This window comes from Octopus sinensis, linkage group LG10 (genome assembly GCF_006345805.1).
Source record: "Octopus sinensis linkage group LG10, ASM634580v1, whole genome shotgun sequence".
Classification (NCBI taxonomy): Eukaryota; Metazoa; Mollusca; class Cephalopoda; order Octopoda; family Octopodidae; genus Octopus; species Octopus sinensis.
Window position 1 is genome coordinate 102,448,604 of NC_043006.1, and position 137,832 is coordinate 102,586,435.

Below are 137,832 nucleotides of genomic sequence, written 5' to 3' on the forward strand. Positions count from 1 at the left end.
CAAATGTAATAGGCTGAACTCCATGCACGCGATATTTCGGTATCGTGTTTCCATCTAGTCCAGCAAATTACATTTATAACGGACCATGCTGATGATGGCTGCAGTTTTCCTTGCGGAAAATAACAGCTGAAACTAATTAGTACATGGGTAATTATTTTATTTCGTATATTTTTCACTTGTTTATTGCTATGGTTTTGTGTTGAGTTTGATCTGAGAACATAATCTTTTGTGGTGAATGGCGATTTGACGTCTATATCTAGCATGTTGACTGTCCACTTTTCGTGTTCAGTCCTTAATTGGTATATATATATATATATATATATATATATATATGTGTGTGTGTGTATATCGGACAAACGGGACGCCGCTTGGCTGACCGGTTCGCGGAACACCTTCGTGACATCCACCTTGCGAACGACACACGGTCTCACGCCATTTCCGCTCCACCGGTCACTCCTTGCAACACCTATCTGTGTTCGGTTTGTCCTTACACAGTGGCCATCCGGATTCCCGTTTGCGCCGTGAACAGGAATTAATCTTCTCTCTTCGCTCTTATACGCCATTTGGTCTCAACTCTCCCCCCCTCCTCATCTAACCTCACCCCCCTCCTCACCTATCCTTTCTCCCCCCGACCCCTACTTCTTCAGTCCTTCATCCTTTCACCCCTACTCCCCTTCCCTTCTTCCCTCTTTCTCCCTCCCTCTTCCCCTTCCCTCTGCTCCCTCACTCCCTCTCTCCCCTTCTCTCTCCCCCTCTCCCTCTTTCCTCCTTCATCCCCCTCATCCCCTTCCTTCTCCCCCATCCTATCCTCTCCCCCTTCTCCCCCCCCTCTTCTTCCCCTCCCCTTCTCTCCCCCCTCTTCTCCCCCTCCCCTCTTCTCCTCACTACACCACATGACTTTACACATCACATCACATATGATGTGCCATACTAATACACACACCAACTAATACATACTAATACGTACTAATACATACTAGTACATACTAATACTTACACCAACCCTATACATACACACGTCCAGACCCCGCATACGCACTTATACTCTCTCACACCACACCTATACATACCAATACGTACTAATACATACTAATACATACTAATACATACACCAACCCCATACATACGCACGTCCAGACCAATCTTACGCACTAATACTCTCTCATACACACAACACACACACACACCCTTATACACTAATACTAATACAACCAACCCTATACATATACACATCCAGACCCCTCCCACGCACTTTTAGCTGGTCCCTCAACCCTTTTATCAACCCTATTATCTCCCCTTTTTCGCTCTCGCGTCTCATGTTTGATCTTTGACCTCTGCCGAAATCAGATCGCCATGTTGATTCGTTAGCTACTGCATGCATTTTTTTTCTCTCCTTCTTTCTGTGTTTTTCTCTCTCTGTGTATCTTTCTGTTGAAGAGCGTAGGCTCGAAACGTTAAAGACTTGTTTTATTTATATTTCCTGAGCGCCATACTAATACAATTGTTCGTTTGTTTTCCACCTGCCTTCGTCTTTTGTTTATTTTCATAAAGCTTCCCGTTATATATATATATACACACATACATACATATGCATACACATCCAGGTGATCTGACCTAGGTTGATCAAGCCTAGGCCCTTGACCAAGTGGCACTCTACTGACCTGACTCTTTTCAGTCAGATTCATCTTGACCAGTGGTTCCCAAACTATTTTGGGCTGCTGTCACCTTGGCACCTTGACCACATTCCTAGCACCCCACCCTACTTACCACCACAAACATAGACCACTTTCTGTAGTAAATTCAAAACCTAATTAACCTATTGTTGTTTTTACATCCATTGCCCCCTTTTGGCCACCCTATTATCACCTCAATTTTTCTTCAGCTCCCCTTTGGATCCACCCCTCACCCTCCATAGGTGCAGTACCACCCACTTTGGGAACCACTGATCTAGACATTTTCCTTACATCCTCTACATTGTTCTTGATGGTTCTTCTTCTGTGAGCTCCTGAAATGCTCAGAGTTTCATAGGCCTTACTCAGAGTATGATCTGCAAATACTTGACTGCCAACCTCCACCAGCAAAAACCTTGCTCTCCATTCATTCTTGTGGCAGTCCTTTGCCAAGTCCTGGTACTTGTTCTTCTTCTCCTGAGCTGCCTCCATTCTTAACCCCCAGGGCACAGTTAACCCCAGAAGGACCAGCTGCATAGTTTTGCTGGGAACCAAGATGATGTCTTGTCATAGCAAGATCTGGTGACGTGTGCCAGAAACTTTAGCTATTTCTCTAGATCATCTTCTATCAACCAGTCCTGTGTTGTCTAATAGGAAATTCCTTTACATGTCTATCTAACATGTAAAACTTTGTAATTCCTATTAGCAAATGAAATGTGTGTAATGGTGAATAGATAATATCAAATGTTTTTCAACTTCCTCTTTTGGAAGCAAACAATATTTCTAGAATTTTGTAATATGTATCTTACATCATTGCAACGACAGCATCTATGTATTAGATTCTAATACTGGAATTACTAGATGTGCTTCAAGAGGACACAGCTTGGATTTTGCCATGCCTACGTAATATACATGTGGGTGTGGCCGTGTGGTAAGAAGTTTACTTCCCAACCACATGGTTCAGAGTTCAGTCCCACTGTGTGGTACACTGGCAAGTGTCTTCTGCTATGGCCTTGTGCCAACCAAAGTCTTGAGAGGTGCTATTACTCTGGGTCAGAGTAGATCTGGGAACAACAGTGACTAAAAGGTGATTTCACAATCCTTAAAATCTTGGAACTGCCACAATAAGGCCTCACCACCAGTTGTAGTTTAAAGTCTTACCCATCCTATCAAGACTGAGGGATGGAAGCTGGTAAAGTTATCATCAAATCATGGAACTGGCCTGAATGCTTACTACAGAGTATGTTACTCTAAAGACACTCAAAAGTCAAATGGCACATTTAATCCAGAAGGTGGTGGATTAAATGAATCATAGATTTGTCAGACATTATAGTGTGATTTGAAGGAGGTTTGGCTTCTATTTCTAGCATGTTATGCAACCTTCTAGAATTTTCCCTGATAGTTTATCATTAGTTAAATAAGCATTTACTACCACACATGTTTTGAGATTCAAAGTTCTGGCTATGGTTCAAAAGTCTGCTTTTATTTTGAACTCAGCTGCTCTTATTGAATGATAAAATGTAGGTTTCTAGCTATGAACAACCTTTTTGCTTATAAATATTCATTTGACTCTTTTTTGCTATTTACACCCAAACTGATTTTAGCTGTTCACTGACTTAGATTTAGTGATAAGTGCAAAGGGAGAGTGATGAGAGAAGGAGAGATGTAAGGGAAAGGAATGTCCGAGGAGAGGTGGCATACACCTGACCAGCTCCAAGGAGCAGAGACTATAATAGAAGTGAGAGAAAAATCAAAGAGGGGAGGCAATGCATCTGTGTACCATCAGCTGGAGCATGGCTGTTGGTGATTTTGTGCCAATCAGTTGGGCAGCCCTTTTCTGGATGAGGTCTAGGCTGTCTCTATCTGCATCAAGAGCAGTACCATCTCAGATATGAGAGCATTACAATTTGGCTTTGATTGACTTAACAAATGGATCAACACCTGTTAATTATTGTTGTTGGCTTATCCATCAAATCCGAGAATAACAAATAATTGCTCTGATTAAAGAAATTGATGCTGAACATAATTGAATTTGTAAGAACATAGTTTACACTAGAGAAAGCTGCAATAAAAGTACTTGGTAGCACCAAATGACCCTACTTTGCATTTGGAGGAAGGGACAGAGCCATGCCCCTTGCAGGACCTCCAAGACTAGTGAGATTGATGTCATATGATTGATGACTAGTGAGATTGATGTCATTTATGATTGATGACTAGTGAGATTGATGTCATATGATTGATGACTAGTGAGATTGATGTCATTTATGATTGATGACTAGTGAGATTGATGTCATATGATTGATGACTAGTGAGATTGATGTCATTTATGATTGATGACTAGTGAGATTGATGTCATTTATGATTGATGACTAGTGAGATTGATGTCATTTATGTTCTGGTTATACTGTTGCAAGTCAATACCTGCAAGAAAGACATGATCATTCCAGAGGAACAATGTTCTTCAGAAGGAAGACTTGGAATAGTAATTAGTGTAGGGATGCAACAAGAATGGTGAAAGATGGAGAAACAAGTTGATCAGGGGTATCTGAGAGGAGTAGGTACAAAGCCAGCCACCTTTGTGGAGCTGAGGCTGTTATAATAGTCTATAAAAGGCGGCGAGCTGGCAGAAATGTTGGCACGCCGGGCGAAATGCGTAGCCGTATTTCGTCTGCCGTTACGTTTTGAGTTCAAATTCCGCCGAGGTCAACTTTGCCTTTCATCCTTTCGGGGTCGATTAAATAAGTACCAGTTACGCACTGGGGTCAATGTAATCGACTTAATCCCTTTGTCTGTCCTTGTTTGTCCCCTCTATGTTTAGCCCCTTGTGGGTAATAAAGAAATATATAATAGTCTATAATAGACTTTAGTTTGGTCCCCTACACATGGAGAAAGCTGGATAAGGATGAATGGCTCAAAATGTTGTGAGTAAATAAAAATAAGATTAAGGATTAGTAGAAAATCTAGAGATAAATTTTTTTGTTCTCAGTCTTGAGTGGAGAATAAGTGAGTTTACAAAAGTTTTGTAGATAAAGAGAGAACAAGATATTCTCATTTGTGGACTAAGAGGAAAAAACTAGACTTCTGGTGCTTCAGAATCCCTGCAGTTGTGAACAATGGAAGTGGCAGATAGATTCTGTCAATGAACTGATTAATGATTGGGGAAAAAAGTATTATGAGGGATTCTATATGCAGTCACAAATCAGCAAGAAATAGTAGCCAAATCTCATCGAAATCACAATACTGTTAAAAAAAAAAAGGAATACAGCCTTAGTTATGGTACATCTAAAAAAAGAAAAAAAATTGAAATAAACATGACAAGAACATCTTTGACTAACAGACTGCTTGATCAGGACTTCTTTCGAATAAATAACATTAGTAACTGTAATAAGGATGGCGGTAAAGTTGATGTTTATGTGTTAGCAAGGTTGGATCGTGTGGGAAGAAATTTAGGGAACTGTTATCTCTGTCTACATCAAAGGATTTGTTTCTCTTTGGAGAGAGAAAGAAATTATATGGTGCAAAGATCAGTAACAGAGGAATGTTTCAAAGAATCTGTGACAATTTGAAGAGAAACAAGGACAACAATATGGCTGAAGGATGGAGATGGAATGGGCAATAGAAGCAAAAGTAAGCAGAATAAACTGAGGAACATGAAATATATTGAAGAATGTGGGGAGGAACAGTGATGACTGGTGGTGTTTAGCTTCAACTTAAGCAGTCCTATAATCAATGCCATTTCAGACAAAATGTATATAGAAAAAAAAACAAAAAAACTGAGGTCAAATACTCAAAGACATCACCTACTCGAAAAACAATCGTTAAATTTGCGACAATATATTAAATGAAGTTAGTTTCCCACCTCCTCAAAATAGACGATAATTTTAAGTAAAGTCATTAGCTTATTTTTTCATCCTTTAATTAGCAGAGTAGGCAGTGCCCGTGACCCTTTACAAGGCTTCTAGGATTAGTGGTAGGAGGGAGCAGGGCAAATATCGTCAAAACAGAGACTTGGTCCATATGTTTACAACAGAGTGGATACTGTTAAAGACTCTTATCATATCGGTGGGGTAAACTGTGCAGTTGATTATACCTATCACTCATGCAGGTCATGGAAGGATTTGAACTCAGAACACAAAGAACTAGAACAAATACTGCAAGGCATTTGGTTCAACATTCTAACAGTTCCATTAATCCACCACTCTGAATTATGATGGAGAGCAGCAAAGTTCTTGGCTTTAAGGGCATCACGAAAGGCCTTGTTGGTGGTCCAATATTCCGAGTTCCTTTACAGGGTCTAGAAAAACTGAAGGACCAATGCAATAAGTGTGTGAATCTGAGAGAGGAATATGTTGAATGAAATCATAATTAACTGATCCTCCAGTGTTTTCTTTTACCCAAAGCAGGAAACTTTTCAGCACTTCCTTGCAGTATTTGTCACCATCTTGACAAGATGAAACACAAAGTTGACCTTGGCTGGGTTTGATCCCAGAGCATAGAAGGTCAGAACAAATAGCATGAGGTATTCCATCCAACACTCTAATGAATCTGCCAATCCACCATGTAATGTAGTTATCTCTTAAAGCAATAGATACAAGATTCAAAGGTTCAAGTCTCATGGGAGTGGTGGTTCTTCTTTTTTCTGTTAGGTGGTTGACTTGATTCCTTGTTTAGCACCATTGCCTGGCCTTTGGATGCCTTTTGGAGTACTCTTAGTTACAAGCATTTAGGTCAATCACCTGTCACAAAATAACTTCCTTCCTTTCTCTCCATCTTCCATCTCAGAAACCCTGAACAAGGACACAGATGCTGACTTCCACTTCTTTCTAGAAGTCCTTTGTAACAGAGATAACATGTACTTCTCAAATTCACCTCCATCGTTCAGTAGAGCATCCTTTTTGACATCTACAAATAAAAATTAACTTAAAAAAAAAAAATAATAATAATATTCTAATCCTTTCAGCACTTTCAGGCAGTGGAATGGCTGAGTCATTAGAGCTTAGGACCAAATGCTTTGTGATATTTGTTTCAGTTCTCTGTACCCCAAATTCAAATCCTACTGAGGTGAATGTTGCCTTTTATCCTTTAAGAGGTTTTTATGTTTGTCTAAAGTCTCCCTTGGTTTTAGTAAAGAATCATGTATATCATTATAAGATATATAGATTGCATGTTCATTCGTAGAAGTAACAAAAGAAACTAACTTTAAAATAACAGTGGATCAAAGTAACAAACATTACAAATTCTGGTGGTTTTTGATCCATTGCTTTGATAATTCACTTTGGGTTGCTGTTGGTTACATAGGTTCTGTTACATTAATTATCCTCTGAAAAAAACGGAAGAATCTGCATAATTTGCCCTGATGAAAAACTTTCACCCATCTCACTTGTAAATAATTTGTTGCACCAATTTATCCAAAACACATAATACGGATTAGTTGTTTGAAGTATATTACACACAATGTGATTAGACCTTCAATCCAATTCTTATCGACACTCAACACAGCACAGGACTCAACAAGATAGGTATGTTGACCAATCCGTAACGATTAATGTGATGAGCCTATATAACTCAAATGTTTTCTATATACCATAATAGAAATTGGTCTTGCTACAAGGTAATAAAGTATTGGTCAAGCGCAGTGGATTTTCAGAATTGTGAGGGTCTTAGTTGAGGTGCCTTTTGGTGTTTTTCTTGCTCTTTACATTGTAAGTTCATGGGTGGTTAGTTTAATCCATCCTTCTCTTTAACATCGTCACCAGGTTTTGCTGTAAGCATTCAGATCAGGTCTCTGGCTAGAAGGTGACTTCCTTCTGACCTCATCCAGTCTTGGAAGGCCTAAAGAGAAAGGTTATAGATGATGTTCTTCTCATCCCTGACTAGCGATAAAAATGTGCAGAAGACGACTCAAGACATGTTTTGGTTCTGTAAGAGCTCCGTACCGACTGCATTCCGTTGAGAAGGTTTAAGACCAAACGTGCATGGAGTCGTCTCCCGTCTTTGTTAAAACTTTAAAATAATGTTAACACTTGAGCCGATATTGTTTTCGTTTTCTATTTTTTACCTAGTGGTATAATAATTTCCAATTAAGCTAACAGTTATTTTAGATTAAATACACTTCCAATTTCTTTTAGAGATTAGGGTGTTAGTTGAAGGGGATTTAGCTACTATTTCTAACAGATCGAACAACCACATTGATATTTCGTCGTTTCTCCCAGGAGCAATGGTTATATAACTGAATAAGCATAAGATAGGTTAATGTTTTCTGGATGACAGGAGATATTTAGAATAGCATTAATAAATTTATTAACACCTGGAAAAATATCTGGCATCTCAGAATATGAGATCCAGGTGCGATGAGAAATTAAAAATTAAAAAAACGAAACACGAAACATTTTTAGAGATAAGAAAGAATGTTATGTGTTAGCCTTTGAAATATGTAAGCGTTAGACATTGTCATGGATATTTAAAGCATAAATGAAGCAGAAACCATTCTGCTGAGATGCTGCGATGGTATAAATTACTCCAGGTTATGATAATTATTAATAAACTACAACATACTCGATTTTTAATTAATAATTTTAAAATTAATTGCGTGAGTTAAAGTCGTAATTATCTCCCTTGAACCTTCTGAAGATGGCGGCCTCCATGGTGCGAGGTCGGCTTTGCAGGTGCTTGTTGCGGCGAACGAAACACTTGGAGCCAGGGTTCCCTCACACCTCGGTCCGGAATGCATCCTACTATGTCTTGTAAGTGCCCTATGATTTACAGAAAACACTTTTTGTTATATCTCATTAATGTTGTTTCCGTTTTATCTCCCTTCGATGTGAAGGTTACTGCGGTTTCTTTATTTCTTATATGACCCCCACTGCATCTCAGGGTGTGTTTGGGTGCATCTAAGGGTGTTTTGTGTGCATCTGAGGGTGTGTATGTGTGCATCTAAGGGTGTGTACTTGGGTGTGTATGTTTGTGTATGCAGTAAGGAGAGACTCCGTCTGATCTCGGACTGTTCTCTGTATTTTAAACGTAGAACCAGCTGATTAGGCTGGAAGCATGGGAAGAGAGAACTGAAGTTTAGTAAATTCTTCTCGTGAATTATATCAATAAAACGTCTATTCAATCACTGTGTAATTTAACTTTAAAAAATATTCAGTTTCTTCTTTATATTAATATTTTTTTCCTCTAAATATTTCATGTGTCGGCAAGTTGACTCTTATGAAGTAGAGCATTTCTGTTATTTCTTGTAATGTTTCTTTACGAAACTAATGTCCTTGAGAATGAATGAACGTCACAGAATCTTATATATTCGTCATTTTATATTTTAAGAGTCTTTTGTCTTTGTGTTTTTTCTAAAAAATTACGACACAATTCATTCTGACATTTTCCTTCGAATTCAAACAAGACAGTGTTAACCCTATTATATTACCTTGCCGGACCTGTTTATTGTTATTTCTACTTCAAATGTCTATTAAATAGAGTGTGACTATGTAAGAAAATACTCGGTTGGCTATAAGCAGAATATATATATATATATATATATATATATATATATTATATATATATATATACATACACACACACACAATTATCGTATTATATAAGACTAATCGCGTGAAACCTTGCTTTCCCAGGATGTTTTCGAAACTTTGTTTCGTTATTTCTGAAAATCTTTCAAATTTTATTAGATAACTTCAAAAGGTTCTCGAGGATGTTTGTTGACTTCGAGCCCCAACAAATATTGAACTCATAAATACTATCGATCTTATGTTGTGTAGGCGTGCACTTAACCCATTAGCATTTAAACCGGCCATATCCGGCCAAAAGTATTCTACCTGTTCTATGTTCAAACTGGCCAGATCTGGTCTCTCACACCAACCCTACAATATCGTTTTAAAAATTGGGGTGATAGAACCAATGTCTTCTTTCACCTAAATTTCTGGCCAATTGGACAGAATCGTTGACTCTTCAAAAATATACTTTGTAGTGTAACAACCACATGTGTATATAAACAAACTTACATTTGTTTTTTAGAAGCGTCGAATATGTATTGTGTAATACAGAGTGATATTTCGAACGCAGTATCACTGTTAAAATAGCAGAAAAATTGGGTATTATTACCCTTAGAAGGCAGAAAAAAGTTTTTTAGTATTTGTTTCAGCCCTTTCGGTTTTGAGTTCAAATCACACCAAGATCAGCCTTGCCTTTCATCGTTTTGGAGTTGATAAAATAAAGAGTACACTTTTACTGTTTCGTATAACCAGACGCGTTTAATATTTCTTTTCTACCTCATGAAGAAAGAAAAAGGGCAAGAAACTGTGTGGCTGTTTCCTTTGCTAATAATTTGATTCTATTACACCCATTTCTCAAGACTGGTGTAATAGTAAAATAATGCTAAATAAAGTACCAGTTATGTACTATGGTCGATGGTGTTCGCTAAACCTCTCCCCAAAATGCTGGCCTTGTGCCTAAATTAGAAATTATTAAAGTGTTGGAAAAATGCCATGCATACTTCCAGCATTTTACATTCCTAGTTCAAATCTTGCCAAGGTTAACCTTACTTTTTATCTTCTCAGGGGATCGATAAAATAAGGTATCAGTCAAATGCTAAAATTGAGAATCACAGCTCTCTTATCTTAAAATTGTTGACTTTGCATCTAAATAAGACGCTCAATTTTAGCATTTGACTGATACAGACACGGACTCAAAGATACATGCATACAAAAACATACAGTAAGCTTCTTTCAGTTTCTCTCTACCAAATCCACTGAGAAAACTTTGATCAGCCTGAGGATTTAGTAGAGGAGACCTTACCCAAGTTGCCATACAGTGGGAGTTAAATTGAAACCATGATTGGGAAGCAAAGTTCTTATTACACAGCCATGCCTGCACCTATTTGTGCATAAATGTTCCATGACTTCACATTTCACTGACTGAAACAGCAACATGATGTTTACATTGCTTCTTGATGGTCACTCTCATCATCATCTTTTGTCCATGCTGGCGTGGGTTGGACGGTTTGATCAGGGCTGGCAAGCTGAGGGGGCTGCATCAGACTCCAGTCTGATTTGGCATGGTTTCTATGGCTGGATGCCCTTCCTAATGTCAACCACTCTGAGAGTGTAATGGGCGCTTTTACGTGCCATCAGCATGGATGCCAGCTATGTGACACCATAATTTGCCATGACTATGATTTCACTTGGCTTGATGGGTCTTCTACACAAGCATGGCATATTGCCAAAGGTCTCGGTCATTTGTCATTGCCTCTGTGAGGTCCAATGCTCAAAAGTGCTCTTTATGTGCCACCAGCACAGGTGCTAGTTATCCAATGCTTGAAAGGTGCTTTTTATCTACCACTGGCACAGGTGCTTCTTGCACAACACCAGCATTGGCCACATTGTTTCCTTGAGGCCCAACACTTGATACATGGTTTTTATGTGCAACCGGCATGGATGTCAGTTACAAGACACTGCTATGACCTATGCTTTCAAAACCAATCCTATGGAACAAATCCCTTACTTGACAAACATGCGAGGGGTTTGCAACAAGAAGGGCATCTGATGCAAAAATAAGTCCCACTCCAACTCATAATAACATGGGAAATCGGTCAGTAATCAAATGAATAATACCTAAGTTATTCTTTAGAAATATTGGGTAAATACCCACCTAAACCTTTTTTTACTGAATGGTTCAGTGGATATGATCTTGGGCTACAAGCTTAGCAGGTTCAAATCCTTTGTAGGAATTTTGTGTCTCACTTACATTGGCTGATACTGTTACATCTTATTTAACCCTTTACCTGTCCTGTGTAATATGTGATGTCCTAAACAAGCTAAAGGTTAAATCAGGTGTTGTGTATCACGTGGTACACAGAACATATTTCCCTGGCATCCATTTGTTATATATGATACACATTCCTAATTTTTTTCAACCACTAAAGTAACTTGGGACTTATGAAAGGAAAGCTTTATATCTCTCAATGTCTGAAACTAGGACAAGTTAAAAGTATGAAAACATGCTTAAACATTGTGGACAAACTTATGAAAATGTTTTAAATAGGCAAAGGGTTAATACCAACAGTTAACCTTTGAATACCTCTGGGGATGTTCATTCTATTGTAGGCATTTGGGTCAGGTTTCTGGTCTGAGGTTGATTTCCTCCTAATAATTTCAAAGACCCTGAAAAGTGGCATGGGCACTGCTTTTTCTCCTCTTGTTGAGTTATGAAAAAAGTGACCATCCATGCAAAATTCATTTGTGTTCACCTTCAATACATTAAAGTTATAGAATCAATGTTTGGATGGAAAACCTATTTTATTTTGAACTTTTTTCGTTTTCTTTATTTCAGATTGCCAGAAATACCTCCAGACACAGCTGAAACCAATGCTGTCATGCGATTTAAAGAACTCCCCAAATTTGGTTCCATAACGCCAAAGGATGTCGTGTTGGGTGCTGCTAAACTTGCCATTGAATTTGAAACTAATTTAGGCAACCATCTCGAACAGTTAAAAGGTTTGTAGCTTGGATTTCTTTTCCGTTTTTTTTGCTTCTCTTACATTAGAATTAATTGACTGGTTCTAGAATATTCAAATATATATTCATGTTGTAACAGTTTCAAGAAGTTCTTAGCAAAGAACAGACCACTATTTTCAGCATTTATTGGCCTGGAGAAGGCATTTGGCCGAGTGACATGCTCTGTAGTGGTAGTCACTAAGACAAAACGAAAAAAATGTTGTTGAAGAATGGCTCATGAGCACCGTGCAAGATACGTACAAAAATACTGTTATCAAGATGAGAATTAGCAAGGAGTTTGGCGAGGAATTCAGCATGTAGGGAGATATCTCTCAGGGTTTGGTTCTTAGCCCACTTCTGTTTATTGTAGTTCTTCAGGCTAAGGCAGAGGAGTTTAAAAGTTGAAATTCATGGGAACCTTTGTATGCTGATATCATTGTTGAATCTTTGTAAGAATTATAGAAAAAATTTCTGAACATGCAAGCAAATTTTTAAATAGGCAAAGAGGGTTAATACCAACACCTAACCTTTGAATACCTTTAGGTAAGTTCATTCTATTGCAGGCTTTTGGGTCATGTCTCTGGTCTGAGGTTGATTACCTTCTAATAATTTCAAAGACCCTGTAAAGTGGCATGGGCACTGCTGTCTCCTCTTGTTAATTTTAGTTTGTAGGAAAGAAGACAAAACTCTGCTGTCTATGTTTAACATGCAGAAAATGAGTTGTTAGGAATGCCTTGTGGTATACTCAGTGTGTAGGTGTACAACAGGTGCATTAGGATCATACGCTGGTTGACAGGAGGTCTCTATGTATAGCAGACTAGCAGGACTAATAGCAGTTAGAGTTCTCAAAATAAATTCTTTCAAATGATCTTGACACTCGTTAGAAGTATTTGACAATTGAATGGCTTAATTAGTGGTTGAGGAAGATGTTGAAAAAGAATAGTTATCCGAGTGAAAATGGGGTGAAAAAAGTGTTCGGGAAGTTGTTACTTCTGCAAACAAAAGTGAGATTCTCTCTCTCTCTCTCTTAGTGAAAAGAAGATGGTAAGATGTATGTATACAAACTGTGATGCTGCATGGTACCAAACATTGGTATTGAATAGGTAGGATGTGTAAATATTGGAAAGAAATGAAACAAATATGTTCTGTTGGATGTGTAATGTTGGAATAACATGGTGCAAATGAACCGAGAGAAAAACTGGGTGCAAAGGGAATCAAATGTCATGTACAAGAGAGAAAACTGTGCAATGACAGGCATGTGTAAAGAGGGAGCAGGTGACCCAAATGAAAAGAAGCTGCAAAAGAAGAAAAGAAGGAAAAGTGATGAAAATTGATCCAATGTATCTTTCCATTTTTCTTAAGGCAGTGATCTATGTTTGGTTCAAATTCTGAAGCAGACACATCATCAAAGTATTGCTAATATTGATTGTTTTGTTTGGCCGTAGCCAGTACCGCATCGACTGACCTCCGTGCTGTGGGCACGTAACAAACACCATCCAATCGTGGCCGTGCTAGCCTCTCCTGGCCTCCATGCAGGTGGCACGTAAAAAACACCATCCGAGCGTGGCCGTTCGCCAGCCTCATCTGGCTCCTGTGTCGGTGGCACATAAAAAGCACCCACTACACTCACGGAGTGGTTGGCGTTAGGAAGGACATCCAGCTGTAGAAACACTGCCAGATCAGACAGGAGCCTGGTGCAGCCTCCTGGCTTCCCAGACCCCAGTTGAACCGTCCAACCCATGCTAGCATGGAAAGCGGCCGTTAAACGATGATGGTGGTGTAATATTGATTGTTTTAAGGTGGCGAGCTGACAGAAATATTAGCTGTATTTATTTCTTAATTGCCCACAAGGGGCTAAACATAGAGGGGACAAACAAGGACAGACAAAAGGATTTAGTCGATTACATTGATCCCCAGTGCATAACTGGTACTTATTTAATTGACCCCGAAAGGATGAAAGGCAAAGTCAACCTCGGTGGAATTTGAACTCAGAACGTAGCAGCAGACAAAATACCACTAAGCATTTCGCCTGGCATACTAACAATTCTGTCTGTTCGCCACCGTATGCTTAGCAGTATTTCGTCTGTCTTTATGTTCTCGGTTCAAATTCTGCTGAGGTCGACTTTGCCTTTCATCCTTTCAGGGTCAATAAATTAAGTACTGGGGTCAATCTAATTGACTGGCCCCCCCCTACCCCAAAATTTCGGCCCTTGTGCCTAGAGTAGAAAATAATGTTGATTTTGTTTTGTTTCTTTGTTCTTTAGATCCTCAGATGGAGAAGACATTTGAGAATGTTTTCAATCCTATTGAGGAAATCTCAGTTCCATTAAACTATGCTTGGCGCCTTGCGAAACATCTCAGCTACATAAAAGGGAATGAAAAATTCAGGGAGTCTTTCCAGAGAGTAAGTAGATATATGATTTCTTTGTATTATTTGTCTGTCTATTTCTCTCCCTCTTTCTCTTCCAACTGATTATTTTTGTAACAGCAGATGAGTCATGGAAGTCAGTTTTAACAGATAGATGGACTTTTTACCTGTGCCGGTGGCACATAAAAAAGCACCATCCGAACGTGGCCGTTGCCAGCGCCGCCTCAACTGGCTTCCGTGCTGGTGGCACGTTAAAAGCACAAATCCAATCGTGGCCGATGCCAGACCCCCCCCCCTGGCACTTGTGCCGGTGGCATGTAAAAAGTACCCACTACACTCGCGGAGTGGTTGGCGTTAGGAAGGGCATCCAGCTGTAGAAACACTGCCAGATCAGACTGGAGCCTGGTGCAGCCCCTGGCTTCCCAGACGCCGGTTGAACCGTCCAACCCGTGCTAGCGCGAAAAACGGACATTAAATGATGATGATGATGTGTACATTCTAGAATGAATGTATTGCTTTCATTGTCAGCTCCAAGTCAAGCCTGATTAAACAGACCGTTGTTCAATGGCATTCCAAGTGTGACCATCCTGTCTGTTTTCAAGTATATTGTTGTATTTAGGATTATAGCATTTGTTACATCATTCCTTTTTTTTTTAATTGGGAGGATATGATTTGAGGGAAATTTAGCAGTTATTTCTATCTGGTTGTACTTTCTCCTTGGCTATCAAACAGATAGCTCTTTTTTTTCTTTTGTATTCCTTCTACGGGCCCCCATGCTGGTGGCACGTAAAAAGCACCATCCAACCGTGGCTGTTTGCCAGCCCCGTCTGGCACCTGCACTGGTGGCACATAAAAAGCACCCACTACACTCACAGAGTGGTTGGCATTAGGAAGGGCATCCAACCGTAGAAACATTGCCAGATCAGACTGGAGCCTGGTGCAGATCTGGCTTCCCAGACCCCAGTTGAACCGTCCAACCCATGCTAGCATGGAAAGCGGACGCTAAACGATGATGAGGATGTAACTAGGTGTTCTTTCCGAGATATGTGGGTGGTACTATAGTGTCTGGCATTTTATAAAAGATTTGTCTCAGCCTTATTTTATTGACCCTTGAAGGATGAAAGGCAAAATTCACCTCAGTGCATAAAGATAGACCATTAAATACCACAAGGCATTTTGGCTGATGCTTTAATAATTCTGCCAATCTGCTGCCCTTTTTGGGTGTCAGACCAATTGAATCAGTTCTAATCATATTATTGCTGTATAGATAGGAAAAGCAAATTCAACTCCTGTGAGATTTGAATTCTGAAATTAAATGTTTCTATTCCTCAGCTATCGAAATAATTATGATAATAATATTGATTTCAAATTTTGCCACAAGCCCAGCAATTTCAGCAGGGGTGGGTAAGTTGGTTGCATCAAACCCAGTATTCAACTGGTACTTATTTTATTGACCCTGAAAGGATGAAAAGCAAAGTTGATCTTTGCAGAATTTGAACTCGGATCATGAAGATGGATGCAATGCCACTAAACATTTCACCTAGCATGCAAACAATTCTGCCAATTTACTGCTTTAACAATGACAATAGTAATATTAACAACATCCTGTTGATTTTTTTTATTAGGTAATGGAATCCTAGATACACTTTTTCAATTAAAAGATAAGATGATGATGATGGCAATGCTTTTGGCCATAGGTCTTCTGCTCAGTCAAAGCTCAGAGCATAAAAACAAAAATTGACCATTTTTATTGAACACAAACATTAAATACAAATTCAGATTCTCAACTGAAGGGTTTACTTTTGTAACACTTGTTTATTTCCTTGGCGTTACCATGGAGTTAACAATAGTCATCATTATCATCATTGTTTAAATTACTAATTTCCCCTGCTTGCATTGAGGTAGGTTTTCTTCAGCCAGATACCCTCCTTTTTGCCAGCCTTCACCTGTTTCCAAGCAAGGTGGTATTTCTTCATGGCCTGACATGTTTTTGTGGATTGAAAATGGACACTGCTTGTAAGAGGGTGACTCTCATTTACAAGTGTCTTATGATATCAGGGCAAAGACACAAAGCACACACATATACATACAATGAGCTTCTTTCAGTTTCTGTCCACCAAATCTAGTCTTTAACTTTTCTTATTTTACTGAGCTGAAAGGATGAAAGGCAAAGTTGAAGTTGGCAGGATTTGAGCCCAGAAAGTAAAGAACTGCTGGGCATTTTGTCTGACAACTTTACTAATCCACCATCTTCAGTTATGAAATAACAATAACCATTATTCTTATTTTTATTATTATCCCTTGCAGTATTTCTGTTTCTTTATGCTGTGAGTGTAAATCCTGAGGTCAACTTTACCTTTCAAGGCTTTGCTTGACCTTAAGCTATAGCAGCAGACATTTGCTTAAGATACTTCACAGCGGGACTGTACCTGAAATCATATGGTTGAGAATCTTCTTAACAATACAGTCATACCTGTGGCTGTACAACTGTTAAATTATCACCTGTTGTATAACTATTTAAATTCTATCTTTTACCTTTTAGATTCATTCACAAGTGGATCAAGCTAAGAACGAGAGGTGGATAAGTGAACCGTTGTATAATGCAGTAAAGGTAAGTTGTTACACAACCACTAAATATCTATTTGTTTCTACACTTCTCCAAATATTAAAGACAGTGTGTGTGTCCTGTAAAGAAACAGGGTTGAATAGATCTTTTGATAGCTACACTCAGGCTGTTTATACTCTTAATAATATTTTCCTATTAATTTCAGCTCTACAGTCCTAAAAGGACATGGATGAGCTGGTGCAGTTATGGACTTTTTGGACAAGGATAGGAGGACAACAGTTTGAGTGTTTAGGTCTCTGGTCCTCCTTGTTCTGCTCTATACTTACACAACTTGGCCTCTGCCTGGGGTCCTTAGGAGCTGTCTGAATTCCTTTACTACTAGAACACTTTGCAGGATTATGGGTCAGATATTGGTCAGATTTTGTATTCAACCAATGACTCTACTCAGAAACTGGGATGGTGTCCTGTCCTTGTATGATTCAGGAGTTCTATCTCAGACTATTTGGCCATGTTGCTTGATTTTTCAATTTAGACTCTGTTTATCATGTTCTCTTCATTTAGAATCTGGCTTGTGTTAATTGACCATATGCCATATGGTCACAGCAGATGTGGAGGCATCTCATGGAAATAAGGACTGACTGGGACTCAGTTCAAAGGGTTGCCTGAGAGGTGAATATACCTACAAATGGTGAATGCAGCAATGCACTGAAATGGTGCACTGCCCCCCCACCAGAACCCTAAAACATGTACCTTCCATCTAACAAGCTTCCACACAGTTTCCATCCACCTAATTTTACTCACAAGGCTTGGGCAACCCAAGCTTGTGCTAGAAAGACATTCTCAGGGTTCCACATTGTGGGAACCATGCAGTTGTGTCCAACGCCCACTGTCTTCAGGACCCTTACTTACAATTATGTCCAGTCCTTTCTCCCCAGAACTTTGACCCTCTGGAATCTGCTCCCTACTTGTGTCTTTCCTTTAGAGGGTGTTGATTTGCAACTGTTTAAGCAGAGCATTAACAAGAGCAAGTTCACCAGTTCTGGAGCTCCTGTAAAGGTTATGGGCCCTGCAAGTGTAAAAAATAAAAACAGAAAAAAGGGAATTCCTAAATCACACAACTATTCATTTATCTCCTTTAACCCTTTAGTGTTCACATTATTCTGCCAAAACTAACCCTTTTTTATCCACATTGTTTTGAACTAATCATGCATTATCTTGTAGCTATGAGATTTTGATGAGGAAGCTGTTAATTTTTAGAACGATATTGTAGGGTTGGTGTGAGAGACCAGATCTGGCCAGTTTGAACATAAAACAGGCAGAATACTTTTGGCCGGATATGGCCGGTTTAAATGCTAAAGGGTTAATCCTTCAGCACTCAGATTAGTTTGTCAAATATAAAGCTTATTTATTCACCTTATTTTGAATTAATCCTATATTATCTTGTAGCTTTGTGATTTTGTTTATGGGTTTATTTACTTTTAGTTTGACAATTTAGGGTAGGTGTAAGAGGGTGTTTTTGGCCAGTTTGAACATAAATCAAATAAAATATTTTGGCCGGATATGACTGGCTTAACCCTTTGGGATTCAGATTTCTTTGTGAAATTTATTGCTTATTTAATTCATACTGTTTTGAATTAATCACATATTATTTTGCAACTTTAAAATTTAAATGGTGTGGCTTTATATTTTAAAAATGACATTGTAGGGTAGGTGTGAGAAGTTGGATCCAGACAGTTTTAACATAAAGCAGGTGGAATATTTGGGCCGGATTAAATGCTAAAGGGTTAAAGTATTTATGTATTTATTTACTATTTTCTTCTCTTGTTTTCAGGAAGTGAATGCTGACCGATCTAAATTGGATACCTACCAGCAGCAGTTACTTAATCTTTATCTATTAGAAGGCCACTTAAATGGCATTGAGATCAGTGGGTCCAGCCGGAAAAAGTTTATTGATATCTTACGCAAACTAACACGTGAAAGAAATACATTTAGGTAAAATATACTTCTCACAGTTGCCAAACAAGTTTCTTTGTTCTGCCTCTACCTCCCGTCCTCTCCCCACAGCTTCTGTGCCTCCTTAATGGCCCTTCTTATTTTTCTCCCATGGCCTAACTCCATGGCCCCTACACCTCTCTCACCTTTGCTGAGTCTCTAATGATTCCTCTATCCTAGTTTACTGTTCCCTACATGTCCCCTTTCCCCCACATCTTTATATACTTGTCCTTATAATATAGGATAGCCCTAGACCCCTCCACACTACTTACTCTATCCTCCTGCTTTTCTCAATAATCCTGTCCCTAATCTCTTCCTTCTCTCTCATAGTGGTCAGTCTACAATCCACTATCTTATCAGTTCCTGCCAAACTGTCCAGCCTGCGCAAGCATGAAAACCTGATGTTAAATGATGATGATGATGATGTCCTTCAACTGTATTTCTTAACCTTCAGCTATCATAATACTCTCTCTCTCTCTTTCGGAGAGGCACTGAGCACCTACACACACACATACACACACGGCAGTAACTTCCACCTACCAACTTCAATCACAAAGCTTCGGTCGACTCGGGGCTAAAGCAGAAGACACCTGCCTAAAGTGCAATAAAGTTAAATCCAGTGAGATGTCTGAAGATGTCTTTGCCCTATTCTAAATGCATACAAACAAGAAATTATATATTTTTAAGTATATTTGGCCTTCTTTGTAGAAATTAACCGTAAATGAAGATGCTAATTAGTGGCACATAACTGATCCTTGAGAATGTTGCTTGCAAACCTTTCATTTCTCTTTAATTCCTTTGATTTCTACCCAAAATCCATATTTCTATGTTATTAACATACATGAAACCACTCTTGTTTAATTTTTCATGTTCAAATTAAAACTAATGTCCTTTAAAATTTCATTATTATACGAAGGATGATAACTTAAAAAGTTTGCTTGTATTTACATTATAATTGGTATTCAAATTTACCTTAGTATAATACTGAACACACTCTGTACTACTTATGACTTGCTTACTTTAAATTGGTGGTTCATAATTGAGGTCCTTATGATCTTTGAAACAATAGAATTTATTTTTGTATGACAGAATAAATTTTAAGCCAGAGAACATAAATGGAGAAGAGTCTTATATGCATTAAAATAATCAATTGAATAGATACAATATCTCAGATAGCATCAGATGCAATATCTTAAAGGTTTTGTTCTTTCTCTCTGCATTCTGTGTTCAAATCCCACCCAAATCATATTTGCTTTTCATTGTTATGGGGTTGTTAAAAAGTGTACCAAGAGTGATGGATTGGTTGAACTTAAAAAACTTTGGATCAGATACCTTGTTGTATTTGTTCTGAAATTTTGCTTTCTTAGTTCAAATTCCACCATGGCTCACGTGAGTGGTAGGCTTTAATCCATTGCCTTGTTTGATAACAACACCTGGCATCTTGGGTGCCTTTAGTGAAGACCATTCTGTTGCAAGAATTTATGCTGGGAGAGTTATTAACCTGCCGGATAAAATGTTTAGCAGCGTTTCTTCTAACTTTATGTTCTGAGTTCAAATTCTACAAAGGTTATCTTTGCCTTTCATCCTTTCAAAATCGATAAAATAAAGTGTCAATTTTGAGCAGTGGGTGGGGGTGGGGCTTCAGTATAATCAACTTGTCTCTGCCCCCCAAATTTCCAGCCTTATGCCTATTGTAGAAAAAAAACAAACTCATACCAAGTCTCCAGTGTAAAGATATCTATTTCTTTACTGCCCACAAGGGGCTAAACACAGAGAGGACAAACAAAGACAGACAAACGGATTAAGTCGATTAGATCGACCCCAGTGCGTAACTGGTACTTATTCAATCGACCCCGAAAGGATGAAAGGCAAAGTCGACCTCGGCGGAATTTGAACTCAGAATGTAACGACAGACGAAATACCGCTGAGCATTTCGCCTGACGTGCTAACGTTTCTACCAACTCGCTGCCATGCCAGTGTAAAGATACCTTCCTCTCTCTCTCACCTATTTCATGGGGCCCTGTAAAAATTCATGGGTAATGCCTACCATCATTACTTAAAAAAACACATTTTTAAACAATCCTTTATTAAGGTATTATTATATATTTCGTTTTCAATTTGTTCAGGAGCAAAGTGATGGTGTGTCAGAATATGTTTTCTCAGTGGGTCACTGATTACTCTTTTGTCAAAAATATGTCCCCTGCTATAATATCCATGATGGCTGCTGACAAGTAAGTTGAATTTCTTTGGTTTGGAAACTTTTGGCTAATTTTGTAAATTCTACAGCTATATATATACTCATTCTTTCAGAACTAGACATCACCTTTCCACAGGTGCAAGCAACTATTATGTGGTGAAGAAGTTCACTTTGAAACCATGTGGTACTGGGTTCAATCTCACTGACAGTACATTGTGTGTCTTGTACTCTATCCTCAGATTAATTAATATCTTGTAAGTGAAACTCACAGAAACTATGCAGATGCTCATTGTGTGGGTGTACTTATATGCTGTTGGCATGAGAAAATGCTCTGAGTTCACCATGTAGATATAACCAAAATGAGCAGTGTGGCTTTTGTTTATCATCATCATCATCATCATCGTTTAATGTCCACTTTCCATGCTATCATGGGTTGGACGAATGACTGAGGGCTGGCGAATCAGATGGCTGCACCAGGTTTCAATCTTGCTCTGGCAGAGTTTCTACAGATGGATGCCCTTCCTAACGCCAACCACTCCGAGAGTGTAGTGGATGCGTTTATGTGCCAGTCAGGCGGTACTGGCAACAACCTTGCTCGAATCTTTTACACATGCCACCGGCACAGGTGCCAGTAAGGCGATGCTGGTAACAATCACGCTCGAAGGTGTCTTTTACTTGCCACCAGCACAGAGGCCAGATAGCCGCTCTGGCAATGATCATGCTTGGATGGTGCTCTTTAAGGCGACGCTGGTAACGATCATGCTCGAATGGTTCCTTTTAAGTTCCACTGGCACAGAAGCCGGTTAGCCGCTCTGTCAATGATCACACTCGTATGGTGCTCTTTGCACCCCGCTAGCACAGATGCCAGTCATCGAATTTGATTTTGATTTTTGATTTAGTATAGTGAAAATGTAAGGGTTCCAACATTACATAGATGTATGGTGCCAGTGCCATGTAAGAAGCACCCATGCCAGTGCTACATAAAAGTACCTCTGCTGGTGCCACGTAAAAGCACCCAGTACACTCTGTAAAGTGGTTGACATTGGAAAGGGCATCCAGCCATAGAAACCCCTGTTAAAACTGACAAGGAATCCAGACAGCCCATCAGCTGGCCAGCTCCTGTCAAACCATCTAAGCCATGCTAGTATGGAAAACAGACGTTAAATGATGATGATGATGATGATGATGATGTACAATATGACTTCTGGTTACCAAAGCCAAAATGTACAATGCAACTTCTATCTAAGATAGTGAAAATGTATAAGATGAGCTCAAGTCTGTTTGGCTGATATGTGCAAAATTCTCTGTCGTAAGTAAAGCTGAACTGTAATGAATGACCACTAGTTAATATTTTAGGTACTGCCTTGTGGTGTATTTTATTACTGATAAGTACAGAGAATTCTGACCAAGTCTACGTCACTCTCTGCCACTGTGGCCACCACCATAGACTGTGTGGACATATTAAGACAGACTGGAGTGTTGTGGGGTTAAATATAGCATGTCTGTACTGCCAAACTGCAGCCTATACAGCAAACCACTGCATGTCAGAGTATGGTTCTCTACTAGATGGTGGTATGGTTTATTTAGAATAACAGAATTATTGCTTAGGACTAGCTGTTTGATTACCTACCATAGATCTCTGTAATCAAAGCTGGCTTGATGCTAAGCAACAACAGCTAAATGCAATGATTTCTTGCCAAATACTTCTAATATATATATATAATATGATCTGAACTGATACTGTTTAGATGCTCAATATTGATTTGAAACTAATAAGATATAATTGATCTCTTTTATTATTTGACTTTTACTAATTAAAGCCTGAATCTGATTGATTAGGCCTTCATCAATTAGTTTTAGTGTTGCTTGGTGAGAATACAGCAGACCATGAACTATGTAGAGAACTTAATATGATATGTGTGTGTATACACAGGCTTCAGCATAATTTCTTTGTGACAAATTTCCCTCACAAGGCATTGGTTACCTGAGGCTTTGATGGCAGACACATGTCCAGGGGATCAAACCTAGGGATCTTTTCGGTTTGAACGGCAGTTTTTTCTAGCAGTGTCATATGAAATTGTCACCCATAATTATGACCCTAGTATCGATCTATTGCATTTCAATCTGTTTTAGGGTTAGGGGTGGGGGGAAGGCTATCTTGTTTTCACAAATGTAAATAAACCCAATCTGCTTCTTAAACGAGGCACATATTCATACGGCACAGAATGTTGTTTACCTCAATGGACATCAGTGATTGGTTGAAATTGCAGAAATTGAAGAAAAAAACAACAAATATCTTTCAAACTTTAGAATTTTCTCAATAAAGCCAAGAGAAAAAGATGTTTTATAGACATATTCTACCAGTATACAAAGTTTAAAATTTTTTAGTTACCTAGAAATTATGTTAAAAACTGCCGTTCAAACCGAAAAGATCCAAACCTAGAACTGTTGTGTGTGGAAATGAACTTCTTTACTGCACATCCATGTCTATTCACATTTTTCCATATTTTAAATATTCTTTTTCTTTCAGTTTTTACATAAAGCTTATCACATCACTTTAACTCTAGTTAATTTCATGAACTTTTTCATTCAAATCCTGCTACAGTCGACTTTGCCTTTCATCCTTTTGAGATTGATAAAAAATAGTTATCAATCCAGAGTGGTGTATTGGCAGAACTGTCTGAATGTCAGACTAGGTACCTTGTGGTGTTTGTTTTGGCTATCTACATTTTGATGAGATGCCTAAAAACACCCTGATCAACCCTTAGGACTAGTGGAGTGACTAAAGCAAATCTTCAAAATGAAATTCCAACACCAAATAGATGTTACTGAACAAAGTCATGATGCGGTTCCTCCAGTTGGAGAATCAGGTGTTCTAGTCACTTTATTGTTCTTTAATTTACAAATAATTATTTAGAACAGACACAATTATGGTAATATTTTTAGAAAGGCTGATATGTTTTCAGAAAATTTTCATCTCCAGACTAAAAGCCTTACAATATTTAGTCTAATCCCTCTATGTTCTAAGTTCAAATTTCCATTGAAACCAATTTAGTTTTTCTTCAGTCCAAAGGCCTAAATTAAGTACCAAAACTGTTTCAGTAATATATTACAGTACCAGACCAGCTGATTGTAAACTATATTCCTTTCTCAAAAATTGTTGGACTGCTGTTTGGTCTAAAGAAACCATTAAGTGTCCTTGTAATAATTTTATGTTTAAAAATGAAACTGTATTTCCATTACCAGACAACAACCCAAAGTCGGACCATGGCAAGTCACACTTCAGAGTCAGGTATACCAAGCATTCCTGGAGCACTGCCACAACCGGACACTTCGTTGGAATGTATGGCAAGCATACAATAGCCGTGCAGGACCAAAGCATCAGGAACGAGATCTTGCGAACCACAAAATTATTCATGAAATAAGGCTTCTTCGGTAATATATATAAATACATATATTTATTATAAGATTTTTCTTTTCAGTTGTTGCAATATGTTTGAGATGAGAATGAAAAGTGATCATAGAATGGTAAAAAATATTGTAAAATTGTAAGGGCTTTCAGTCAGAGGTAAGACAGACCCTGAGAAGACTTGGAGGAGGTCATCATTGAAGTATGTGAAAGATTGAATGCATAACAACATTTTTTGGTTAATGAATCTTAGACTTCTGAAATTTATTAATTTTCATCCAACTTAAAAATTGTGAAATTTGTTTACTCTCTTTGTTGCACCTCAAAACACAAAGTTGTTGAAATATTTCACTTAAACAAAATTTTAATATTTTTACCTTTTGCTCAATTTACCTAGATTTACCTGTAATTAAAGTCACTTTGAGACAAAAGTTATGCAATAGAATTGATTAAGAACCCTTTCTTTAATCATGTTCCAAATATCACATTAATATGTTGATAAGTAAAAAAGTTACAGTTATTTAATGAAACAAGCCTAAATTCATGATTATTTTAGAATTTAATTGAAACTCATAAGGGGTGTATTTTGGTCAGAAATATAGTAATGAAAGGGTTAAGAGCTTCTATCATCATCATCATCATATGTCTGTTTCCCATGCTGGTATGGGTTGGATGGTTTGATAGGAGCTCGCCAGCTAGAGAGCTATCCAAACTCCAATTGTCTCTCATGGCATGGTTTCTACAGCTGGATGCCCTTCCTAATGCCAGCCACTTTACAGAGTGTGCTGGGTGCTTTTTATGTGCCACCACCAAGAGTGCGTTTTATGTGGCACCAGCACCTGTAAAGGATAAGCCTGTATGTATGGCAGTGATCTTACTTGTCTTCTCAAGTACAGCAAATTACCACTATTCCATGGCCTTTAGAATTAAGTAATTTTTAAAATATTTTTTTACATATTAAAATACACCACTACCACCACTGTCTCATCTTAATGGACATTTTTCTATGAGTGTATGGGCCAGACAGAAATGAGGCTGAATTCTGTCATCAATCCTCATCCATATTCTATCAGTTTTATGAATATACCAGCCTGATCTAGCCTCTCACATCTACCCTACAATGTCATTCTAAAAATAAACAATCACATCTTCAAAATTTCAAAGCTACAAGATAATGCATGATTAATTCAAAACAATATGAATAAATATGTCTTGCATTTGACAGAGTAATCTGAATGCTAAAGGATTAGATTAACTATATCATTCTTACATGATCAGTGTGGAATGTCAGTTTTCAGGATATTGGGTCTCAAAGACTAGATGACGTAGGTGTAAGAGGACTGACAGGGTGCTACGGCTGAATATTGTGGGCCTGTCCAACCTTGTGCAGCATTGGAAAATAGACATAGAAATAATAATGATGGTAGTTAAGAAAGTAATGGCAAATATCTAAATTTGCAAAACTAACCTAAAAAATTGGATTTAATACTGTTCAGTATGTATATATATATATATATATATATATATATATATATATATATAATTAGGGTCCAGCTAACTGCTTCACCACATACTCAAATTAAAAAAAGGAGTTAAAAATTCCTTTTCTACTACCATCAGAATCTCCATGATGGTAAACATACTTTTTTATGAAGGCAAAGAGAAAAACAATGAACCAACGCGACCAGGATTAATTATATACGTGTTTCGAGATTAAAATAATTTAAGTTTTACTTCTCTCTTCCGTATAATATTTCCAATTTTTATAAAAGTGCTAGGGCTGAATATGCACACAAGCGACATCATGTAACAGATATCCAACCAACAGAAAGGCGACGAGCTGGCAGAAGTGTTAGCACGCCGGGTGAAATGCGTAGCCGTATTTCATCTGCCGTTACATTCTGAGTTCAAATTCTGCCGAGGTCGACTTTGCCTTTCATCCTTTCAGGGTTGATAAATTAAGTACCAGTTACGCACTGGGGTTGATGTAATCGACTTAATCCCTTTGTCTGTTCTTGTTTGTCCTCTCTGTGTTTAGCCCCTTGTGGGTAGTAAAGAAATGGGTATCCAACCAACACTTCCAAAACTTACAGAGCCGAATGTGAATACACTATTCAAACTCTCTACCCATGTGTATGCTACGAACAATACTGCAGAAAACTGCAATATATATATACATATATATATATATATATAATTAATTAATGAGAGGGATGGAAGATGTAATATACGAGAATCTTTATTAATCGCTACAATTGTTTGGACCCATCTAGTATCGATCCCTCACAGGTAGGATGCTGCTGTGAATGTGCTTTACTGGCAAACTACCTGGTGTATACCATACAGCTTATTAACTACTAACTATATATATATAAATATTTGTTTTGTGTTTGTTTCTGTCATTGTCCTAAACATTCGCTTGCCATTCCCAACAGCTTCTCTCTGTTCACCATTGAAATTGTAAGGATTTTGGGGATAACTGTCAAGGAAATGGCAGTGTCCGCTCTTGGCTGTGAATTTTCCATTTGTTTTTTTGTTGTATTTCTGTTTAATTTTTGGAACTTATTATAAAACTTATTTCTCCAGTTTTATTTATAAAGAACTGTTTTTTCTTTTCTATTTCTTGCAGACAGGACATTGCTGACATTTTAGGGTATAATAGCTTTGCTCATATGTCTATGGAGACCAAAATGGCAGGATCTGTAGAGAATGTGCTCACTATGTTAGAAACGTGAGTTCCATACATATACCGATTTTCTTTATTCTTTATTCTCTTACTTGTTTCAATCATTGCACTGTGGACATGCTGGGGCATCAGTTTTGAAGAGTTTAGTTGCCATAATTCATTCTCTACATATTTTCAAGTTTGGTATTTATTATTTTGGTTTCATTTTGCCAAATGACCAAGTTACATGGATGTAAATGGAAAAGAGAAACAAAACACTATATTCCAGCTAAAAATAAAAGTATTTTAAGAAATCAAAAAATATCAAGTAGCTTCTATTATGGTCTCAAGAAGGCTCTGGAATTTGGCACATGCGTTCCTCACTGTGTCCCTGGGAAGATCTACAAACACCTCCTTCATCTTGGCCCACCAGCTCGGCCTTGATGTTGCTGGCAAACTGGTTGGTGTTTTTCTCAACTGCACCCTACACATAGTAATTGGGATAACAATCAGAGGGAATTAGAAGGCCAGAAATTGGGGCTGGAGAGGCCATAGAAAATCTTCAACAACTACTTCTGTGAAAGTATGCAAGGAGCCAGATTCTGTTGCCTTCCAACAGCATCCATCTTCAGTCAGGGTTTGACAACAGTCTCCAGCAGCTTCACGTAGCTGTCTGAATTGAGCTTAAGACCTTGTTCAGAGATGTGGGGATGGATTCCCGTGTGCAGGTGTAGTCAAATGCCTGGTGTGTGTGTTCCTGCTGGCCACAGCTTCATAGTCATCATTGCAGCAGTCGTGATGTTGGCATTTTGATAGTTACGTACAAATCATCATGACACAGGTAATCTTTTCCAATATTTAGAAAGCTTCCAGCTCTCCATGTCAGTTACCTTTTTCTTAATTACAACTTCAATATTTATGCTTCACTGTCGTTCCCTGTTCACCAATACATCAAGCTGTTTCTGAAAAAAAAAAAAAAAGACATAAAATTTGTCAAATTTAGCTTGATCATCCCATATAAATATATGAATTTTTTTAGTTTTCATTATTATTATTATTTATTTGTCTGTTTGTTTAGATATAAAAATCATTTTAAACCTATTGCTAAAGAAGAATTAGAAGAGTTGCAGGATTTTGCTGTTTCTGAAGGCTTTCCCCATGAGTTACAGTGTTGGGATGTTCCTTACTGGAGAAGGATACACAAAAACCAGTATTATGGGTGAGTAGAATTACAAATACACTTTCTCTATTTTCTTTGTGGCTGCAAGTAATTTATTTTTCATAGTTAGGTTACATGAGACGTGTAGAATGAAGAATCTTGGTCCAAACTCAACAAAATCCCTTTAGTTTCACTTCCCAGTCCACACTAAGTACTTTTTGCCTATCTTTCCTCCCCACTACTACTATACTCTAGAAATCCCTCTTTGGTTTTTCCGTGCCAGTGGCACGTAAAAGGGCTCCAGTCGAGCCTGATTGTTACCAAAGTTGCCTTACTGGCACCTGTGTTGGTGGCATGTGTAAAAGGATTCGAGCAAGGTTGTTGCCAGTACCGCCTGACTGGCCCCCCCGTGCCGGTGACACATAAAAATCACCCACTACACTCTTGGAGTGGTTGGCACTAGGAAGGGCATCCAGCTGTAGAAACACTTCCAAATCAAGATTGGAGCCTGGTGCAACCACCTGGTTCACCAGCCCTCAGTCAAAATCGTCCAACCCATGCTAGCATGGAAAGCAGACGTTAAAAGATGATGATGATGATGTTAACCAGGTGTTCTGATGTTGAATCTGAAAACCTAGCACTCCTTGTTCATGTACATCATATGTCCATAGCAGTACAAATTCCTCTCCTGCATACATAAAATGCTCTCTTATTTATGACCTACTTTCCATGCAAATTGATGTTATATTTCCAATAGACTTTGTTTGCACCATTTCTCTCTGGCCCTTCTACATTCAGCTGCCCATGTCTCACTACGTTGAAGTATATTTCTACATTAATGGCTATGTGGATGTAGGTTCACATATGGTTCTATAGTTAAGCATTGTGAGTGGATATAGTTGACAGAAAATGAAAGAAGCCTGTTGTATGTGTGTCTGTGTTCATGCATGAGTATGTTTGTGTCTCCTTATCTTGACATTACATGCAAATTGTAAGCAGCATCAGTTGTTTGCAATCTTCCAAGTAAATGTACTGTTTACATTCAAAAGACTAGGGGCAAATGTTTCCTTATTTGGAAACAGGAGAGGTTGGTGTTAGGAGCAGCATAGGGTGGTTGAAAATCTTGTCTCACTGAGTTTCCTCTAACTCATGCAAGCATGGTGGAATAGTAGACATTGAAATGATGATGATGATGATGATGATTTCTGTAAATTTCCTAAAATATGTCTTTACCATTTTATATTTCTGTGTTTATCCAGCATCAATGAAAGCCAGATAGCTCAATATTTCCCATTGTCTCATGTTTTGAATTCTCTCTTCAAGTTTTGTGAAAAACTTTTTGGAATTACAATCAAGGTTTGTGAACAGTTATCTCAAGTACATACCTTATATTTCATTAATAGTCTGTTAAAAAATAATTAATAACATTAACACCAACAATAATAATTTGTCACTTTGAGGGGAGGGGCCCTAACAGATTATGTTGACTCCTATACTTGATTGATTATTTATTTCAACACTTAAGAGGTTTGAAAGATATTCGTTGAAAATTTCATTAGAAATATCTATTTTTCTGAAAGTTATGAGGAAACAAAATTGGCAGGTGGAGAGGTACAATTCTGTAGTTATGTCCAATTAACATAAATCAAATCCAGTTTTCTCATTCAGCTTTCTGCTTTTTCAGCAACACACTACAAATATGCAACAATACTGGTTTAGGCATAATTTAATTGATGCTGTATTAAATTTATAATTTGTAGAAAGTAGTGTTCAAATATTTGGGCAGCCTTTTTATTTCCAGAAGTATAAACAGACATGAAAAAACATTGCCTCACAGTAAGCTGAAATGACGCATTGAATAAGATTTGTGATTGAAGCATTTACTTGAAATTTCAAAACCACATTTTGATAAAAATATATTACAACTTGAATTTACAAAAATTTTCCAACCTTTAATAATTGCTGTCTTTTAATAATAAAAGTTACCTAATCCCAACAAATTGATAAGCATGGTTCTCCATTAAAGTATAGATAATGATTTTTTCTAAATAAGCACACGGCTAAGAATATTTTGATATGGAAACGGACAATTATATTGATCTCCGTCCCCAGCACTTGGCATGTACTTTATTTTACCAACACCAGAAGGCTAAGCAGCAAAGTCATTAATAGTTAGATTGTAATTGAGAACATAGAGAGTTAGAACAAATATCACACTTTAAACGTAGATGATGATGATGATGATGATGATTTGTTTGATTCCTCTCTCAGTTCTGCTAACCCACCATTTTTAATAATAATTTAGTTATAAACTCATGTTGTTGATTAAATCACTTTCAGCATTAGATAAAGTGTTATGCCCCTTGTTCCGTGGACCCAAACAGTTTATCTGAGTCAGGGAAACTCATAAAATTGATTTGTTTTCACAAACCAAAATTGGGCTGTTCTTTTGTTCTTTCAGTCATTTGACTGCAGCCAGCTGGAGCACCACCTTGAAAGGTTTTTAGTCGAACAAGTCAACCCCAGAACTTACTTTTTCTTAAAGCCTACTTATTCTATTGGTCTCTTTTGCTGAACTGCTAAGTTAGGGGGATGTAGACACACCATAACCAGTTGTCAAGCAGTAATAGGGGACAAACATGGACAAGGCACAAGAGTGGCTGTGTGGTAAGTAGCTGGCTTACCAACCACATGATTCCAGGTTCAGTACCACTGCATGGCACCTTGGGAAAGTGTCTTCTGTTATAGCCTCAGGCCGACCAGAGCCTTGTGAGTGGATTTAGTAGACAGAAACTGAAAGAAGCCCATCGTGTGTATATATATATATCACGTGATCACGTGACCGACCAGACCATCAGATGTTGTTACACATCGCTGGTCACAATGCTTTCGCATTGTTTTAGCCTTCGAATGATGCCATTCTGCTGGCTAAGCGAGCAGGCCAACAGACGAAAGAGTGAGAGAAAGAGTACAGCAGGGATCACCACCCCCTGCTGGAGCCTCATGGAACTTTTAGGTGTTTTTGCTCAATAAACACACATAACGTCCAGTCTGGGAATCGAAACCACAATCCTACGACCGCGAGTCCGCTGCCCTAACCACTGGGCCATTGCGCCTCTACGTATATATGTATGTATGTATGTGTGTGTGTGTGTCCGCCAACATTGCTTGACAACTGATGCTGGTGCATTTACATCCCCATAACTTAGCAGGTCGGCAAAAGAGACTGATAGAATAAGTACTAGGCTTACAAAGAATAAGCCCTAGGGTTGATTTGCTCGACTAAAGGTGGTGCTCCAGCATGGCTGCAGTCAAATGACTGAAACAAGTAGAATGAAAGAATATATATACAATGGGCTTCTTTCTGTTTCCGTTAACCAACTCCACCCACAAGGCTTTGGTCAGCCCAAGGCTATAGTAGAAGGCACTTGCCCAAGGGACCACACAGTGGGATTGAGCCCAGACCCATGTGGTTGGGAAGTAGGCTTATTTCCACACAGCTATGCTTGATGAAAAAAGTATAAAAAGAACTGAAAACAAAATTCCAACAAGATTAAAATTATAAATAAATTTTTTTAATATTTTATTTATTTCTTTAAATTACAAATCTCTGTTTTTCCTTTTGAATTATTATGAACTCTTTAGCATTCACACTGTTCTCTCAAAAGTAATGTGTATTTATTCACATTGTTCTGAATTAATCATGCGTTATCTTGTAGCTTTGCTAGTTTGATGAGGTAACTGTTAATTTTTAGAATGATATTTTAGGGTTGATCCGAAAGGCCAGATCTGGGTAGTTTGAATATAAAACAGGTACAATATTTTAGCAGGATATCATCAACATCATTGTCATTTAACGTCCACCTTCCATGTAGGTATGGGTTTGATGGTTTACTGGAGCCAGCCAGGTAGAAGATTACCCTAGGCTACTGTGTCTGCTTTGGCAGGTGTTTTATGGCTGGATGCCCTTCCAAACACCAACTACTCTGCTGAGTGGACTGAGTGCTTTTTATGTGGCACCAGCACAGGCAAGGTGGTCAGTTTTGGTATAGTTTTTACAACCAGTTTAAATGCTAAAGAGTTAAAGCTTAAAAATAAGCAATATGAGAGATCACTGCATTAATCCTTTGTATGCTAAAAATAGACGTCAAACCGTTTTACCACAAAATCTGTGTTCTCAACTTAGTAACGAGCTAGACAAATGGAAAGAAATAAACATAGCACTTAATTCCATCCCATACTCTTATTAGTTAAAGCTTAAGTTTATAACTTTTACAATGGGATATGTTTTCTGAATTCAGTTTCAAGTTTATAATATTCACCATTTTATCTTTTCCTCTTCTTAGTCTGCTATTCCTGGGAGGGTCGTAGGAGTACAGTCCTTGGGTACGTCCATAGGGGCCAATCAGAAGCAACCTTCATTAGACCTGGTTGGATTCCCAAGCATGACCAGCTGAGACAATGGATTTACCTCTGGGTCTCCTGCTGGTTGGCTCAGTTTGAAAAATCTGTCTTGTAATTCTTTCCTGTGAAATTCTAATTGCATGTCCGTAGTGCCAAAGCTGTGACCTTTCAATGTGGGGAAATGGTAATTCATCCTGGAGAGAGCCCCTGACCCCAGACATTACACCCTTTTGAGTAATGTTATTGCTGAGATTCTTCAGAGGAATATTCTTTATTACTCTAGGCACGAGGCCTGAAATTTCTGGGGAGCGGGACAGTCGATTAGATTGACTCCAGTACGTAACTGGTACTTAATTTATCGACCCCAAAAGAATGAAAGGCAAAGTTGACCTCGGTGGAATTTGAACTCAGAATGTAAAGACAGACGAAATATGCTAAGCATTTTGCCCAGTGTGCTAACGTTTCTGCCAGCTCACCACCTTCCTTCAGAGGAATATTAAGAGAAAGAAAATTTGGTTCAGTTTTTCAAACCTTAGAATTTATTTTCTACCAAAATTTAGAGCTGGATTTTTTTTTTTTACTTTAAAAAGATTTTTTATTCTGTACAACAGGATGAATCTGATCAAAATGACAATTCACTGCCAGATGTGAAACTGTTTGGTGTTTATGATGAAAAAGGTAAGAATTTTTTTTGTCTATTATGGTTTATGATTTTTGTGTGTGTATTTTTTAAGATATCACCAATTACCAGCCACTGCATAAAAATTGATGTCAGAGTGCTCTCCCCTCTCTACCACAAATTCTTTTTCAACACTTGATTTCCTCCAAATAGTTTTGTAAACATTGGCGTTGCTCGGGTTTGTAAGGGAAATAACTATATAAGCACTTTTAGAGAGTTATAGCCCAAAAATAGCAAAAAAATGCATTAAAAATGGAAAAAAATTATGGTAATTTTTTTTTAAATCGTTGACTCATCATAGACATTTTTAGAGAGTTACTTCCCTTATATAATAGCGAAAAAATGCATTAAAATGGAAAAAAATGATGGTAAATTTTTTTTTAAATCGTAGACTCATCGTAGTCGCACGCTAATACCCAGAAGGGCTCGATATGAATCACGACTATAAGATACCCGGTTTTGGTTAAACTGCACCGCAAAATGTGGGAGTAGTTAGGAATCTAAATCATAGGAGACAGACAGACACACAACTTGACTTTTATATAAAAACATATATAGGGAAAGTGGGAAACTGTGCATCTGAATGTATTGAATTTAATAAATATTGTATTGAGCCATATTGAACACTTTATATCTGGATTAGTCGTGTCTTGATATTCTGAATTCAATTCCTTTCCGAGCAAGTACTTATCAGCAATATATTGGAAACCATATCTATTTACACTTCATCCTTCAAACAACAAAATGACATTACGAGTAAATAAAAATAACCTTTTTATTGAAGCATAGTGTAACAGAAGTCGTCCCCTGAAATGTCATTGTGCATCTGCATCTGAACGTGCTTTGAGCATCCAAGTGATGTTGGAGGGACAAACACAGACACACACACATATATATACATATATACGACGGGCTTCTTTCAGTTTCCGTCTACCAAATCCACTCACAAGGCTTTGGTCGACTTGAGGCTATAGTAGTAGAAACTTACCCAAAGTGCCATGCAGTGGGACTGAACCCAGGACCATGTGGTTGGTAAGCAAGCTGCTTACCACACAGCCACTCCTGTGCCATGTAAGGAACAAATGGTATAAACTTCGTCGGCGAGCTGGCAGAATCGTTAGCACGCCAGGCAAAATGCTTAGCGGTATTTCGTCTGCGTTACGTTGTGAGTTCAAATTCCGCCGAGGTCGACTTTGCCTTTAATCCTTTCGGGGTCGATAAATTAAGTACCAGTTACGCACTGGGGTCGATGTAATCGACTTAATACCTATGTCTGTCCTTGTTTGTCCCCTCTGTGTTTGGCCCCTTGTGGGTAATGAAGAAATAGGTATAAACTTCATCCTGTGTTTATCATCTTTATCCTATATATCATAACCAGTAATATTACTGAATACAGTTAAACAGCAAGCTGGCAGAACTGTTGGCAAATTGCTCTGAGGCATTTCATTTGTTTTTATATCCGAGGATGACTTTGCCTTTCAATCTTTGGGGATTGATAAAATTAGTAACAGTTGAACACTGGGGTAGATATAATCGATTTACATTTTCCCCCTAACTTGCTGACAGAATTGTTACCACATTGGACAAAATGCTAAGTGGCCTTTCGTCCATTTTATGTCCAGAGTTCAAATTCTGCCGAGGTTGACTTTGCCTTTCATCCTTTAGGGGTTGATAAAATAGGTACTGCTCGAACACTAAGGTCGATATAATCGATTTACACCCTCCCCTGAACTTGTTGGCAGTATTGTTACTGTGTCAGGAAAAATGCTTAGTGGCATTTCATCCGTTTTACCTTCAGAGTTCAAATTTTGCTGGGGTCAACTTTGTTGTTCATCATTTTAGGGTTGATAAAATAGGTAATACTTGAACACTGGTGTCGATCGATATAATCAATTTACACCCTTCCCTGAACTTGCTGGCCTTGTGCCAAAATTTGAAACCAAGGATTGTCACTGCACCAAACAAGCTAGTTAGCAGCATACATCATCTTCAAATTCCATCAAGGTACACTTTGCCCTTTGGGTGGAGTCAATGAAATAAGTACCAGTCAACTACTGGAGTCGATGTAATCAACTTAACCCCTTCCTGAAACTGCTGTCCTTGTGCCAAAATGTTAAACCAATATTACTAAATGTTGCTGACTGGCACCATTTGAGTGTGATCGTTACCAGCATTGCCTTACTGGCACGTGAAGAAACATTCAAGCGAGGTTGTTGTCAGTGCCGCTGGACTGGCTCCTGCGCAGGTGGCATGTAAAAAACACCATTTGAACGTGGCTGTTGCCAGTACTACCTGACTAGCCCTTGTGCCGGTGGCACGTAAAAGCACCCACTACACTCTCAGAGTGGTTGGTGTTAGGAAGGGCATCCAACTGTTGAAACTCTGCCATATCAGATTGGAGCCTGGTGCAGCCATCTGATTTGCCAGTCCTCAGTCAAATCGTCCAACCCATGCTAGCATGGAAAGTGGACGTTAAACAATGATGATGACAGAAGTAACCACACTAGTTTACTGGAAGCAGACTGATAGGTGATATTCTATGCGGAGCTATAAATTCACCAGTAGTAGTCATAGATTTAACTCTTTAGCATTTAAAGCAGCTGTATTCAGCTAAGACGTTCTACGTTCAAACTGGCCAGATCTGGCTTCTTACACCAACCCTACAATGTCATTCAAATAATTCAGTTACCTCATCAACATCTTGAAGCTACAAAACAAGGCTTGATTAACTCCAAACAATGTGAATAAATAAACATTCCGTTTAACAGAACAGTATGAATGCTAAAGAAATGTTAGATTGAAACTACTTCATTTTCAAATTATTTCTATTTTCTTTTTTTTCCAGGTGAATACAGAGCATCTTTCTTTTTCGACCCCTATGCCCATCAAGGTAAAATGAGTGGAACATGGATGGAAATTGGTCGAGGTGAGATTCATTACATCGCTATTGTTTCTAAATTAGATTCTTTAATAAATTCATATTTTACTTATTTCAGTCATTAGGCTGTGGCCATGCTAGGGCACTGCCTTGAGGAATTTTAGTTGAATTAATCAACCCCAGTACTTTTTCTCCTTTTTTTAAAGCCTGCTGCTTATTCTATTGGTCTCACTTGCTGAACTGCTAGGTTGTAGGGAAGTAAACACCAGCGCCGGTTGTCTGTTGGTGGGGGGGGGCAAACACAGACACATAATGGACTTCTTTCAGTTTTTGTCTACCAAATCCACTCACAAGGCTTTGGTTGGCTTGAGGTTATAGCAGAAGATACTTGCCCAAGGTGCCACACCTTGGGATTGAACCCAACACTATATGGTTGAGAAGCAAACTTCTTACCATGGGACCAAGATGATAAAAAAAAAATTAATGTTCTCAGTGGATACCTTTTTTTTTCAACCCTTCCTTGATACCAACCTTAAGAAGTCTACTAGTAAATGTGACCGAGTTAGACCTGCACTGGACTCTTCACATTCTTAAGATTGCCAAAAAGGCCAAAGATGTTTCAGTAAAACGGTAGATGGCTGCTTGCCCCCTATTCCATGGCTGTGGTACATCCACCTTTAGTTTATCTTGCCAGTCTGGAACCCCATTTCGTCCAGAATAGGAATCAATTTTAGAAGCTCTCCAGAGACATGCAATCAGACAAATACTCTCGGTCAATCACAATATCTTGAATGTTATTAACGCTCAATGTGTCATGGCCCATGTAGTATGCCTCATGTGTTGCAGTCTGCATGTTGTAATATATGTGTTGTGCAAACCTGTTTTAAGTTATAATAATTCCTCTAGACATTAAATTTAATCAATAAATTAATTAGTTTATCTTTAATCTTTCAGAGCGAAGTGATTTACATGGCGTGAAACCATTTTCTTATTTGGTGCTAAACCTTCACAAACCACTTGTGCCCAGTATACCAACTCTTATGACACTTCAGGAAGTCCATATGTTGTTCTCAGAGGTATTGACAGTTTATCTTTAACCCAGCCCTGTATTCTAATATCAGTTCATTACTCAGTTCATTTGCAGGTGCTGTCAAGGGATTGATTCATGCCAACACGGGTTAGGTGGTTTGACCAGGGCTGACAAGCTGGAGAGCTGCACCAGGTTCCAGTCTGATTTGGCCTGGTTTCTACAGTTGGGTGCCCTTCCTAACACCAGCCACTTTACAGAGTGTGCTGCGTGCTTTTTACATGCCATCATTGACCTTTCATTCAAGTGTGTGTTAGTGTGGATACAGCGTAGCTAAGAAGTTCACTTCGCAACCACGTGGTCCCACAAAATCACTTGCCTCAGGTCAAACCAAATCTTGAGTGAAATTGGGTTGACAGAAACTGTGGGGAAACCCATCAAATATATTGTACCTATAATTCAGGGGTACCTATAATTCAGAGGTACCTATAATTCAGGGGTACCCATAATTCAGAGGTACTTTTGTGTCATGCACTGTATCATGCTGATTCTGCCTAAGGATTATGTTAAGGATATACATGTCTGTGGAATACTCAGCCACTCATTAATTCTATGGGTGGGTAATTCATTTGAGTGACTGAATCCTCACTGTCAAAACCAACAGAGATCCATTTACTTACTTATATGTGTGGTGTGAGTTAGTTAGTTAGTTAGTTAATTATTTGGCTTAAAAAGCAAAAAGCAAGGCCATGTAGGGGAACATGGAGTTATGTACAGGGTGGTGTTCATGTAAAGAGTTCAGGCCACTTGTGGTCAAGGGAGACTTTGAACCGAGTGGTCATCGGCATCTTCACTATCTCGTCTGGCAGCTTTAATCATTAACTAAATTATCAATCAGATGTATGCTTTGCTTCCATTTTGTTTTACCCTTTTATGACTGCAACCACTGTTTATTGTGTGACAGGTAAGGGCATGTCTGAGGTGGTGAGCTGGCAGAAATGTTAGCACGCCGGGCGAAATGCATAGCCGTTACGTTCTGAGTTCAAATTCCGCCGAGGTCGACTTTGCCTTTCATCCTCTCGGGGTTGATAAACTAAGTACCAGTTACGCACTGGGGTCGATGTAATCGACTTAATCCCTTTGTCTGTCCTTGTTTGTCTCTTCTGTGTTTAGCCCCTTGTGGGTAGTCAAGAAATAGGTAAGGACATGTCTCCTTGGCGTCTGTCCCTCTAGGACAGTGGTTCTCAACCAAACGCCATAAGATTGTGGGTCCTATAAGATTTGTGGAGAAGGGGGTCCACACAAGAAAAATCGTAAATTGGGTCCACAGTTGTAATTTATGAGTCCATGAAAAAATTTTGCTTTAGGTGTATTCATTGCAAGAAGCAGCTACGTTTCTTTCTCTGACATTTTACATAATACAACCTACACAAGTAATTGTGTGATCAACAAAATAGGAATTTTGAAAGAAGTATCTATGAAACTAGTTTTTAAATGGCTATGGGGGTCCACCTGAATAAAATAGTAATAATCTGGTTGTGAACCACTGCTTTGGATGGAGTTTTTAAAAAAATGGTCTTCTTCTTAGAAATGAAACTGTTTATAATGATAATGATATTTGTCATATTTCCTTGATAAATTCATTCTGTTTTATTCCAGTTTGGTCACGGTCTACAACAAATGCTAACTACAGTTCCATACAGTGAGATAGCAGGTCAAAGAAATGTGGAATGGGATGCACTTCATGTCTGCTCCAGTTTCATGACCATGTGGCTATCTGATGCACGTACCCTGAAAAGTTTAACATCTCACTATCAGACAGGTGAACCCATGCCCGATGAAATGGTGGACACACTTCTTAAAGGTAATCTTTATTTATATCTTTGGTTTGTGTGTGAGAGAGGTGGGGTCTGTGGGTATTTGCATGTATAAAGGCACAATGGGTTTTAAGATGAAAATATTCAACTATTAATTTTCTCATACATATTGAGCTTCTTTCAATTTCCCTAACCAAACATACTCACAAAGCTTTGGTTGGCCTGGGGCTGCATTAGAAGACATCTGAGGGCTAAACTGAAAACCATGTGGTTGTAAAGCAAACTCCTGTCTGTATTTAGTCATTTTTCCATATTTGCATGGTGGACTAATTTTAACTTTCTTTTCTCTCATTATAAATTTGAGCAGAAGCTGTCTGGGTTTTTTGCAGGTGGTTGTTATTCTTATTGTTAACCATTCAACAATGAAGTACAAACACAACCTGCTTTTGTCAGTTAAGTAAAACTGAAGCACACTACAGTTATACACTTATGTTCATTGCCCATGAATACAACACAATAATTGTCATAAAATTTGAATTCATAACTATTTCATCAGAGCTGCACATTCATTCTTCCTGCTGATATGGATGGAAGCACTCTGTCGGTTACGACGACGAGGGTTCCGGTTGATCCGAATCAACGGAACAGCCTACTCGTGAAATTAACGTGTAAGTGGCTGAGCACTCCACAGACACATGTACCCTTAACGTAGTTCTCGGGGATATTCAGCGTGACACAGAGAGTGACAAGGCCGGTTCTTTGAAATACAGGTACAACAGAAACAGGAAGTAAGAGTGAGAGAAAGTTGTGGTGAAAGAGTACAGCAGGGATCACCACCATCCCCTGCCGGAGCCTCGTGAAGCTTTTAGGTGTTTTCGCTCAATAAACACTCACAACGCCCGGTCTGGGAATCGAAACTGCGATCCTACGACTGAGAGTCCGCTGCCCTAACCACTGGGCCATTGCGCCTCCACTCCTGCTGATATCAATGATTAACGATACAATAGACTGCAGTGTTTTCTTTTTTGTTTTATTTGAAGCAGTGTATCATCATTTCATTTAATTATTTTCCACGCTGGCATGGGTTGGGTGGTTTGACAGGACCTGGCAAGGTCAGAGGCCGCACCACGCTCCATTATCTGTTCTGGCATGGTTTCTATGGCTGGATGCCCTTCCTAATGCCAACCATTTTACAGAGTGTACAAAGAGTGCTTTTTACATGACACCACCATTAGTATCAATTCTGATGTGAAGAACAGGTTTTCTTGAATACAGCAAGGCATCAGGTGTCTTGGTCCTTTGTCAAGGTGCTGGGAGATGTATGGTTGTGTAAATCAATCCAGCACATGACTGGTACTTGCTTTATTAACCATCAATTCATGGAAGTCAGACCTGACATGGGCAAGATTTGAATTCAGAATGTAATCAAAATGAGCAAGTCTGCCACTCTCCTGAATCTGTCATCCAGCATTCTTTGTAATGATAAAGTTCAATGAATTATACAATTATATTGTGGTGGCTGTTGTTTAGCACCAGGTCTTTCCTAGTCTAACAAATCTATGATAGAAGGCATTCCAACCAAGGCCCTCCTGCTTTTTTGTCTATCTTGCCTGGCTTTGACCATTGTACTCCTTTTTACCAAGATGGTTGGATCTAATTTCAAGGAAGTTTGAATGTTATTTCTAGCAGGTCAACATCCCCTTTTGGTTCAGATTAAGTTATATATTTTCTAGCAGTTTGTCCATTTAATTATTAATATTAATTATATTATCTAATTAAAGCAGTGAGCTGCCAGAATCATTAGTTCACCGGGCAGAGTGCTTAGCAAATTTTCACCCCTCTTTATTTTCTGAATTTAAATTCTGCCAAGGTTGACTTTGCCTTTCATCCTTTTGGGGTCTATAAAATAAGTACCAGTTGAGTACTGTGGTCAATGTAATTGACTTAGTTCCTCCCCTGATATCCTAGCCTTGTGCCAAAATTTGAAACCAATATTAATTATTTAATTTGATTCTATTTCTGATATGGCTTTTTATAAAATTTGTCATTGTCAGGTCAGAAACACATGATCGGATTTGATATGATGCGACAGCTCTACCTGAGTGCATTAGACATGGAATTATATATCAGGTAAGTACTCTGTTTCTCTGCTTATGTGGTGCAAATCATATCAACAAAATGATGGTGCTAATGATATCAGCAAACTGACAGTGCTCATGATATCTGCCAAGTGATGGTGCCAATGTGCTAATGATATCGGCAAACTGACCCCTACAAATCCTTCATTTCAATATTCATTTCTTTCACAGATACATGAAGGTCTATGACTTAGTGGTTAGCATGTTGCACTTGTGGTTTTGCTTCCCAGATTGAATGGTGCATTATATTCTTGAGCTAAACAATTCATTTCATCTTTCTCCAGTTCACTTAGCTGTAAACTCTGCAATAGTCTCACCCAATTCAGGGGCCACAGTCACTTGTACAAGATGGAAAACATGTAACTGGCCTCATGGTCCTCGGGCTCAGGACAATACTTACTTGCATAGACACACAGACATGAAATTGTGTGCTTAGCTTCAATTTACACCTTCTCTTCATGTCTTTAATCACATAGTGGTCTTTGCAATGATGGTTTTGGGCATGGCAATAATGGTGGTGAATGGCATGCCTAACAAAAAAATTACTTTAAATTCTTTTAGGGGTAAGCCTTGTCTCGTGTGGCCTGCTTCTCGAGAAATGGTGTTCATGCCTGAGACAGGAAATGGGAAGTTTGTGAATTTGCTGAGATCTTGTTTTTACGTTCATCCTTTTTCAAAATCCTCAAGTTAAAGTTGGGATGTGCTTTGGAGGTGCTTTAAAGTGTCCCAGAAGTAGAGTAGTTATAGTAATTGATACCTAGAAGGACAGTAATTAGAACAAATATATCAAAAAGCAATTTCTTATATAAAGACAAGGGTCATACGTTTTGTAGGAATGGAGAGTAAGCAGTCAGTCGAAGGAAAACCAGTATATGACTGGTACTTATTTCACTAGAGATATGAAAGACAAAGCCAAACATCAGCAAAATTTGAACATCAAATGTAGTTTGAAACAGGCTTCCTGCCATCTCCACAACTCCAATATCTTCATTACCACTTGCATAATCTTTATATATAAAACTGAAGTTGTGTGTGTGAGTCTGTCTCCTCCGATTTAGATTCCTAACTACTCCCACATTTTGCAGTGCATTTTAACCAAAAGTGGATATCTTATAGTCGTGATTCATATCGAGCCCTTCTGGGTATTAGCGCGCGTCTACGATGATAAAAAAATTTACCATCATTTTTTCGCATTTTTAATGCATTTTTTGCATAAGATTATCTTATAAGGGAAGTAACTCTGTAAAAATGCTTATATAGTTATTTCCCTTATACCCGAGCAACGCCGGGCGATACTGCTAGTATATCATAACTTTATCCTTTTTCATCTCATATCAATCCTTTTTTCTCTGTTATTTTTTCATGAAATTCCAGCAAAGAACACTGGCATGAAGTAATGAATCGCATCTGGGATGACTACATGTTACTACCTCTCAGTGAAGACGATGCCCATCCTTGCTCTTTCACCCATATTTTCTCTGATCAACATCCAGCCGCTTATTACTCTCATAAGTGGTCTGAAGTAAGTTGCAACCTACCTTTTTTTTATTTTTTCTGATTTTTTTTTTTGACATTACATTAACTTTATTTCAATTCTTAATTTTAAAAGATGAAACAGAAAGAAAATAAAAATAAAAAAAAATTAAAGAAAATAGATTGGGGGTGGTGGGCCACATGTCCTAGAACAAGTGGGGTACTCAGCTGCACCCCACAGTAATGACTGCAACGGCATTACTGTGGAGAATGGGCAGTGACACCCACTGCAGTAGCCACTCCACCACGCAGGGCTCATTTCTCCAACGGGCTGCTGCCATCCCTATTTTGCAGAGGAAATCAGTAGTCTCGATGGCAAGTGGCACAAACTGATAACATCCAGCCAGGACCCTGTACTGAGTGATTTTTTTCCTCCTCCACAATATGGGTGGCAACAGCAGGGTTTTGTTTGTGGTTTCTTTTATTGGATTGTAGCTATGCTTCAAATGCCTCAAAGAGTTTTAAAAGATCAAATCTATCTCAGTACTTATTTTAAACTCTGCTCCTTATTCTGTCATTTTCTTCTGAGCTGCTAGATTACAGGGACATAAACACACATGCACAGAGCAGGCATCCATATAGTTTCTGTCGATTCAATTAGAAAGCAGATGCTTGCCCTCCACCATGCCTGCCAACCCAGCATGACATTATCTTGCCACCTGCATCAGCTGCCACATACTTAAAGCTGTGGGAGTTGAAGATTATCTATTTCTTTCATGCCTCATTTGAATTGAAAGGCAATATGTCCATAGCCATACATGCACACGTATTTAATCTGCGTATGTACACATTACTGGATACTCATTGACTCTTCTGAATTTATCTGTCCTGTCTTTGTCATCCTCTAGAGTGTCCAGAAATTCCCTCCCCTCATCAGCCAAGCCTAGTTAACCCTTTAGAATTCAATCCAGCCATATCCAGCCCAAATATTTTGCTCTTTTGTTAAAACTGGCCATATCTAACCTTTCTCACCTACCCTACAGTGTCATTCTAAAAATATACAAATACACCATTGAACTCTTGAAGCTGCAAGATAATGCATGATTAATTCAAAATAATGCAAATAAATAAACAATATATTTGAGAAAGAAGTCTGAATGCGAAAGGGTTTAAGTTGCTGATGACCCAACCATCCAGCAGATTGTATTGGGCTACAGGTTAATAATAATAGTGCTCGTAGTAATGTCACACTGCTATGCAAATCCTATAATTAAAGGGATATGTGGCTGTATATCTATCATCATATCTGACACAAGTGAAAAAGGTCCAAACACACCCTCCAATTTAACACCATTGTCTGGTCTTTGTGTTTTTTTTAGGCCAGTTCAGTCCACAAGTGTTTGGAGCAGAGCTCCTGTTTCCTACAGATGTTCAGTCCAAAGATCAAGCTACATCAATATCACCAGTGTGGGAGAGCAGCAAGCAAAGGACAAAGACATCACTCCCCTCCCCATCATTTGGTCAATTTATATGAAAAAACATAAATCTATTCAGGGATAGGAAAATCTTATCCTGGTACCTATTATTCAGCTAAAGAAGTTGAGGCAAATATATAACTGTCATGTCTAGAGTTGCAGTAGAATGCCTAGACTGAGATCTGAACTCATGACTCTTTTGTTCAGTTGTCTGATATCTAAACATCTCAGCTATTTCACTTTGGTGCAAAGTTTGGTAATAATAGCATTCCCTAATAATAAGAGTTACCATGTTAACAGCTGGATCAATTCCAGGAGTAATTTGATTCTTTTCAAGATTTTTTGCTTCAGTTTTCACACTTTCATCATAATGCAGCATCCACTTCCTCAGGATGGCATGGGTTGGACGGTTTGACATGGTTTGACCAGTTGGAGTATTGTGCCATGCACCAATGTCTACTTTAGGCGTGGTTTCTATGGCTAGATTCCCTTCCTAACAGAAACTAAATTTAAATGGTCTCCTTTCAGATGATAGCAGCTGACATCTTCGCTGCTTTTGAAGAAGTTGGTCTGGAACAGACAGAGCTTGTATCAGCCATTGGAAGACGGTAAGTAACTGTGGAAGATGATCTCTTACGATTAATCTGTAAGCCATGAGTTGAGAGCTGAGTCCTGGAGGCTCCAGAAATTGAATATCATTTATAGTGATTATAGGCTTACGACACAATTTTCAAAATTCATAAAATGTTTGTTGAGATAGGGGATAAATCCTGGTGCTTTAAGGAGGGGGTCTTCTTCCTTGTTTCCATGGATTTCTTCCCCTCTTACAATTTTATGTTGTAAAACACCAGAGAACCATTTCACTCTCATTGGAATTAAATGTTATTTGTAAATGTTTGAACATTAAAATTGTTGGAAATTTACAATATGAAACTCCTTCCATCAACTGAATTTACTGACATTTAAAATCTCCTAAATATTTATATTACTATTTGATATTTGTTCATAATTAGATACTTTAATTACCAGGTTTAGAATTCGAGTGGGTAGGCAGACATGGACCGAACTCAAAAGCTTCCAAATACCCTTTTTCACTTAACCATTATTCCGTAAAGATTTCTGTCATGATAGAATGTCATGTTAGTTCAGATGTACTTATATATTTTTCAAAATTTATATTTATTTATAATGTAAAGTGCTTTTGTAGTTTACATTTTTCCAAACACATTTATGTGATAAACTGTAAAAGTAGCATTGACTGCTGTCCAGAATATATCTCATCTTTTTTTTTTTTTTTACTGTGATTGATAATTTTTAATTTAAGAAAAGTTTTCTTCAAATATTTTGACTATCAGAAATTGTAAAAAAACTATATAATAATATAGATAAAATATTTCTTTTTCAATCATTTTAGGAGAAAAACATTTATTCTTAATCTGTTGTGTCATTTTCTTTTTTGTGCCTTATTTAACACACTCACTGGTAAAATTTCCACTTATTTCTTAATTTTTATTTTCTAAAATTTTCATTGCGTCTTGCAACATTTTCAGTAGTTTTGACTCTGTCCATTATTTACACTGCGTTCCCTTTTGTTTGTTTGTGCGCATGTGTGTGAGTCATTGTGTGTGTGTGTGTTTGCATGTGTATGTATGTGTGTTTGCATGTGTATGTATATATGTATGTATGTATGTATGTGTGTGCATCTGTATGTACGTATCCTGCACATATATGTGCTTGCCTGTCTGTCTTTGTGTATTTTCTATGTATGTGTGTGTGAGTGTGTGCATGTGTTATGTAACTATGTACCATGTTTGTATGTGCATTTTGATATGCGTGGATCCATGTCTCCATATGTGTCTGTTCATATAGTCTATATACCTATCCGTCTGTATATTGATCTTTCTGAAGGTTCGTGTATACAGGGGGAACTAGAAAGAAATTAGATAACGTTATACATAATGATACCAGTGGTACCTGCCCTAGATATAGAAACAAAGAATGGAATAGAGTACAAAGATCTTGTGACAAAGCAAACAGGGCAAACACGTAGTATAAAACCGACAAATATCAAGGAGTGATGTTTGTAGAGGCCACAACCCATGGAGAGCTAGCCCGTAGATTTAGAAAAGCTCTGAAGGAGACCAAACTCAACATTAAGATTGTTGAAAAGCCAGGGAACTCCGTCAGATCACAACTATGTAGGATGTACCCGTTTAAGAATACCACATGCACCAATGATAACTGCATGGTATGTAGGATTAGCCCTGGCATTAAATGTAGAACTCAAAATGTAGTTTACAGCATAAGATGCATAGAAGGTGCTTGTAAGGACATGAACATGATGTAGATAGGGGAGACATCTAGGAGCATTGCGGAACGGATAAATGAACATCTGAGACAATATGACGAGAGAAAACAGTCCTCCATGCTCTACCAACATGTCAAAGACCACCATGGAGGTAACTTGGGTCAACTTGACATCCGCATCTTATCCAAGCACCCAAAAGACCCAACATTAAGACAAATACAGTAGTACGTCCTTATAAATGAAACCTCCCCAATACTAAATAGGAAATATACACAGTAAATACCATACCTCCATACCCACAGTTTACACAGGTAGAGTAGAAGAGTTAGTGGACTGTTAGGTAGATAAATGTATGTATGTGGGTGAGTGTGTGTGTATGCCCTTTTTTTTTTATTTCTGTATGTAAGCATATATATATATATATGTAAATAAACAGATCAATATACAGACGGATAGGTATATAGACTATATGAACAGACACATATGGAGACACGGATCCACACATATAAAGATGCACATCCATACATACAAACATGGTACATAGTTACACACACATATACAAACACATGCTCACACACACACACACACATAGAAAATACACAAACAGGCAAGCACATAAATATGCAGGATACGTACACACATACATACACACATATACGTACATGCATGCATAGGCACACACACTGACCCATGCACACAAACAAACAAAAGGGAACGCAGTGTAAATAACGGACAGAGTCAAGACTATTGAAAAGGTTGCAAGACGCAACGAAAGTTTTACCGGTGAGTGTGTTCAAATATTTTGACTATCAGAAATTGTAAAAAACTTTATATAATACGGATTAAATATTTCATTTTCAATCATTTTAGAAGAAAAACATTTATTCTTAATATGCTCTCATTATGATTATTATTATTCACTTTTTTTTTTATTTAATCCTCATAAGTGTGTTTTGGCTGAATAACTTTGTTTTGCTTTTTGAATTGTTTCCAGATTTCGCGACACATTTCTTGCCCTGGGTGGCTCAATGTCAGCCAACAAGATTTTCAGAATGTTCCGTGGACGAGATCCATCTCCAGATGTCATCAAGAGAATATGGAAATAGTGTCAACAAGTAGATATTTTAGATTCATAATTATTAACTTCATTTGAGTGAACTCTTTTGTAAATACCAAAAATACCAGATTGCCATTACAGACCTCAGATCAGAAACTTTGTCTGCAAAGACATCTACCATATTTCATAAAAAGAAAGAAAAAAAATTGTGTGTAAAATACACACAGAACTGTATTAGAGAAATGCATATAATATATGCATTCTTTTTGAGAATAGGGGCCACTCATAAAGCTATAAATAATAGCTTGTAATACCAAGTTGAAAATCCCTTTTGGAAAAAATAGTATCTTTTTTGCTATCCAAACAGGATTTTCAACCCATTATTTACACGTTCTTATTCTTACCTTAATGTAGCCCTTGAGAGGCCCTATTCCAAAAAAGAATTATTTCAGGTTTTCTTGGAAGTTTATATATGCCATTACATATATGTAATGGTACAAAGCCATAAATTTAGGATAAAGCTTAGATACATAATTGATTAATGTTGAGCAAACAGTACATGCCAAAAAAAACCCAACTTTAGCAGGATTCCTTCTCAAAAATGACCAAATCTCCTAATGACTGTTCTATATCTAGTTTTTCATCCCAATTTGATTATATTAAATATTCCATGGTTTGTCTTATTCAGTTAAGTATTGGATATCAGTCATTTATTAGAATGTAATGACTAATGAAGTGAAAAAGCAAAATATGACCTGTGCCAAATTTAGGTAGGAAGGCTACAAGGAACTAAAAAAAAGAAATAGAGAGTAAAGAGTGCCATTTGCCATTCTACCCTCATTTTTACAAGGATGGTAGAATGGCCTTGTAGTATTTGTTCCAGCTCTTTGTGTTTTGAGTTCAAATCTCACTGAAGTCAAGATTACTTTTCATTCTTTGAGGGTCAATGGTACCATCTAATTCCATCCCCTCAAAAAAAATTCCTGGCCTTGTGTCTAACTTACAAAATCCTATCATTTTTCTGTCTGGCTTGAGCAAGACTTGAAGGCAGTGTGTCACTGCTGGAGGCTCCGTACAAATAACATTTTGAGCTCAGTTTGGGTTAAATTTTTGGATGATTAAAATTAGAATATAGAGTATCCAGCCCCCTCTGTAAAGTTGTTGGTGTTAGGTAGGGCATCCAGCTGTAAAAACCATGCCAAAACAGACCGCTTGGTGCAGTCCTCCTCTGGCTTGCCAGCTCCTGTCAAGTCATTCCATCCATGCCAGCATGGAAAACTGATACCCACCACCTACTTTAGTTTTGAGTAAACTTTGTACAAGCTAAAGACATACACAACCACTTATGTATAAGTGATGGGAACAGATATTGTTTCCAATTGAGGTACAAGGCAATTTTGAGGGGCAGGGTTAGCCAAATATTTCAACCCCTGGATGGATGAAAAGCTTAGTTGATCTTAGAATGTAAAGAGCTGATACAAAAACCACAAAACATTTTTCTGATACTGTAACAATTTTACCAATTCACTGTTCTAGTGATATACATCGAAATCTTAAGTATTAAAATGTCTCTTATCTATAATTTGAATAATCCTAATTTATTAGGTGCATAAATTAAGATAATAGCTGGTACTTTATCGCTAGAGAAGTCCCCACCCTCCCATACAAAGAAGTGTGTGCCTGTGTGGGTTTTTGTGCTGTTACATATTGTAGATGTCTCCAGAGGTGGGTAACTTTGAGGGAGGGGGAGAAGCTAAAGGATAAAGTTTCATAAAAACAAAAACAGTTGAGTGGGGGTGGGGGGTACTAGAGAGAAATTCTTTTATCTATCAATTTGCTTTTATATATGTAAATATATATGTATGTATATATATATATATGTATGTATATATATGTATGTATGTATGTCTCAGGAAAAGGTTGATTGATAAAAGCAACAAAACTGAAACTTCAAAGTCACTGTCAACCTTCTCCACATATAAAATAAAATGAAATATGGTAGGTCTGCTAAAAAAAAAAAAAAAAGTTATTCAATTAATATTTATAAATAACTACATAAAAAAAAAATAAAGCTTTATGCAAACAAAGACAAATGTCCATCCATCTGCAGAATCTTGCCTCTGTATTTTGACTTCTGCCCTTAACTCCTGCCTTTGCTCTCTCTCTCTCTCTCTCTCTCTCTGTGAAGAAAGGGAAATATAATATAATATAAGGTCATTGTAAAGAGAAAAAAAACTAAAAAAGCAAACATCTTTGTATTGTGTTGAATGAGTTTCTCATTGACTTTTGTGCAGTTATGTTTTAAGAACTGAAATTAACCTCTTCTGATAACCTATGCATAGTACAGATATTATTTACGGCAAATGACTAGACAGTTTTTTAGGTATCCTTGTTAATTTGAGTTCTGAAATATCTAGTTCAACATAATATGAAACTATACCTCATAAAACACACTAATGCACTGTCATGTAAGTCGACCCCAGTTATTTGGAGTATTTTTTGTAGTGAATTAGGATGTATTTCTTCCATTTCTTTTTATTAGAATATATGGTACGAGACTTAAGACAGTAGATTTTGAAATTAGAGGAAAAGAAAAATGTATATGGCAGCAACAACTGTGATTAGTGAACAATTAAATTAATGAGTTTGTTAAAATATATCACTGATGTTTTTGTTATTGATTCGTAAAAAAAATTCAAATGTCATTTCATATTTGGTTTCTAATTATTATTAGATAAAATAAATTGCTTCGTAAAATCATCTCAAAACTTTGTTAAGTTTAATTGTAAAGGTGGCAGAACTGTTTGCACACCTGATAAAATGCTGTTAGGCATTTTGTCTGTCTTTGTTTTGGGTTGAAATTTATCCAAGGGATCAATGTAATTGACTTCCCCTACCCCACAAAAACTGCTGGTCCTTTGTCAAAATTTGAAACCATTAAGTTTAATTATATAAACTCAGTTTTCTTGTACATCTGCATGTTTATTAGAAAGCAGATATCATCTATCATTACTGTACTTGATATTCTACTTGGACACACACAAAAGTCAACCATGGCCATCACCTGTCACCAGTTAGGACTTAGTTGTATGTAGTAGGGTTTCTCTAATTGTTTGAGGTGCTTATGTAGTTGTAAGCAGACAAAGACACCCTGTTGGCCCTCCCACTCCAGACCCGATAGAATATCGAGGCACTGAGGGCTGGAAAGAAAGTGTGGCTCCAGTAATTTGCTGGGGCTCACTTTCAGTTAAGCAGGTTGGAGCAATGTGAAAAAGTATCTTGCTCAAGGACACAGCTCAGGAATTGAACCCACAACTTCATCAGAGAAATGTTAAGTTATAAAAGGTGTAAAGAAAACTTGTAAGGAAAGCCCAACATTATTTTGCATGATTAAACGACAAAAGAATTTTCAACTACAAGAGATAGAATCTCAGTTGAGCATAGTTTCATCCTTTTGAAAATATATATCTATTAAAAAAGAAGTTAATTTTGTAATTGAACTTAGATTTTTTTTAATTATTGATTGATCCACCTCTCAGAAATATTGCTGTTCATTTTAAAATAATTCTGTACGACTCTATAGTGATTCTCCAAATTGGTTCCTCTATATGTAGACAAGGAAAATTTCAGTCTTGTACTGCAAACTAATGAAATAGCAGTTTACACAATGAAATATGTGTCTATGGAACTTCAACATCTTTTTCCATAAAGTGTTGTCTACAATGTCAGAAATGTTGGCCATTCTACTTTTACCATTGGTTTCTATTTCTGGCAAGTTAACAGTTTCATTTGACCTAATACTGTATTATTTAGCTCCTTCCAATACAATAAAACTCTAGGTGGATTTTTGTGATCAAAAACCTGCCGTTCTTACTAACAAGTGATGGTTAGAGTGTATGTGGATCTAGTTTTTTATCAAAGCGTTCGAAAGAGAATATTTTTAAATGTAAAAGTCTTATTTTAATGTCCACTTTTTCATGCTTGCATAGATTGAAGCTAATTTTTTATGGCCAGATATTCTTCCTGTCAACAACCCTCACCAGTTTCCAAGTAAGATAATGTTTCCCCCTCGGCTGGGACATATTTTTATGAAAGATTAGAAATGAACACCACCACTTGAATACATACACGTATGACAGTCTTCTTTCAGTTTCCGTCTACCAAATCAACTCACAAGGCTTTGGTCAGCCTGGTGCTGTAGCAGGAGACTTTTGTGGTTAAGAAGTTCTTAACCATACAACCTTGCCTTCAGTAACAAGTACTATATAGTTACTAATGTATCATGGTTTTGTGTTGAGTCATCATACTGCATGATAGGGGCAAAAGTCTATTAACTTGCCAGAAATAGAAACCAATAGTAAAAGTAGAATGGCCAACATTTCTGACATTGCAATGAAATAGCAGTGTCCTTAAACATTTTGGAGTAGTTATCGTTCCTACACCCATGACACCAGTAAAATTGGCAAGAGGATGATAGGTCTGTTACCAAATATACATTTGTTTGCACTAGAAACATCAAATGATCAAAGACAACCCACCACTCGGTCTCTCTGACAATCAAACACTCAAATGTTAAAAATGTTTTTTTTTCTATTCATCTTTTAGCCAGGTGGAATAATAGTGCACCTATGACCCCTTATAAGGTCTCTGAAAATGATCAGAAGAAGGTATCCATACACCAAGGACCTGGCCTAAATGAGTGTTAAATTAGATGGCAGATTATATCTGCCAATGAAGTAAGACACAGCAGGATTTTACCAGGGCATTTAGTTGAACATTCTTACAACTCTGCCAATCGACTGCCTTGGACTGGTACTTATTTACTGACCTCGCAAAGATGAGGGGCAAAGTTGACTTCCATAGGATTTGAACTCAATGTGGTAGGAATCAGAACAAATACTGCAAAGCATTCCAACTCATGTTCTGACGACTGTCAATTCGCCCAGCTTCTATTTAATTGTTTAGCCGACAGTAGAACTTCCAGCTGCAGAAACATTGACTGAATACAATAAAATTATTTCATATAAATGCCAAGAAATGTTTTACTATCGACATTTATAATTTTTAGTCAGAGTCAATAAAAATTATCTCCCTTGTACTTCATTTGTTGAATGTCCGTTCCTTCCACCACAATCCCCAAATTCGGACAGGGAGTTATTCGAAGCAAGATTTTTGACAAGATGCTCCTACTGTGATCAAATCTTAGCATTTTTTCTTTTTCTACTAAGGGATTCTGTGCTTCAGAGGTCTTTATAAGCACAGAGCCACAGGTTTATAATGCCTGGAATATAATTCACGCACAAACAACAGGCTTTCTTAATTTCTGCCCACCAAATTCCTTGAGAAACATTGCTTGGCACAAGGCTACAGGATAACATACTTAGCCAGTGTTGCACAGTAGGACTGAACCTGAAACCACATAGCTGCAAAGAAAACTTCTTAACCACACAACCATGTTTGCATCTATTCCATATTTTTAAGTGCAGCGTGTGAACAATAGTGGAGATTAGGCAGAATCGTCAGCATGTTGGGCAAATTGCGTTGTGGCACTTCATCTGTCTATGTTCTGAGTTCAATTAAATTCAACTTTGCCTTTCATCATTTCAGGGTCGATAAAATAAGTACCAGCTGAGCAAAGGGGGTTGATGTTATCGACTTATCCTTCCCCTGAAATTGCTGGCCTTGTGCTAAAATTTGAAACCAATATGAGAACAATAGTGTTGATTCTATAGATTCCAACAGCTCAGTCATTGGTTCATTGCATGCCTAACGGCAAGAGTGACCAGGGAGTATCTCTAAATTGATAAAGAACAAATATCACAAAGGACTTCATTTGAAGAGCATCAGTCCTTTGCTTTTCATACAAATATTTACATCTTTTGACAAATGATATTCAACAGGCAGCTACAGTTTTCCCCAACCAAATTCCACTTCTATGGTACAGGACACTTGGACCATGATCACTACAAACGTTTGAGCCAACGGCAGAGTCTATGTGGAGGTATTTGGCTAGCTAAAAACAACAGTTATATCTCACTCAAAACAAGCCATACAGTCTCAAAAATGGAAGGATACATTAGATGAGTCCAAAAAGACAGGATGGCTTTTTTCATAGGTCAGCTTGATTGGGGCTGATATAGAACTAAACAAAAAGGACATTGTTTCCAGTGAATTTTGCATATCTTCATTTCACCTCTCATCAGGAAATTGAAAACAGAAATGTAGACCAAAATAATAGTTACCTTTTATTTTTATTAGGAAAAATAAAAAAATGTAATGTTGCATTCCTTAGAAACACCAGTTCTTTATCAACTTGTGGCACTGATTTCTTTCAACTTATGTTTTTCAAGATTTTTTACTCGCCAACTTTCCATCTCTATTAAATTCATGGCATTAAAAGATTTACCCAAGTTCTTCAAATCATTGTTACCATTCGTTTGCCATTGTACTCGGGCACAATTCTCATCAACAGACATCTGCAATGAGGGATGGAAAAGAAAAACAAAACAAATAAAAGCTATGACTTATGAAGATTTTGTTGTTAAATAATAATGCGCACATCATGAAAAATGAGATATTTTTCATGTATTTAATGTCCATTTTTCCATGCTACCATGGACTGGATAAGAACTTATTTCAGGTATATTTTATGCCCTGATGCTATTTGTCTTGAACTCTTACTAGTTTTTCAAGTACCATAAATCTTTGAGTATAGTCCGCCCTTGAGTATAATATGCAGGGGATTTTTAGGGGGCTGTACCTCAGAAAAACCTAAACCTTGTGCATAATACGCACTCCTTCTCTAACCTGAGTTGTGCGTAATTAAGCCAGTAGCACCTAGTCGAACAAACACTTCCGCGCAAGCGTAATACAATAATGGTGATGTTCTTAACTGTTATATGGGAATGTAAATATGTTTGCAAATTGTCTTTGTTACATGTTATTCTGTGTTCTGAATACTTTTATTTTAATAAATGTTGCTTACTGCAAGTTATGGATGATTCTTTTATGACTTCATTGCTTTCAGGCTTAGCTTAAGGTATTTTCGTGCCCGACATCACAAAATGCATTGCCGGACAGCAAATAGAGATTCGGACATTGCTTAGAAGATATTTTTCCTTTTTAACCTTGTATATAGTACGCACTAGGGATTTTGACCTTTAAATTTTGGGGAAAAAATGCGGATTGTACTCGAAGATTTACGGTATCTTCTCTTTTACTTATTTCAGTCACTGGACTGCAGCCATGCTGGGGCCTTGAAGTGCTGAAGAAATTGATCAGCCCCAACTACTTTTTTTTTTTAAGCCTGATTACTTATGCTATCAATCTCTTTTGCTGAACTGCTATCTTACAGGGATGTAAACAAACCAGCACCTGTTGTCAAACACTGATGAAGAATAAACAAACTAAAGAAACACACACAATGGGCTTCTTTTAGTTTCCATCAACCAAATCTACTTGCAAAACTTTAGTTGGCTAGGGGCCACAATAGAAACAGTTACTTGCCCAAGGGGCTGCACAGAGGCTGAACTCAAGCCACATCTGGGATCTTTTTTATCCAACAAGAACTCAAAGGAATGGAGTAACCATTCATAGCACCAACATGGAATGTAAACATCAACACCACACCATTCTGGTGGTAACAAATGAAACTGTGGAATATCAACAGTCATGTACATTTGCATGTGTGCATGCACTCACACACACACACGAGATAAGCTTCTTACAGTTTCCATTGACCAAATTCACATAAGGCATTATTTAGCTTGGAAACTATAGAAGTACACTTACTAATGACAATATTTCTATTTGAAAAAAGGAAATCTTTCCTGAAATATTATAGGATCATTAAAACAACCTATATTAAATAAAACAGTATATGCACAGCATGGGATTGAACCTAAAACCACAATTTTGAAGCTAACTTCTTAACCACAGTCATGCCTACGTAATATATTCAGTATATCAAATTGTTATATAGACATGCCCTTGGACAAGGTTATATTACCCATTTTGTCTTTCAAAGCGCAACCTGCACACCAAAGCTCCAAGGACAAGAGAGCTTATATAAGGGTCAAGTTCCAGAGTTTTATCAAAACTACCAACCCCTTGATATAGCGGTCACCCTTCCCCACATTATAATTTCCTTCACTCATATCAATACTTCTCCTAAAATCATTCTTCTTCAAATTTGTTCCTGCTTCTATTCCTTCCCTATCAATATTTTGTCACAATACTGTTGTTCTACACACAGAAAGGAAAAAAAAAAGGAAAAACCCACCTCTTATATTAGGTGGCTAATAACATTTTTATTTGAAAAGGACAAATATTTCCTGAAATATTATAGAATCATTAAAACAACCTATATTAAATAAAACAGTAGCCTTTCTCATTGTTTATTTGAATTACTCAAAATTTAAAAAAATTCTTTTTTCCGAACATATCATTTAAAAACGTACTGCAATGCTTTAAGCAAATTACAATACAAAGACAAAAAATAATTCTATTTACCTTGCACAGGAAATGAAAGAGATCTTCACAGATGGACTCATATTCTGGTAGTGGTAACACGTACATGTCAGTTATTTCTATAGACTTGCTTTCCCATGTGGAGTATATGTAGTGGTAGAACATATATCCGACCAGTGGCCCCGTGCTTGGTCTGTTGTCTGCTAGAAAATCACAATGACAACTCAAACAATGAGCATGCAAATATACATACATACATATATATATATATATATACACACACACACACACACACATACATTGCTATTATTAAAGCTACAAAAACATTAAAAAAAACTGCTACTCAGAGTTTCATGTTCCTGTTCGTCAGAGAGTTAAGATTGAGAATTTTTGCAGCTTTGCTCATCATTCATCATCATCATCGTTTTGCGTCCGTTTTCCATGCTAGCATGGGTTGGACGGTTCAACTGGGGTCTGTGAAGCCAGAAGGCTGCATCAGGCCCAGTCAAATCTGGCAGTGTTTCTACGGCTGGATGCCCTTCCTAACGCCAACCACTCCGTGAGTGTAGTGGGTGCTTTTTACGTGCCACCTGCACAGGTGCCAGACAGAGCTGGCAAACGGCCACGAACGGATGGTGCTTTTTACGTGCCACCGGCACGAGGCCAGTCGGGGCGGCGCTGGCAACGGTCGCGAAACGGAAGGTTCTCTTACATGCCACCAGCACTGGTAACACATCTGCAATTTCCATTGATCGATTTCGATTCTGATCCTCACTTGCCTCAACAGGTCTTCACAAGTAGAGTTTTGTGTCCCAAGAAGGGAAGGTATGCATACGTAGGCTGGCTCCATCCCATGTAGAAGGCCACGGGTTATGGACTCACTTGTCACACATACGACCAAAACGCCCCCCCATCCAATGGTCGGTGCTGAGTTGTCAAACATTTAAACCAAATTTTCTCAAAACAACTTGTCCGACTGTCCCATAGACCTCCCCTTTGAGAAACGCTGATTTAACCTAAATTTGAGACACCAGCAAAATAAGAAATAAAGATAGACTTTTTTCTATTCCAAAGAAAAATGATTTTCTTCACACAAATATGCAACCGAAGTTTTTCTTGCGTACGCATAGTAATGATCACAACAGCTGATGTACTTACACATACAAATGCACGTTCCCACGGCTTTATTGATCGCATTCTCACCTGGAATCGATTTTTGTAATTTTTTCAAGACTTATACACGCCCTGATACCGTCGGTATCTACATATGAAATCTGAGCACAATTGGATGGAGGATGCCCGAGATCCTAGAAGACACACTCACAGACAGACAGAACGGATTTTATATAATAGATATATTAACAGAAGCTCAGCAAAGGAATGAATGGAAAATTCACATACAAGACATGGATGGTCTCTTTCCTTGTCAGTTATTATCCAAAAAGTCTTCATAATTTCATGCCCAACAGCAAAAAGCTGTGGATGGTAAGTAAATGTTCCTTAATGCTTAATTTTGCTTCAATCAGTCTTGAATGTGAAATAATAATAGGAAGGTAATCCAGCTGTAGAACCCTTACCAGATCAGATTGGAGCAGTGAACGCTGAGGACAATCACGAAAACAAACACGACACGTAAATGTGAATATACAAACACACACTTCAGCAAGACACCTTCTCCTGTCCCTCTATCATAGTTTCATATCCCTTAATTATTATACCCCACTCAATTCAGGGGTCTTGTCTTGCAGGTACATGGTGACCTCACCAGTGAAGGGGTTATAAAAAAAAAAAATAGCACCCACTACACTCTGAAGAGTGGTTGGTGTTAAGAAGGTCATCCAGTCATAGAATCCAACACAGACACAGTCAAGTCAGCTGCCAACACAGAGAAGTTGGCTGCCGAGACAGAGACAAGACGGCAACACTGAACAAAAACCTCACCTTTTGAAGGATCTTTATGATTCCATTCAGCAACGAGGATATTAGATAAGTTCTCTCCATTGAAGCAGTGGGTTTTTAGATCTAGAATAAAGTAGACATAAAAATATAACCATTAGTTGGCTTGTTTCCTCTTCAACTACTGTTACAATACAAACATCATCTTCATCATCATTTAACATCTGTTATTCATGGGTTGGACAGTTTGACCACGGCTGATTTGGCATGGTTTCTATGGCTGGATGCCCTTCCTAACACCAACTACTCCAAGAATGCAATGGGTGCTTTTACGTGGCACCAGCACAGGCACCAGTTGCATGACACCAGTATCTGTCATGACTAGGATTTCACTCGGCTTTATGGGTTTGCTTCTCAAGCACAGCATATTGCCAAAAGTCTTGCTCATTTGTCATTGCCTCCAGGAGGCCCAACGCTCGAAAGGTGCTTTCTGTGTGCCAGTTATGTGATGCTGGCATCGGCAAGATTGCCTCCATGAGGCCCAATGCTCAACAGGTGCTTTTTACATGCCACCGGCACAGGTGCTAAATAAGCTAAATAATATCTTCTTTATAAAACACTAGCAGTATCGCCCGGCGTTGTAAGGGAAATAACTATATAAGCATTTTTAGAGAGTTATAGCCAAAAAATGCATTAAAAATGGAAAAAAAATGATGGTAAATTTTTTTTTAAATCGTTGACTCATCATAGACATTTTTAGAGAGTTATATAATATCGAAAAAATGCATTAAAATGGATAAAAATGATGGTAAATTTTTTTTTAAATCGTAGACGCGCGCTAATACCCAGAAGGGCTCGATATGAATCACGACTATAAGATACCCGGTTTTGGTTACACTGCACCGCAAAATGTGGGAGTAGTTAGGAATCTAAATCGTAGGAGACAGACACACAACTTGACTTTTATATATAAAGATTATGGTTCAGTTTTAGTTTCCATCCTCTGTACCTCAATACAATCTTGCAAACCTTCCACCCACCCACTTCTACACACCTCTTGTCTTGAACTTAATTCACAGAGCTTTCTGTGTATGTGGTATATTATGAAGAACTGCAACCAGTGGTGAGAAGCAGTGAGTCATGTCTAACCAATGCCAACATGGAAAAGGTAGACGTAAAACAGGGACCATGAGGATACATAAATCAGATGAATTTTAACAAATGGAATTAACCCTTTTGCATTTAAACCAGCCAAAATATTCTGCATGTTTTATGTTCAAACTGACTTGATCTGGCCTCTCACACCTACCCAACAATGTCATTCGAAAAATAAGCAATCACATTATCAAAGTTTGAGATAATGATTGATTAATTCAAAACAATGAAAATAAATAAGTATTACATTTGACAGAGTAGTCTGAATGCCAAAGTGTTAAATTCAGATCACAAAGAGTCAGAAATTCATACCAGCTGATTGGTCCAAATACACCAACCTTCATGCTTTGGTGACTAATAAGCAACCAAGCAACAAAACTAAATCTTCATGTTTGTAAATGCACCAATTATTATTTCCCATTCAAGACTGACTGGAGCAAAGTTAAGCATTAAGGAACATTTACTTACCATCCACAGAAGGTGGCGTTCTCTTTTCTCCAGCTTTTACTCGTTCCTAATATAGAAAACCAAAATATATTCTTATTATAGAACATTAGTTATACATTGAACAAGTATGTACATACGAGTGTGTGTGTATATGTGTATATATATAGTTAATCCAAACAAGAAAACAAAAAAAACACAGCAACGCGAGGACGTGGAACAAATAAAGTATTATTGGACGCTCAGGAAAGAAGGGTTTAACGTTTCGAGCGGAGCTCTTCGTCGGAAACATAGATGGAAAGATCCTGAGAAGGGAAGACAGAGGAAAAAAAAGGGTGAAATATAATTAATTTAATAAAATTAATAAATTTCACCTAGTAGTTTTATCGGTATGGAAAAGACCATAATTGGTAAGGATTATATTAATCATAATAAAGGGTTAATTGCAACAAGTTGCTCAAAACCACATACCGAAAATATTAGAAATAGCAGCCAAATAGGTCACCATTTCTCCTACAAGTAAAAAAGTCTCCACAAACAAACAGAATTTGCAACCCGTATATGGCAAAGAGAAAGAAAATAACAAAATCACAGCCTATTTGGATTAATTATAGACGAAAATTCGTCGCCTGTCAAGCCGGTATAGTAGGTGAGTCTTTTTTCCCCTAGCATTTCTAGATTTATAGGAAATATTATATATATATATATATATCTCAATTCAGTTTGGTTATGGACCTTGTAGTTTGCTTTGTACAGATCATCCATGGGTATTGGTTACAAGGTGCAGTTTTACAATGAAAACTGACTGTTTTAAGAGCCATCCAGGAATCCTTGAATATCCATAGAGTATGCTGTAAAAACCCATGTAATTTACGCACTTTTTTGCAAAAACAAAAACAAACTTTAGTGTGTGTGTAAATTACATGATTAATTAGTTTCCAGAATTTTTTAGAAATTCTTTTCTGTTGAAAAATGATGTACAAATGTAAACATTCATACCAGAAGTTGACTCATTTAATGTCAGAATAGGGTTTTTTTTTACAGAAAAAATATAATGAAGTTGACTTATTTATGCTGGATGGTAAAATGCTTACTTTTTCAGTATAAATTTACTAAATGGTTAATTACTTTTTGAAGTTTGATGTTCATGTTGATAATCATGGTCTGGGCCATATTTTACATTGCTTGGAGTTTCTACCTATCACAATAGAGCCCAGCAATTTCCTTAAATAGATCAGTTTTTCTCCGCTTAAGAAGTCTAGCTTGTGTTTGCCTCCACGAAGCTATTGCTCATTTTCTCCATATTAAGACAATGAAATTCATCACTGCCAACATCACCTCTACCAGCTCTTACTGCATCTAATGCTGACACTGCTGAAACCTCCTTTGGTCATGACTGACCATGGGATTGCACCTAGAAAGTTACCCTCCCAGGCACAAGTCTGGGCAATGTTGCTTATGGAAGACCAGCAGTCGCCCATACATACCAGCCTGCCCTCTCCATGCCACCAGTGTTATCCAACGGAAAAGCAAAGGTCGATACAGCTTGGTACCTGTGACGTCTACAGCTGAGTGAACTGGAGCAACATGAAATAAAATGCCTTGCTCAAGAACACAATTCGAACTCACAACCTCACAATCGTAAGCTCACTGCTCTAACCACTGAGCCATGCGCCTTCACAACGCTGACAACATCATAATTCATCCTTGCGCATGTAAAATCACTAACTGAATATGACTTAGCGTTCCTACAGAAACCTTCATTTACCTTATACAATGTTTAATGTTGTTTCACATTCCTGTTGAATTATGCAGTCATCTTATGTTCTCTTCGTAGGACACTTGTAATGTTTGTATTACCAGTTCTTTTGGTATGGTAGGTTTTTGCTATTCTTGTTTATGTCTCCTCATAGACGTGAATATTCTAACAAGTTGCATCTTAAATTTCACACCTCTCTTGTTCAATAAACACTGGATTAAACTTGTAAAGCTGTTTATCTCCTTTTGATTTTTAATGTTTATTTTAGCAGGTTACCAAACTATCAGTTTGGTCTCCCAGCTAAAACAGTAATGACAAATTTTAAAGTTTGCTTGACATTTTATAAGTGTGAAAGGGATCAAAATTTCGATACTCTGTATCAAAAAAGCAGTCAAAGGATCTCCTAGATTTCAGCTGAATATTCTTGCTAGCATGGAAAAAGGGATGAACTTGAAATCAATCCAGCAATTCATATTTGATATTCTTTCTCCATTTTCTCTCCAGTCTCTGAGAATGGCCTAGCTTTTCTTACTACGTAGCATTATATTAAAGAACCTCTAAGGTGGAAAGTTGGCGCGATTGTTTGCATGTCAGACAAAATGTTAAACAACATTTCTTCTGACTCATTACATTCCAAATTCAAATACAGCTGAGATCAACTTTACCTTTCATCCTTCAAGGGTTGATGAAATAAAGTACCAGTTGAACAATGGGGGTCAATGAAATCAAACAAATTTGAGGCTTTATGTCAATAGCAGGAAGAATTTTGCCACCTGACTGGCTCCTGTGCTGGTGGCACGTAAAAAGTGCCATTTGAGCATGGTCGTTACCAGTGCTGCCTGACTGGCCCTCATGCTGGTGGCATGTAAAAAGCACCCACTACACTCTCAAAGTGGTTGGCATTAGGAAGGGCATCCATCTGTAGAAACCTTGCCAGATCAGATTGGAGCCTAGTGCAGCCGTCTAGCTTGCCAGTCCTCAGTCAAACTGTCCAACCCATGCCAGCATGGAAAGTGGACGTTAAACAATGATGATGATACAACCTTGTTGGTCTATCAGAGATCTAATGTTACCGTTTGTCTTTAGGAGAATCCCTTTGCTGCAAGCACTTGGAATAGGTTTCTTCTCTGAGATTAGCACAATACACTTTGCATTGCACTGTGCCATAATTTGATACAGAGCCCAAGAGGAAAACATGAGTAAATCAATCAGGGGGCTACTCTGTTGCTGGAGCTTAATAATATCTTTTTCATCCCCCTCTACATTGTAATTCATGCAATGGCAAGTATAGGATTTTGATAGGCCCAGCTGTAGCAAGTGATTTGTAGTTGGGTTACTCATGGAGAGATTGAAGCAGTTGTTAGCATTGACCCAGCAGTCTTGGATTTCATTCCTTTCCTCTTCACCAATCTCAGAGACCCTGCAAAAGTCATGGATTCTGCCTCTTCCTTTCACTAAGGAATACAAAATCCTCAACTAGAAAGAAGTTAAATCTTCAAATTATAGAGACCCTTAGAGAGGGAAAGAGAGAGAGAGAGAAGGCCACAGATATCGTTTTAAATACACTAAGTGCAGAAAAAAAATTGATTGGATGGTCGTAGAATTGTTTATGACTACAGGTCTGCCCTAAGTCTAAAAAAAAAAAAAAAAAAAACAATCTCAGAAAACCTATGAAGCTAAATGCTGCTATAATTTAACCCTAAGTCAATCTTTGATCAAATCCATTTCAGCCATGACCATCCAGTCATTTTAGGACAATGTAGAATTAATGGTTCAATAAATTCTTTCCTTTCTCAAGACAGCATGGAGTAATTAGAGATTGGACTGCTATTTCTAGCAGACTGACCAATTATGCAGAGGCTCCATCATTGGTTTGTCATGAGGTTCTTACAGAAACTAGAACATGACAAGATTCTCATAACAGAGCCTGGCATCTAGCGAACACCATCACTAAGTCATCATGACCTACTCACACAACTATCATCAGTCTCTGTAGTTAGTATTTGTCCTTAAATACTGACACAGTAAATCAGTCAACATATTCATGGCCAAAAAATGTCTACCATACTCGTCAACACCCCTCTATTCAAAATCCACCCCTATCTTCCCATTTCCTATCTTCATAACAACTACGACACTTGTTTAACGGTGCGTACTATTTTTTGCCTTAAAATTTCTCTTTCCTCTTTTAACTCAATGATTCCCACCAGTGGGGCATACACCCCACCGGTGGGGCCAAGGACGATTGTGGTAGGGCTTGGTGCTGCAGTCGCCAGGCACAAGGTTCTCATTAAAGTGATTCCCTTTTATTTCTTTTGTCAATAATGTACTTTTTTGGGGAAAGTTATAGTGGGTCCTGGGAGAAAATAGGTTGGGAAATGCTACTCCAACTTGATAAAAGGTCTGAGCCATAAAGTATGTATAAATGTCTCTTTCCACAGTCCAAGTATACATGTATTTTAGGATTAATATGAATTGACCGAGAGGTCACTATTTCATAGTGTGTTGCTGTGACAAAAGAATAGAGATTCTCATAAAAAAGGAGTGGAGATGAGAATGAATAAATATAGAAGTAAGACAAAATTATTAACACAACTTTTAACATCCCTCTTGCATGTTGGCATGGGTTTGATGAGTTTGACAAGGTTTGAAGAGTTGGGAGACTGCTTCATGATCTCACGTCTACTTTGATATGATTTTTATAGCTGGATGCCCTTTCAAATGTCAACAACTGTGTGTGGACAGGATGTTGAATGCACTTTTGCCAAAGGACAAGAAGCTAAAGCAAAGAAGCTGAATGGACATAGAGCCAAATGGACACAAAAAAAAAAACAACATTCCTATCTACATAGTTTAATGACCAGTTCTTTAAATTTGGCACTTAAAATTTAATGAGTTTAAATTTTAATTTTTGTGTATCTTTCCAGCATCTGTTCAGCATTATGTCCATTTAGCTTCTTGTCCCTTGGCAAAAGTGCATTCAGTATCCTGTCCATGTACTGCCAACCACATAATAGAAGGTACTGGATATTCCCGTTTCATGACACCAGCACTAGTGAGGTTGCCATGTAACGAACTTAGTATAGAGGCAGGCAGCTCTAGGCTAGATGTTGAAAGGCTAAATCATGACAAAAGGGGCAAGAACAGGTTTCTTGCTGTAGATGAGACACATGGCTTCCTCTTAATATATGGTGAGAATAACTGAGGCTGGAGCTGGAAAGATGAAAGAGTGAGAGGGTGGGGATAGAAGAACAGGATGTGGGGGGGGGTAGTTGGGAACAGAAATTACAAAAGTATATGGGATGGTTGGTTAATGAAATACAATGAATTAAGTTTGGTGATGAAAAAAAAATGGTGGATGAATATTTACAGGAAAAGGAATGGTTATTTTCTAATATCTAATCCTTTTGATATCAATCCTCTTGAAATTGCCCCAGGATCTTTCACCAAAATTCCATGCTAAATCCTGTTCCAAATATCAACTTAATAATGACTAAATTATTTAAAATTTTTTTTCACCTTGATCAAAATTTATTGAAACAAAGACTATAATTTTAACAGAAATATCTTAATGAAAATGTTAGGAAACATCTATGTTTATGTGAACCAGACATTATATCATTTGCAAGTTTGTTTGTTAAACTAGCACTCTGACAAGGGTCCCAGTTGATCTGATCAATGGAACAGTCTACTTGTGATATTAATGTGCAAATGGCTGAGCACTCTACAGACATGGGTATCCTTAATATAGTTCTCAGGGAGATTCAGTAGAACATAATGTGACAAGGCTGGTCCTTTGAAATATGGGCACAACTCATTTTTGCCAGCTGAGTGGACTGGAGCAACACGAAAAAGCATCTTGTCTAAGAACACAATGGGAATAGAACTGATGAACACTCAGCCACGCATAGAATGCACTATAATAAGTTTTAGCATTTGAGAAGTTTGGTTCTCACCCTCATGGGTTTAGTCCCACTACATGGCACCTTGGACATGAGACTTATACTATAGTTCTGGGCCAGAACTTGTGAATAAGAGATCCCTAACATAAAAAAAAAACAGGTAAGGGTGGGGAAAATGGAAGGGTGTGTGGCTGTAAAATAATGCCTCAATAACAAATTAATTTAACCCATGCTAACATGGAAAAACAAAAACAAAATCTATTTTGATAAGTGCTTGTAACTCAAAGTGTTTCCGATTTTGGAATGATTGAATATTTTCATTTATATAAAAATAGCAACACCATTAGCATGAGACCTCTGTGTAAACACACTTTCCCTTATACAACTTACAGCAGTGGTTCTTAACCGGGGTCCATACAAGATTTTGTTGTTAAAATTGATGTGCAATAAATAGGTTATAATTCTACAATTCCCAAAATATTAAAATTTTTATACAATTCATAACATTATTTAATCATAAAAATATATGATCTTTTTTAAAACATCAAATGGCTAGAGGATCTGTCCAAGTGAAATAGGAAACAAAAGGGACCATAAGGGAAAAATGATTGTAAAACACTGGTTTATACAAATATATTACTCTTTTATTCCTTCACGGTTCTGTCACTTGACTGCAGCCATGCTGGAGCACTGACCCTACAGCTTATTCTTTGTAAGCCTAGTACTTATTCTATCAGTCTATTTTGCCAAACTGCTAAGTTACATATATACATATATGGCAGGCTTCTTTCAGTTTCCATCTACCAAATCCACTCACAAGGCTTTGGTCAGCTGGAGGCTATAGTAGAAGACACTTGCCCAAGGTGCCACGTAGTGGGAATGAACTCAGAACCATGTAGTTGGGAAGTAAGTTTCTTTATTTCATCAAATTAGCCATAAAGGCTTTACATAGGACACTACAACACATGTGGGGACATATAACAATTAAAAATATACAAAAATTAAATATGATATAATGAATGACACATGAAAATGAAAAACTAGAGTTATATCGAAAGAATGCCAAATTTTGCTTAATATATTTCGCATTGTTCATTTCTTAATAAGAAAGTTGAAAACAAAACCGCATGGGGAGGGGAAGTCACGGTTGGAACATACGTTGGAAGTTCATGTATGCAAAATGACTTCAACAGTGAAGTATTTTTCAAATTTTAAATAGTTTTTGGTTAATATCTAGATCCGCACCCGGTGGAAAAAATGGAAACGCAAATGTGTAACAGTATATATATGTGTGTGTGTATATATATGTGTGTGTGTATATATGTGTGTGTGTATATATATGTGTGTGTGTATATATATGTGTGTGTGTGTATATATATGTGTGTGTGTATATATATGTGTGTGTGTGTATATATATGTGTGTGTGTATATATATATATGTGTGTATATATATGTGTGTGTGTGTGTATATATATGTGTGTGTGTGTGTATATATATGTGTGTGTATATATATGTGTGTGTATATATATGTGTGTGTATATATATGTGTGTATATATATATATGTGTGTATATATATGTGTGTGTATGTATATATGTGTATGTATGTATATATGTGTGTGTATGTATATATGTGTGTGTATGTATATATATGTGTGTGTATGTATATATATATGTGTGTGTATGTATATATGTGTGTATGTATATATATGTGTGTGTATGTATATATATGTGTATGTATGTATATATATGTGTATGTATATATGTGTATTTTTTCCACCGGGTGCGGATCTAGATATTAACCTAGTTTTTTTTCTTTGGTTCGGACCGTAAAGTCGGGTGGATGAAAAGAGACGCAAAACAGGAGCTAATTAAATGTAATTAACGAACTTAGTTTATAATTGAAAAACATTCTGCGGTTTGTAGCCGTCAGAATAAAGAAAAAAGAATACGATCCAAGATTTTGTGATATAAACATATATTTCAGCAAAAAATCATTAGCTATTAATTAAGAAATAAAAGTTCCCAAAAGACATTCAACACAAACCTCGAATAACGCGATGATGAGTTGAGAGTCATCAGCTGTTGCTGGTCGCGAGACAATTACCGCCATCCTCTTGAAATAACACGGTGTTGACAATGAACAGTCTCTTTTATTTTTTGTTCCGACCAATCAAGTCCATATAACAATGCTATGGCCTCCGCGTAGATCAGTGAAGATACCAGATTCCCGTCCAACATTCCCATTGAAATGTTCTTAAATAAATTAACATAAGACATTCAACAGTACTTTTATAACAGTACTTATTTACTTGTATTTTGTGGCGACATTCACCCTGGGGGGTTGAGTCGGCTTCTTCTACTCGTGGAAGAAGTTTCGTGGGAATATGTGGATTTTACAAGCGGTCCCCAACAATCCCGCATGTAGAGACATCCTGTTTGCCGCAGATTGTCCCCACACGCAGGGTCAGAACGACCGAGGAGCCGTCGGTTGCCGAAGCAGACACTCCGAAGATTTTCACCAGAGCCCCGTCTGCCGGGTTGTGGCCCTAATACCACTCGGTGTCAGACCAATCCGCCTTGGGTGGCCCTACCAGGAACCGAAGTTCCCAACGGCATAGCTCTGACACTACCCGTTGCCAGCATCCCCACCACGGTGAGGAGGGGATGGACTTTGGGGGCGCCTTTTATAACAGTATCTTAAATCTGAAAATCCAGAAGTGTCAAGAAAACGTAAAAAAAAATTAAAATAAAATAATTTACTTTCAAATAAATTAGTTCTGATTCTGTAGAGAAAAATGATGATAAAATAAATTCTAAGATAGTGTGGTAAATTTTTGAATTTGCGAAACAGTAGCCTGGAGGGTTGTGCTGCTTGTGTACCAGCATTAAAAGTTTCATGTTTGCATATCATACTAGTTGCTGGTTTGTTGAATTCTAGGAGGTGCTTATTCCAAACAAAATCGATACATGATGGACATATGACAAAGGATTTCAAAGCAGATTTCCGTAGCACAGGGATAACAGTGTTTTGTCCCATATTCTTGATAAGAACATATGTTAAATTTATTTAAGAACATTTTAATGGGCATGTTGGGCGGAAATCTGGCATCTTCACTGATGAACACGGAGGCCATAGCATTGGTTCTCGGAATGATGAGGGAATTAGGCTACTGGCGTTCTGTGATGCATGTAACCTTTTAATCTGCAACACTAAGTTCAGGAAGCCAGACAGCCACCTGATAACCTATCAATCACGGGACTCTGCTAGCCAGATTGATTTCATCCTCACCAGACAGCGGGATGTAGGGTTGCTCTTAAATACAAAGACCCTCCCAGGTGAGGAATGCACGCCCCCACCCTGCCCCAGTATAGACTAGTCATTAGTGACTTTCGACTTGAGACCAGGAAGATGCCTAGAAGCAGAAGAGAAGGATTTGGAAAAAGAACCCTTTGCATGGTCAGAGATTTAGGGACATACTCATCAAGAAATTTGATGAGAGGGAAGAGGAACTACAGTTCTCGGACATAGAGGGTAGCTGGAAATTCTTAAAGGGACAGCTTACTGAGTGCCACAGCCCATGTCTACAGATGGTGCAAAGTACTTTCCGGACCTAGAGTAACATGGTGGTGGAATTATACAGTAGAAAAAGCCATCAGAGCAAAGAACTAGGCATGGAAAGCCTGGAAGGGTTGGGGTAGCAGGGAACCATACAAGATAGCCAAAAGGGAGGCTGGGCGACAGGTATACATAGCCAAGGGTGAAGCAGAAAACAAGTTTGCCAATGTCCAGTGATGTGAGGACCAAAGAACTGAAGTATTCCAGATTGCAAGACAGTGTGTGAGAGAAAATTGTGATGTCACAGGAGAGAAATGTATGCGCATGGATGATGGTGCACTTGCTTTTAATGATTTGGAAAAGGAAGAGGCTTGGAGGAGCCATTATGAAAGACTGGTGAACATGGAGAATGGGTGGGAGGAGGAGAGCCTGCCAAATGTTGATCCAGTAGAGGGACCAGCTATCCGAATAGACAGCACCCTGGTAGATAAAGCAATTATGGATATGAAGTCAGGAAAAGCCCCCCAGCCCATCAGGAATCACCGCTGAGATGCTTAAAACATCTGGTGGTGTGGGCTTTGGCCTAATCACCTGTATTGTAAACCAGGTAGTTCATGACGGAGTCATACCCAATGACTGGCATAGCAGCACCTTAGTCAACTGCTATAAAGATAAAGGCAATGCTTTAGATAGAAATAACTACAGGGGTATCAAACTGCTGGATTAGGTGATGAAGGTCACGGAGAGTGTCATAGCCCAACTAACTAGGGAGAGAGTCTGCTTAGATGAGATGCAGTTCGGTTTTGTGCCAGGTAGAAGCACCACTGATGCTATATTTCTGGTACGGCAACTGCAGGAGAAATACCTAGCGAAAGATAAACCCCTATATTTAGCTTTTGTGGACTTAGAGAAAACCTTTGACAGGGTCCCCCAATCCCTTATCTGGTGGGTAATGCAGAAACTGGGGATTGATGAATGGCTAATAAGGGCTGTACAGGCTCTATACAGAGATGCCGTCAATAGGGTTAGGATTGGAAATAAGTATAGTGAAGAATTCTGGGTAGAAGTAGGGGTCCACCAAGGATCAGCGCTCAGCCTCCTCTTATTCATCATAATCCTCCAGGCAATAACAGAGGAATTCAAGACAGGTTTCCCCTGGGAACTCCTCTATACTGATGATCTGGTCCTCATAGCAGAATCACTACTAGAACTTCAAGTTTGGAAGCAAGGTTTAGAATCGAAGGGCCTTAGAGTCAATGTTGCAAAAACCAAAGTTCTAGTAAGTAGGAATGTGAACAAATCACAAACCCTTTCAGGTAGGTGGCCCTGCTCGATCTGTAGAAAAGGTGTAGGTAGAAATTCCATAAGATGTACCCAGTGTAAGCTATGGACACATAAGAGGTGCAACAACATCAAAGGAAGATTAACTGGGAAGATAGTTTTCACGTGCAGCAGATGCACAGGGGCAATAAACACCACAGATGCTCAGAAAACAGATTCCATCACATGCCAGGGGGAGAAACTAGAAGTAGTTGATAGCTTCTGCTACCTAGCTAACCAAGTCTGTAGTGGAGTTGGATGCTCAGAGAGTGTTACCACTAAAATAAGAATAGCTTGGGCAAAGTTCAGAGTGCTTCTACCCCTACTGGTGACAAAGAGCCTCTCGCTCAGAGTGAAAGGTAGATTGTATGATGCATGTGTACGAACTGCTAGGCTTCATGGCAGTGAAACATGGGCCGTGACTGCTGAAGACATGCATTGGCTTGAAAGAAATGAAGGTAGCATGATCCGCTGGATGTGTAATGTCAGTGTGCACATATGACAGAGTGTAAGTGCCCTGAGAGAAATGGTAGACTTTAGAAGCACCAGATGTGGAGTGCAAGAGAGACGTTTGTGTTGGTATGGTCATGTACTGTGGATGGATGAGGAAAGAAGCCAGGGTAGAGGGAGACCCAGAAATACACGGGATGAAGTGGTGAAGCATGACCTTCGAACGTTGGGCCTCACAAAGGCAATGACAAAAGAGTGAGACCTCTGGAGGTATGCTGTGACTGAGAAGACCCAGCAAATAAAGTGACTTCACAGCTGTAACCTACACCAGTGTCGCATAACCAGCCTACTCAAAAGTACCTTGGATTGTAGGGCAACAGGCTGTGCTTGAGGAGACCTATTGAGTCAAGTACGTCAACATCAGCAATATCAAAATCAAATCAAATGGAAATTGTAGTTGTGAGCCCCGTGCCAGTAGCATGTAAAATGCACTCTCTGGACATGACCGATGCCAGTGCCGCCTTGACTGGCTTCCGTACCGGTGGTACATAAAAATCACCGTCTTATTGTGGTCGATGCCAGCTACTCTGGCCCCTTGTGCTGGTGGCACGTAAAAAGCACCCACTACACTCTCAGAGTGGTTGGTGTTAGGAAGGGCATCCAGCTATAGAAACACTGCCAGATCAGATTGGGGCCTGGTACAGCCTCTTGGCTTCCCAGACCCCAGTTGAACCGTCCAACCCATGCTAGCATGGAAAACGGACGATGATGATTATGTTTTGTTTTTATATGGAAATTCTAGAAAAGTTCAATTATTGTGAGGAGTGATCGGCTTAAGTTTTAAGCTTGTTTTTTTCATTCTCTGATAGTGAGGTTGATAAGAAATGCAGTGTTGAAATTCAAGTAATTCAAAGTAGCAATATCTTTTTCACTATCAGCTGAAGGACAAGTGTAACATCATAGCATTTGACCTACATATGTGTGTGTGTGTGTGTGTATTTATACAAAGTAGAGGAAAATGAAAACACAAATCCTACGCAATCAACCAAATTCCTGAACACATAAATGAAGATATTCAATCAATGTAATTGAATATTATATATTTATATACATCAGTATAAATCATGCATGTACAGGCATAAAGATTCTCCAAGGGTATAAAGAATAAAACCAAACATACAAATCAAACCCGTGACCCTATGATCATGAGCCAAATGCCCCAAACACTAAGCCATGCGTAGAATGCAATATAATATGTTTTAGTGTTTGAGAAGCCTTAGTCTTCAACCTCATGATTTTGGGTTCAGTTCCACTACATGACATCTTCTACTATAGTTCTGGGCCAACTAAAGCCTTGTGAGTGGATCTGGTAGAGAAAAACTGAATGAAACCCATCATAGTCCTTCAAAGACCTGTAGAGTAAGAGATTCCTAGCATGAAAAATAGGTGAAAATGGCAAAATGGCAGAGCATCTAGCTGTAAAACAATACTTTAATATTATGCCAATTTAACCCGTCCTAACATGGACAAACAAAGGTGAAATCTTCTTTGATAATCCTTTACTCAAAATGCTTGTAATTTAAAGTGTTGCAGATTTTAGAATTATTGAAAATTTTCAATTATATAAAATGGGACACCATCAGCATGAGACACCTGTCTCAACACTGTCCCTAATACAGTTTGTACGTATACATTATGAAGATATTTTTAATATAAAAATGTGATGCTTGTCTACTTTCACTTTAGAAAACATTAGGTTTTACACCCAAACAACTCTACCAATTGCTCTTTCATTTTGGATTATCAACCAAATAAACCATTTACACAACATATCTTTTTTTAAACTCAAAATGCACACCTTTTATAAAGGTATGTGGTGGTGGTGGTGGTGGTGGTGGTGAGGAAACTGTTTTTCTGTGAGCTGAGCCTTTACATATTTTCCATTCGCGGCACTTCTCTCAGTTGATAAAATTTGGTGGGGTTTCTCAATTTTGGATGCAAAAAAGACTATCAACTTTTTTTTATTCTTATATCTGCTCCCAGTAACCCATCCAACTATCAATCAGTGAAAACATCGGAGAGAGTCTTAACTATTTTTGTTTTCTCGTTAATGTTGTACATTTACATCAAAATGATTTTAATCACCATCAGCAATTTTAGTCAGTTTTGATTTTCCATGTGTTTCTGCATTGGATAGAGGTAAGGGTCCAACATTGTGTGCTTTGGAATATGAGTCATTATGTATCTTTTTCTTTTACTTGTTTCTGCCATTGGACTGTGGCCATGTTGGGGCATTGCCTTGAAGAGTTTAGTCAAATAAATTGCAGCCAGTACTTATTCTATCGGTTTCTTTTGTTGAACAGCTAAGTTACGTGGACATACAGAAATCAAAACTGGTTATCAAGTGGGGAAGGTACGCAAACACAAAGACACCCACAGATATATACATACATTATATATATATATATATATATATATATATATGAATAAATGAAAGAATTTCCACACAAGAACTCGGAGTCTCTACCCTTGACAGGTTGCTTCAACCGTGTTTTCTGATGTGAATTTGCTACACAGGTATCGTTTAAACGAATTTTCCATGCTAGGATAATTCATTCACCTACTTATATATATATATCACATCGCATTCTTCTTTCAGTTTTTGTCTAATAAAATCCACTCAGAAAGCTTTAGTTAACCCGTGGTTATAGTAGATGACACTTTCCCTAGGTTGTTTGTTTTATGTCAGCTTTTCCTTGCTGGTATGGGTTGGACAGAGAGTTATTGCAGCAATATTTTATTGCCTAGAGGTGGTGAGCTGGCAGAAACGTTAGCATGCTGGGTGAAATGCATAGTGGTATTTCGTCTGTCTCTACGTTCTGAGTTCAAATTCTGCTGAGGTTGGCTTTGATTTTCATCCTCTCAGGGTTAATAAATTAAGTACCAGTTGCATACTGGAGTCGATCTAATCGACTGGCCCTCTCCCCCAAAATTTCGGGCCTTGTGCCTAGAATAGAAAAGAATATTTTATTGCCAGATATCCTTTCTGTATCTCTGTTTTTGAAATAAGCAATTATTCTTTTATTCCTTGAGTCGTTGCAAAAGCAAAATGACAGAAAGTATTGTTTGCAAGAAATGTAAGTGTGACCCTTTTACTTGCACAGTATCAAGCAAGGGACACACAGAATGTGAGCATTTATATACATCATCATCGTTTAACATCCGCTTTCCATACTGGCATGGGTTACAACCAAAAACTGTTACAAGGCATCAGTTAGTCTGTTTTTATAGTAGGAGGCATCTTCTCAAAGTGATAGTAGTATAAAAATAGGATCACATGCGGTCGTATCGTGTAAGAGACACGGTCGCACGTGGTCATATTCTTAATGATTATTTTACAGACCATATAATACATACAGCGGCAAAACACAAGTGGAATGACAACAAGATTTCTTTTTGAGATATATACATTATTTATTTTACATATTTTACACTCATGCTTGATGTTGGAAGTTTGTAAGTGTTAGCATGTTTTTGTGTCTGTGTGTTCGTGAGGCATAAAAGGTACTGACCAGAGAAATAACATTTGGTTCACAGTTCATCTTGTTGGTATCAGCCTAGCAACAGGTAGTAGCAGATGACTTAAGGTAGTTCTTAGAAGAACTAGCACTCAGGACAGATAATTGATTTACCGTTTATGAGGTACACGGAGGGTAAGAGTTCCATATCAAGTTGTTGCGTCTCGTAGTTGAGATTAATTGAATCACTTGTTGTGCTTATCTTTCTCTTGATATGAATATACTTCCAGATGTGTTAACTGTAGCCGTTTTTCCCGTGGTGAGATTTTCACCTAACCGCTATAGTTGAATCTGTAGTTGTCTTGTGTACAAATTAAATCTTCGATGTTTGGCGATGAGTTGTGTCTGTCGCTTGGTTTTTGCTGCGTCTTCATCATATATTCTGCTTGGTTATTTTTCTCTTGATATAATGGTGGTCGCCTGCCTTTCGAACTGGAACATGGTCGAGTATGCTCTGTGTGGTCAGAGGTCCGTTCTGAGAAGAACTAGAACCAAAGACGAACTCTGTGGTCAGAGGTTCGCCCTGAGAAGGACTTGAACCAAAGACGAACTCTGTAGTCAGAGGTTCGCCATGAGAAGGACTTGAACCAAAGACGAATATTTGTCTGAGAACCCTTCTTTATATAAGGTTTATATGGCTCAAAACGAACTTCAGAAATGGAAAGCTGTGATTGGCTGCTTGGAAACATGGCGCGAAAATAAGCGGAGGCAAATCGTGTCACGTGACAACCAGCGGTGCGAACGTAGTAGAGACCACGTGTCAGCCAATCGAATTAGTGTTTACAACAATGTTAAACTAGCCGAAGATGTTTGTAATCTCGAACAAGATTATTCTTAATACTCTTCTCAAACAGTGAAGATAGCAATGCGTGCAACGATATTGCTACAGTAGGATAGAAACCTAATACATCTGTAAGAATTAGCACTTCCTTCTCAAAGCTTGGATTCGAAATCAGACCCAAGAATCATTGGTCGTAAAATACCAATGCACAAAAAGGCGCGAAATCAGAATCTCTTTGTTCTGACAAAAAATGATGGATCGTCTCCCTTCGACCTCTGACCCGAGCAGGTCAGGCGAAGTTTAACAGGACGACCAGCGACCTACTGTACGCAATAACACTCTTGCGGTATATATCTATTTTTCTGGCTATTTGAGATGTTATAAATAGAACGGAGAAATAGGTATCTAGAGAGAACCCGAACCAACGTTTAAGAGAACGACACGCATTTATGAGGACGACGAAAGAATAATCAGAAAGGTGACTCTGTCATGCATGATTTACACACACGCACACACACCACCATCAACATATTCTGCTTTAATGTGTATCCTGTATTATGCATTCCTTTAATATGTATTATTTGCAACCACTATTTAATATGCATTTTGTACAAGCGATGTGTAACATTGCTTACAAATTGATGTAGTGATAATAAATCTTTAATTTATTACAAAGCACTTATGTATTTATTAATACATCCCGCATCCACTACATTTGGTGACCCTCAAAACGAATCGCGCCTTCCCTGGAACCAGCTTCATCAACCGCGTCGAAGAATTACAGTTTGCACATCACCAGCAACGAAGCAACTGAAAATTCCGACGAAAACAATGAATCTCCCGGAACAAAACCCAGCGGCCAACATCGACATGGCATTCCAAGCGGCGATCTCGTTAAAAATTCCACCATTCTGGACCCACGACCCGACATTGTGGTTTCACCATATAGAGGCACAGTTTGCCTCTCACAGAATATCGAGCGATGCGGCTCGACTTTCTCACGTTATCAGTTCTCTGTCACCAGAAATAACGAACGTGATACGCGACCTTATCATGGCACCACCCGGTTCTGTTTCATATGAAGTTTTTAAAACCACGTTAATAAACAGAACCTCAGAATCCCAACAAAAAAGACTTCACCAGCTTCTGATATCGGAAGAATTGGGTGACAAAACGCCGTCCCAGCTTCTTCGGAGAATGAAACAGCTTCTCGGAGATGAGACGCTCCCAGAAAAAATCTTCAAGCAACTTTTTCTCCAGCGTCTGCCCTCCAATACCCAGGTTGTTCTCGCGTCCACCAGAGAAAACACATCCCTTGAAGAACTGGCGGAGCTAGCTGACAAAATAGCCGAAGTACCGCACAGATATCCAACGGTATCGACGGTGACGCCAGCCGCTCCCAGTACCAATCCTTTCCGTGCACAAACCAGTTCTTCAGAGATTTCGGATTTGCGTGCATTAATGACGCAGCAAGCTGCGCAAATACAAATTCTCACAGCCCAAATACAAGCCCTAAAGTTTAGTCCCCAGCGTCGAAGCACCAGCCGATCTCGACGAGATGGCAGACGGTCTCGAAGCCCCAGTGCTACCCGAAACTCACATGACACGTGTTGGTACCACCGAACATTCGGAACACGGGCACAAAAATGTACGGTACCGTGCTCGTTTTCCTCACCCAGTTCGGGAAACGGCACAGCCAGGAATTGAACGCGACGGAAGTTCCTGGTTCGCACCCACACAGTCGCCTGTTTTTCGTTTGCGATCGTGTAACAGGCACGCGTTTCCTGGTTGACACAGGTGCGGAAGTCAGCATCATCCCAGTCTCCAACACTTCTGGAAAAAGAAAAGAGACATCAGTCTGTCTTCAGGCAGTCAACCATTCACCCATTCCAACCTACGGTGAACAGTCCCTAACATTAAACATAGGACTACGCCGCACATTTCAGTGGGTATTCGTCGTCGCTAAACTGCCGACCCCTATCTTAGGAGCCGATTTCCTGCATCATTTCGGTCTCCTGGTAGACATAAAGAACAGACGACTTGTCGACACCACCACCAAGCTTACTGTGCGCGGTATAGCCGCTCGAATGGACACAGTCAGCCCAACTGTAATGCTTACGACAACGACTCGTCACAGTTCCATCCTGAATGATTATCCAGATGTCGCCCGGCCAGTTTTTCATAACCAGCCGATAAAGCACGACGTTACCCACCACATCAAAACCAGCGGTCCACCTGTTGCTGCAAGGCCCAGAAGGTTACCACCTGATCGTCTCCAGGCCGTCAAGCGGGAATTCCAGCACATGCTCGACCTCGGAATCATCCGCGTTTCCAGCAGCAACTGGTCCTCGCCGATACACTGCGTCCCAAAAAAATCATCGACCGATTGGCGGGTTTGCGGCGATTATCGATCACTGAATAAAAGCACTATCAGTGATGCCTATCCGGTGCCTTTTCTTCAGGACTTTTCGAGCTCGCTGCATGGAGCTCGCATCTTTTCAAAAATCGACCTGGTGCGAGCATACAACCAAATCCCAGTCGAACCTGCAGACATCTCAAAGACAGCAGTGACTACACCTTTCGGAATGTTTGAATTCCTGCGTATGCCTTTCGGTTTACGAAACGCGGCACAGACATTCCAAAGGTTTATCGACATGGTGACTAGAGGTTTGCCTTTCGTCTATGCCTACATAGACGACATACTCGTGGCCAGTAACTCGGACGAAGAGCATAATCAACACCTTCACCTGCTATTCGAACGTTTACGTAAATTCGGAATTGTTATCAACCCTACTAAATGTTTGTTCGGAGTTGCTTCCCTTCATTTTCTCGGCCATATAGTCGATAAAAATGGAATTCGTCCCCTTCCCGAGAAAGTCAAGGCCATCGTGGATTTTCCACCACCCACATCTCTCCGCAAATTAAGGGAATATCTCGGTCTAGGCGAATTTCTATCGACGGTTCGTGCCCCACCTCGCTGAAATAGCGCAACCGCTCACGGATTTGCTACGTCAGCGAACCTGCAAAAACGCAGATATAGCTCTGACCGAAGATCAACTCGTTTCTTTCGCTGCCCTGAAAAAAGCGTTATCTAGCGCTACCATGTTGGTTTATCCAAAACCAGACGCCCCACGATGTTTACTCGTTGATGCATCCGATTCCGGAATCGGAGGTGTGCTACAACAGCTTGTTGACGGTATATGGCAACCGTTGTCTTTCTTTTCTAAGCGGTTAAAACCCGCGGAAACCAAATACAGCACATTCAGTCGGGAATTATTGGCGGCATACCTGGCCGTTAAGCATTTCCGTCATATGCTAGAAGGTACCAATTTTGCCATATATACCGACCACAAGCCATTAGTATACGCATTTAACACCAAACCGGATCGCCATTCGCCGAGAGAAATTCGTCACCTCGACTTCATATCGCAGTACACGACGGATATACGCCACATCAAAGGGACGACCAACGTGGCAGCCGATGCACTTTCACGTGCGCAGATCAATGCTATCCACACCACGTCTACAATAATTGATCTGGCACGTATAGCAGCTGACCAGGAGAATGACGAAGAACTTCTAAAGCTCCGGAATTCGTCATCTCTGAAATTTCAGCATGTTCCACTACCATCATCCACAGCCCATATTTGGTGTGATATTTCCACTGGTTACCAACGCCCTTATGTACCACAGAAATATCGTCGAGAAGTTTTCTCCGCTCTACATTCTCTGTCACATCCTGGTATTCGCTCCACTCAAAAGCTAATATCGACCCGTTTTGTGTGGACCAGTATCAACAAGGATATCAGAGAATGGACCAAGTGCTGTGTTGCGTGCCAAAAAGCGAAAATCCACCGGCACATAAAATCACCAATCGGTTCATTTTCGCAGCCCGATGCACGATTTCAGCACGTTCACATTGATATCGTTGGACCCCTGCCACCTTCGCAGAACTATTCATATTTGCTAACTTGCGTAGATAGGTTCTCGCGATGGCCCGAAGCCTGGCCCCTATCTGATATATCAGCAGAAACGGTCGCTAAAACGCTGATATCACAATGGGTTTCGCGTTTTGGCACACCCGCAACAATTACCACCGACAGAGGACGTCAGTTCGATTCCCACCTTTTCACCGAGCTGACTCGTCTCCTCGGGTGTAAACACACCCGCACTACAGCTTACCACCCTGCAGCAAATGGCATGGTGGAACGCTTTCACCGCCAACTCAAGGCATCTATAAAAGCAGCTCCAGACAGTTCTCACTGGTTGGAACATCTCCCTCTCATCCTCCTTGGAATTCGATCCACGATTAAGGAAGAACTGGGATATACTCCGGCCGAACTCGTTTATGGCACAACACTCACCTTACCTGGGCAGATGATCGAACCTGTTTCACAAAACTTCCCTGACCCACAACAATATGTGCACCGATTACGAACATCCATGTCGCAAGTATCACCCTCAGGCCCCAGACAACAGAACGTCGTTTCACGTGTCCCAAAAGATATCAACACATGGACTCATGTCTTCGTGAGGAATGATGGGATACCCTCTCAACTTCGACCACCATATTCCGGGCCCTACAAGGTCATCAAAAGAGAACCCAAGTATTTCGTCCTCGATATTGGAGGTAAACGAAATACGGTCTCGATTGATCGTTTAAAAAAAGCTTTCATCGAGGAGGACTTACATTCAGTCCCCTCTTTTCCTCAAACAGACTCGGCAACTCCAGCGAACACCACAGATGCTGCACAACCCCGACACACCAAATCAGGAAGAACAGTTCGATGGCCAGCAAGGTTTGTGCAAGTTTTTCGGGTAAGTTCTGAACTCCTAACGTATCCATCTTCCTAATGAACACATAACTGCATCACCCACCCAGAGAAATCAAAGAACATTTGTGTACGTAAAGAAAAAAAAATGAAACACAAAACTGTCTGTATGAACTTTTACGGAACATTTCAAAATCGAACTTTGCCGATGAACATTTCTTTCATTTTTGCATGTACATATTTTTTGTTTTCTTTCAAAATGTTTGCTTTCTCATAAATATATTTTTTTGCTAACTGTATATCCACACACATTTACAAATCTTGTTCTCATGCGTGCTATCACTCGATTCGATTTTTTTCGCCACTGAAAGATACCTTGTCTCTATTAGACCTCTAGTAGGTCGAGTAATCAATAGACGCACATCTCTTTCAACGCGCCAACATAATTCTGCCTGGGCACATATACATATTGCCCACCATATAGCACATACAAATTGTAAACCTCATCCATATTTTTATCGTTCAATGTGTAAAAAAATTTTTTTCTACATGCACACAATCAAAAAAAAAAAATAATAAAATAATAATAATAATACATTTCCAATATCGTTCGATCTCTGTGGCTTTCTCACTAGAAGGGGGGTAGTGTAAGAATTAGCACTTCCTTCTCAAAGCTTGGATTCGAAATCAGACCCAAGAATCATTGGTCGTAAATACCAATGCACAAAAAGGCGCGAAATCAGAATCTCTTTGTTCTGACAAAAAATGATGGATCGTCTCCCTTCGACCTCTGACCCGAGCAGGTCAGGCGAAGTTTAACAGGACGACCAGCGACCTACTGTACGCAATAACACTCTTGCGGTATATCTATTTTTCTGGCTATTTGAGATGTTATAAATAGAACGGAGAAATAGGTATCTAGAGAGACCCGAACCAACGTTTAAGAGAACGACACGCATTTATGAGGACGACGAAAGAATAATCAGAAAGGTGACTCTGTCATGCATGATTTACACACACACACACACAACACCATCAACATATTCTGCTTTAATGTGTATCCTGTATTATGCATTCCTTTAATATGTATTATTTGCAACCACTATTTAATATGCATTTTGTACAAGCGATGTGTAACATTGCTTACAAATTGATGTAGTGATAATAAATCTTTAATTTATTACAAAGCACTTATGTATTTATTAATACATCCACGCATCCACTACACATCATTGCAATGCAAACTACATAACTATACAGTTATGTCTGACACAGATTTTACAAATGATTGTAGAGAACTGACAGCCAAACATCAAAGTGGAGTAAAATACAGCATATCACAAGAAACTAGGATTGACAGTTGAAGTGTCTCATTACATCTTTTTGTATAAATATATATGTGCAGGTATGGCTGTGTGGTATGAAGTTTGCTTCCAAACCACATGGTTTTGAGTTCAGTTCCACTGTGAAAAGAGAAATAAATATAGATCTGGAAGGTTTAAGTACCCACTCATAACTTTCTTAATTTTCAGAAATTTTTTGCATAATCGTATGCATTTCTGTGTGTAAAACACAAATTTGGAAAAGTTTTCTGAAAATTCCAAAAAATAGTTATGAAGGGTTATATGGGATGTTTATATGTATATATTTAAATTTATTAATATTAATAAAAATATACATATACTTACATTTTCAGTTCTGTTATTCCTGTTTGCATCAACATACCTTTATATATATACTTAAAATGTTGAACAATGTTGCTCAATATATTTTGCATTGCTCATTTGTTAATAAGGGAGAGGGGAAAAAAGCTGCTTGGGAGTGTCATGGTTGGAACATATGTGTTGCAAGTTCTTCAAGCATGCAAAATGACTTGGACAGTCAAGTATTTTTCAAGTTGTCCTTTTGTTTTTTGCTTTATTTTGGTTTGGACCATAAAGTTGGAATGCCTGAAAAAGGAGTGCATTAAAAGAGATGCAATGCTCCTCAGATACGCACATATCGTCAGCAACTAAGGGTGGAGGCACATGGCCTAGTGTTTAGAGCAGTGGACTAGTGGTCGAGGGATCGCGGGTTCGAATCTCAGACCGGGTGATGTGTGTGTTTATGAGCGAAACACCTAAGCTCCACGCGGCTCCAGCAGAAGGTAATGGTGAAACTTCTGCTGACTCTTTCACCACAACTTTCTCTCACTCTTTCCTCCTGCATCTTGCAGCTCACCTGCGATGGACCGGCGTCCCGTCCAGGTAGGGAACCTATATGTCAAGAAACCGGGAAACCGGCCCTTATGAGCCAGGCATGGTTCGAGAAGGAAAAAACAACAACAAAAAACAGCAACTAAGGGACATGTTCAACTGGTTAAGGTCAAACAACTGACAAGCAAATCTGTGGTATTGAGCAGAATATTTGCTGGAGTCCATGTTTTATATCAAGACAAAACAATGTACATGATAACAGTTAAGATCAGAAGCCATGAGAGCCACTGCCTGGTACTGCATCAGGGCATTTATTACCTCTGCAGAGGTATTGTTTCAGTCATGTTTGTTTGTTTGCTTGTTTGTCCATGGAGAAAATATCTCAAGAACCACTGGATGGATTAGAATGAAACTTTCAAGGATGTTTGCCCTCGTGACTGGCACAGTCTCATTAAATTTTGGGATCAATCCAGTACCGGACAAGGATTCTGGATTAGTTTTCTTGTTTTTTTTTTACTTTATATGTATATGTAAAGTTTCACATAGTTCTCTTGTACACACATACACATATATACTCACATATTTTCAGCGTTGAATATTACCATTCCAATTCCATTGTACACACACACACACACACATGCGTGCATGCATGCAAGCATACCTTTCTTTTACACACACATATGCTCACACTTCAAACACCGTTTATTGGCTTTTTCACTCCTTTTGCTATTCATCTGTCACTCCTTCCTTTCTTATTCATACAACACTCTCTTTGCCATTTATCTCCTCTACCCTCACCTCTCCCTCCGGCTCTATTACACACACACACTCACACACATACACACAAATATATAAAAAGACAACACTCATTATTATATTAGGAGATTATACATACATTTTAACACTTTACAGTATACTTACATATATACATAATTCTATACATTGATCTAAAACAACAGGATTACTAAAGGAAGAGCGAAATTTAAGAGAAGAGAAAACCAAAAGGTCTCATGATATTCACTGAAGGATTTTATTTCAGATATTCTCATTTTAAAAATCATCCCCAGTTAATTGTTGAGAGGACATTGGTGTTACCTTGGCAGAGGTTTACACTCTCTGATTACTCTTGTTATTATTCTTATTTATGGTTTCCATTCATTATAACTTTATTTCAGCTGCCTTGGTACCGGGCATCCTCTGGAGACCAAGAGTAGCAAGGAGCACTTTTGTTTTGCTATGCATGCTAAAATTATCATTATATTCATTCTATTTTAGATGGAGAGTGCTTTCTGTAGTATGTGGGCTGGACCCATCAAGGTTATCTTTTGTAGTTCACAGAGACTGGAGTTGCTTAATACACTTCTCAGCCCCCTTCTTTATCATTCCCAACGGACCAATTATTACTGGTATTATCATAGTACTAAGCTTCCGCATTTTTGTGATTACAATTTGTAGATCTTTTTAGTGAGAAAGCTTTACGTATTCCTCTCTTGAGACATTTTGATCTCATGAGACAGACATACCAATTAACAGACAAGTTCCTCTCTTGTAGTCCATGATCACAATGTCTGGTCGATTGGAGTCAATTTTTATGTCTGTTTGTATTGAGAAGTTCCAAAGGATGGTGACGCCCTCGCCATTTACTACATCCTCTGGATGGTGCCTGTACCATTAATTAAAGAATTTAATTTTGTAGTTATTTACAAGCATTCCAGTGGATGAACTGCCCTAGTCTGTCATGTCTTATGAGGTACTCCTTGTTGGTGCAGTTACCTCCCTTGACTGCAGGTTTCAACAAACTGGCACTAGAGCGTGAGATTCTGACATGAGGCTTTGTGACTTTCTCTTTTGGCATCTTGATGTTGGACCGTGAAGACATAATCTAGTTGGCTTTCTCACGACACGCAATGACTAGCAGACAGGAGGCAATGCACAGGAGAAGATCATGGCCTCCACGCATCAAACCATTTCCATTTATCATCCAGCTTGTATATATACGTGTGGCTGACATTAAAGGCATTTAAAGTTACAGCCTTGTTTTATGTATTCTTTGCACAGTGTTCCTGTCAAATGATATTACAGCCTTCTTGAGTTATATTTAGATGGCTACACAACCAAAGCAAGATAATCATTTTGAGATTAAAGCACGAGCTACCAATTCAGCAGAAATGTTGACTAAAGGGATGGCCTCAGGCCAACGAGAGAACTGATCGATGCAGGTAAGGATGTAAGTGTATCTGTCACTGCTGGGCCAAGGACCTACTAGGTCGATGTGGATTTGGTGGAAACATGTGTCAGGTCAGTTGAATCTTCCCAATCGGACACGAATATGTCAGTGGGCTTTGGAACGTTGACACTGAAGACAGGAACAAGGCGGTAATATGCTGGCGCATGTCTGGACAGAAAAAGCGAGCAGTAATAAGCTTGACCAAGGCCGCAATGCTTGGATGAGATAAAGAATGTACAGCATCAAACACAATTCGACAGTGATGGTCAGGAACCAGTGGTCTCAGAGCACCTGTTGAAAAGTTGCAAAGAATGTTTCCATCTGTTGACGATAGAGGCAAGTATTTGAATTGACAGTGTGTGTATGCAGCAGAGGAGGTGTGAACTGAATGAAGAGGTAGTTGGGGGTGAAGCTAATGTGATCAAATCTGTCACAGCAGGAGTTAATGACAAAACCAGAAGTCTTGGTAATGCGTCAACTGGGATATTTTCAGATCTTGAGATATGCGGATGTTGCTCGTAAATTGCAATATAAAATCCAGGTGTTTAATTTCCCTTGGCGAGTTCTTTAGGGGAAAGATTAGAAACTTATGTGATTAATATTGACTAAACAGTACATCCTAAAAATAAAAACAACTTAACTTTAGCAGGATTTCTTCTCAAAAATGGCCAAATACCTCAAGGCATTTGGCCTGGATTTGTAACAGTTGCTGCTAATCTATTATCCCCCAATGACTTAGTTGTATATCAAGTTTCTTTTCCCCAATTTGCAAATGTTTTTACATTTGATTATAGTAAATATTCTTTGGTTTGTCTCATTCAATTAAGTATTGGCTATTTAGTTCATCAATATGTAATAATTATTGGAAAGAAAAGAAAAATATGATGGCTTACTAGAGATTAACAGCATGGCTTTAACTAGTAAGGCTACAATGAACGAAAAAACCTAAGGATGTGGAATAAAAAGTAAAGAAAAAGCTAAAGAGTAAAGAAGGTTGTTTGCCATTCTACCATAGTTTTTACAAGATGGTGGAATGGCAGAATCAAATGAGCATCAGGAAAAAAAAAAAAAATGCCTTGCAGTATTGTTCCAGCTCTTTATGTTCTGAGTTCAAATCTCACTGAAGTCAAAATTTCTTTTCATTCTTTCTGGGTCAATAAAGTACCTGTCAAGTACCAGTGTTAATTCCATCCCTCAAAAAATTGCTGGCTTTGTGGCTAAATTACAAAAATCATATCGTTTATTACAGATTTTTTTCTGTCTGGCTTGGGCAAGAGTTGAAGGCAGCGTCTCATAGCCAATGCCCTTCCTAATGTCAACCTATTTCAGTTGCTCCCTACAACACAGGGATAATGGAAACCTATCCTAAAAACATGGGATGAATAATATTATAAGTTTGGGTTTAAAATTGAAATATAGAGTACCCAGTGTACTCTGTAAAGTGGTTGCTGTTAGGAAGGTCTTCCAGCTTTAAAAGCCATGCCAAAACAAACGGTGGGGTTTGGTGCAGTCCTCTAGCTTGCCAGCTCCTGTCAAGCTATCAAACCCCTGCAAGCATAGGAAACTGATGATAACTGTCCCCTACTTTAGTTTTGAGTAATCTCTGTACAAAGTTTAAACAATCAGTTATGTATAAGAGAAGTGATAGGAAATGTGCATTTACCAGTGATATATAAATATTGGTTCCAGTTGAGGCACAAAGCCATTAATTTTGAGGCATGGGGTTAGCCAATTCTAGTGATCCCAGAGGGGCAAAAGGCAGATTTAAACTTAGACTGTAAAGAGCCGATACAAAAGCAGAAAGCATTTTTCTGATACTGCATTTATTTTATCAATCCACTGTTTTGTGTAATTGTAAATATTAAAACATAACAGGACACTTGTCTATAATTTGCATAATCATAATTTATTCAGTATATGAATTAAGATAATAGTTGGCACTTTATTACTACTAGAAAAGTTCCCACACACCTCTATACAAGGAAGTGAGTATGTGTGGGATTTTGTACAGTTACATATTGAAGATGTATGTTGCCAGAGTTGGGTAGGAAGAAAAGAAGGAGAAATTCCTTTATTAATTTGAATCTGCTGTTATATCTTAATCTCAGGTAAAAAATCAAGTCATCTCAGTTTCAGCTTAGCTACTGTCGATTGACAAAGGCAACTATACTGAAACTTTGAGGTCACTGTCAATTTTTTCGAAGACAAGAAAATACAGTAGTCTGTTTGAAAGGTATAGAGTTCTTCAATTAATATTTATTCTATAAATAGCTACAATTAAAAACTAAAACAATACACACACATATAAATGTTTATCCATCCATCTACAGAATCTTGCCTGTGTATTTTTTCTTCTGCCCTTATCTCCTGCCTTTGTTCTCTGTATATGAAGAAAGGGAAATAAAATATAGACAGCTCATTGTAAAGAAAAACAAAATGAGAAAGGAAAACCTTTTTGAATTGTGTTGAAAGAGTTTTTCTTTGACTTTTATGCAGTCATAGTTTAAGAACTGAAATTAACCCCTTCTGATAGCATATGCATAATACAGACATTATTTAAGGCAAATGGCCAGAAATTTTTTTTTTTTTTAGGTATTCCTATTAGTTTAATTGAGCTCTGAAATATCTGGTTCCGCAAAATTGATATGAAAATATCCAAAAACTATGCCTTATAAAACACACACTAATGTACTGTTATGTAAGTTGACCCAGTTATTTGGAGTATTTTTTGTAGTGAATTAGGATGTATTTCTTCCATTTCTTTTTATTGGAATATATGGTACGAGACTTAAGACAGTAGATTTTGAAATTAGAGGAAAAGAAAAATGTATATGGCAGCAACAACTGTGATTAGTGAACAATTAAATTAATGAGTTTGTTAAAATATATCACTGATGTTTTTGTTATTGATTCGTAAAAAAAATTCAAATGTCATTTCATATTTGGTTTCTAATTATTATTAGATAAAATAAATTGCTTCATAAAATCATTTCAAAGCTTTAAGTTCAATTGTAAAGGTGGCAGAACCGTTATCAGGCCAAACGAAATACTGATAGGCATTTTGTCTGTTTTTATGTTTTGAGCTCAAATTTCACCAATGTCAACTTTGCCTTTCATCCTTTCAGGGTTAGTAAAATAAGTACTAGTCAAGTACTGGAGTTGATGTAATCACCCCACCCCCACCCACTTCCCCACAAAAACTGCTGGTCCTGTGCAAAAATTTGAAACCATTAAGTTTAATTATATAAACTCATTTTTCTTGTACATCTGCATGTTTATTAGGAAGCAGATACCATCCATCTTTGGTATTCTTGATATTCTGCTTGCACACAAAAAACAATCATGGCCATCACTTGCCCCTATTTTTTCTTTTTTTTTTTGCAGTAAGAGATTCTTTGATTCAGGGGTCTTTGAAAGCACAGAGCCACAGGTCTTAATTTGCTCAAGCATGGAATATAAATATTAATTCACACACATACAAATATTTACACAAACAAGCTTCCTGAACTTCTATGCACCAAATTCCTTGACAAGACATTGCTTGGCGCAGTACTAAGGGAGAATATATGGGGCCAATGTGTTGCTCAGTAGAATGGACCTGAAAACTTAACCCCAAGGCCATGCTTGCATCCATCTATTTACATATTTTATAGTGCAATATGTGAATAATAGTATTGATTGCATACAGGTTTCCAACAGGTCAGCCACTGGTTCATTACATTCCTAATAAGAGTGACCAGGGAGTATCTTTAAATTGATATAGAGCAAATATCACAAAGGACTTCATTTGCAGAACATCAGTCCTTTGGGTTTCATACAAATATTTAGATCTTTTGACAGAATATTCAATGTGCAACTACAGTTCTCCCCAACCAAATTCCACTCAAAAGGTATTGTTCAACCCGAAACTACAGTACAAGACACATGTACCATGACCACTATGAATGTTTGAGCCAACAAGAGAGTCTGTGTAGAGGTATTTGACTAGCTAGAAGCAACAGTTAAATCCCTCTTAAAATAAGCCATACAAAAGAAAAAAGGAAGAACACATTAGATAATATAAGTCTCTAAAAAGATACAATGACTTTTCCACAGGTCAGCTTGATTAGGGCTGATAGACAACAAGAACATTGTTTCTTGTGAATTTTAAACCTAAAATCTACATTTCATAACTGTTGTCAGAAAAATATGAAAGAAAATATAAACTGAACAAATATTAACAGTTACCGTTTATTTTTCTTTGATTTTCCTTTAGAAAAAAAGGGAACAAAGTTGCATTTCTTAGCAACTAGAACAAATTTTTTTCAGCTGATGCTTTTCAAGTTTCTTTGCAAGGCACTTTTCCACCTCTCTCGCATTCATGGCATTAAAATATTTGCCTAAGTTTTCCAAGTCATTGTTACCATTCGTTTTCCATTGCACTTGGACACAATTCTCATCAACAGACATCTGCAGGAAGAGAAAAGAGGAAAACACCCACAAATAAAAACTATGGTTTATAATGATTTTGCTGTTACCATAAATCCTCGAGTATAATCTGCATTTTTTCCCAAAATTTAAAGGTCAAAATCCCTAGTGCGTACTTTATACGAGGTTAAAAAGGAAAAATATTTTCTAAGCAATGTCCGAGTCTATTTGCTGTTCAGCAATGTTTATTCAGATGCATTTTGTGATGTCGAGCACGAAAATACCTTAAGCTAAGCCTGAAAGCAATGAAGTCATAAAAGAATCATCCATAACTTGCAGTAAGCAACATTTATTAAAATAAAAGTATTCAGAACACAGAATAACATGTAACAAAAACAATTTGCAGACATACTTACATTCCCATATAACAGTTAAGAACATCACCATTATTGTATTACGCTTGCGCAGAAGTGCTTGTTTGACTATGTGCTGCTGGCTTAATTATGCATGAATTGTGCTTAATAGTTTAGTGCTAAATAGTTCATCCTGCTGTTTCTATTGACAATTTGCATTATTACCGTGGCAAAAAATAGATACTTAATTAAATACCAGTTTTAAATGTTTGAACTACTGTGGGTCTTTACTAGGGTTTTTTATAAACGGGACTTAAACCTGTAAATTAATCTCCAATAAAACATTTTATACATTACTTGCCCATAAAATGCCTCATAGATCTTATTCAGCTATGTTTAAACTTGAAGTTATATCATATGCTGAAGAGCATGGTAACAGGGCCGCCAGAAGAAAATTTGGTGTTGACGAAAGCAATGTCAGGTTATGGAGAAGAAATAAAGATGAAATTAAACAGATGCCAAAGATAAAGAAGTCAAGAAGGTAATAATAAAGGACATTACCGTATACATTTTTATAAACCAAGGACGTTATATAGACCCCCTTGACTAAAGTTAGAGAAGGGGTGTGTATTATACACAAGGTTTAGATTTTTTCAGAGGTACAGCCCCCTAAAAATCCCCTGCGTTTTATACTCAAGGGCAGACTATACTCGAGGAGTTACAGTAAATAAAAATGCAGACATCATTAAAAGTAAAGTATGAGATTAATTCTTTTATTTAATGTCCATTTTTCCCTGCTACTAAGGTGTAGATGAGGACTTATGTCAGGTAAGATGACCAGATGCCGTTACTGTTTTTCAAGCATCTTATCTTTTATTTGTTTCAGTCCCCGGGCTACAACTATGCTGGGGTACAGTCTAGAAGGGCAGAAGAAATTGACCCCAATACTTATTTTTTTTTTTAAAGCCTGATACTTATTTTATCAGTCTCCTTTGCTAAACTACTGTATTACAGCGATGTAAGCAAACCAACACTGGTTGTCAAGTGCTGGTGGGGGAGAAACAACATGAAGGCCCACATATATTCGCACACACAGCTATATATGTGTATATATATATATATATATATAGTTCAAACTTATAGAAAATGGAAGAATAAGACAAGTATAGGAACAACAAGAAGGTGTATTAGTTTAACACTTGGGAAGAATGGAAAAGTCTTTTACGTTTTGAGTCTATGCTCTTCAACAGAAAGGATTAAGGGTGGCAAAAAAAAAACAGAGAGAGAAATAAATGTGCAGGGTTCAACGGTCCAACATGATGAGATGACTGGAAAGCCATAACGGATGTGACAAAGGAGCATATTTAGCTCCATGTGGTCAATAAAAGCAACAGCGCAATAGGAAGTGCAAGGAATATCAATGCTGTATATGGGGATCAGACAATAAGCATAAGCCAGTATCAACGGTGGTTCCAGAAATTCTGAGCAGGAAACTACAGCCTAGAGGATGAGCCTCATCCTGGAAGATCTATAGAGCTTGATAAGGGTGTCCTGCAAACCCTGGTAGAACAAAATCCCATTGTAACTGTTGAGGAACTAGCACAGAAGCTTGAATTTGGTCATTCCACCATTCATTGACACTTGTGTGCCATTGGAGAAGTCAGAAAATTGTGTCAAAGGGTTCCTTGCAAACCTTCTGAGTCTAATCACATGCAGAGAGTGAATGTGTGCTCTTCTTTGCTGTCACGTCTCTGAAATGAAACTTTTGGGGACCAAATAGTGACTGGTAACAAGAAATAGGTTCTCTATAAAAGTGTGAAGTGCTGAAGACTGTGGGTAGGGAAAGGAGAAACACGGACACATCAGGCTAAAGAAGGTCTTCACCCACATAAGATGTTGTATTCTATTTGGTGGGATATGAAAAGTTTAGCCTACTTTGAACTTTTAAATCCAAACCAAACAATAACAAAGGAGATCTACTGTGAGCAGCTTGAGTGGCTTAAGTCAGCGTTAGGAGAAAATTGATAATCTTTCAAGATGAAAGATGTTCTATCAGGATAGTGCTTGGCCACATACAGCAAGGATGACATTTCAAAGGCTGAAACGATACCCCACCTACGATATTCACTGAACATTGTCCCATCTGATTATCATTTATTCCACAATCTTCAAAATCATTTGGATGGAAAAAGTATGAATTCTGTAGATGAGGTCAGAACAGTACTGGAGGAGTATTTTTTGTCATGGACAAATGGATTTTCAAAAAAGGGCCTTGCAAGACTACCACATAGATGGAAGAGCATTGTAGAAAATGGAGAGTATATTTTTGATTAAAAAAGAACTTTGTTTATCTTAGTTTTGAAAAATAAAAGAATTATAAAATCCTCATTATATATGGGATGACCCAATATTATAGGATCATTAAAACAATGTATATTAAATAAAACAGTACCTTTTCTTATTGTTTGCTTACCTGAATTGCTCAAAATGAGAAGAAAAAAAAAAGAATTTTTCTCAAACATCTCATTTACACATATTGCAATCGTTTAAACAAATTACAATACAAAGAAAAAAATAAACTAAATTTGTATTACCTTGCACAGGAAATGAAAGAGATCTTCACAGATGGACTCATATTCTGGTAGTGGTAACACGTACAGGTCAGTTATTCGTATAGTCATGCCTTCCCCTGAGGAGAATTGGTATTGGTAGAACATATATCCAACCAGTGGCCCCGTGCTTGGTCTGTCGTCTGCTAGAAAATCACGACAATTGTAAGAATGTGCATGTGAATATATAAACAGAAGCTCGACAAAGGAACAGATGGAAAATTCGCACACAAGACGTGGAGGTGCTCTTGTCTCATCAGTTATCATTCAAAAGGTCATTACAGTTTCACACCTTTAATGATAATATTGTTTATTTTTAGTTGTGTCAACAACAAAAAGCCGTTTGGGAATAATGAGCACACGTCAAGGACAGTAATGTAAACAAATGTGACACATGAACGTGAATATACAATCACACACACACACACACACACACACACACACACACATACACATGCATGCACGCACGCATGCACACACACACATGCATGCACGCACACACATTTCAGCAAGATACCTTCTCCTGTCCCTCTATCATAATTTCATATCCCTGAGTTACATGCCAATCAGTTGAGGGGTCCTGTCTTGCAAGTACTTGGTAACCTCACCATTGCAAGGGCCACAAAAAATAGCACCCACTACATTCTGTGAAGTGGTTGGTTTTAAGAAGTGCATCCAGTCATAGAATCCAACACAGACACAGTCAAGTTTGCTGTCAACACAGAGATGTGCCAGCTGGCCACCGAGACAGAGAGAAGAATGCAACACTGAACAAAAATCTCACCTTTTGAAGGATCTTTATGATTCCATTCAGCAATGAGGATATTAGATAAGTTCTCTCCATTGAAGCAGTGGGTTTTTAGATCTAGAATAAAGTAGACATAAAAATATAACCATTAGTTGGCTTGTTTCCTCTTCAACTACTGTTATAGTATGAACGAATAAGCTAAATAATATCTTCTTTATAAAACATTAACAGTTGCAGTCTTCCTTCTCATCTCCTGTCCTCCATAAATACCTTCCACTCACCCACTTCTTCTCACGTCTTGCCTTGATGGGTGGAGGTCACCAGGACTCCTCATCTCCACTGCTTATTTCTTCAAAGCTCTAACTGATCATTCTCTTCCACTCTTACTAAATGTGAGTAGCCATAACACTCTAAAGAACCTCCTCTGGCCACACCCAACCCACTCTCATTCTTTAACCCCTTGTTCTTTACTATAAAACTGATTCCCAACTTCTTGGGGTTCATAGTGTTGCAAGCAACAAGGTGACCTCACTAGTGCTGGTGTCATGAAAAAAAAAATGATGATGTAAAGTGGTTGGTGTTAGTAAGGTAACAAAGACTAGTAATTTCAGTTTTCTTCTGTAGATAAAAAAGGGCGGGGGGGGGGAAACCCTCAATCAAATATCAGTCATGTCTACATAAAGTTTACTTTACACAAAACTGAATATAAAAGCCAGGGTTTGGAGTAGTAATGCTAGCTTAAGCAGTTTCTTTCCCTGAGAAAAGGTTTTACTCAAAACTCCAGAACTGACATCCCTTGCCAATAAATGTACTTTTTCATTTCTGCCAACTTCATTAAATGCTAATCAGCAAAGAATATTTTAATGTACTTGATTATTTATTTTTTTGTTCACTATTTGCTGGGTTTGTGGGGAGGTGCAGTGCCCATGGCCTTCAGAAGCTCACCTCAATCAGTGAGATTGATGCCATTAAGGTTCCACTTGAATCTTTGCAAGTCAACATCTGAAGATGAGACATCAGCATGAATAGAATTCCAAGAAGGCCAACATTTTGGTGTAATGATTATTACAGGACCTCCTGGAGTCGGACAAAAAAAGGGTGATGAGAGGAAAAGATGAGTAGGACAGGAACGTTTGAGTGGAGTGAAGTAGAAAGGCCACTATGATAACACTAGTAGAAGAAGCACAGAGAGGTGACAGTACATCAGTAGGCCAGAACCTGGAGTGAGTCTGTAAGTGATTTTGTGCAAATCATTCAAAATAGCCATTTTCATGATGCAGTCTAGAACGTGTGTATGTGTGTGTTGCAGCAGCACTGTCCTAGATGTGAAAGCAACACTCTACTGCAGGCCTCACCTGAGCTTTGTAGAGTGTCACTAACAGTTGGAGATTGAAGTATATTCCAGCCTTGAAGAGGCTCACTCAAACAGAACTCACACAACAAATATCAGCAGGTTTTATTTATTATCTTTTAGTCACAAGAGAAGGCAGTGTCTATGACTTGTTACAGATCCTCTGACATTGGTGAAAGGGAGGAAGGCATCTTCAAATTGAAAGCCTGGTCCATGCAACAGAATGGACTTCAATAAAAGCACCCAAGGTGCCAGGTGGCAAATGTGTAGGTCAAGGCTGGATTTGAGCTTGGAATGTCAAGCACTGCAAGGTCTTGGGTCCAACATTCTTACATTTTGGCCAATCCACTATTCCAAAAGGATGAAAGCAAAAGTAACCTCAGCCACTCTTGAACTTAATTCACAGAGCTTTCTGTGTATGTGGTAGATTATGAAGAACTGCAACCAGTGGTGAGAAGCAGTGAGACATGTCTAACCAATGCCAGCATGGAAAAGGTAGACGTAAAACAGGGGCAATGAGGATACATAAATCAGATGAATTTTAACAAATGGAATTAACCCTTTTGCATTTAAACCAGTCCCAAATATTCTGCATGTTTTATGTTCAAACTGACTTGATCTTGCCTCTCACACCTACCCAACAATGACATTCGAAAAATAAGCAATCACATTATCAAAGTTTGAGATAATGATTGATTAATTCAAAACAATGAAATAAATAAGTATTACATTTGACAGAGTAGTCTGAATACCAAAGTGTTAAATTCAGATCACAAAGAGTCAGAAATTCATACCAGCTGATTGGTCCAAATACACCCACCTTCATGCTTTGGTGACTAATAAGCAACCAAACAACAAAACTAAATCTTCATGTTTGTAAATGCACCAATTATTATTTCCCATTCAAGACTGACTGGAGCAAAGTTAAGCATTAAGGAACATTTACTTACCATCCACAGAAGGTGGCGTTCTCTTTTCTCCAGCTTTTACACGTTCCTAATATAGAAAACCAAAATATATTCTCATTATCAAACACCAGTTAAACTCTATAATTAGAATTAATTGTAAGTTTCATATATTCTATATTATTAAGGCATCTAATTATGAAGATTACAATTTTCTTATTATAGCTTTTTTGAACACGTCAGCACCAAAAAGATCCAATTCTTTGATCAGTTTGATTTCTCATGAACAAATAATTCCCTGTCTTTCTTTAATCACATTGGTCATTCATTGGTCATTCTTGATCACTCAGTGCTTTTGACACCCAACATTATCACCTCGTTATCTTTCAGAGAAAAGTTAAATTCAATAATTTATTGATGCAGACATGGTTCCAAGAACAAATATATATATATATATATATATATATATATATATTTCTTTATTGCCCACAAGGGGCTAAACATAGAGGGGACAAACAAGGACAGACAAAGGGATTAAGTCGATTACAACGACCCCCAGTGCGAAACTGGTACTTTATTTATCGACCCCGAAAGGATGAAAGGCAAAGTCGACCTCGGCGGAATTTGAACTCAGAACGTAGCGGCAGACGAAATACCGCTAAGCATTTCGCCCGGCGTGCTAACGTTTCTGCCAGCTCGCCGCCTTATATATATATATATATACACATATATATATATATATATATATATATATATATATAATATATATACATATATGTATATATATATATATATATATATATATATATAATATATATATATATATATATATACATCTATATATATATCACCTTGACCGACCAGTCCATTGGGTGTCCATTAGACTCCGCTGGTCACAGCATGCTGTTCAGTCCTCTCTGGATCGCGCCTTTCTCATCCACGTGATCCCAATCTTCCTCCAGAAATTGTAACTCCACCGTCGTGGAGGCCTTCCGGGTGGTTGTTTCCGCTTGTGCGGGTACCACTCGACAACTGCGCGGGTTGACCAATTATCGGTGAGCCGGGCGACGTGTCCAGCCCATCTATACTTGCTGCGTCTATACTCTGCAATGACATCCATCATGCCGGACTTCTTTCTGATGATCTCGCTACTGATGTGCTCTCTCAATGAGATACCAAGCATTGACCTTTCCATGGCTCTTTGAGCCGTTACCAATCTCTGCTCTTCATTCTTTTTGGTAGCCCATGTTTCACGACCATATAACATTGCAGGTAGAACTGCACTGTTAATGATGTTGGCACAGGTGGTCCTGTCCAACCTTACCTTATATATATATATATATGTGTGTGTGTGTGTGTGTGTGTAATGTCTTTTATCTCTTACTTGTTTCAGTCATTAGTCTATGGCCAAGCTGGGGCACCACCTTGAAATTTTTGTCAAACTAATCAGCCCCAGTAGTTATTTTATTTTTTAAGCTTGATACTTATTCTATGAATCTCTTTAGCTGAACTACTAAGTTATGGGGACGTAAACATACCAACACCGGCTGTGAAGTAATGGTGGGTGATAAACAGAAAGATACACACACACACTACACACGCACACACACACACACACACACACACACACACACACACACACACACACACACACACACACACACAATCGTATGAACTCCTGTATTTAAAACACAAATTTGCAGAAATTTTCTGATAAGTTCAAAAGAAAAAGTTATGAGTTATATGAGGTGCTTAAGCAAAAATTCCATGTGTGTATGTACACACACACACACATGCACACTACACACACACACAAAATAGTGAACAAGGGTTACAATAATATTCAATAAATTTAATACAATTCCTCATATTTTGTTAGGTAGAGGTTAGCATTTGTTTTGAATTGTATTATTCTGAAATACTTTTTTATCAGAAATTACATTAAATTTCACTAAATATATTTTGAGAGAGTTGACAAAAGAGAAAAAAAATCACATAGGATAGGTACAGTTGCAACATGTACATTCAAAGTTCTTCAAGCATGCAAAATGGGCAGTCAAGTATTTTTCAATATTTTTGTTTTTTGCATTATTTTGCTTTGGACTGTAAAGTTGAATGCTCAGCAAAGGAGCGCATGAAAAGAGATGCAATGCAAGATCTGATTGTCATTTTGTTATTTGGACAACTAAAGAAATATAATATGACGAGCTCCCTTTGTTCATAATGAAAAAATGCTGCAGTTTTGGCTGTCATAATAAAGGAAATTACTCGAAGATTTTATGATACTAAGATATATTTTAGCCCCACAAATTAATTAACAACTAAAAGTTCAGTTAAAGTATTGAGCACATACCTTGAATAAACCAGTAATGTGCTCACAGTCACCAGGTATTGCATACCGCGAAACAGGTACTGCTATCATCTTGAAATAACACGATGGTGATAATGAACAATCTCTTTATCTTTTGTTCTTACTAATCGAGTCTCCCCCCCACCCCATTTTTATGTTATGCTCTCCCCACCATGCACAATAACTACCTTTCATAACAGTATCTTAAATCTGAAAATACAAACTTGTCAAAAAAATGTCCCAAAAAACTGTATTTTGAAATAATCTAGTTCTGGTTATCTAGGTTCTTATAAGAAATTTGATAATGTCATTAATGATATTCTTACCAAAAAGTAATTTGCATCATTGTAAAAAGTGATTAGAGGGCTAAAAAAACATTCTTATGCAGGTATATATAAAGAATTTGGATAATTCAAGTATGAATGACAGAGGCGAAAAGAAAGTTCTTGACTGATTAAAATTTCTCTTAGTTGGAGGAAGAAAACAAAAAAAAAACCTAGCTGCAAGTCTGAGCTACTTTTAAAGGAAAGGGTAAATAATTTCATGAAATTAAAACTTAATTTTTACAAATATTAATTTTCACGTTTTCCAATGCTCTAACGATTCCACTAATCCATCTTTCATCCAAAACAAGGTTAAGAATCCTTTCTTACTATAGGCACAAGGCCTTAAAAATTTTGGTGTGAGGGAGGCTAGTCAATTATGTCTACATTTATTTTATTGTCCCTGGAAGAATGAAAGGTAAAGTTGATCTTGGTGGTATTTGAACTTAGAATGTGAAGCCAGAAGAAATGCTGCTAAGCATTGTAGCAGATTTAAAACCAAATCACTGAACAGCCAAGCGAAGGCCATGTTGAGTTCACTATTGTTTCACTATTGCTGGCCAATTAACTGACCAATCAGCAGTGAGCCATGATGTGCTTTGATTGTCTAGCACCTTCTAATGAGCCTTATAGAAGTGGGATATTTGGTGGTAACCTCAGAATTTTGAGACTGTTGTTTTAACAACTTCATTCTCATTTTATCCTTTCTCCAGCTGTGCAGTTTGAAAGTTCAAATTTGCCATCGAATTTAACACAATATCTTCCTAGTTGTGACAACCCAGCCACAGATCTACACATATACCAGCTATTTTATCATAACCCCCAGAGCTGTCTCTCCCAATGTCTGTATAAATTGTTGTCTTTATTCTTCACCCCATGACCAACAGTCTTCATCCCATGACTAAAAGATTGCTGAATATGTGCAGCAGTAAATAAATCTTCTGTTAATTGTCCATGGGTGTTGTTTATCATCTTATAAGCACTTTGTTCAATGTGCTAACAAATGCTGCTATAGGCGCAGGGCCTGAAATTTTGGTAGGAGAGAGGCTTGTTGATTACATCAACCTCGTTGTTCAACTGCTATTTATTTTATCAACCCCAAAAGGATGAAAAGCAAAGAGGTATGTATGAAAGTAAACAGGGAGGAGAATGAGGGAGAGAGAGAGAGAAAGAAAGAGAGAGAGAAAGAGAGAGAGAGAGAGAAAGAGAGAGAGAGGGAGAATGAGGGAGAGAGAGAAAGAAAGAAAGAAAGAGAGAGAGAGAGAAATATAAATGTAAATGTAAAAGAGGGCAGAAAGAATAAATATAAAAATACAAAGGAATGTAAAAGAGGAAGATAAAGAAAAGACAGATGAAGAGGTGTGGAAAAGAAGCAGAAGAGGAAGGATGATGATAAGTAGGTAGGAAAATGTTAGGTGTGAGACATTCAACAGACAGCAGTGACAATACAGAGAGTATTTAATGCATAAAAAAAGAGGAGAAAGTGTAAGATTTATGACTATGTAAGTGTCAGAGGGTAAAGAAGGAGAAAAAAGCAACTAGGACAATGAGGGGAAGATGGGAATCATATTAAAGTTTATGTGGCAGAAAGAAATGCTCATATAAACCCAAGAATTGATGAAAGAAAGGGAGAGAGAGAGAGAGAGAAACCTATAATTAGATAAAGATGGTGGTTGGGAAGTGAACTGGTTTTATGTATATTAGCAGCGTGTAAGTAAGTGATCGCGATTTGGTAACTGCTGCTATCTACGCAACTGCTGTTGGTAAGAACACTCGCAATGAGATCCCACAGAGTGAACATCGACTGATGGCAGTGATAGCGGCCATGGAAGCGCCGATGGTAAGGGTGGCGGGCAGGCTTCGGGGACGGAACGGACGAGGATGCGTACAAGATGAGCAGTCAATCGGTGGGCATGAACAGCCTTAAATTTCTTAGAAGATGGCAATAAGTGGGATAGAACAATGACTGAGGCTTCAGTGTCACACACCAATTTCTTTGAGAGATCTTTTTGCAATTATTCTCCTTAATTGTGAAATAGGCAATCCATTAGCATTGTGGCACAAATATAAGAATGATTTATCAGAAGACTGCAAAAATCTAGCACAATTAAGATTCCCTGAGAGGGAAAAAGCATTCAACAATGGCACATATCATTCTTTATTGGTTGATATTTAAGATCTACTACTTGATATTGAAGATCGATTTGTCTCAATGGGAGGAGAGGAGCTCAGCAAGTTTGGATTACATGAAACTCATTGAAATAACATGAATAATTTCATCACTGAAGTTTTGCAAGAAACTTCATATGATATTGAGTCATTAACAAGATTCCTTGAAGAAAATGTTCTGAAACTCTTGCCAAATCAACAACTTGCATTTACAATCATTGACCAAGTGATATATAAGAGAGGAGGATTATATTTTTTAGATGCGCCACAAGGAAAATCTTTTGTTACAAATTTAGTGCTAGCCAAAGTCTGGTAGAAAAAGGAAATAGCCTTAGCTGTAGCAAGCTCTGGAATTGCTGCGACTTTGCTTCCAGGAGGTCGAACACTTCTCACAACATTCAAGCTGCCATTCAATCTAACTTCAAATGATGAACTTGTCTGCAATATTAGTAAAAGTTCTTTTTTAGCTCAAGTTCTTTGATCATATGGGATGAAGCTACAAAGAAATTAGTAGAAGCTGTTGACAAAATGCTGCAGGATTTGCACAGAACCAATTGTTTGATGCAAGGTGTGACAGAAGTACTTTCAAGTGATTTCACACGAATTTTGCCTGTGCTTCCCAAGGGAACAAAGGTGGATGAATTGAAAGCATGCTTGAAATCTTCTATTGTATGGAAACATATCAAGGTGTTAAAGCTTTCTGCAAATATGAGGACACAATTTGTATGGGAATCATCTGTCAGAACAATTTGCCCATACTATTTTTCAACTTGGTGAAGGAAGGCTAGGCATCAATCATGAAGGTGACTTGATTCCATAAAAAATCTGCAACTTGGTCAGCTCAGTTGAGGAATTTATTGCAAAAGTTTTCTCAAGTATAATTTCAAATTACACAAATGTTGCTTGGTTGTGTGAAAGAGCAATCATGGCACCAAAGAAATTTTACTGTGAATAATTTAAATGAAAGATTCAAGAAACTTTTACCAGGAAACGAACATACTTACAAATTTATAGACTCTGTTGTGGATGAATTGGAAATAGTCAATTACCTGGTTGAGTTCTTAAACTCACTGTAGCCACCAGGAGCTCCTCTTCATTGCCTTCCATTGAAAATAGGTTCTCCAATTATGCTTCTGCACAACCTTCCTCAACCAAAGCTGGGCAATGCCACAAGACTTGTTGTCAAGAAATTAATGAGAAATGTCACACAGGCCACAAGCTTTCCTTGTCTCATCACCATTGTAGCACATTTTGAGAGTCCAGACTCCATCTTAATATCATTGGAAAAAATCCACACAGACTGGACTAGGCTGCCTAGTTCTACCTTAGTTTTTGTGAATAGCTTCAGGTCGTCCATGAATAGCAAGTGGTTTAGTTTTCCCTTACCTCTTCCCAGATCATACCCCAACTTTGTTTTCTGTAGTATTACACTCAAGGGGATCATTCCCAACATGAATATCAGTGGGGACACACTGCCCCTAGAAAATTCCTCTCTTGATTTTCACCTGTTCTATTACTTGCTTCCATTCTCTGATATTTCATACTATTCCATATAAGGCTTCTCATATTCTCTGCTACTCCATACCTTTAAATTGTTCTTATTATCCAGGAGTGTGGTATCATCATATTCTTTGTGATAGTCAACCCATGCCATGCTCAGGTTTCAATGTCTTATCTTGCAGTTCCTGATAATCAGTTTATCAATTAAGAGCTGATCCTTCATTCCCTGGATCCCTTTTCTGCACCCTTTCTGTTCAATGGGTAGCAGCCCACTTTTTTCCCAAGTATCTGTACAGTTCACGAGCCAAAGCACCTGACATTAGTTTCCACATTAACAGAAGGCATGTTATTGGTCTAAAGTTGGATGCAACATTTCCCCTTTCAGGATCCTTGGCACATAACAATGTCTTTCCCTTTGTCATCCAGCTGGGTCCTGCACCTTCTTGCAAGCATTCATCTAGCTGTTCTGCTATCCTTTCATGGAGGCCTCTCTGCTTCTTCATCCAATAACTTTGGACCCCATCCAGTCCTGGGCTCTTCCAATTTGGGAATTTTCTTAACTGCTTTTTTATATAATTTCTGTAGTTATCTTTATATCTTCTTGGACTTCTATATTTCTCACCCTATCTTGGTTTCCATGCAGCCATTCTGCTTCACCATTATGCTCTACAGGTTGGTCCCAGATCCCTCTCTAGAATGCCTTGCTTTCCTCTGCATTTTGTCTCATTGTTACCTGTATTTGCCCATCTAGTTCCAGAAACAGTTTCTTCTGTTTTACTTCAAACTGTCTTTTTCTATTCTCATATCTTTCCAGTTTTGCTTTGATTGCTGCTACTCTTTGTTTCAATATCACATCATAACCTTTATCTCTAATTCTAAATGTTCTTTCCATGCCATTCCCCTCTTCTCAATCTACCAACTTGTCTTAAATATCTTTTTAACTTTGTTTGTTTCTCACAAATCCGTCTATGCCACTTTGGTTCTTTACCTTCTCTTTGTTCTTTTCTTTTGTACCCACCTCTTGTCTTCAGCCCAAATAATCTTGTTAGCTTCAGTTATATTTCTAGTCTGGATTAGCCCAAGAACTGAACCTATCTCTTTGGTTTCAACCTTGATCTTGCATCGGTCAATGTACCTCAGGTTGGGGGTGGGTGTTTGATCCTGGTCTTCTCTAATATATCGACACAGCCTCCTCACTATGTCTTGTTTGTCATCATCGTATTCTTGTGATATAGCCTTTCCTATTCTGCTTCATTTGCTGAGAATGTGTTTACATTTATTATTATTGTTATTATTATTATTATTATTATTGTCTTTGCACAGCTTCTATCGCTGTAGATGTACTACCAGTGAACTGAGGTAACATCTCATATTTTTCAAGCACCTTCCAGAGTATTCAAGTAGTTCCAAGCAGTGCTGTTTTCTGCAAGTGCTTCACCCTTATTGTAGTCCCTATTTGTTCCACGTACTTCTTGAGATTTTTGCTCACTGTTCTCAGGGCTCTGACAATTATTGGCTTTTTTTTCTTCCTTATTGCATACCTTGTTGTCAGATGGACATGATATATCTATGATCCAGCATATTTTGTTTTCTTTCTCAATTAAGAATATGTCTGGCTTCCTATTCTCAATCTCATGGTCGCACTGAATCATGAAATCCCATCGGATCTTTGCATTTCTATTTTCGACAATGCCTTCAGGTTTGTGGTTGTACCAATATTTTGCTCTGTCAAGTCCATACTTGTTGCAAAGTGTCCAATGGACAAGCCTGGCTATATTGTCGTGGTGTCTCTTATATTCCTTCTGGGCTAGTGGCGTACATTGGCTGGTAATATGCCATAGTTTCACCGTTTTGTCCACGGATTCTGCACTTATCACTTTCTGTTGTGTTGTCTATTCTGTATTTTATGTAGTCTGTTCTTAGTGCTTGCTCTTGAGCAGCACAGATTAGAGTCTCCATTTCCAGTTTTAAATCACTTTTAGTCATCCACAGCCATCTTTTCCCCCTGTCTGTCTTATTTTCAACATCCCTATGAAATTTTCTATGTATTCTTTTCTTTATCCACCCATTTTCAGTTTCATCCATTCTCAAGTGCTTGTATAGTGCTTTATCTTTGCAATCTTTCATCCTAAACAAGCCTGACCTTCCTACTTCTAACAATAGCGGTTCTGTGGCATTTTTTACATACCATGCTATATGTTTGTTTTCTTCTGCTCTAATGCTGTGTTCGCATCCAATAAGTCCTCTTCCCCCTCTTTTTCTTGGTACATACAGTCTGTCTGTGTCAATGTTTGGGTGGAGTGACCCATATCTAGTTAGCAATTTCCTTGTCTTTCTGTCTAAGTTGTTTATTTCGTCTACTGTCCATGCGATTACACCTGCTCCATATTTAAGGAGTTAAACTGCCCAGGTGTTGATAGCTTCGATCTTATTCCGTCCGTTTAGTTTCGACTTCAGGATCAGTCTGTGTAAGTACTCCACCTTAAATTTTTCTGTCATTTCTTTCTCCATCAGTTTATCCATTTCCAAAATCCCCAAGTACTTATATCTTGCCTCTTCTATCTGCTTCATAACCACCCCCGGTGGTATCATTAGCCCGTCCATACATTTGATTTTGCCTCTCTTCAAGACTAACACACCACACTTTCTCATGTCCAAACTCCATCCTGACATCAGCACTGAAACTATACACCGTTTCATTGAGGGAACTGAATTGGGCTTCATCTTTACCATAAAGTTTGAGGTCATCCATGAATAACAATTGGTTGACTTTTTGTTGACAGCTTTTGAATACATACCCAGCTTTTGCTTTCCTCAGAATCAGTGCTAGTGGTATCAAGCACAGTATAAAGATCAGTGGGGACAGGCAGTCCCCTTGAAAGATGCCCCTCCTAATTCCTACTGTCCCTAAACTTCTTCCATATGCTGTCAGGTCTGTCCTCCAATTTGCCATACTTTTTCCAACCAATCGCTCAACATTCAATGCAATACCAAATAGGTTCATACATTCCATAATCCAAGAATGTGAGATCATAACATATGCCTTACAATAGTCGATCCATGACATGGCTAAGTTACTTTTCCTCCTCTTGCAGTCTCTAAGTACAGTTTTGTCTATCAGGAGTTGATCCTTGGTACCTCTACACTTAGGCTTGCAACCCTTCTGCTCATGTGGCAGGACTCCATTTTTTCCAGGTGTTTGTACATTGACTCTGCAAATATTCCAGTCAATAACTTCCACATAAGTGGCAAACAGGATATCGGCCTGTAATTGTCTACCGTATTGTTTTGCAATGTTTTTCAGGCACAGCAGTCCTACCCAATGTCAACCACTCTGCTGTTACTTGGTCGGCATTTAACAAGGTGTTGAGTTGCGCAGCTATTCGTGCATGACATTCACCAAATCTTTTGGTCCAGTAACCTTGAACTCCATCTGGTCCCGGGGCCTTCAAGTTACTTATTTTTTTGCTGATTTTCTTCACTTCCCAAACTAAAATAATTAGTTCTGCCTGTTTGGTGAAAACAACTGTTTGTTTCAGTTCTTGCAACCATTCAGCATCCTTCTTGTGCTCCTTGTCTTTCTTCCAGATGTCACTCCAAAACCTTTGACTTTCAATGTTATCAGGTATCAACTTTTCATCTGTACATTCTCCATTTATTTCTTTCAAGAGTCCCTTCTGATCTAATCTGAGTAGCCTATTCTGGTGGTAACCTTTTCATTCTTTGGTCGTATCTTCCCATCTTTGCAATGAGGCACTGTTTTAGTTCCTCCATTACTACTTTCAGGCCCTTTCTTTCAATATTAGTTATCTACCAGAAGTCACAATTCAATATTACAGCAATTTCTGTGTAGAGAGGATAGGAAGACTTTGAGAAGGAAATTTGTCTATGCTCTCCACGGACACTGAAGCTCACACAAAGTAAATTTATGGAAGTACATGCTATCTAATTGTTCCTTCCATAAAATCACAGTATAATTCCGGAATGACTTGTTATTGTGCTGTGCTGTATTCAAGTCCATCCCACATCATGTATGAGGCTGGAGAAAATAAAGGGAAACGCATCCAACTGAATATTCACTCTCAGACTGGATTGAACAAATATCTTGGTTTGTCTTTGTTGAATTAATTTATTAATTTATTTTATATTTTATTCATTTATATCATTGTGTCGCTAATGTCTTCAAATTAAACACTTGCAACATTCTATGAATAAAATATTCAGTAAATTAACCACACAGTTCGAGGTCATGTGACCTTTTGATAACTGGGAGACACAAGAACTCACCCACTCCTATGAAGCTTTTAAAAAATTGTCAAAACACATAACTGTATTTGTCTGTCTGTCTGTCTGTCTGTCTGTCTGTCTCTCTCTCTCTCTACACACACACATATATATATATGTATGTATGTATCTATTTCTTTATTGCCCACAAGGGGCTAAACATAGGGGGGACAAACCAGGACAAGCAAAGGGATTAAGTCAATTACATTGACTCCAGTACGCAACTGGTGCTTTTTTAATCAACCCCAAAAGGATGAAAGGCAAAGTCTACCTTGGCAGAATTTGAACTCAGAACGTAAAGACAGACGAAATACTGCTAAGCATTTCGCCCGGTGTGCTAACGTTTCTGCCTGCTCGCCGCCTTAATGTATATGTATGTATATATCAGACGGCTTTTAAGCTAGCTCCTGTGGAGGGCTCTTCACTGGGCCTTGGACCCAACAATGACACTTCATGCATCGAGTACATATTAGATTTTATTAAACTTGAACAATATTTTATGAACAACTAGCAGTATCGCCCGGCGTTGCTCGGGTTTGTAAGGGAAATAACTATATAAGCATTTTTAGAGATGTAAAGTATAATAGCCATCTCAATATGGCTAACCACAAAGGGGGGGGGTGTTACTGTAGCTTTTTACGTTCTGAGATTTAATAATACATTTTTAGATAGTTACTTCCCTTATATATGCCAAAAATGCATTAAAAATGGGAAAAATTGATTGTAAATTTTTTTTAATCGTAGACTCATCGTAGACGCGCGCTAATACCCAGAAGGGCTCGATATGAATCACGACTATAAGATACCCGGTTTTGGTTAAACCTCACCGCAAAATGTGGGAGTAGTTAGGAATCTAAATCGTAGGAGACAGACAGCTCACAACCTTACCTTTATATATAAAGATTAACAGTTTTCATCAAAACAATGGTATAATTTGTCTATTTGGACCTTATTGCAAAGCTGCATGATAAACAACATTTTTGTCTTCCCATTCAGGGTCAGTACAAGCAGCTTGTTTCCGTTCCCAACCTTTGAACAACCAACGTTGAGCTGGCCATGAGAAAAGCAGGACTCTATCAGATGAAGCCCAATTATTTTCAGTGATTGTACTTGGGACCAATTGATTGACACTGCATAGCTCATTCACTGGAAACTGAAGTCTTTTGAACTATCTCCATAACGACTGGTTGCCCATTAGCATCAATGCTGCCGATTTGCACTGAATTTTGTTCAAGCCAAGCATCACATATTGCTCAAAAGAAATTACTCCAATCTACGATCATAGTTCTACTTTGTATAGAAGATTCATGCATCATATCATTTTCACTATTTGCAGGTGCTCTAGGAATGTAACCGCCACGAATACCAGGGGTCTACTGTATATATATATATATATATATACACACACATATATATAATATATATATATAATATATATATATAATATATATATATATATATATATATTGGTGAAGCACGACCTTCGAACTTTAGGTCTCACTGAGGAAATGACTAGAGACCGAGACCTCTGGAAGTGTGCTGTGCGCGAGAAGACCCGGCAGGACAAGTGAGTCCACAACCCGTGGCCTTCTACATGGGATGGAGCCAGCCTACGTATGCATACCTTCCCTTCTTGGGACACAAAACTCTACTTGTGAAGACGTGTTGAGGCAAGTGAGGATCAGAATCGAAATCGATCAATGGAAATTGCGGATGTGCTACCAGTGCCGGTGGCATGTCGAAACTCTGCTTGTGAAGACCCATTGAGGCAAGTGAGGATCAGAATCGAAATCGATCAATGGAAATTGCAGATGTGTTACCAGTGCCGGTGGCATGTAAGAGAACTTTCCGTTTCGCGACCGTTGCCAGCACCGCCCCGTTTCGTGTCCGTTGCCAGCCTCGCCTGGCCCTCGTGCCGGTGGCACATAAAAAGCACCATCCGTTCGTGGCCGTTTGCCAGCTCTGTCTGGCACCAGTGCGGGTGGCACGTAAAAAGCACCCACTACACTCACGGAGTGGTTGGCGTTAGGAAGGGCATCCAGCCGTAGAAACACTGCCAGATTTGACTGGGCCTGATGAAGCCTTCTGGCTTCACAGACCCCAGTAGAACCGTCCAACCCATGCTAGCATGGAAAACGGACGCTAAATGATGATGATGATGATGATGATGATATATAATGTATATATATTCCTTTATTCATTTGACTGATTTTGTCAAAATATATTCTTTTACATGTTTCAGTCATGACTGTGGCCACTTTTGCCAAAGCACTAAGTTATGGGGGATGTAAACACACTAACATCAGTTGTCAAGCAATGGTGGGGGAACAAACACAGACACACACATATATACAACAAGCTTCTTTCAGTTTCTGTCTACCAAATCCACTCACAGAGCTTTGGTTGACCTGAGGCTTTGAATTACTTTGAATTACTTGAATTTCAACACTGCATTTCTTATCAACCTCACAACTAGATAATGAAAAAACAGAGCCCAAATCTTAGGCTGATTACTCTTCATAATAATTGAGCTTTTCTAGAATTTTCCTATTGTAACAAAACAATGTTCTGAAATTAATTAACAAATGTTCTTATCAGGAATATGGGACAAAACACTGTTATCGCAGTGGCAATGAAGCTTTGTGTTAAGAAGAAATGAGGAGAAAGTGTTTATAAGAAATATTTTTTAATTTTTGTTTCAGTAATTTTGACTGCAGCCATGCTGGAGCACTGTCTTTAGTCGAACACATCGACCCCAGGACTTATTCTTTGTAAGCCTAGTACTTATTCTATCGGTCTCTTTTGCCGAACTGCTAAGTTACGGGGGATGTAAACACACCAACATCGGTTGTCAAGCGATGGTGGGGAACACACACACATATATATATATGCGATGGGCTTCTTTCAGTTTCCGTCTACCAAATCTACTCACAAGGCTTTGGTCGGCCCGAGGTTATAGTAGAAGACACTTGCCCAAGATGCCACGCAGTGGGACTGAACCCGGAGCCATGTTGTTGGTAAGCAAGCTACTTACCACACAGCCACTCCTCCACCTGTATAATTGATTAAAGTAACATTACGCTGTATTATTGTTATATATTACTATACCATACTGGTACTCTTTATTATTATTATATGTTACTATACATTACTGATATTCTCAACAATTAACTCAGAACAAGACAAAGCTGATTTCTGAGATTCTATCTCACAATTTAGAAAAGTGCTTGATAACCATTTTTGTCTAGTTCCCAACTTCATTTCTCTCCCCCAAAAATGTTTTCCCTCCACACTGAATGGACAAGTCAGTATATATAAATATGAATATACACATATCTATCTGTTTGTCTGTCTATTAATAATTAGCACTGCCTCGACTGGCTTCTGTGCCGGTGGCACATAAAAAGCACCATCCGAACGTGGCCGTTGCCAGTGCCGCCTTGGCTGGCTTCCATGCTGGTGGCACGTTAAAAGCACCAACCGATCGTGGCCGATGCCAGACCCCCCTGGCACCTGTGCAGGTGGCATGTAAAAAGCACCCACTACACTTGTGGAGTGGTTGGCGTTAGGAAGGGCATCCAGCTGTAGAAACACTGCCAGATCAGACTGGAGCCTGGTGCAGCCCCTGGCTTCCCAGACCCCGGTCGAACTGTCCAACCCGTGCTAGCGCGGAAAACGGACGCTAAACGATGATGATGATGATGAGTGTGCATGGGTTAGTGGCTAGGGTGTTGCACTTATGATCACAAGATCAAGGTTTCAGTTCTTGAGCGAAACACTTCTTCTCGTGTTGCTCTGTGATCACTTTGACCCTTGAGGTGTGGTACACCATGCACCTGCCCAGGAAATGTTGATTTGATGGAGAGAGTTAGCTAAGGTACAGCACAAATCATATGTGCAGGTCATCTGGCAAAAGTTGAACACTCATACATGATCTTCAATAAGAGTTTGTTATGTGCATGCATGTGTGTGTCAATATATATATATATTCTTTTTTTTTTACTCTTTTACTTGTTTCAGTCATTTGACTGCGGCCATGCTGGAGCACCGCCTTTAATCGAGCAACTCGACCCAGGGACTTATTCTTTTGTAAGCCCAGTACTTATTCTATCAGTCTCTTTTGCCGAACTGCTAAGTAACGGGGACATAAACACACCAGCATCGGTTGTCAAGCAATGCTAGGGGGACAAACACAGACATACAAACACATACATATATATACATATACGATAGGCTTCTTTCAATTTCCGTCTACCAAATCCACTCACAAGGCTTTGGTCGGCCCGAGGTATAGTAGAAGACACTTGCCCAAGGTGCCACGCAGTGGGACTGAACCCCGGACCATGTGGTCGGTAAACAAGCTACTTACCACACAGCCACTCCTGCGCCTATATATATATATATATATATATATATATATATATATATAAAACAAAGAGTGAAAAAACTACAGAAGGCTTGTGTTATATGGTTAAAGAATATATTTAAGTCATTATGTTAGAAAAATGTTATAAAATTTTGCGTATAGTAACATAGTTTTTGGAGAAATAACCAGTTTCGTATTTTCTTTTCAAATTTCTCAAATTTCTTTACCTACATCGTGTCATGTCTTCACAATGTTGTGAAATATGGAGTTCCAGGCAGGGGAAGGTAATCAGGGATTTTTTCCTGTATAAGGGAGATAATCAAACATGTTGGGAATGACTATAAAGTGACAATGACTTCTGAAGATAAAATTGGTTATCACTATTAAATTAACTTCCTTTGTTAATTACATCCATTTGAGATTTTCCAAGTTTGAAAAAGAACCAACCATCATCGTTAGACATATTAAATGCTTCAAAATATTTGGTAATGTTTTCAAGATAGTTGTTGTTCCCCACAGTCCATCTTATGTGGTCACACTCTTCCTGTACAGACATCTGAATATAGAAATATATCTACTTGAAATTATACTGGTGGAGTTGTACACAATGAAAGAATGGAATAGACACGTTTTTTAATAGTTTGCTAAGAAGGAAGAAGCAGCATCCATAGGCTTCACAAACTCCAAGAGAATGGTAAGAGTGAAAAAAGGATACAGTTGACACACATGCATAAACAAACAGAGAGAGAGAGAGAGAGAGAGAGAGAGAGAGAGATCAAAAATGATTTGTAACTTTCTCTGTTGTGAGTGCCAAATGAGGAAAGACTCTGATGGGTGTCAAGCTAGTATGAAACATTCAACGCTTGTTAGCAAGGAAAACAGGTAAAAAGATGATGGCAGTTGGTATACATATAAGCATACATAAATGCATTCACTCACTTATTTACACACACACACACACACAGAGTTGCATATGTATTTTCAGGTTATTATAGTGTTAATGTAAACAATTCAGTTGGTGACTAAACCGGCATCTGCACTAGGCTTGCCTGGTGGGAAGGATTGCTAGAAACCCAGCAGGGCCGAAAAAACTAGACAAGTCAAAAGGATAGGACCTAGAGTAGGTTCAATGACAATCTAGCAATGGCACACACACACACACACACATGGCTTTTGATGGTGTACCACATGGGTGGATTATCAAGGCTTTACAGTTAGCCAAGCCCCACAAGCACTAGTGAATGCTAATTGAATGTCTGAGCAAGACTTGGTACACTGCTTTGCTCCTTAGGAGCAAATTGCGTCTGATAGCATTCACAATAAAAAAGAAAAAAGCATCTTTCAGGGTGATAGTCTGTGAGTGTGGTTCTTCGTCCTTTTATTAAATCCAGCATCATATCTGCTCACAAAGCACAGAAATGGATCCAGAAGTATCTCTCGTCTTTTCTTTGTTCTGACCTGAAGTCGTACGGGCCAAATATGAACCTCATAAAAAAAATTGAACCTCATTAACCAATTTTCTAAAGATATTGGAGTGAAACTTGGTGAGTCCAAATGTGCATTTTTGACAGTAAAACATGGAAAAGTTTCACCTGCCACTAAAACCTAAATAGGAATGGCTTGATAGTAGAACCGCTGGAATGACTTCTTTACTACCAACCAATAAAAACCCATAGAACATCTAAAAATATTGAAACTTCTACAGGCAGTTGATAATTACAGGTATCTTGGACTGGATGAGAATGACAGATATGATGGACCCATAAATAAGGAGAGGGCTAGGAATGAATACCTCAGGAGAGTAAAGAGAATATGGTTATCAGAACTCACAGCTTACAACAACCACATTGCCCACAACACCTTTGCAGTGCTTGTCCTCATACCTGTGTTTGGCCTTCAACATCAGTGGAGATGTAGACAGGCAATACTTTCCATGCAAGAATGGTGGCTGTAGTCTCAAATCTGTATTGATGTCATAATGACGCATGCATTGTGAAAGAGAAACAACATCTGCAGCAGAGGAAAGAGATCAATAACCATCTTGTTTAAGTTTGTGATCATGACATCAACAACATAATTAGGATAGCTAATGAATTTGAGGAGTGATATGAAATAAGAGCTGAAACAGGTCTCTCTTCAAAGAGTAATTAGTAAAATCTATTTATCAGAAGAGAAAAATAAAAAGTAATGAACCAGTTTACTGAGAAGATAGTACATGGGTACTTAGCATGAAAAACACAAAACACAGAAGGAACTGATTCTGTCAAAAGCTTAGCACAGAGCAGCAACAAGTTTATGAGATCCCATTTTGAGGGCTACACCCATGCGGTTCAAGAACAAGAGATCCCCACCAAGTATAAAAGGCAGAAAAAAAAAATGCATCTTGTGCAAGACCAAAACTGAAGACACCAATCACATCATTGCTGACTGCAAGCGACTGTCTTCCAGATATTATCGTTGCAAGGGGTCTGATGCAGTGGCCAGAACAATCAGTGACAGGATAACAATAAAGGAAACGCCTACAGATGAAGTTGTAGTTGTTTCTAATGAGACTGATGGCTCCAAAGAATATTGGCGGAACTTAAGAATTAAAACATCAAGTAACACACAAGCGGTGAGATATTGTTGTGTGGGACTACAAGGAAAATACCTATTTCTTTACTACCCACAAGGGGCTAAACACAGAGAGGACAAACAAGGACAGATAAAGGGATTAAGTCGATTATATCGACCCCAGTGCTTAACTGGTACTTTATTTATCGACTCCGAAGGATGAAAGGCAAAGTCGACCTCGGCAGAATTTGAACTCAGAACGTAGCGACAGACGAAATACTGATAAGCATTTCGCCCGGCGTGCTAACGTTTCTGCCAGCTACGAGGAAAATACCTGCTATGGAAATCAGCTGCCCTCTGGACATCAGTGTGGTTAGAAAAACACAAGACAAGAGAAAGAGGACATCTATGGACCATTGATAAAGAGTTCACAAATTCAGTATCAAAGATATACTTTCAGTTTCACATCTATTATTATTGGAACAATTATTGCTCCATCTGGAGCAAAGTAAATCTGAACTTGGGTTCTTGGGGAGAGAAACACAAATCCTAATCCATGTGCTACAAATGATTACAATATCTAGGACTATAAAAATCTGCAAGAATTTCTGAATTAAAGGATGATGATCAAAACAAGATGCTTGGTGGCTGATGAAAATTTATTCTAAATTAAAAAAAGAAATAGAATGTAAGTACATAAGTATGTATGGACTTACAGACATTTACCTTGACTAAATGGCCAACAAGACTTCTCAAGATGTTTTCTTTGTGTTCTGAGACTGCAGAGATATAGGCATCAGTGATTCGTAAACTCTTGGAGTCAAATACACAGAAGTGATAGTTGTAGAGGAGATAGCCAACCAATGGAATGTTGTTGTCACCTGTAATGAGACATCAAAGTTATTAACAAGAATATTTTTGTTTTTCCTCACCTATGTGTATATATATATATATATATATATATATATTTGTATGATGTAATAGAGTTGTCGCTGCTTAGTTATGTATTTAGGAGGGGTTGTAATTGACTTATGGAATTTATTTATCGATACGGTTGTACATTGGGTAAACGTATTTACAAGTTGTGGCTTCTTTGGTTTGTTTGTTCCCAAGCAACACTTATTTGATGGCAAAAATAAAGGGAGAAAGGTGTGGGGTGGAGAGTAGCTTTAAGTATCTTGGCCTTGATCAATATGTATGACAGAGAAACCTAGAAATTTGATATTGTGTACTGAGACTTCAAAAAATAGATACGTAGACGATATGGAAGTATTTCTGGCGAGTGACAAAACACTGAATGGTTAGAGGGATGATTACTCATGGAATGATACCTTTAAACCTATAAACTATTGAAATGAACAGAAGGGTAAAAAAGTAAGGTAAAGTTACCTTCTCAAGTCAAACTGGGTCATAAGGGCCGGTTTCCTGGTTTCATGAATATATATTCCCCACATGGATGGAACGCCGGTCTGTTACAGGATTCCTCATTTTTGCCAGCTGAGTGGACTGGAGCAACAGCACAACATGTTGCTCGGTCCAGGAATTGAAACCACAATCTTTTGATCATGAGTCCAAAACCCTAATCACTAAGCCCCACGACTCTCTTTCTCAACACAGAAGCATCTTCTATCGTCTTAATGCATCTCTCCTATTGTATTATCCTAAACAATTGACCATCACCCATTGTCCCTGTCTGGACTTAGGTGTATCAGCTCAGCCTGAATAGAGGAGCATCTCCTATTATCTTTGTTTCAACAGAGGAATATCTCCTACTGTTCCTGTCTGGGTAGAAGAGTATCTCCCAATACAGGAGTACCTTCTATTGACACAGTCTGGATAGAAGAGTATTTCCTATGGTCTGAATACAGGAGTACCTCCAAATATTTTTGTTTAAACAGGAGAATTTCTCAACATCAATATTTGGTGGGCTTAGTATGCATTGCTTTTGTTTGAAGAAATGACCGCCCATGCCAAACCTTCAGTGAAAACCCATTTGTAATGAGGAGCATCACCTATAATATTTGTTTGAACAATAAGAAACCAGCATTAAATGCCATTACTATAGACACTTATGGTTTATATGTAAAAAAACAAAAAAACTGGCTTCTGCAACAGAAGATGCAAAAAATATTTAAGAAAGTTTTTCAGTAACACTTACGTTTAGCAGAATCTTTATCATTCATTTCAGCAATGAGGATATTAAAAGAGTTCTCACCATCAAAGCAGTGGGTTTTTAGCTCTAAAGTACAGTAGATATAAAAATACAACCATTAGCTTGTTTCTTCACCATCTACCATAACTGTAAATTGTGAGAAACTGAATTGTTGAGAGAAAGAAAGGTTTGTAGTTTAACATCTGAAAACTATATTTTTGGATAAAAGGTTTGTTGTCACCTCATATCTTATTCAGCTTTGTGTTTAGGAACTAAAAGAAATTTGAGAAGTTAATAGAGAACTCCAGACATTTTTTAACTAATGAAAAAATTTGATATAGCATTTGTTAACAAATAGACAGTGGTTTGGTATAAACTTCCTTAATTCTTTAGCATTCAGATTTCTTTGTTAAATGTAATGTTTATTTATTTAAATTATTTTGAATTAATCATGCATTTTCAAGTAGCTTCAGGATTTCAAAGGTGTGTTTGTATATTTTTAGAATGACATTGTAGGGTGGGTGTGAGAGGTTAAATCTGATCAGTTTTAACATAAAATAGGTAGAATATTTGGGCTGGATATGGCCGGATTAAAAAGCACCAATCATAAGGAAATCTTTTACAGAGTAAATTAGGAAATTTAGTTGAACTAATAAAACAGCATCCCACATGGTCACTGAAATGACGACTGACTGTTACATTCTTTGGCATGTTCTTGTTTTCACTTTAGAGAAATAAAATGGACAGATCTGTAGTCAAAGAACGGTGGAACAGTTTACAGTAATGCTTATTAGAACCGTTACCTGGGTAAATAATAGTTGTACTCAGTCTCAAGTAGAGCCATTATTTATCTGACCAAGGTGGGGGGGGGGTGTTTGTGCAAAATAATTTTGCACCAGATGAAATCAAATGAAATATAACAGAATACACAGTTAAGGGTTTCAAACCAAAACAGAACAAAACAGAATAGAACATAGTTCATTTATTACACTGGATCTCTGAGGCAAAGAGAAAAACAATGAAAACTATTGTTTTTCTCTTCGCTTTCATAAAAAAGTATGGGATCTTTTCGGTTTGAACGGCAGTTTTTCTAGCGGTATCATATGAAATTGTCACCCATAATTATGACCCTAGAATTGATCTATTGCATTTCAATCTGTTTTAGGGTTAAGGTTAGGGCTGGGGGAAGGGTATCTTTTTTTCTTCAGAAATGTAAATAAACCCAATCTGTTTCTTAAACGAGGGACATATTCATATGGCACAGAATGTTTTTTAACTCAATAGACGTCACTGATTGGTTGAAATTGCAGAAATTGAAGAAAAAAAAACAACAAATATCTTACAAACTATAGAATTCTCTCAATAAAGCCAAGAGAAAAAGATGTTTTATAAACACATTCTACCAGTATACGAAGTTTAAAATTTTTTAGTTACCTAGAAATTATGTTAAAAACTGCCGTTCAAACCGAAAAGATCCAAAGTATGTTTACCATCATGGAGATTCTTATAGTAGTAGAAAAGGAATTTTTAACTCTTTTTTTCTAATTCCAGTATGTGATGAAGCAGTTAGCGGAACCCTAATTATAATTATGTATATGTATTTGATTGAATGATCAATGTTAACTAATAAGTGTCATACTTATGACTTAGATGAATGATTAGTGTTAGCTCAAAGTGTCACAAAAAAACTATGATTAGTATTAGCATCTGTGTCATAGGCATGACATAAATGCTAACTGTAAATAGGTGAATGATCACTGTTAGCTTTATAGATGAAAGATTAGTGTCAGCTGCATTTTCTACATATAACATGCTCAATGCTCAAAGAGTCACCCCCAAGTGTCAAAACTGTACAGGACTGAATAATTTGAGTTAAACCTTAGGTGTTATTTCCTAGTCATAATTCAAGACTGAGAGTAAATTAAAAAAAAAATCTACATCATTTGCTAGGTTTTAGACAAACTTGAACATCATAGGTGTAGGCATGGCTGTGTGGTAAGAAGTTTGCTTCTTAATCAGGGGTTCTTGGTTCAGTTCCACTGCATGACACCTTGTGCAAGTGTCTTCTCCTATAGCCCTGGGCTGACCAAAACCTTGTGTGTGAATTTGGTAGATGGAACCTGAAAGAAGCCTGTCATATATACATACATATATATACACACACACATACATGTGTATATGTGTGTGTGTTTGTGTGTGTGTGTGAGTGTGTGTGTGTGTGTGTGCTTGTGTGTTTGTGTGTGTGTGTGTGTGTGTGTGTGTGGTGTGTGTGTGTGTGTATGTCTGCTTGACAAGTGGTACGAATGTGTTTACATCCCCGTAACTTAGCAGTTTGGTAAAAGCAACCGATAGAATAAGTACCAGCCTTTGACAGACATTAAAAAAGTCATGAGATCAATTCATTCGACTAAAAAAAAATTCTTTAAGGTGGTACTCCAGCATGGCCGCAGTCAAACGACTGAAACATGTAAAAGATATAAGATTATAAATGGTAGCCAAATTAGATTTGCGGTTGGCTTGTGACTTCTTTGCTGATTACAAAGAAACATCACACAGGTAAGACCAAGTTTACCTGACTTGGAACAATAGACGTATCTTACAGTAAAACTTTCAGATCAGTGGTTCCTAACCCTTTTATTTAAACGACTTTTCCCATGGAGCCCTTTTAATATGCTTATCCTTATCTATTATATAAAATCCGTTCTGTCTGTCTTCTAGGATCTCGGGCATTCTCCATCCGACTGTGCTCAAATTTGGTATGTAGATACCGACAGTATCAAAGCATGTATAAGTCTTGAAAAAATTACAAAAATCGATTCCAGGTGAGAATGCGATCGATAAAGTTAATAAAATCATTTTTCTTTGGAATAGGAAAAAGGCTATCTTTAATCACTGTTTCTTAAAGGGGAGGCCTATGGGACGGTCGGACAAGTTGTTTTGAGAAAATTTGGTTTAAATGTTTGACAACTCAGCACCGTCCATTGGACGGATGGAGGGGAGGGGGGCGTTTGCTCATGTGTGTGTGTGTGTATATATATATATATGAAATTTTGAATTTAGTCCACAGATCCCCAGCACTAATTTTGCAGGCCACCAGGGGCCTGTGGACCCCAGGTTGGGAACCACTGAACTAGATGCTTTTGCTTAACCTGTTAAAAATCCATGTCTCACATGCATTTTTCTCATAGAGTAACTTCTCAATGTTATTGAAAATTTAGCAAGCAGCCCAATATAATATTAAAATTCAAAGATGTGGAACTTCAGTGTTGTTTGACACTTGAACCCTTTAACATTCAGATTAGTCTGTCAAATGCAATGCTTGTCTATTCATGTCAGTTTGAATAAATCATGCGTTATCTCATAGCTTCAAAATTTTGATATGATTGTGTATTTTTAGAATGACACTATAGGGTAAGACGTGAGAAGCCAGATTTGTCTGGTTTGAGTGTAAAACAGGTAGAATATTTGGGTTGAACATGGCCGTTTAAAATAACTTACCATCAACAGAAGGTGCTTTTCTCTTCTTTCCAGTCTGCTCTTGTTCCTTATATTAACAAGAAAAAAATTCTACTTAAAAACATTATGAACATTATCATTCATACAATCTATCACATATATATATATATATATATATAATACAAATAAGAAAATGGAGAAACAAATTTAGTTTGTTCATCAACTTTCAGATATTAGAATGTTGGATTATTTATTTATTTAACAAAATGAGGACCTTTAAATCACTCCCATACATATCAACCCACAACCCCAGAAACAATGAAGCCTACAACACAATTATACAAAATCTCCCTCTGCTCACTCAAGACCCGAAAATGAACAACATCCTAAATACACATAAACTCCTCAAAGGCAAAAGAGGACACAGATCACTTAAGAGACTCCTAACAAATGCAAAACTATATTCAACACACATGATATCAACAGTTAAAAAATGCAGACGACCCAATTGTGGTACATGCCCATACCTAACTGAAGGCTCAGAAGTCCCATTCCAGCAAGGAGAAAAATTCTCAATTAAGACCAACTTCATATATGCTTCCCATTATATCTCCTCCACTCTCTCTCTTGGAGAGGCACAAGCACCTACACACACACATACACACACGGCAGTAACTTCCGCCTACCAAATTCAATCACAAAGCTTCGGTCGGCCCGGGGCTATAGCAGGAGACACTTGCCCAAGGCGTCACATATATATATATATATATATATATATACACATATATATAAAATTGAACAAAAACATAACAGAGGACAATAGAACATTCGGACAGACAAATGATACAACGGCAGACAGGAGAAACAACAATTAGAATGACAAGGGGGGGGGGGAAGACGGGTCATTCGTGGCCTTCTTTCTTCAGTCAAGTTACCAGATGTCCTTACTGTTTCGGGCAGTTACACTTGAGACAGTTGATCTGGCTGCCCCCCCCCCAAAAGTCTAAGCTAAGAGCATTAAATTTTTTGTAAGAAATCTAGCGAATGTGTACAGCAACAAATACAAAAAACAGAGAATATGGTACACAATTACAAATACAAACAACAAGAATATAATAACAGGTGTCTTTCTACTGAGAATGAATCAAATTGAGCTGTTGTAGGAACATAGGAGATAGACATAAGAGATGGACATTGCAAGCTTCTTGCAATACAGCCAAGCTTATTGGCCACATCAGCACAAACGGCCAAAAGTTTATAGAAGCTGGTTCAAAATAACAGAACCATTGGACCAGTTTGAATAAACTACTGCCTTCTGCGTTTGTACGATGCAGTTAAAGGGAAGAAATTATTGAAATTCGTCATTACTTATTTTACCCCATTTTAGATATCATTGTTTGAAATTATCAAATTATCAAATTAGACATTAGTGTGGGGAAAAAATTGACTTGGAAACCAACAGAGTAAAGAATATTGATTGTTAAACACCAAAGGTTATCCAGATATTTAATTAGCAGCCTCAATTACAGTCGGGGGATCTTTTCAGTTTGACCGGCAGTTTTTAAAAATAATTTCCACGTAACTAAACACTTTTACTCCTAAATATAATGTAATAATACAAAATAATTTCAAACAGACGCAGGAGTGGCTGTGCGGTAAGTAGCTTGCTAACCAACCACATGGTTCCGGGTTCAGTGCCACTGCGTGGCATCTTGGGCAAGTGTCTTCTGCTATAGCCCCAGGCCGAACAATGCCTTGTGAGTGGATTTGGTAGACGGAAACTGAAAGAAGCCTGTCGTATATATGTATGTATGTGTGTGTGTCTATGTTTGTCCCCCTAGCATTGCTTGACAACCGATGCTGGTGTGTTTACGTCCCCGTAACTTAGCGGTTCGGCAAAATAGACCGATAGAATAAGTAATAGGCTTACAAAGAATAAGTCCTGGGGTCGATTTGCTCGATTAAAGGCGGTGCTCCAGCATGGCCGCAGTCAAATAACCGAAAGAAGCAAAAGAGTAAAAGAGCAAAAAGTAAAGAGGTAGAAAAAAAATAACGAAAATTCAGAAATTACTAATTTTGCCCCACCACCTGCACACACACACACATACACACACACACATATGTATGCTAAGCCAAATAGTGAAATTAATACGCGCAGGGTAAACAGGCTCAGCGGAATGTTAATCTACGGCAGTCGTGATTTTTAACAAGTACAAAACATTTAATGATTATATATTTCTTTATTGCCCACAAGGGGCCAAACATAGAGGGGACAAACAAGGACAAACAAAGGGATAAAGTCGATTACATCGATCCAGTGCGAAACCGGTACTTTATTTATCGACTCCCGAAAGGATGAAAGGCTAAGTCGACCTCGGCGGAATTTGAACTCAGAACGTAACGACAGAATAATCACTATCGCGCGCATGTGCGTGTGAGAGAGAGAGAGAGAGAGAACTTTTTCGGGTTTGTACATTTGTGCCGATGTGAGAGTGATGGGGGAAACGGCTGTTATAAGAATAAAATACCTGCAGAAGGTGGACAATGTCTTCACAGTCAGAAACGGTCGCATGCCTTATTTTGTGTAATAACAACGCCATTCTGTTTATACGATCCACGTGCGAAACGGCGCCTCGAAAAGGAGGAGGAAACCTCCGATTAAATAGGTCAAGTGATTCTCGGGGCGAAAGGGTGTTGCGAGAACTGAAAATGGGAAGATAATTCGTCTGCTTTAAAATGTGTCTTTATGGATTTGTGTTGACGAAGTCATTAAGAGTTATCTCCCTCTTTCATTTTTTCTTTTACGATTAGCTTCATGACGTAATTACGAGGGAAAGTTAGTAATGCAGTTTTTTATTTATTAGGTCATCCCATAAGTTCTGTCCGATTTTACCTTTTTTTGAAATTGAATGAAATTTAAAAGTATTTTAGAATGTCTAATAGAATTATTTTTATGCATTTGTGTACATTTAAACTAATTAAATATTATTTTACAGAATAATAGAATTAAACACACTCACCGGTAAAATATAAATAAGAAATAAGTGGAAATTTTACCGGTGAGTGGGTTAAATCATAAGGCACAAAAAGAAAATGACTCTCCCCAAACACAACAGAATATGCTTCAACACATGAACTCATATAAAGAATCTTGCAAACCAAATCCAAAAACGAAAAATAGAATTAAAATTTCTTTGATTAAACACCTTTCTGAAATGAAAGTATCCAAAGAGCATTTAAGGCACATAATGCTTTATGAGTACAAAAAAGGAAACTCTGCAGCCGGAACGACTCGAAACATACACTCAGTTTATGGGAAAGAATGCTTGAATGAAAGGACTTGCAGAAGATGGCTTGCAAAATTTAGAAGTGGAGATTTCAGCCTTGAAGATGAAGATCAAACAGGACGTCCAGTTGAATTTGATGATAAGTTCCTTGAGGAAGAAAATCCTGCATTATCAGTTGAAGAATTGATAATAAAGATTAGTTCAAACCATACAACTGTTCATCTTCATCTTCAACAACTTGGAAAAGTTCCTAAACTTGGAAAATGGGTACCTCATGAATTGTCCGAAAGCAACCACAAATCCCGAGTTAACATCTGCTCTTCTCTCCATTCCCGCGAACTCATTTCATCTTTTTTGGACAGACTTGTGACTGGTGATGAAAAATGGAGTTTCTATTGAAATGTTAAACGTCGTAAACTGGCTTGGTAAAAGGGAAAAAGCTCAACCACAACCGAGAAGGGAACTTCATGGGGAAAAAAGGTTCTTCTCTCTATCTAGTAGGATTGCAAAAGAGTAATTCCCTTTGAATTGTTACCACCTAATGCAACAATCAATGCTCAAGTCTACTGTCAGCAATATGGATATGGACTTATATCAGCAATTAGAGCGTTTGAACCAAGCTTTGAATAAAAAAAAAAAGACCCGTTTTAGGGAATCGAAAAGGAGTGATGTTTCATCTGGACAATGCGCGACCCCATCACTGAAGATCGAAGAGCTTGGCTGGGAAAAATTCCTCATCCACCTTATTCTCCCGAACTTGCTCCTTCAGACTACCATTCATTTCTTAGTTTACAGAATTATTTGGGGGACATAGCTTTCGCAAGCCAGGAGGAGGTCGAAACTGACATTTCGGCGTTCTTCGCTTTGAAACCAAAAGAGTTTTACATTGATGGGATTAAAAAGCTTGTAAATAGATGGAAGGAAGTCATAGATAATCAGGGAAAGTACATTGATGATTAAATTTCAATTAAATATAACATTTGATCACTTGTTTTCTTTATTCAAAATTCGGACAGAAATTATGGGATGACCTGATACATTGCCTTTTGATTAACTTTTATATATGTAATAGGGAATCAAAAAGTAATGCACATTAAAATTGCATTACTTTCTAACTCACCCACTTATTTCTAAATTTGGCACCAAGCTAGCGATTTTGTGACATAAGGCCACAGGTTTTGAGAGAGAGAGAGAGAGAGATATAGTTAGTTGATTATATGAAAGTTAGTTCTAGGCCGATATTTCATTTTATCGAACCTGGAGGAATAAAAGGCAAAGGTGATCTCGGCAGGATTTGAACTCTCGACATAAAGTGTTAGAACAAATACTGCTTGGTAGTTTATCCAACGCACTAACGATTCTGCTAACCCACGACACATGCTTTTCAAAGTAATAATGAATTCTGACATTGATATATAGCCAGAAATTTGAGGGAAGTGGTTAGAGTATAACTTAATAATAATGGCTTCTGAGTTAGACATAAAGCCAGCAATTTTGAGGGGAGGGGTAGTCGATCATTTCAACACAGTACTTGATTGGTATTTTATCTAAATCAACCGCGGTGGGAATAAAGATACAATTGATATAAAACGGATTTGAATTCAGAACGTAAAGAGTCGGAGCAAACACTGCAAATGCTCACGGGCATGTGGCGTAGTGGTTAAGAGCTACTAACCCCAAGATTCCGAGTTCGATTCCAGGCAGTGACCTGAATAATAATAATAATAATAATAATAATGATGATAATAATAATAATAATAATAATAATAATGGTCTAAATATTGGTTTCAAATTTTGGCAGAAGGCCAGAAGTTTCAGGTGAGTGGGTAAGTCGATTACATCGACCCCCACTACTCAACTGGTACTTGTTTTATCACCTGCAAAAGATAAAAAGCAAAGTTGACCTCGGTGGAATTTGAACTCAGGACGTAAAGACGGACGAAATGCCGCTAAACATTTTGCCCGGCTTGATAGCGATTCTGCTAGTTTGCCTTCCTTGTTCTGTTAGGAATATCAGGACTTTTATTATCTCATATGGCATTTAAAAAAATCGTCTTTAAAAGTTGAACTCGAAGTAGATAAAGCTATAAATAATAGCATTGGTTTAAAAACCTAAAGCGACATTCGACTTTTTCTTGCCAAACGGCTTTTAACCCAGTTTTTTTGCACGCTAGTATCTATGGTTTTATCTTAAAGCGGCGAGGTGGCAGAAACGTTAGCACGCCGGGCGAAATGCTTAGCGGTATTTCGTCTACCGTTACGTTCTGAGTTCAAATTACGCTGAGGTCGACTTTGCTTTTCATCCTTTCGGGGTCGATAAATTAAGTACCAGTTGCGCACTGGGGTCGATGTAATCGACTTAATACCTATGTCTGTCCTTGTTTGTCCCCTCTGTGTTTAGCCCCTTGTGGGTAGTAAAGAAATAGGTATTTCGTCTGCCGCTACGTTCTGAGTTCAAATTACGCCGAGGTCAACTTTGCCTTTCATCCTTTCGGGGTTGATAAATTAAGTACCAGTTACGCACTGGGGTCGATGTAATTGATTTAATCCCTTTGTCTGTCCTTGTTTGTCCCCTCTATGTTTAGCCCCTTGTGGGTAGTAAAGAAATAGGTATTTCGTCTGCCGCTACGTTCTGAGTTCAAATTCCGCTGAGTTCGACTTTGTCTTTCATCCTTTCGGGGTCAATGAATTAAGTACCAGTTGCGTACTGGGGTCGATGTAATCGACTGACCCCCACCCCTCCTCCCAAAATTTCGGGACTTGTACATAGAGTAGAAAAAAATCGTTAGCACGCAGGACAAAATACTTAGTGGTATTTCGTCCGTCTTTACATTCTGAGTTCAAATTTCGCTTTTGACGTCTTTGCTTCCATCTTTTCGGGGTCGATAAAATAAGTACCATTTGAGTACTGTGTTCGATGTAATAGACTTACCCCTCACACCTGAACTTGCTAGGCTTGTGCCTAAATGTGAAACCATTATTTATAGCTTTATCTACTTCGAGTTCAACTGTTAAAAAAAAAAATCATTCCACATTCTTTTGAAGTTTCTAAATTATTATTCTTTTATTCTTATACTTGTTTCAGTCATTTGACTGCGGCCATGCTGGAGCACCGCTTTTAGTCTAACAAATCGACCCCAGGGCTTATTCTTTGCAAGCCTATTCTATCGGTCTCTTTTGCCGAACCACTAAGTGACAGGGACGTAAACACACCAACATCAGTTGTCAAGCGATGGTGGGAGACAAACACAGATACACAAACAATTTTCGCAAGGCCTCTGAATGGAAAGGAGGGAGGGAGGAAGGTGTCCCCAAACTGATAGCCGAACCAAATGCTTACTGCAGAATAAACTCCAGAGAACAAACATCTCATGGTACCTAGTCTTATATATTTATACTGAGATCAATTAGTATTAATGTATATTTAAGAACATTAAGTTTTGGTTATATAAGCTCATCACGCTAATTTGTTGTGATTGGTTGAAATACCTGTCATATGAATTATTGGACGTTCAATGAGCCCTGTATTGTGATTAGTTAAGTTTTGCGTGGGAAGTGAATCGAAGGTCCAAACACGTTGCGCGTAATATATTTCAAATGACTAACCCTGTATATGTCCTGGTGCCTCCCTTTTCTCATAAATTGGTGCAACAAATTATTTATGAGTCAGAGGGGTGAGAATTTCTACCGAGGCCAATTTTGCAGATCCTGGCGTTTTCGGAGGAGAATTGATGGATCTCTTCAATTTGACGGCCAGATTTTTAAATTTATTTTTTTTTTACCTAAACACTTTGAAACTTCGGATTTTGGTAGAACGTATCACATAGAACACTCTCAACGTTTTTGACAAAATTTTGTATTTTAGAAGTTATTTCGCGTTAAAGTCGTCGTATTTGGATAATTTTAACCAATCAATGACGTGTATTCAGCTGAAGAAGATTGCTGCTGCTGTTTGCGAACAACTTCCGGGTCCATTACACACACACACACGCATACACACACACACACACGCATACACACACACACACACACACACACACACACCACACACACACACACACACACACGCACATTAATAATAAGTAGAAGTTACAGAGTTACAATGGCCAAATTCGTGTTTGATAAGTGCCAATGATATATATACATATATGCCGATGATATATATATATATATACACATACATATATGTGTAAAAAAATCTCACCACGCAATCGAACCAATGAAAGAGCCTCTACCTGGTCGCTCGAGACGCTAAAAATAGCAGCCAAAGTATCGCCCTGCCTAAATCACCCGCCCATTGTACGTAATGTCCTAGATTATCCCTAAAAAGACGGTTTGCTGAAGGCTGGAATGTCTTTGATGATAGGATTGCTGTATCAGGGTTGATTGGGGGCTAAATAACAAGAAAATTGTGGTCCTTAGTGAAAATGGTGCGGGTGAAAAGATCAGTGGTGGTGGGGGTGAAATTTCCGAGGCTTCAACCTCACCCCACCCCGTTTTTCGGACCCAAAAAAATGTTTTGCGGCATATTAGGAGGTCACAGGAATTCATTCAATATAAAAAGAAAAATTCCAATGATTCCGGGATGGAGGAGGGGGAGGGCGGTCGGTCCCCACCCCACCCCCTTTTTTTCCGAACCATATTAGGAGGTCAGGGTACTTGATTCCACGCAAAAAATCCGGATCTTTTCGGTTTGACCGGCAGTTTTTTCTAGCGGTGTCATATGAAATTGTCACCCATAGTTATGACCCTAGTATCGATCTATTGCATTTCAATCTGTTTTAGGATTAGGGTTAGGGGTGGGAGGGAAGGGTATCTTTTTTTCTTCACAAATGTAAATAAACCCAATCTGTTTCTTAAACGAGGGACATATTCATGCGGCACAGAATGTTTTTTAACTCAATAGACGTCACTGATTGGTTGAAATTGCAGAAATTGAAGAAAAAAAAACAACAAATATCTTGCAAACAATAGAATTTTCTCAAAAAAGCCAAGAGGAAAATATGTTTTATAAACACATTCTACCAGTACACAAAGTTTAAGATTTTTTAGTTACGTGGAAATTATTTTAAAAAACTGCCGTTCAAACCGAAAAGATAAAAAATCCAAGTTTCTATATTTTTTTTTTAGCGAAAATCGTGCGAGAGTTAATATAGGAATTTCCGAAACGTTGCTAAGCATTTAGTCCGGCGTGCTAACCATTCTGCCACTTGCAAATTTAAAAGCTACTTGAGAAAATGTTGTAACAAATAAAATATGCAGCAAGGTGGATGAGAGAACAAACACTTCTACCGCTCAGATACTACGTAATCATAAACCTTTAATCCTAGAAGAATATATTTGGAGCAAGAAACCGCATTAAAGGCCTGTGTTTATGGTTATACAACAAAACTACCGAAGAAACTAACAGCTGCCAGATTCCACGAAGATTAAGAGTGGATACAGCGGAAGGGAGGCTACTCTGCGTGATTGTGTTTCTCTATAGTAATTGAGAACGGCTGTTTTCAAGCTTTTAGGTTTGGTGTGAGTGTGCGCGTGCTTGTGTGCGCGCGTGCGTGCATGAGTATGTATGTATGTATGTATGTATGTATGTATGTATGTATGTATGTATGTATGTATGTATCTATCTATCTATCTATCTATCTATCTATCTATCTATCTGTGTGTGTGTGTGTATATTATCGAGATTCTTGATGTGAAAACGCGTGTTGCAACAGATTTTGTTATACTTGGTGATGGTAATTATTTTTGTCAATTAAACACACGCACTATGAAATCTTCACTTTAGATTTAATATTATAGTTCTTCTTCTTATTAGTTTATTTGCCAGAATTCTTTCGTCACACATTCAGTGACCGCTGAAAAGGTCACAATAGGTGAGAGCATGTGGAGGAAAAAATAGTACTTGAATGCCAAATGTAGAGTAATATAATTTTTATTTTTTAATTAAAGCTGCAAAAATATCACCGAACGGTTACTCAGAGTTTCGCTTTCCTGTTCGTCGGACAGATGTGATGAAGGCTCGCCTTGATAGAAACTCTGCTTCCTCTGACTCGTAAATGATTTGTGGCGCCAATTTATGGAAAACGGGGAGGCACCAGAACTCATACAGGATCAGTCGTTTGAAATACTCAGTATTCATCACTACCGTCCGATGAACGGGAACGTGAAACTCTGAGTAACAGCTCCGTGAAAATGTTGTAACTTTAAGAAAAGAGATGTCAAATCAGTGTTCTTCTTCTACTTGTTTCAGTCATTTGACTGGGGCCATGCTGGAGCACCGTCTTTAGTCGAGCAAATCGACCCCGAGACTTATTCTTTGTTAGCCTAGTACTTATTCTACCGGTCTCTTTTGCCGAACTGCTACGTTACGGGAAGGTGAACACACCAGCATCGGTTGTCAAGTGATGTTGGGGGGGGGGCACAGACACACAAAGATACACACACACATACATACATACATACATACATACATACATACATACATACATACATACATATATACATATATATATATATATATATATATATATATATATATATATATATATATATACACATACATATATACGACGGGCTTCTTTCAGTTTCCGTCTACCAAATCCACTCACAAGGCTTTGGTCGGCCCGAGGCTATAGCAGAAGACATTTGCCCAGGGTGCCACGCAGTGGGACTGAACCTGAGACCATGTGGTTGGTGAGCAAGCTACTATATTTCATTAAATTTGTCATGGAGACAGTACACAGATTAGGTAGCTTTGCGGGCTGGACACGGGCATTAATGAGATGAATGATAATGATACAAGGATGATAAGGAAGGGAGAAGACAGAAAGCGCCCGCCGACCCTCTGCTTCTCTATAACATTGTTCTTTAACAAATCATTAGACGAGGCAATGAACCTCTTACAAAAATGACAACAATATTAATCTACAAATATAGAATTTACATATTTCGGCGTTAAGCCTATTCTTCTTCGCCCCCGACCAGGCTGTGAGCTGAGGGAGAGGGAGAGAGGGAGAGAGGAAGAGAGAGAGAGAGAGAGAGGAGAGAGAGAGAGAAAGAGAGAGAGAGAGAGAAAGGAAGAGGTGATTGAAAAATACAGAGCATCTAAATGTGTGGAAGCACTCCGTCGGTTACGACGATGAGGGTTCCAGTTGATCCGATCAACGGAACAGCCTGCTCGTGAAATTAACGTGTAAGTGGCTGAGTACTCCACAGACACGTGCACCCTCAACGTAGTTCTCGGGGATATTCAGCGTGACACAGAGAGTGACAAGGCCGGCCCTTTGAAATACAGGTACAGCAGAAACAGGAAGTAAGAGTGAGAGAAAGTTGTGGTGAAAGAGTACAGCAGGGATCACCACCATCCCCTGCCGGAGCCTCGTGGAGCTTTAGGTGTTTTCGCTCAATAAACACTCACAACGCCCGGTCTGGGAATCGAAACCGCAATCCTACGACCGCGAGTCCGCTGCCCTAACCACTGGACCATTGCGCCTCCACAGCATCTAAATGTATTGTATTTACGATTGGAAAAATAATTTTTTCACTGTTCAGGCCATGATTTGGCAGAAGGTGGTAGCGGTATCTGTGAGACCGTAGGTTGTGGAACTTAAATGCATTGTATTATTAACTTTTGTCCTATAGAAGCTACACATCACCTTTTATTCTTCCAGGATAGGCAACATGGTACCAAGTCAGTCACTCAACTCATTTAACATTTACCCACACGTCTTGTGCCTATTCTCTATTCTTTTACTGATTCCAGTCAAGGGGTTTAGGCGTTCTTATAGATCCCAGAACTTATTTCAGCCTAGATATTATTTTAGCGCGCTTGGTTTATCGATAGGCGTACACCATTTTCATCGAGGGTCCGTATGATGACAACCAATTATAAGCCAATTATATACCAGCACTTTGATCACGGATACTGTCAGGAGGCCTTCTATCTGTCTGATTGGCATAATATTTTCTACTATAGGGCACAAGACCAGAAATTTTTGGGAAGGAGGTCAGTCGATTACATCGACCTCTGTGCTCAGCTGGTATTTATTTCATCAACACCAAAAGATAAAAGGCAAAGTCGACCTCGGCAGAATCTGAATTCAGAACGTAAAGACAGACAAAATTTCGCTTAACATTTTGACCGGCGTGCAGACGATTCTGTGGTCGTAATAATGTATCGTGTTTCTGACATTTAATTAGGAGCAGAACATCATTCGAGTTATCTAATCCTTCCTATTCACTCCTTCTCAATTGCGTCATTCCAGAAGTTCGACTCTTTGAAAACTCTAGAATGGTGACCGTCAAGCAAAATGACTTTTATCTTGATTTGGTATTCTAAATAGAACGGAGTCTAAGCTAGCGTAAAGTTTCTCCTTATTTTCCGTGTCTACACGGACGTACATTAATGGCTGTAGCGCATCTGTTAGAGCTAATAAGCTTTATATGGATAATCACCAATCTTTAACTGATACGGATAGGTAGTTCATTCTTAGATTATCGATCAGATCATTAATAGCCTGTCAACTGGATCATAATAGCCTGTCGACCGGATCACAAAACTTACTCCATGTAAGCGCTACACTTCTCATAACCTTTCCTTTCCAAAAGAAAATACATCCATAGCCATATTCCTTTAGCTGGTCCCCACCAGCCAGTTCTGTGTCGCTATGTTGCAATATAGGTATTAAAGCGTGCTACTTCCTTGGAAGCGAGTTCTGACTGTTGTTCAGGCTGAAGGCCGTTCGGTTTGTCAGTAAGAGTTTGAATATTTCCAGATCCAGATTTTACTTTATATTGTTTCTTTCGTTCTCAGAAAGCGATTCTCTAGATTCTGAGATCAGCCGGGAAAGCTGAAACTGGTTGTGTTCGAAGTAAATTTTCTTGCTTCTTCCTAATACAGGTCGAGCAGATTGAATCCTAGAAAGGACTTCTCAGACACCGCTACACCTGCTGAAATACGGTTCATATGTCTGACGACCATCACACAGTTTGTTGTGTCTGCGTTATTTTGTGACGAGGAGATACTCGATGACACAACTGTGTTTCTGTTGCTACAAGATGAGTTTGGAAAAGAGGGAATTCGGGGGCAGATCATTGATTGGTTTTGTCTTACATGGAAACACCATTACATATCAGTTTCCGCACCATCTTGACAGTGAGATACTTTGGTCAAATGCCAAGGAGTCCAGAGACAATTGGAGGTAATGAATTGTTGTGATCCTCATACAGTGTCACAGCCATTGAAGATGTCTGTGCAATCCACCCTCACCTGTTCTTTCGGACTTGGGACTTCACTATATCCCCTGGCAAGGGAGGTAAAGAAACTGTTAGTATTTGTTCAAGGTGACCCCTCGAGTCTGTGCAGGAAAGGACTGTATTAATAGAGTGTTTCTTAAACTGACAAATACCAGACCCCTTTCCAAAAATATCAGAGAAAATTTGTTGCTTCCACTCTGCTTTTGATTTAGGAATAAGATCAAAAATTTTGAGAGGAGATGTTTATTAATACCATCAGTTTCAGTACTTGATCGGGAGACACGAAATTTGAAGTTGACCTCAGCGGCATTTGAACTCAGAACGTAAGGAGTCGGAGGAAATACTGCAAAACGCTTTGCCGAACCCTCTAATGATTCTGCCAATACACACATACAGGGGAGGAAGCACTCCGTCGGTTACGACGGCGAGGGTTCCAGTTGATCCGAATCAACGGAACAGCCTGCTCGTGAAATTAACGTGTAAGTGGCTGAGCACTCCACAGACACGTGTACCCTCAACGTAGTTCTCGGGGATATTCAGCGTGACACAGAGAGTGACAAGGCCGACCCCTTGAAATACAGGTACAACAGAAACAGGAAGTAAGAGTGAGAGAAAGTTGTGGTGAAAGAGTACAGCAGGGATCATCACCATCCCCTGCCGGAGCCTCGTGGAGCTCTTAGGTGTTTTCGCTCAATAAACACTCACAACGCCCGGTCTGGGAATCGAAACCGCGATCCTATGACCACGAGTCCGCTGCTCTAACCACTGGGCCATTGCGCCTCCGCATACACATACAATTACTTATACATCTAAACAGTTGCTTATTCGAGCACATGTTGGAATACGCGTTACAAATATTTTCTTCAGAAACAGAAACGTTTGTGGAGTGATTTCCTGTGACAGTAGAATAAAACCTGGCCCCTCTATAATTCTTCTTTCCCCGCTTTTTTTTTGCCATGATGGGGGACAAGTTGAATAGTTTAAAACCATCTTGAATTTATTAAACGTGACAATTTGGGTGACCCTTATTTCAGTCAATCCTCACAACACTCCCTCCACCATTATCCACGGCAGCCACTCCGCTGGTGTAGTTTGTGGTGCGCGGACCGCACGGAGAGGACTACTTTAAATGTATGTCGCAGGTAAAGAGGGGGAAGTCAATTTGGGTATCGCACAGGGCGGCCGAAACACACCCTACACCGCTGAGCCTTCCCTCTTCCCTATGAAAACCGCTGACTTAATAATGCCACTTTCACTCCGGGGAGCGTCCATATTCATCTACTTTACTCTCATAAGAACACGCACACACACACACACAACACACACACACACACACACACACACACACACACACACACGCACACACACACACACACACACACACGCACACACACACACACACACATGCACATTATTTGTTATATAAGCATATGCGCATGCAAAGTTATGTTCGCACACACGAACATAACATAGAAATACGCAAATATTCCCTTCACAAAAATATGCAGGTTTGCAGTGGTTTCCCGTGATAAAATTTATTAACGAAATCAAATAGTTTGTGGAGTTGTTTCCCTTGAATAACTCCGTGATTTGTTCCATCCAAGATTAGGAAATTAAAGGAAGAAGAGCGCCAGTTTTTCATGTCTCTCTGTAGGCCCACAATCCATAACAAACGATATAGACTGGATCCGGGTCTTTTCGGTTTGAACGGCAGTTTTTTCTAGCGGTGTCATATGAAATTGTCACCCATAATTATGACCCTAGAATCGATCTATTGCATTTCAATCTCTTTTAGGGTTAGGGTTAGGGTTAGGGGGAAGGGTATCTTTTTTTCTTCACAAATGTAAATAAACCCAATCTGTTTCTTAAACGAGGGACATATTCATACGGCACAGAATGTTTTTTTTTTTACCTCAATGGACGTCAGTGATTGGTTGAAATTGCAGAAATTGAAGAAAAAACAACCACAAATATCTAACAAACTATAGAATTTTCTCAATAAAGCCAAGAGAAAAAGATGTTTTATAAACACATTCTACCAGTATACGAAGTTTAAAATTTTTTAGTTACCAAGAAATTATGTTAAAAACTGCGGTTCAAACTGAAAAGATCCCTGGATCCAACTGGAAATCAATATCATTTTGTAGAATTAGCTTTATTCATCTTCTTTTAGAAATTTCTTTTCCTCTTAACTTTTATATCTAAACTATGACCGCTTCCATCATTACCTCTTTTTCATCGCATATTTTTTATACTAAAATAATCTTTTCTACTATACGCATAAGGCCTGGATTATGTAGGGTAGGGAGACTATCGATCACACCAACCCCCACTATTCAACTGGTACTTGATTTATCGTCCCCGATAAAGAATGAAGGGTAAAGTCGACCTCGGCGGAATTTGAACTCAGAACGTAGCGGCAGACGAAATACAGCTAAACATTTCGCCCGGCCTGCTAACGATTCTGCCAGCTCGCCGCCTTATTTTATTATAAGGCAATACTCTTTTACTCTTTTACTTGTTTCAGTCATTTTGACTGTGGCCATGCTGGAGCGCTGCCTTTTAGTCGAGCAAATCAATCCCAGGACTTATTCTTTGTAAGCCTAGTACTTATTCTATCGGTCTCTTTTGCCGAACCGCTGAGTTACGGAGACGTAAACACACCAGCATCGGTTGTCAAGCGATGTTGGTGGGACAAAAACAGACTCGCAAACATATACACACACATACATATATATATATGTATATATATATACATATACATATATACATATATATATATATATACACACACACACACACACACACACACACACACACACACACACACACACATATATATATATATATACATATATACGACGGGCTTCTTTCAGTTTCCGCCTACCAAATCTACTCACAAGGCTTTGGTCGGCCCGAAGCTATAAGGATGAGCTGGCTGCTCTGCTCTGGAGGATTTTCAAGTCGAAGATTACTATGGATAACTTCCAGAAATCCTTGTTTATTAAGCTAAATTCTACAGGCACAGAAATACTGCCAGACAGACTGTCCTAGATATACGATGAAACCTTACTGCACACACTCATGCAGCATTTCATGTCTAAGCATTGCTCACCTGTGGAGTTATGCTGAGCAGACTTCTGTGGTGTAGAACGGATCCGGCCATCGGTCGAGTCCATCGAAAAGATCACCTCACCATCCACTACAAATAGGGCTTAGGAGGCTGTTTTCTTCCGTCTGGTGGCCTTTGCGAAGTAGTTTCGTGACGGACAAGGCCGAAGGGATTATCTTTATCGTTTTATCCTTTTCTAGTTTCAATCATTAGACTGCGGCCATGCTGGAGCATCGCCTTGAAGAATTTTTAGTTGAATGAATCGACCCCAAGACTTCTCTCAGTTTTCATCTACCAAATCCACTTACAAGGCTTTGGTCTGTCGAAGGCTGTAGTAGAAAACACTGACCCACGTGAGTAGGAAATAAGCTTCTTACCACACAGCCGTGCCTGTGCCTGGACAGATACTTTCTTCATTGGTCAAACCCGCGTCGACTTTTTAGATACTCCATGGGAAGAAAATTGAAAATGGAGAAGGGTGCCCTCCACCACTGAATTCGTCAAAAGGTGGGTGTCTGTGGTATGTATGGTTGAAGTGGATGGAACTACTCTAAGCGTGTACCTGTAGGTCGGAGGACAATAATTTCGAGAGGGTATGTACTCTTGATGGCGAAGGTGATTGTGGATCCCTGAAAGTCCTTGATTGGCTCCAGATGGATGCACTCTTATATCAAGAGGACTACATTATCCATGTATTCATATATTTGGTTAATAAATGTATTTCTTAGTCATGTATTACTTATACATTTTAGACGTATATTACTTATTATATGTACTTTTTATCCCATCTCTCTCTGCCCCTTTCTTCCTCCTCACCCGATTTCATGTATATCCACAGACAAATTGTCACCTGTTTTTGTACTGACCACTTCAGTTGCCACTCAGGAAAATAAAAGAAATTGTTGACTTATGTCAACAATTTGAAACCGCTGTAAAAGCGACGAATTGGCAGAACCGTTGGTGCGTCGGACAGAATGCTGAGCGGCATTACTTAGGGTTCTTTACGTTCCAAGTTCAAATTTCACCGAGGCCGAATTTGCCTTTCATCCTTTCGGGGTCGATAAAATAATACCACTCGAACAGTGGGGTTGTTGTAATCGGCAAGCCCTCCGTCCATGATGACAATTTCAGAAGAAAGAATTAATATCATTTTGGCACTCACTGGGGACAACAGTGAATACCAAAACGATTCGATGACGTCACCAATGAAGCATAAACTTCTTCGACGGGGTTTTGAAAAGTTCCTGGCTTTGAGTAAAAGAAACTACAGGATGAGGATCAGTTAATTCTGATTTTATTCAACATATTCCTTTTCCAGATTCACTCACTGCAGCGGTCATTCAACTTTTCTAAGCTCTGTAAAAGAACTCGGAAGGTTGGCCCTCCAACCAGGCTTCTTGCAATTCCCTTAAAGCCAGGAACTTCTCAGCATCTCCTCAAATGTAGTTCTTTAAGAAGTCATATTTGAATCATTGACCAAATATGCAAAAATGCGTACTAATTAGCGTAGAGAAACAGAATTGGGTAGGGAATAAATAACTTCGAAATACCATCTGCATGAAAAACTATAGTGAAATGGTGTTTGTCTATTTTAATGCATATGAGTGGGAAGAGGGGGAGAAGTACCCCCCCCCCCCAAAAAAACGACAAGATGTAACTATGTAACTCATTCTGGTTCGAAATAATATAGTTATGATTTTGTTGCCTTAATACTTACTGCCGACCAGTCTGCCTACCTATGTGCCTGTCCATTCATTGAACCATCTCCCCATGCAAGCAAGCAAGCAAGCTAACCAACTAACTAACCAACCAATTATCCATCCCTCCGTCTTCCAGTTCATCCATCCACCCTCTCTGATTTCAGCTATTGGAGTGCGATCTTCTTATTGGGTAATCAAAGGCTTTGGTAAATTATCTATACGGACACCAGGTGATCATTCTATCGATTTTCATTTATAGAAAGGCTGAGTTCGCATAGAGTTACGCCAATCTTTGGAATATAGATTGGTTAAATCCACGTGCCATAGGGCTACATCCAATTATTGCGATCCTACACTGCCTTCACAGATACTTTTCATAAATTGGACTAACTGTATGCACCCTAATTTCTCGTTTACAGCTTTCACTAGTTGGTTCCTTTCGTCACGGTGAAATTCCAAACGAGATATTTCCCACTTCTTACTATTCAGTGATCAGTGTCCTGTTGTATTGCTGTTCAGTATGTGGAGGAAGTTCGCAGAACCATAAGATTCCAATCTTTTTGAGAAGTACAGAACTTACAAATGTTTAACAACTACAACACACTATTTTACTATAAACAGATACTGATTTCAAATTTTGGCACAAGGCCAGCAATTTTGGGGAAGAGGCTAAGTCGCAAAGACGTTCCTAGAAAATTCTCTTGGCTTCTGAAATAGTCCGACTGTCCAGCTCCGCAAGGGGCGTGGACAGCCACCGGATTGAAGGTCTTGCCACTATTGTGCGCCACATCAAGTACGACCAACTTACCCTCCGGGTCAACAAAGATTGTTCTTGTCTCTAAAGCGAAATTTTTCCTGAGTAGAACTGCGATAACTCCCCACACCAGGTTGGCATGGAGAAATGAATTTCTCGTAGCCATTTAGGAGGGGTGAAAAGGCTCGCAGTCCGCTCAGTTTGATTTCTGTAGCAACTACCAGATCAAACTTGTGCGACCTGAGGTCGAATACGGAACCCGCAACAGAATATTCTACACAATCATCCCCTGACATCATAAGCTAAAAGAACTCCTGTTAAGGGGTTCAAAATTCACTGCCTTTAAAAATTTTTTGTTACATTCTCTTGTGTCAACGCTTTTTTAACAAGGGTCCCTTTAGGCTTTATACAACACAAGGCCTCACAAATATAAATTCGGCCCAGCCTGATATCATAACATAAAACACAATTCATAGATTAAAGGAATAAATCAGAATAGACGAACTGAGCAGAATCTTGCACGAAAAGTCCTTCGTCTTAAGTTGCATACACTCTAAAACATTTCTATATTTACAACAATTTTTTTTCTAATATACTTTCTTAAGTGTATTTTTATACAGAAGACACAAATTCTTCCAAAAGTCTGTACATTTATTTTATGAAATAATCAATTAGGATCGATATTGTTCTGATTCTAATCTATCTTTCTTTGATTGTTTTGGTTCTTTTCGTTGTTTTCTATAGAGTTCGTCAATCACGGTGACCTCAATCTACGTTATGTCGTCTGCATTATCCATCTAGATGTGTTTGTGTGTGTGTGTATATATATATATATATATATATATATATATATATATATATATATATATATATACATGGTTGTATGTTTATATATGTGTATGTGTATGTAAGCGTACATGTATGTGTATGGGTATACGTATGTATGCATGTGTAAAGTACGTATGAATCAATGTATATAAGTACATATGTATATAGTTGTACGTATGTATGTATGCATGTATGTATAGTTGTATATGTGTGTGTATAAACGTAATCTGAAATATTACACTTGTGTTCATAAGCGTTTAAGTGTGTGTGTGTCTTATAGAATTTATAATGTCCTATATTTTGTACGATTACATATGAAGCACACACACACACACACACACACACCACACACACACACACACACACACACACACACATTTCCATACATACACAAGCAAGTATGAACTCATAGAAACAAAAGCGTAGAATTCCTGATTATGCTTCTACAAACATACTCACCTTTGTCTGAAGAAGCGGCAGCACGCCTTGGAGACTCCAGAGCAAGAAGAGGCCATTGGACTGGTTTAAATAAACCGTATATGTATGCATGTATGTATGTATGTATGTATGTATGTATGTATGTATGTATGTATTGTATGTATGTGTGTGTGTATGTGTGTATGTGTGTATGTATGTATGTATGTATGTATCTATGTATGTATGCATGTATGTATGTATGTTTGTATGTATGTATGTGTGTGTGTAAGTGTGTGTGTATAATTATATGTATGTATACACACACACACACATGAAAACTAAGCGTACACAAATACTTAAACGAAAAAGACGATGAAAAATACAAACATGGCTGCCATTCGCTCCTCGGAAGCTGTTGAGTGAAAGCGAAAATAATTTCGGCTGTTTAATAATAGAATAGCTCGCTTCAGAGTGCCAGTAGTGCTTTTAGGGAATTGTCTAGCGAGGACAAGATGGTAGAAAATGAATGCGATATACAAAACAATACAAGAAGCATACAAAAATAATCGGAAACTACGAAAAAATATGTACGTCGCGTAACTAGGTCTGTTGACTTAACAGAAATGACACGGAGAATAATTAGCTGTATGGCTAAGATAAA

At 38.4% G+C, this 137,832-nt stretch overlaps 2 protein-coding genes and 1 long non-coding RNA gene across 9 annotated transcripts; 1 reads left to right on the plus strand and 2 right to left on the minus strand.

Annotated features, from left to right (window-relative positions):
* The first annotated feature begins 8,257 nt into the window (after positions 1 to 8,257).
* Positions 8,258 to 48,582, plus strand: LOC115216672 (probable cytosolic oligopeptidase A). The gene is made up of 18 exons (XM_029786172.2): positions 8,258 to 8,413; positions 12,009 to 12,172; positions 14,437 to 14,576; positions 17,083 to 17,151; positions 18,938 to 19,098; positions 21,225 to 21,329; positions 24,542 to 24,730; positions 27,334 to 27,435; positions 28,448 to 28,588; positions 29,788 to 29,884; positions 33,544 to 33,610; positions 36,457 to 36,537; positions 37,444 to 37,565; positions 39,176 to 39,380; positions 41,388 to 41,463; positions 42,846 to 42,993; positions 44,948 to 45,027; positions 47,722 to 48,582. The coding sequence occupies exons 1-18, from the start codon at positions 8,301 to 8,303 to the stop codon at positions 47,831 to 47,833; spliced, it is 2,172 nt and encodes a 723-aa protein (XP_029642032.1). The 5' UTR covers positions 8,258 to 8,300; the 3' UTR covers positions 47,834 to 48,582.
* Positions 48,583 to 54,016: 5,434 nt separating this feature from the next.
* LOC115216299 lies at positions 54,017 to 120,497 on the minus strand. 7 transcript variants are annotated; one of them, XR_005001077.1, is made up of 9 exons: positions 120,344 to 120,497; positions 117,858 to 117,903; positions 114,366 to 114,446; positions 112,934 to 113,088; positions 94,708 to 94,753; positions 92,443 to 92,523; positions 91,644 to 91,801; positions 88,517 to 88,738; positions 86,205 to 86,669 (listed from the first exon to the last, which is right to left on the minus strand). XR_005001077.1 is itself a non-coding variant. In XM_036506937.1 (8 exons), exons 1-8 carry the CDS (start codon positions 120,413 to 120,415, stop codon positions 54,093 to 54,095), a joined length of 807 nt encoding a protein of 268 aa, XP_036362830.1. In that variant the 5' UTR covers positions 120,416 to 120,497; the 3' UTR covers positions 54,017 to 54,092. The 7 variants fall into 7 exon arrangements, 4 of the variants coding, with proteins under 4 accessions (XP_036362830.1, XP_036362828.1, XP_036362829.1 ...); XR_005001076.1 differs by having other exon boundaries at positions 91,644 to 91,804; XM_036506937.1 differs by lacking the exons at positions 86,205 to 86,669; positions 88,517 to 88,738; positions 91,644 to 91,801 and adding exons at positions 54,017 to 54,260; positions 56,296 to 56,453.
* Positions 94,913 to 112,892, minus strand: LOC118765211. The gene is made up of 3 exons (XR_005001079.1): positions 112,542 to 112,892; positions 107,851 to 107,856; positions 94,913 to 94,923 (listed from the first exon to the last, which is right to left on the minus strand). It is a non-coding gene; the product is annotated as an uncharacterized LOC118765211 (long non-coding RNA).
* Positions 120,498 to 137,832: the final 17,335 nt, after the last annotated feature.

Coding starts and splice junctions, on each gene's coding strand:
- LOC115216299 (XM_036506935.1), bottom strand. CDS start 120,415: ATGGCGTTGTTATTACACAAAATAAGGCATGCGACCGTTTCTGACTGT. Junction 114,447..117,857: donor AAAAGCACCTTCTGTTGATG/GTAAGTTATTTT, acceptor ACTGTACTTTAG/AGCTAAAAACCCACTGCTTT. Junction 92,524..94,707: donor AACGCCACCTTCTGTGGATG/GTAAGTAAATGT, acceptor ACTTTATTCTAG/ATCTAAAAACCCACTGCTTC.
- LOC115216672 (XM_029786172.2), top strand. CDS start 8,301: ATGGCGGCCTCCATGGTGCGAGGTCGGCTTTGCAGGTGCTTGTTGCGG. Junction 24,731..27,333: donor CATGAAATAAGGCTTCTTCG/GTAATATATATA, acceptor TATTTCTTGCAG/ACAGGACATTGCTGACATTT. Junction 45,028..47,721: donor GTATCAGCCATTGGAAGACG/GTAAGTAACTGT, acceptor AATTGTTTCCAG/ATTTCGCGACACATTTCTTG.